The sequence below is a fragment of the Mercenaria mercenaria genome, chromosome 10, assembly GCF_021730395.1.
Source record: "Mercenaria mercenaria strain notata chromosome 10, MADL_Memer_1, whole genome shotgun sequence".
NCBI lineage: Eukaryota > Metazoa > Mollusca > Bivalvia > Venerida > Veneridae > Mercenaria > Mercenaria mercenaria.
Window position 1 is genome coordinate 13,979,632 of NC_069370.1, and position 116,800 is coordinate 14,096,431.

The 116,800-nt window shown below is 34.3% G+C and overlaps 2 protein-coding genes across 3 annotated transcripts; both read left to right on the plus strand.

Annotated features, from left to right (window-relative positions):
* The first annotated feature begins 1,013 nt into the window (after positions 1-1,013).
* On the plus strand, positions 1,014-84,234 carry LOC123561023 (uncharacterized). 2 transcript variants are annotated; one of them, XM_053552288.1, is made up of 8 exons: positions 1,014-1,089; positions 75,224-75,404; positions 76,766-76,940; positions 78,246-78,348; positions 78,729-78,883; positions 81,174-81,228; positions 82,329-82,477; positions 83,336-84,234. In XM_053552288.1, the coding sequence occupies exons 1-8, from the start codon at positions 1,029-1,031 to the stop codon at positions 83,666-83,668; spliced, it is 1,212 nt and encodes a 403-aa protein (XP_053408263.1). In that variant the 5' UTR covers positions 1,014-1,028; the 3' UTR covers positions 83,669-84,234. The 2 variants fall into 2 exon arrangements, with proteins under 2 accessions (XP_053408263.1, XP_053408264.1); XM_053552289.1 differs by lacking the exon at positions 1,014-1,089 and adding an exon at positions 69,963-70,150.
* Positions 84,235-87,437: 3,203 nt separating this feature from the next.
* On the plus strand, positions 87,438-110,991 carry LOC128559776 (uncharacterized). Its single transcript, XM_053552287.1, has 8 exons — positions 87,438-87,637; positions 93,152-93,341; positions 94,669-94,843; positions 96,395-96,494; positions 97,687-97,841; positions 98,978-99,032; positions 100,078-100,226; positions 110,092-110,991. The coding sequence occupies exons 1-8, from the start codon at positions 87,583-87,585 to the stop codon at positions 110,425-110,427; spliced, it is 1,215 nt and encodes a 404-aa protein (XP_053408262.1). The 5' UTR covers positions 87,438-87,582; the 3' UTR covers positions 110,428-110,991.
* Positions 110,992-116,800: the final 5,809 nt, after the last annotated feature.

Here is a 116,800-nt window from a genome sequence, read left to right on the forward strand (position 1 = left end):
GATAAAACTTTGTATGAGTGTTTGGTTTGTAGCTACAGAAATTTAACTAAAATTTTTATCAGAATAAATTAGCTATTAAAGAAGTGATGGCAAAATGAATATTTGCGGTTCCTAAGTCCGTGTTTCAGACTTTAAGATGGTGAATATGTGCCCAGGACAAAGGCTGCACAATACACTTTTATCATTTTTTAAATTCTAGAAGTTTTTAATTTGTTATTACAATCATAAATTTATTTCATTTTCCATAAGACGATCTCTCAGTATACATATTACGAATGTCAACGAGTGCGAATGAATGAGAACAACGGAGCACAGATCTGCCGAGTCATGCAGTATGTGTTTTGGTGCAATAACACGCACTGCACTGTATAGAACTGCACAGTGCAATACGGCATTTAATATTTCTCAATATGCATGCATCATGCTCAGCTGTGTTGTACTGTACTGTACTGTATACTTGGCATTTTCTTAACTTCTGTTGTATTCTTGGAGTCGAAATTATATTAAGAAAGGTACGTATGAAGCTTCTAGACCGTAAAACAAGAAGAAAACCTTTAAAACAATAATCATAGCGTTGCACCTTCTTGAAGTTCTTAGGGTCTGGGTCACATTGGCGGAATTACTTAAAGGTGAGTGGTAAACACGAGCTTTAACGACAGGTGTTAAAAAGGGTACAGCGTTGAAATACTGTCTGTGTACTTTTCTGATGTATGTTTAAAAACTCTGCCACGATTTCCGGACGAAAATCCCGGTTGGATAAATTAAACCTTCCCCTGAATAGCGAGCTGTTTCGTTAACATTTCCTGACCTCCCTCTTTGATGGAGTATCATGTTTAAGTTCATTTGCACTCATTCAAAATCTGCTTATGTTTGCATTTTTTTTTTTACGTAATCGGCAAGTAAAATCGTTCCTTGGCTGCAGACAGTTCAGGGGTACAGGTACGCGTGCCAGTGCTAATAAAGCGTGAGAATTGATAGACGTTTTAACTTTAATTTTTTACTCGTCTGTTGGCAAAATTCATTTAACAATGAAAATGTTGCTCGATATCTCTGTTGCGGTAGTGCTTGGATATTTTAGTGTATTTACAGGTATTTTATATGTATTTTTATCTGTATATTATTTTCATTTTAATAATGATATTATTATTATTTAATTATTATTTTTATTTAATTATTTGTTATTTTGCGGTTCAATATTACCAGCTGATGTTAATTTTTTAATGATACATTAACTAATCCTTTAGATATTTCATTTCATACTAAGCGTGGAAACACGTATTGTCCAAAGTTTCTTTACATTATGGTAGTTTTTAGACAGGATATATGTGAAATACCTATAATATACTGCATGAAATATTTTTCTTTACTTAATTCACAGTAAAAAGGATATTCCATTTTTATCATTATTTAATGAAATGTGTTTCTGTTATAGATTAATTTTTTTGTAATGAAACGCCATGTCCATTTCATGAATTATTTTAGAAATTGAGACCCTTACAAGGCTTTTCTTAAAATAGATTGAAAGTTTAGATATGTGGTGCTTAAATCAAAAATATATTGCTTTTACACTATAAAATCTCCATGATAGTAAGGTTGGCTATTTTAAGTAAGGTGGGTAACAGGCATTCAAATATACATATTAATTAGCGAAGTACCAATATCAAGGGGCAGGACGTGACGTGTTTGCACACTTGGTTTAAGGTAGTTCTGCACGTTTGGATCGAAATGTTTTCTACAATGTAGAATTTGATTAAACTCTGTTTTTTCAAAACTTCAGAATATACCTAGAAAATTCAGCAAATAAAAAGGATAGGGTCGTGTGCTTGATTTTTTGCTAGACTGATTTGAAAATTTCGGACCTCGCGCAAGTTTTCATAATGGGAGTCTATGGGAAAATAGCAACTTTCATAACATTTTCGCGAATAGAAAATTTTCCACAATGTAGATTTTAATGAAACTTCTCACAGTCGTAAATAAACATATGGCCCATAATATAGTGAAATAAAATGTATAGGTCCGTGTGCTTATTTCTGAGATATTTGGCCATGATTAAAGTGAACCGCCTATTTGAAGCTAATTTTAAGACATTATTTTTAATTATTTAACGTGTCAGATGTTTTAATATCATAGTTTAACTTTAGAAAGATAGAGACTGTTACAATTTAATAAATTTATTCACAGGTTGCCTTTATTTCATACACTGATTTTCATTTCCGTACGCCGAATCCAGGCTTTATTCTATGTTTTCCGGATAAATGACGTTACGCCATCACTTCCGGTTTATCAAACGTGCAGAACTACCTTAAGCGAGCGAAATGGTTGCAAACTTACAAAATGGCGGATATTTTCTGAAATCATCGCGCGTTCGCTTGTTTTTTTTTATCAGGTAAGTGGGTTTGTATGGTATTTTGAACGCTATGAGTATGTGCATGCACCAGTTCTATGTCTACGTCACACACGGTTTTGCGTTGCAGCGTCGTAGATTTCGAATTATCGAAGTTATTGAAGTTATAAAATGGTAATGTCAATGTTTTGATATTTGAATGGCGTCGTTTCTTGCCGTTTTTGCTGCGGGCCGCTTGCGGCCTCTGCCGCTTAGTTAACACTCACAGTTTCAAAGTGTGTCATCGCGCGGAAGATCGAAAATTGGAGACAATCCGAATAACACATCAAATTGAAGCGTAATAATTCTTGTAAAACGGATAGTTTAATGAGAAGAAGGGTTCGTGTTAACTGTGTGATGATTTTTAAAGTATTTATATCTTGTATGGTAAACCTGTTTTATACAGTAATAAACCCGTCAAACTAGTTCAAATACAGAACTATTTGACTTCGCGGAATGTCATTGGACAAAACCAAACAACACACTGTGACAAAATAGTCCACATTTTCATTGTTATTACACCGTAAAAATGCATTTGATGAAGTTTGTATATTATCCTTCTACGTGCATTTTAATAAGAATAAAGAAGAAAATCTAGGCGAATGATATTTTTTGTTTTAATAGGTATTACCGGACTTCTTTAATTATTGTTGTTTATGACGCCATCTTGTTTTTGTGAATGAAACAACAACAACAATTTCTAAAGGACATATCTGTTTATGCGGTGATTTTTTTATAAAACGAGTTTTTTATAGGAACGTGAGACCGTGTCAACGTGTCACTAATGTATAGCGTATGCCTGCCGTATTTGCAATTACCACAAAATAGTTTTTATAACGGAAACTTTCGAAGAAGCGGAAAATGACTCATCGATAGGGTAGCATTATAGATTTCTGCACTTTAACTGTTTAAAAAAGTCTCAAATCAAGGAATATTGCATTTGGAATGGAATGTTATTGAGGAAAAGGTTATCTATTTTTCTATCAAGCAGCGTTATGGCTTGTGTATAGATTTAAATCGGGCCTTACGTTTGCTTGGTAAGAATGGGTATTCCAAATTGCAACTAGTACTACTAACTAGCAGAACTTCGGATACTTCACAAGTTTGGCATCAAATTAAAAGAAGATTTCTACGTCATTCATGTTCAGCAGGACACAGATTGACAGAAGGCGGGCACAAAACACAATGTTAGCCCTTGATTTTTCTGCTTTTATTTCATGATGTTTGGGATTTTTTGTCAGAGCTATTTTATGAAGGTTAATAATTTGTAGGGTGTATTGATTTTTAGCAAAGAAGAATAACCATAAATATACAGAATCGCAATTGGAGATAATCTCGCGCAGGCACGTATCCCCGCGATAACAGGTGTTATCTTCTTGAAGGGTTAATGCTGACTTGATCACTCATAATCAAATCGATAGACGCTTATTAATTTAAAACTTGTGATACATGTACGGCCGTTACATAATAAACCGAATCGGGTCCAATTTTCAAACGAGCACTGTTGATTTCTCAGACTTCCAATTATAAATTCATTTCTTCCCTGTTATCTTGTAGAAAGTACTAACAACATTAAAAAAAAACACCATTAACATTATAAACAAACGATCTTAAAATAGAAAGTTTTTCACGAAACAATTTTTTATCCTTCTGCTTTCTGTTTCATACACTGGTAACGGCTGACCTAATCTGGTCCAATTTTCAAAAGACCCATTCTGAATTTCCAGACTTCCAATCATAATTTATTCCTTCCTTCCCTGTGTAAAAATACTAACAACAATATAATATATATATATATAGTCAACATTAAAAAAACACCATTACCATTATAAACAAACAATCATGACAATCTAATAGAAAGTTTTTCATGACAAATTTTTATCCTTCTGTTGTCTGGTAAAAAATTTCATACTTCGGTAAAACGAGATCTCATTCAGTTCCCACGTGATGTTTGCGAAATTATCTCTATGTGCCTTTCAAGTTGCGGGTCTGTTTATTCTTATAGGTTTAGAGCTTTGTTTTTAGGCAATGTTTAGGGGTCAAGACTCCAGTACCAGACATCTAGACAAGTTCCATTTATCTCTGGACAGATGGATTAAAAATAAAATAATAAACAATGTTTTCTTTAGTATTTAAGACATGGATTGTGCTCATGAATTGTTGAATTGGTTTAAATAACGGTGACAGTCGTTAATTGCTGTAAAAATTTTCTATTCAATATTCCTCAGACCTTCGAGTGAGAGCAACATGCATGTAATTATGATTATAAGATAAAAAAATATTAAATGAAGGCAACTTTAGGCTAGGCTTAATATACTCATTTGGTTTATTGTGATGACTTATTTTATGATATGATATTTTTTTATCCCTCTAAGCCTTACCCGTATCAGCATTTTAATGTTCGGAAAACGAAGACATTAAAAAATTTAAAAAATGTCTTATATACTGGTCAGACTTACTGCTCCAATACATTAAACATCAATATATTCATGTTGAATTTAACTAATAATTTTAAATAACAGACATAAATCTATATAATATAATGTAAACAGGTGCGAGGAGATATTTACCCTGACACCTGTTTCAATACGCAGCGGACGCGAACGACACTAACTTGCAGAAAGAAAACACATATACATTAAAAAAATGTCAGTGATGCAATTTTATGCTTTAATGTCGACATAAATTCATTATCAGAGATGTAATCATTACAAATACATTGTACATGTACCAGAAAACACTCACAACGGATTTCATTGGGGATTTCTTAAGTTTGGACGTGACGGGACAGCGGCAGTCAGATTTATGTTATCACGCTGTCCCAAAACATTCTTCTTTATGACAAGAAATCATAACTTTTACCAGCAATTACCTTATACACAGTAATACAGTACATAATAAATTAGTAGTACATGTACATGTTGTATATTGATGCCCGGACTAGGGGTGTAACGATATGCTTAGTCTCACATACAATACATATCATGTGACAAAATTAAAAAAAAATTAATGTTCCTTCTCTTGGAAAGTACTTGAAATTTTGCTTTAAAGTTAAAGAAACTGTAATAAATGACACATTTGTTTAGTTGCTATCTTCAACAGTGATTGTATGGAAGTTTTCATTCAATGTCGATCTCTACTTTTCACTGTATCATAAAACAGACCTATGATACGATACTCGTATCGCCAGACTATATATATATATAATGTCTCGTGATACAGTAATTTTCGATATATCGTTACACCCTTAGCCCGGACCTCTAGACCTTAATGTATTTATTGTGTGAAGTTGTGCATTTCCGTTTTGCTAAATGAACATGTACTATGATTCATAAGACATAACGTGATGAAAAACAAAAAACTTAAAATATCGTAAAAAATGAAGTTTAAAGGTAATATTGAGCATGTTATACTAAGCTTACTTATAGGAGTAACACATACCTGGATACCAGCTGCTAGTTACTCTAGTTGGTGGGAAATTTTATTTTTAAAAAAATGATATTAAATCAGACGATAAATAGAACAGTAGGTTTTTATAGTCCCCTACAGGTGGAACACCGGAGTGGATTATAGGAATGACGTCCACCCCATCTGTCTGTCCGTCTGCAAATCTGGCTCCTGCAATAACTCAAAAAGTATTCTAGCTAGGTTCATAAAACTTGGTATGTAAATAGAGCCTATTAGAGTGCAATAAGTAGATATGCATGTACTTGACTTATGCTTATAGGTCAAAGGTCAGTGTTACTATTGAAGGTCAAGAAAAAATTGTTTCTGCTGATGGATTATCTATTGCTACACGAAAATGTTCCCCATGATGAGACAGTGTGTCAATGCTTGATCTATGCTTGTCGGTTAAAGGTCAAGGTCACTGTTCAAGGTCAAGTAAAAATTTGTTTCTGCTACATTAATTGCATTAAAGGATTTTTTTAGTACTACACAGAAATGTTCCCCATGATTATGCTATTTGTCGCGCACATGACCCATTGTTGTCGGCCATAGGTCAAAGCCACTATTGAAAGTCAAGTAAAAAAATTTCTCACCGGTATAGGACTTGTGTATTGCCACGGCTAGACTCGGTCACTTGTACACACAGACCTGGTGTCTCAAGTGTTTTATTTCAGGCATTTTTCATCAACTAAAAAGTTTTGTTTCTTTAAATCTCTTGTTTGTTATTATTGCTATATCAGATGCGCATATTATCTTCATATTCTGGTCGGATGATTTTTCAAAGTTATTGTCCTTTGATTACATAACATAGTATACAAAAGTTCCATTTCCTGGAATTCATCAATCTTTTATCGGAAGATTTACTCCGAAGAGGAAATGTGCATATTTCTTGATGTTCCAACTTCCAGTCAGATGATTTTTCACTGACTTATTGCCCTTTGGTAATTCAACTTAGTTTACTATAGTACCATTTCTTGTCCAGAGTATTCCTCAGCAACCACTGGCTGGAATTTATAGTAGCTTCATAGGAAGCTTCACTGCCAAGAGGAAATGCACGTTCCAGTCAGATGATTCACTGAGTTACTGCCCTTTGATAATTCAACTTTAGTACACTATAGTACCACTTTTTTGTCCTGAGTGGCTGAAATCCATAGAAACTTCATCGGAAGTTGCATATTATCTTCATGTTTTGGTCGAATGATTATCTCTGAGTTACTGCCCTTTGATTGTTCAACTTTAATGAACTATAGCGCCATTCTAGTCAGGATATTTCTTGGCAACAAAAGGTGGTGCGCATTTTTAGCTCATCTGAGCACGAAGTGCTCAAAGGTGGGCTTTTGTGATCGCCCTGTGTCTGTCATCGTCCGTCCGTCTGTCAGTCGTCCGTTGTCAACAATTTGACTGTTAACACTCTAGAGGTCACAATTTTGGCCCTCTTAATGAAATTTTGTCAGACTGTTACCCTCAATAAAATCTTGGACAACTAGGTCATCAGGTATCTAAGATAAAGCTTGTTAACACTCTAGAGGTCACAATTTTGGCCCAATCTTAGTGAAACTTGGTCAGAATGTTACCATCAATAAAGTCTTGGAGGAGTTCAATTTGGTTATGGGTCAACTGGTCCAGTCAAATCATAGGAAGCTTTAACACTAAGGTCACATTGCCAATCTATGAAACTTAGTCGAATACCTCAAAATAACTGGACGATTTGATTGGGTCTTGGTCAAAAAGTCAGTCAATCAAGGAAAAGCATTTTAACACTCTAGAGGTCACAATTTTGGCCCAATCTTAATGAAACTTAGTCAGAATGATACCCTCAATAAAATCTTGGACGAGTTCGAAATTGAGTCATCTGGGATCAAAAACCAGATCACCAGGTCAAATCAAAGGAAAAGCTTGTTAACACTGTAGAGGCCACATTTATGACCATATCTTAATGAAACTTTGTCAGAATGTTGATCTTGATGATCTATTGGTCAAGTTCAAATCTGGGTCAGGTGGGGTCAAAAACTAGGTCAAATCAAAGGAAAAGCATATTAATACTCTAGATGCCACATTTATGACTGCATGAAACTTGGTCAGAATGTTAATCTTGACAATCTTTAGGTCTAGTTCGAATCTGGGTCATGTGGGGTCAAAAACTAGGTCACCGGGTCAAATCAAAGGAAAAGCTAGTTAACACTTTAGAGACCACATTTATGACCATATCTTAATGAAAACTTGGTCAGAATGTTAATCTTGATGATCTTTAGGTCAATAGGTCAGGTGAGCGATACAGGTCCTTCATGGCCCTCATGTATCTTCATGTTATGGTGGGATAATATTCCAGTGAGGTTTTAATATTTTATTAATTCAACGTGAGTGTTTTTTAAAACTATATGTGCCCAGTCAGCGGATTCCACTTTTTAGCTCACCAGAGCGCGAAGTGCTCAAGATAATCTGTTGTGACCAGTCATTGTCCGGCTGCGTTTGTCATGCGACATGCGTCATCCGTCAACATTTGCCTTGTTAACACTCTAGAGGCCACATCTGTGACCAATCTTTATGAAACTTTGTCAGAAAGTTTGTCTTGAAGATCTCTTGGTCAGGTTCGAAACTGGGTCATGTATGGTCAAAAACTAGGTCAGTAGGCCAGATCAAAGGAAAATCTTGTAAACACTCAAGAGCCCACAGTTTAAGTTGGAAACTCATGAGAATTGCTTAAAATGTTTGTCTTGATGTCTTTTAGATCAAGTTCAAATCTGGGTCATGTGGGATCAAAAACTAGGTCATCCGGTCAGATCAAAGGAAAAGCTTGTTAACACTCTAGAGGCCACAGTTGTAACCCAACCTTTATGAATCTTGGTCAGAATGTTTGTATAGATGATCTCTAGGTCAAGTATGAAACTGGGTCAATTAGGATCAAAAAATAGGTCAGCAGGCCAGATCAAAGGACAATCTTATTAACCTCCATAGTTTAAGTTTGAAACTCATAAGAATTGGTCAGCATGTTTGTCTTGATGACCTCTAGGTCAAGTTCGAATCTTGGTCATGTAGATTTAAAAACTAGGTCACCCGGTTAAATCAAAGGAAAGCTTGTTAAAACTCTAGAGGCCACAGTTGTAACCCGATCTTTATGAAACTTGGTCAGAATGTCTGTCTTGTTAATACTGTAGAGGCCACAGTTGTAACCCAAACATCATGAAACTTGGTCAAAATGTTTGTCTTGATGATTTCTAGGTCAAGTTTGAATCTGGGTTATGTGAGATTAAAAACTAGGTCAGTAGGCCAGATCAACTCTGGTGAGTGATATAGGGCCACCATGGTCCTCTTATTTCTTTTAATATGCAATAATCTTATTTTGGTGAGAATCCATTGGGTTTACCATTATTTTCTTGTTATTCTATGCCTTTTATTCCCGGTAAAAAAGGAAAATGACAATCAAACAGACATGAACTCATCTTTTAGACGCATGTAACATTGCATTAAGTTGATATTCATGCGGACACTTTCATCGGTCAATGGCTTTTATCGTTTTGCTAACATGCAGATTAGAATAAAAATTTTGTCTAGTCAAATATGGATTCTAACATGGCTCGAATTGATTTCCAGTTAAACAAAGAAGAAAATCAAACGCTGTATATCCTGCGATAAACAACAGTTGACGCGCGGACCGGTAAGAGAGCATTATGACGTCAATTATGACGTCATGTAGCCGCCTGACGTCCGATGCATTACTCCTCGCGTAAATGAATTCCAGCATAATATTTATTGAAATATATCAACGTGCATGTCAGAATGAAAACAATCAAGGCCTTCTTGTGATTTATCGTCTAATTTACCACGGTTCATCGTTCAGATGCTTCAGTATTTAACCACTCGGGCTAACGCCCTCGTGGTTCAATTCCTACGCATCTGAACTCTGAACCGTGATAAAGTAGACGATAAACAACGCGAAAGCCTTGATTATTTGTTAAATATATAATGGATCCAATACAGTAATATATTGGCAGTCACGTGGTACAAATGTGATTCGCTTAGAAAAATATGTATTGAATGATATGTGTATATTCTAGATGCAAATTTATAATTAAAATTCAAAATCTCACTCTTTTGAGAAAGAGAAATTTTTAAATATAATCTTCTATTATGTTTCATGTCTTCTATTTAAGCCCGCCGCATTCAGCACTTTTAGTGCTTTGATTTTACATTCTAATGATCAAACTAGCCTGTTTTGGGACCATTAAACGAGACAAAACAACTAATTGTGAAGAATTCCTTAAACGTTTGGTTCTGCATGTTTTAGGGATAATGCTTTATCCTAACAAATCTTGTTCAAGCTCTTTTTTGTTGCAAATGTGTACTTCAAGCAATTTGTGACGTAAACTTTTTCTGGAAAAAAATAATGTTCAACTCTCGGTGAATGTTTATTGCGCAACTGGTTGAAGAGGCAAATCATGGAATTTTCTCAAAAAGGTTGCAGCAGAGCGCGGAATTTTATTATTCTATTTCTAATCACGTATAACGACGTTTGGGCACAAAACAGAGACTTATTTTTAGCTTTTTGTGATTTTGGAAGATCAGTGAAATAATATAGAAGATGTTTTGCTATGGTGTGCATTAGCCTTGTGTGTATCTTGTCCATGCAAACCGTGCAATCTGACGAGTTCTCGACTCGATTCTTAGTCCCAATTCTAAGTTCCCATTTCCGTTGACCCTGTATTTATAATTGACAGAACATTTGTTAAAAATATTCTACATGAAAGAAATATTATAATCGAACTAATATATATAGCAAACTTGTGTTTTAATTTCAATAGGTCTGAAATCTACAGTATTGTATTTTCCTTGTTCACTTTTCAAGCAAAAATGCAAGACTGAAACAGCGATGTGAATTCTCCTCTGGAATGTGATATTTGCGAAAAGAAATTCCGTTCACGGTTTGGGCTTCAACGTCATTTGTCGTCACATGAAACAACAAACTTCGAAGATCATGATGTGTTCATAAAAGCTGTTGTTTTTTCTCCAAACAGTTGTATACTTATATCTAAAACAACTGGAATAAATTAATTTAATTCGTTTAAAATATAGTTTTTTAGTTTGTTTTTGTTAGCTCACCTGAGCCAAAGGCTCATGGTGAGCTATTGTGACCGCTCAATGTCCGGCGTCCGTCGTGCGTCGTCCGTCCGTCAACATTTCCTAAAAAAATCTTCTTCTTGAAAACCACTGGGCAGAATTACCCCAAGCTTCACAGGAATGATCCTTGGGTGCCCCCCTTTCAAAATTGTTCAAAGAATTGAATTCCATGCAGAACTCTGGTTGCCATGGCAACCGAAAGGAAAAACTTTAAAAATCTTCTTGTCCAAAACCACATGGCCTAGGGCTTTGATATCTGGTGTGTAGCATCATCTAGTGGTCCTCAACCAAAATTGTTCAAATTATCCCCCAAGGGTCAAATATGGCTACGCCCCGGGGGTCACATGGTTTATATAGAGTTATATAGGGAAAACTTTGAAAATCTTCTTGTACAAAACCACATGGCCTAGGGCTTTGATATTTGATATGTAGCATCATCTAGTGGTCCTCAACCAAGATTGTTCAAATTATCCCCCTAGGGTCAATTATGGCCCCCACCCCGGGGATCACATGGTTTATATAGAGTTATATAGGGAAAACTTTGAAAATCTTCTTGTACAAAACCACATGGCCTAGGGCTTTGATATTTGGTATGTAGCATCATCTAGTGGTCCTCTACCAAGACTGTTCAAATTATCCCCCTAGGGTCAAATATGGTCCCGCCCTGGGGGTCAAATGGTTTATATAGTGTTATATAGGGAAAACTTTGAAAATCTTCTTTTACAAAACCACAGGGCCTAGGGCTTTGATATTTGGTGTGTAGCATCATCTAGTGGTCTTCTACCAAGATTGTTCAAATTATCTCCTTAGGGTTAAATATCGCCCCGCCCCGGGGGTCACATGGTTTATATAGAGTTATATAGGGAAAACTTTGAAAATCTTCTTGTACAAAACCACATGGCCTAGGGCTTTGATATTTGGTATGTAGCATCATCTAGTGGTCCTCTACCAAGATTGTTCAAATTATCCCCCTAGGGTCAAATATGGCCCCACCCCGGGGGTCGCAAGTTTTACATAGACTTATATAGGAAAAAAAGTTTAAAAATCTTCTTATCTGAAACCACAACTCTTAGACCTTTGATATTTGGTTTGTAGCATTGTCTTATGGTCCTCAACCACAATTGTTCAAATTGTACCTCTGGGGTGAAAAGAGGCCCTGCCCTGGGGACCCAAGTTTTATATAGACTTATATAGGAAAAAGCTTTAAAAATCTTCTTGTCAGAAACCATACGACTTAGGCTTTTGATATTTGGTATGATGCATTGTCTAGTAGTCCTCTACCAAAATTGTTCAAATTTTGCCCCTGGGGTTAAAAGAGGCCCTGGAGTCACTTAGTTATTATGTGAGTTATATAGGAAAAATACTTAAAAATTATCTGATTCTATTTCCAAGACTATTTAATTATAATTACCTGATGACCCCAAGTGATTGTGACCTTGACCTACTGACCTACTTTCTTGTTTTTTAAGATACAGCCTTGAAATATTGATGACTTACACAGTTTTGAAAAGATCTGAAAGAAAACAACTGCATGTTAAAGTCTTTGTCTGTATATATAGTGTATGTAGCTGGACAAGATCCCAAAGACAAAATGTACCGAGACAGTGTCTCCGAAAGTTTAGTTTTATCTAAGCATGCAATCTAGACAGCTGAATGTATAAACAGGGAATATGTAAAATTATGTAGGGACACTAAACCTAATCCTACCAAGTTTCATAAAAAACATGATATGTTTTTTTTTATCAACAGTTATATTAAAATATCAAAGGGCCGTTTGATGCTGTAAAAATGTACAACTCTAAACAGGTAAAAAATGTACCACGAGGTCTTAGAGAGTTGGACATTATTTTTTTTTTCAGAAAAAAAAAAATGCGTCAGAAATTGCTTGAAGTACAAGTTTGCAACAAAAAAGAGCTTGAACAAGATTTATTCGGGTATAGCACTATCCCTAAAAATGCAGTATCAAACGTTTATAGAATTCTTCACAATTATTTGTTTTGTCTCGTTTAAGGACCCCAAAACTGGCTAGTTTGATCATTAGAATGTAAAAAACGGCATGAAACGACGCCATTGAAATATCAAAACTTGAACATGACCATTTTATAACTTTAATAACTTCGAGAATTTGAAATCTACGACGCTGCAACGCGAAACCGAGTGTGACGTAGACATAGAACTGGTGCATACACATACCCGTAGAGTTCAAAATACCATAGAAACCCACTTACCTGATAAAAAAAAAACAAGCGAGCACGCGATGATTTCAGAAAATATCCGCCAGTTTGTAAGTTTGCAACCATTTCGCGCGCTAAAAGCAAGTGTGCAACCACTTCACGTCCTGTCCATTGAATATGGACATACTTTACCTTTGAAGTATTAGAAAAAGTTTGTCGAAAATGTTTAGTACATTGCGTTCATTTGTTATATGTAGTAAACCATTAAAAGTTCCAGCATATTTTTTCTGTTCTTATATAGCTATTTTAACCAAAGACGGTCTATTTGAGACTCCAAATGGATTTAAATAATCATTAAAATGAACATTGTTATTGAGTAATAGAAACATTGCCTTTGGTTATATACCGTATCTGTACTGCTTATCACAGACATCATCAGCCAGTCCCCATTCCTCACTGAGTGTTTCGCCCCTTATCCCGGAACACTCTAAGAATGGCGGGGCAGCAGTGGTGATCAGTCAGTGCTTGTCTGTGATGGCTGCCATGCCTTTTCGTTTCGACGTAAGCAGAGCCAACTGGGTGCCTTTTCCGCTGTCTATCCAAGAGCCTAGACTGCTGACTTCGTTGCTCTGCCTTTAATGTCCAAGGATCCGAGCATCATCCAAACTGATTGGGCAGGAAACCCTCTACATCCTACCTCCACTGGAAAAATCCAAGTTTTCCATCCCAGTATAGTACATCCCTATCTGCCAGGTCATGGTACTTTGCCCTTTTCCTCTCATGTGCCTCTTCAGTCCTCTCTTTCCAGGGCACAGTTAATTCCTTCAGTATCAGCCGCTTAGGAGATTGTGACCACAGTACAGATTTGTGTGTACAATCTCTGGAAAAACTAGTCTTTTGCCAAGGTCTTCAAGCAACTCCAAGATGTTTGACTCATTTAAGAGGCTTGTTTCATTCGGCTGGGGTTTCTTGGACTCACCTTCTTTGACAAAAGGGAACCTATATTTAATCTGCTAGTATATAAAATAATTCGAATAAATTAATTTTTTTGTATATCTACTTGCAAAGTGCCATCCCAACCAAAATGGCAAGCTTAATTAATTAAAGCCGCAGAAAGATTGAAGCTGCAATCTTAATAAGTGTGCCGCAAACTTGTTTCAGCGTGCAGCAAGATTGCGACTGGAACCATCACAACCATTATTTAAGCTTGCGCAAACTAATTCAGCTAGTGGTCTCACGCGCTTCATGCAACCTATGTAAAATCTTGCAAGCTAGTAAGGTTACGCACACTTGCGGATCTTAATTGCGATCCTGGAAGTTTGCACAATCCCATCAAGATTGCAAGCTTGTTCAATCTTGCAAGCTTACGCACACTTGTATGAGTGTGGACAAAAAGACCATTGCGAGTCTCTTGCAACCTTGTTATGACAGCGCAAGCTTGCAACCTTGCATACCAATAACTGCATATCTTCGTCAACCTATTCAAGGTGGCATTATTTAGGTTTACTAGCAGTCTAAATATCTTAGAGTCTAAAACTTTTATATGTACTTCCTTTAATTTGAAAAACCGCATAGTTTATAACACTTTCGGACTTTCAATGCAACGTTATTTCTAGTGATCAGTAGACATTAACCCTTAGCATGCTGGACACGACTGGTTCTGCCTTTGTGACCAGTGTATATCATGATCAACCTGCATATCCGTGCAGTCTGATCATGATCTACACTTTTCGCCATTCTTTTGGTAAGTACCCCTTTCAACAGTTAATGGTACTGTCCAAATTGAAAGATGGGCATGTTCATTATAGAAATTAAACAGGGTACGGGTTAAACCAACAATAATTAATCCCAAAGCTGCCCCCTCTTGATAAAGCAATTCTCAATTCATGAATGATGTCACCTATAAGGGATTCTTTATTCTTCTGATACTTTTGTATTAAATATCCTGTTATAACATTTCAAGTGAAATTTACCCTCAGCAGCAATCTGTTCACATGATCAAGCTAGTCAGAGAGACAAGTAAGACTATTTTTTTTTTTGTAATTTGGTGTCAGGGGAGTACTGGTCAAGTATTAAGTCATGTATTTATACTAATCCTGAGAAATCCTGGACATTTTTATGTAGATCTAAAATGAATGCGTGAGACAATTTCTTTAGCTCCTTGGTGATAGGGCAAAATACAAACCAGAGTATCGTAAAGGGTCAAGTATGTCTCTGACAATATGTTAACTTTTTATGCTCTAATTCGTTTCGCTCAAGCATAGATTATTAATAACCTCCAAGCATACATCTTTATACCGATAATAAATATATATATGAAAGCCTTCTTGGAGCCCTCCATAACGCTGAAAGAATTTTTAAAATCGGACCACTATTGAAAAAGATATGGCAGTTGGAAAAAAGAAAATGGCTGATCATGGAGGCAGTCATATTAGTCTGCTTATAACGTCATTTAAACACTGCTGAGTTTTTAATTTAGCAAAAAAAACTTTTCATTCTAACATGGCTCGATTGGATTTCCAGTTAAACAAAGAAGAAATCAACGGTTGACGCGGTCAAATTGCCACATGACGTCTGATACATTACCCCTTTGGTAAATGAAGTCCAGCAAAATATTTAATAAAATATGTCAATGAGCATGTCAGAATGAAACCAATCAAGGCCTTCCTGTGATTTATCGTTTAAATTACCACGGTTCATCGTTCAGATACTTCGAACAGTATTTAACCACTCGGCCTAACGCCTTCGTGGTTCAATTTCTACGCATCTGTACTCAGAACCGTGGTAAATTAGACGATAAACCATTCAAAGGCCTTAATTATTTATTAAATAGATTAATTTTATATGTTTCTTGAGTGCAAGATATAAAACGTGATATTTTCTTTCATTATAGAAGCTAGCTGGGAAATGTAGTGAAATAATTTTACAGAAATAAGTAAGTACAGTTCAAATATTTATCTAAAAATTTAATCAATCCACCATATATTACTACCTACTTTTCGGATAGTCTTTCACAAACCCAAGTTCGAGGAAATGCTTAATTTCTCTTTTACATGGCACCGACTGTGGCGCCACCACCTTACACTATGAGTCTCATAATCATCTGCATTTAAGCCTACATCTGTCATTTGTTCTCTGATCTTTTATAGGACAGATCTTTAGCATTTCAAAACACGTAACTGTTCTTGCTTTTACAAAAAGATAACTCTTTTTATTGTTTACTTCGACATATTCATCTTCAGAAGAAATATCGGAAATCTTCAAATTTCTTAGCAAATTCTGACAATTCCGGCAAATATCAGTACAACAAGCACTAACGATCTTAAATGATACAAATCGGTATCCTTTGTGGATTCCGAAAGATCATGTATCCACTTCATAGCAAAAATGTTTGATCAGTGACGGAAGTGAATCAAAGAAACGATATACAATATAACACAAAAATCAACAGCTGGATATATCTTATCTATGTGCATCTGTCTAGTCCAAGAAATCCACTTATTATACTGTTGTAGCATTTTCTAGTGTATTCGCATTTACTTTCCAAGACGAGACGATATAAATCTATTGCCGAAGCAACGAGACTTTGATTGTCTTGTAGTACGTTATGGAACTCTTTCCAAACCCCGAACATTAAAAATATTTGCAAACGAATTGATTTACTTCGTAGAATGGTTATATAACTGCTGATATTTCGTGGGTTGTTCTTGTAGTACAAAATTCGCTTAGTACACATTCTGCAAAGTTATAAAATTACAATCTCCCAGGCTGAGCGCCTCTCTTGGGATAACATTTTCAAATTTTAACAAATATATTAATAATTCTGTTCCATGGGCTGAGCGCCACTCGTGGGAAAACAATTCTCCATTGATTTCTTACGATGAGCTTTACTTATAAGAAAAAAATCTATGCAACTCGACTGTATTTTTTTTTTAATTCACTTAACTATAAACCATTCTATGTTTTATTGCTAAAACAATATTAATGTTAAAGGAAACGCATCAACGGTTATACGAAAACGTACTATGAAAATTTGTTTCAGTAATAAAATAATTTCATGTAACTCCCACCACATTTCCAAATTATACATGTAGACATAAAATCCCGCAGAAATACTTAATTTCTATGACCAAAACAAAAATAATACATGACTAACTACTATAAATAAAAAAATCCCCAGCCGTAACCTAGAGGCTAGCAATTTGTAGTGGAGATCCGAAACTATATAAATACAAGTAGGCTTCTTTTAAAAAAAAACACCTAGGAGAGGTCCAGTGTTGCTCCTTTTAAAGTTATATCAGAGACAATTGTTATTGTTAACTATGTCTCTGGTTATATGATAGGTTGTGCTATAGACGAAAAGCAGTTTCCCTGTTGCAGGTCACTGTGACCTATCAGGGGTCATAGTCACTGTGACCATGACCTAATGACCTCAAAATCAATAAGTCATCTTCAGATTATGATCAACGTCCGCCAATCCGAGGACTGTAGGCCCAAGCATTTCCAAGGTACTGAATTTCATTTAAAAATGTTCAAAACTACCAATGCAATAATTGTACACTGAACTTGGCCCTGGTGAAAGCTGCCAAATTAGCATCTTACCATTTTTGCGAGAACCTCACCTAACAGGCTTGTTTGTCAACTGCCCGTTTCGTTTGGGCCAGAGAGAATAGCTTCCGAGAAGTTTTAGAAAAGCTTAGAAGAAAATCCCAATCGAACGGACGTCTGCCGGAAGTGAAAAAATATATCATTCTTTTTTAAATGTATTTTTACAGATATTTTTATTGTTAATGTGCTATTTGAAAAGGAAATTCTAAACATTTTATTTGTTCTAGTTTATTACTCAGTTTGTAAGGTTTATATGTCGAATTGCCGCCTTGTTTTGATCACGTGATTAACATCTCCGGCTATCGAAGCTCGGAAGAACTCTTCTTATTCCGGCAGAACTTCCGAATGGGGCAAACGAACCCGTCAGTTAAACATTGAACGAAATACATTTTAACGTGATTCAATTCATATGCATATCTTTGAATACTGCGAACAAAGAGCAGTAAATATATATATTCTACTAGTTTGAAAGCCAACACTATGGAGAGGTCTTGATATACTTCTCCAATAAATAACTAATGATGTGAAGGTGTGAATCACGGGATTTTTAGGCTAAAAGTGGAAAACCACATTTATAAGTAGCTATATAGCTTGTATGAGATGTCTGCGGCGAATTTGTAATCCTGTGAATTTTTTCCCTACATTTTGAAAAGTTATGTATTTATGAAAGCTTATGTGATACTTTTTAAGAATTCCATTGGTAATTTTTTTTTCGTCCATCGGTGTAGCAGACATCTTTAAAAATGGCCGCTACATTTTAGTTAGTATGCCCTTATATATTCAATCTAGCCTTCAAATAAACCTGTTTTTCCAAGATTTCTAAATAGGAAATAATTGTATTTACAAGGTTTCTTTAAGTTTTAATCAAGTATTGATTTTATGTACATGAAAAACATAATTTTCAAATGGAATTATAGGTAGTAAATCATCTTTTTTTACACATCTAATTCTTAAGTGGTAAAATGTGGCCATTCTTTAAAAGAAATAGTATATTTATCCAAATTCATGCTTAAGATATTCATTTTAAACATAGTATCAATTATTTAAAGACATTGTATTTATAAGTCTTGATTGACAGGATGTAGAAAAAAGTCCCTGCTGCAATGAATACCTATTATAGTGTAAGAAAACACAAATATGGATAATGGTGATGAAATTAGAGTTGTTATCTGGTTTTCTTTTCATTTAAACATCATCATTGTAACTAGAACACTCTTTACATGTAATGCTGCTACAAATAAAATATGATAGTGTCATAAACTGGGATACTGTTGTAGAAGGCAACATGAATTAGCATTAGCTGTTTTGAATTACTCTAAGTATCATGAGGGTCTTTATTGAGTTTCAAATTGTCTCCCTTATTGGATTATGTCCAACATAATAAAATTGTAAGTTGGTCCATCATTTGGAATCCTCTGACTTTATCGCTGTTTTGTCTATGATATCTCAGTTCTAAAGTGTAAGAGATCTTGCATATTTGTTAAATTAAATGTCTGGAATATCAAAATTAAGACACTTGTGTATTTATAGAATATGTGGCTGAAGGCATTATTAAATTAATAGTCATGATGATCAATATCTTAGCTTCATTTACATAATATTGTTGCAAATAACATAGCAATAACAACAGAGTAATCCAAATGAAAGGACCTACTTAGTTTAGGAGAGTTACTGACCAAAGTCTCCCTTAGTAAGATATATGACTGGAGCTTTACACAAACAAGCATTGTTAATAGCCAAATTTCAGCATACGAACTTGTTGGTGTAGCATGTGTGCATCTAAATTTGGATATAGATAACCATATCTGTATGAAATATGACGAATCTCATCCCACCCCTTTCCCTCACACACTCGCTGTATTTGATAACTCTTTTATTCTAACTGTAACTATTATAGTCCCAGAAATGTATATGAATTAGAAATCTAGTATTGTGCTCCTTGAATAAACACATGCAGTTTAACTACAAAATGATATATTTTTTTCACACACAGAAACATTTGATACGTGTTCTTTCGGGATCTGATGAGTTCAGTCTTACTTAATCCAATATCTTCAGACAACTGAGTATTAACAGTTGCAAAAAGGAAGGAACTTAAGTATTACAATCACCCAAATAAACGAGTCCTACACAAGGCCTTATTATAACATTTTTTGAAGAAAAATTGCATTTTTTGAGCGCTGCCACTTAATTAAATATAAGCTTAATGGCTTTACTTCCTTGACCGCTTGTGGTATCAAGATATGGTAAGCAACCACATCTAAAAGGGGTCTTTAGTATTGTATGCAATTCCTGAGATTAGGAAAAGTTTTACTACACATGCTGATATGTATAAATATTGTCATTTCTAGTTAAAAATGACTCTGGCTGAGCATCACCGAGTTTTACGTTGGTACTTCACTTTATTCTCCCAAATTCAACTTTGGTCCTCTTTTATAATCATATTTCATTCATCTTGGTCCAGTTAATGTTGAACTTTTTCTACATTTTGAAAGGATGTTATTGACATACAAATTGAATACCCAGTTATATGTAAATAATTTACTACACGCATTAAAAACTGGAAACCACTAATGCAGGAAAAGCAAGAGAAATATCCTTCTCCTTATGTAGTACCTTTTTTTCATAATTAACATTACATTGCACAGAAATGTAAATGTGTTATTCAGTAAATCTAACTGGTCATCTAGTACAGTTAGCAAGGTACCTTTGTAGCCAAGTGGTGAAGGATGTCGGTATCAAATCACCATAGTCTCTGAGGGTTCGAGCCCTGCTTTGGTGATTGCCTGCTTGCGGAAGGTCAGCGGTTCAACCAGGTATCCACATATGCCCGAAATAATGCTCAAAAGGGCACATGAGTCTTCCTCGACAATTACTGATAGAAAGTTGCCATTTATCATGCACTGTGTCAATGAGATGTAAAACTTTAAATATATATAATTATGTACAACATAAGAGTGTCTTCAAGAAGTGGGCGATGAAGGTTTGCTTAATTTTACCGTTTATGTCCCACCAAAACAATTTAGGAATATGGCAGTTTTCAGCTCTATATGGTAAAGGAAGGCCCAGCCGCCCGCCATTATAGGCATAAACAGATGCCCGGGCAGAACCAATAATCTTCGGTAAATAGCTGCATTGCTAACTTAACTGAAAGAATTTTATGTCACTTGAAGGATTTCAACCCCACATATGTGATGGCAAAGTGATTTGAAGGTCAATGTCCAATTTTGAATGGCAAAGAAAGGTCTTTTAACCACTCAGTTATGCATAGACTGGCATCAGTCGTTAGAGTCATTACATGTAAAGCACTTGGCCATAAAATCCTCTCTGATACCACTTTCTCATAAAATTTACAATATCTCTAGCCTCTGTCTCTAACGACTGGACAAATGCGATCCTGAGCCGGACAAATTTCATACCCGCTGATAATCACTATCTCATTAGAAATCATTGCAGACATGTTCATGATGTAATGTAACCTTTGGCCGACTGCCCCAAGGGTTCAATAAACAGGTGCTTTGCTTTTATGACTTGGTGAATAAGCCAGAGAGGGATCAATTTTCATTAATTGTAAAAGATCTCAGTAAGTGTATATAAAATACACTTTAAATTTGAAATATATAGAAAATGTATTTTTCAAAATAGTATCAATTTAATTATGTTTATGAGTTGTTTGAATAATTGATAAGAAAAAAAAATGAGGGAAAAGGTTTGAAATTGAAAGAAAAAACATTTTCAAATATTTTTTAATCGCAAACCTACTATATTGGTTTTCCTATGGCACGGCTCAAAATATTCACAAATATTTTATTTTATTATATCCAAATTTCTTTGACGGAAATCGTTCATCATCTTGCAAAACATATTTCATGTTTAATGGCTAGTGGGTTTTTCCCAATAAACATAAATTTCTAAAAATAAAACTGACTTGTAGCTCTTGTTACAATAAAACTGTATACACAATGATTCATGTCTTCATTTAAATTTTCGTAAGTTTTCATACAGTTAGACCTATTGTTACTTTCAAACATTAAAGCAGCAATGCATCCAGATTTGACTAAAAATATTCTTTCTTTCAAATTGAAGCTTGGTCATATTATGAATACTATAATATGATTTTTTGTTTCTAAAATATTTTAAAAGTTCCAAATCAAGAAAAAAAAACGACCGCGTCGGAAATCGAACCCCGACCGCCGCGGCAATAATAAATTTTCCTGTATCGTAACCAATAACCTATACCACACATGAACACAGTGTTTTTTACTTGTAGGTTCAACCCGAATTTGATGACCAGTGATTGGTCATGTCCATTTTGATATGGCAAAAGTTTTTAACCATCAGTTATGCATAGACTGGCATCAGTCGTAGAATTCCATACATGTAAAGCACTTGGCATTAAAATCACTCTGATACACTATTCCATAACATTTACAATTTAGCTCTGTACTAACGATGGACAAATGGATCCTAGCGGACAATTTATCCCTGTAATTCACATTCATTAAGAATCATTGCAAAATTTCATGATGTAATTAACTTGGCACTGCCCAAGGTCATAAACAGGGCTTGTTTATGATTTGGGTAATAGCCAGAGAGGGATAATTTTCATTATGTAAAAATCTCAGTAAGTGTATATAAAATACACTTTAAATTTGAAATATATAGAAAATGTATTTTTCAAAATAGTATCAATTTAATTATGTTTATGAGTTGTTTGAATAATTGATAAGAAAAAAAATGAGGGAAAAGGTTTGAAATTGAAAGAAAAAACATTTTCAAATATTTTTTAATCGCAAACCTACTATATTGGTTTTCCTATGGCACGGCTCAAAATATTCACAAATATTTTATTTTATTATATCCAAATTTCTTTGACGGAAATCGTTCATCATCTTGCAAAACATATTTCATGTTTAATGGCTAGTGGGTTTTTCCCAATAAACATAAATTTCTAAAAATAAAACTGACTTGTAGCTCTTGTTACAATAAAACTGTATACACAATGATTCATGTCTTCATTTAAATTTTCGTAAGTTTTCATACAGTTAGACCTATTGTTACTTTCAAACATTAAAGCAGCAATGCATCCAGATTTGACTAAAAAATATTCTTTCTTTCAAATTGAAGCTTGGTCATATTATGAATACTATAATATGATTTTTTGTTTCTAAAATATTTTAAAAGTTCCAAATCAAGAAAAAAAAACGACCGCGTCGGAAATCGAACCCCGGACCGCCGCGGCAATAAATAAATTTTCCTGTCATCGTAACCAATAACGCTATACCACACATGATACACAGTGTTTTCTTACTTGTAGGTGTCAACTGGATTCTTGATACCGGTATTGTCGGTGTTTTATATTCCATTTTAGTTACCTTACTATCTTAGGCAGTCAAATTCCATAATAAATGTTTTAGAAACAATGATAGGAAATATGTCAATACACTTTCATGTTGATCTTGTAAATAAAATATATGAATTACCTTTACATTTTATTCTCCATTTTTGCACATTTCTTAAAGGAATCACAATCTAGTTTAATACTCACATAAAACTTGTATCTTGTTAATGGAGCAGCAGAGTTTATTTTCTCTCAGCTCAACATCTGGCTGGAGTTTTAAAAAAGTGTATATAAAATACACTTTAAATTTGAAATATATAGAAAATGTATTTTTCAAAATAGTATCAATTTAATTATGTTTATGAGTTGTTTGAATAATTGATAAGAAAAAAAATGAGGGAAAAGGTTTGAAATTGAAAGAAAAAACATTTTCAAATATTTTTTAATCGCAAACCTACTATATTGGTTTTCCTATGGCACGGCTCAAAATATTCACAAATATTTTATTTTATTATATCCAAATTTCTTTGACGGAAATCGTTCATCATCTTGCAAAACATATTTCATGTTTAATGGCTAGTGGGTTTTTCCCAATAAACATAAATTTCTAAAAATAAAACTGACTTGTAGCTCTTGTTACAATAAAACTGTATACACAATGATTCATGTCTTCATTTAAATTTTCGTAAGTTTTCATACAGTTAGACCTATTGTTACTTTCAAACATTAAAGCAGCAATGCATCCAGATTTGACTAAAAAATATTCTTTCTTTCAAACTGAAGCTTGGTCATATTATGAATACTATAATATGATTTTTTGTTTCTAAAATATTTTAAAAGTTCCAAATCAAGAAAAAAAAAACGACCGCGTCGGAAATCGAACCCCGGACCGCCGCGGCAATAAATAAATTTTCCTGTCATCGTAACCAATAACGCTATACCACACATGATACACAGTGTTTTCTTACTTGTAGGTGTCAACTGGATTCTTGATACCGGTATTGTCGGTGTTTTATATTCCATTTTAGTTACCTTACTATCTTAGGCAGTCAAATTCCATAATAAATGTTTTAGAAACAATGATAGGAAATATGTCAATACACTTTCATGTTGATCTTGTTAATAAAATATATGAATTACCTTTACATTTTATTCTCCATTTTTGCACATTTCTTAAAGGAATCACAATCTAGTTTAATACTCACATAAAACTTGTATCTTGTTAATGGAGCAGCAGAGTTTATTTTCTCTCAGCTCAACATCTGGCTGGAGTTTTAAGCCTCATTTATCACCTTGTGGTCAGTGGCAATGGCATAACACTGACTTGTTCATTGGGCAATAAACCTTTGTACTGTTAGGACACTGATGAATCCTCATCGAGGTTATGTAAGCCGAAATCGCATTTTATAAGTCTGTTGAGATAAGCCACAGTAAAAGGGAGCTACAGAAAATTTGATATATATTTTTAAAAAAAATGAATAAATAAATGGGAAATGTTTAATCTCAACAGACTGTGTAAGTCTAAGTTATGCATTGCTCTGAGACAGCCGCCATTTAATAAAAGTACAACACCACAAAATGAACATTTGATAATAATAACAACAAATTATCTTAAAATTATTTCCCGGTATTTCCTATTTATTTTATTCATGTTAAAAGTTTTATTATAAAGCATTGTATATCATAAATGCAGTTCCAAAATGGAGCAAAACGGGTACAGTGTGAATGTTTATTCTAAAATATCTGGATACATTTCTCACATTTTGTAATTATCTGCCTTTTTATTAAACCAAAAAGATAGATACTGATAATAACACACAAAGTTTACCTTGACTTATCTAATGTAATAAATGCAATCGCTTTGCTGATAATTGAATAATTTCAATAATATAGGATGCCAAGAAGCAAATACACAGTTTTGCTTTTTACCTCCCTTTACTTTGTCTTTATCATGCTATCGCTATGCTTTAAATTGTAAAGATTAACTTAAAAGACATACAGTATGGTTGATTTAGACATAGTTTGTATAAAAATGTATTTCGTTTATGTCATATCTGTATTTTGAAGATATTGCAAATTATACTAAATTTATAATATTACAAGCGAATTATCTCCATTTAAGCACAAATTACTCCACTTTAAAAACACAAGATGGAATTAAATGTTCCATTTAAACTTGTTTAATATACTCTAGCATTTATTTATGGAAAAATAGCACAGTTTAAGGACGGCCATATTGGAATCAAGATGGCCGCCAAAATGATGATAAAAACTGTTACCAATGGATTCTGAGAGGTTGGATGTTTAAACTTTAAAAAAAAAAAAAAAAAAAAAAAAAAAAAAAACAACTTCATAAAATATAGCAAAAAAAAAAAAATCACAAACTCTTATTTTCGGACAATTCGTCACAGACTAAAAGATTATTTGAATAAAATGCAGCGGATTAAAATTCTTGCGTCTACTTTTATGGCAAGATCAGAGCCTTGAAAATGTGTTTTTCTTTCTAAATTTAGCAAAAATGTTTGAATCATAGACCTCTAGGACGTCTTTGACGTGCGGTTTCTTTGAACTCTAAGAATGACTGGATCAGGCGTATTTACAAAAGGAATCTTATATCCGTTTTTATATATCGATAATATAAGCACTTGAATTAATATCTTTCCAAAAATCTAAATGTTTCTTAAGTCTGCCCTTTACAGATTCAGATACATTAGATAAACATTGACTTTCTTGAAATTCAGACTATTCTTTCTGCTCATTATATCATATGAATGAAAATCAAACGAGTTCAAGGCATACTCAATTGATTGATTCTGATCACTGTTTCTTGAAAGCGTCTGAAATGGTGGATTTTGCGTCAGGCTGGACACCTCAGTTGTAGACGTCGTGTGGACATTGAGACCGGAAGTGGCCAAACTTCCCGCAAGCAGAAACCTAAGCACACAGGTTGTCAACCTCTTCGTCCTTATACTGAGCGGTGGAGGCACGCAACTTCTTGACGAGCGTTAGCAATTCACAGTTAAAGTCCAGCTGTTTTTTGATTACATTCACTTTGTACAGACGGTGCTTTCACTTCAGCAATAGAATTAGCGGAGGACTGACGACAAAATTCATAACGAAACGTTTCAAATTTTTCATTAAAGTATTGTTTTAACTCTGAAATAGTCTCCGAGTGGTCTAAAGACATAATTTTCCAACACTTAAAGCTCCACTGAAATTTAGCAACTCGACGGCTGTAATGCGCGACACTCGAATGATTGTCAAATCATAATCCCATGCAAAATACCCGCCAAAGCTGTTTACACAGTACACCGCCATTCAAAACGAAAATCACTGAGCTATGTAATACACCTTGCCGATAATAAATATATATATGAAAGCCAACCTGGAGCCCTCCATAACGCTGAAAGAATTTTTAAAATCAGACCACTATTGAAAAAGATTTGGCAGTTGAAAATTTAATAAAATGGCTGATCCTGGAGGCAGTCATTTTAGTCTGTTTATGACGTCATTTATACACTGCTGATTTCTTAATTTAGCAAAACAACTTTTCATTCTAACATGGCTCGATCTGATTTCAAGTTAAACAAAGAAGAAATGAAGCCCTGTATATTCTGCTATAAACAACGGTTGACGCACGGATCGGTAAGAGAGCATTATGACGTCAATTATGACGTCAAATTGCCACATGACGTCTGATACATTACTAAATGAAGTCCAGCAAAATATTTATTAAAATATTTCAGTGAGCATGTCAGATGTCAGAATGAAAACAATCAAGGCTTTCTAGTGATTTATTGTTTAATTTACCACGGTTCATCGGTCAGATGCTTTGAACAGTATTTAACCACTCTTGGTTCAATTTCAACGCGTCTGTACTCGGAACCATGGTAAATTAGTCGATATACCACTCAAAGGCCTTGATTATTTGTTAAATAGATAAATTTTATATGTTTCTTGAGTGTAAGATGTAAAACGTGATATTTTCTTTCATTATAGCTTGAAAAAAAGTAGTGGTCCATTTTACAGAAATAAGTAAGTACAGCCCAAATATTTATCTAAAAATTTAATCAATCCACCATTTTGTTTTCGTTGCCACGTAAACAAAATGACCTCATTTTGATCAAATATTTAAATGTTTATAACTATCTTATTTTTAAGTCGATTTTGAAAATTCTTTCACTTCTCCAAATTATTTAAGAAATCCCTCTATTTAGTTTCAGCCCAGCTTTTTGGAAAACATTAATGGTTAATGGTATTTTCACTATTAGTCTTTTTCTCTCCAGAGGCCTATTTTGCTTTGGTTAAAAGAACTGAGTACACAGTTGTTAGGCTTACTTTTGATACATTTTGTGTCATACATACTTTGCCATCACGCCTGTAGAGGAACGCTGTCTTGCAACTCTGAAACATTGTCTGATGAATGGAAGGTTTACTACACTTTTTTTGGTTTAATTCCCAAGTGGTGTTTTTGCAATGGTCTGTTCCAATTCGGTGCTCTACTGTGTACCTTTTGTGTATGTTTCTTTAGTGTACCTTTTGTGTATGTTTCTTTTTATTGTTTATACATATACACATTCATACATTCACAGATATAAAATAGTGTTTGATGAGGTGCTTCTTTTTTCGAACATTGATTTTCTTAATAGATATTCGTCCTTGAGATTTTTATGTGTAGCCTCATGCCTTAAAATACCCTCAAGAAAAGTATTCTTTATGATAGTCTATGCATGACCTTTGTTACATGCGGTGCCTGTGCTGTTATAGTGCTGTGACTACCACCTTGAAACTCGTATTCCGATGTTTACATTTCGATTTACTGAAGAAATACTGAATATCCTTTAAACTTAAATGATTTAGAAATTGACCAAGATGTTAAATTATAATAATTTGAGTGTTTTTACACTGCAAAACACTTTTGTGTGTAATGTTGACATGATAGCAAACGTTTCCGTGAGATGTCACTCGAAGTTTTCTATATGGTTGTCTGTCCGGTATATTTCCGGTTCGATTGATCTTGTGGTGTACCAATGCTTCAACCAGGGATATTTTTAAAAAAGCTCCTGTACTGGACATGGATATATATTGATATATTGCAGGTCAAAAGACATTGCGCTCGAATACACGACAACTTTTAAGTTAAACAAGGACCATGACTGGGCAAGACTTATGAAACTAATGTGACAATTTTATACAAATTAATTTTTATTGTGGTAATGACAGCAACTTGCATAACTTCAACAAAAGTTTCCTAGTCAGAAGATGGCCATATTTAGAATAAATTTCTCCCAAGAGTTCTTGTTGTATAAGCGGACATCTTGTGTGATTTTAGTCTTAACTGTAACACAGCTAGACTGGCATCAGATGTTAGAGTCCTTTAAAAGTAAATCCCCAGATAGCAGACAGGCGACGACCCCACGTTGGCCGAACGGCAGACTCTTTGTTGGCCCAACGAAGAATGTCTACGTTGGCAAAACGCCATTTTGCTGATTGGCGCAACGTTGGCCCAACATTTGGTACACAGTTGGCCAAAGGAAGGACTGGTATCCTACACTTATCATTGGTCCTCCATTGGGCCAACAACATTATTTCCGTCTACCATTGGTGATCAAACGTTGGGCCAACCCCATTTCTTTGTTGATTAAAAGAAGGATGTCAACGCTATCCCAACGATTACAAATTTGAATAAAGAAACTAAAACCAATATTATTCAGTACATACAGTGCATTCGCGATGCTACGAATCGCAATTTAACGAAATACCGGTATACTACGAAAAGGTGTTGTGGACCCGGCTGCTTTCCTTCTTATTTCTATGTAACAAAGTCGCGGTTTTACGAAAATGCGGTTTTACGAAAAATGCGCTCCTACGAATGTATTGTTATGCCCTTAAAGCGTGTTTTCAACTTGTTTTAGTTGCGATTTTACGAATGTATCGTCTAAGTTTTCACACCTTCCTTTACGGCGTGAAAATGCTTCAGAGTGGAAAGTGTCACTACCATTTAGCTGGGCGTATACAGTGATTAAAGTGTGAAAACTTAGTAATTAAATTCGAAACACATACGCTGTACACTATGAAACATGTTAGTTGTTATTTTTTTCTCCTATAACCATCCGATCGGATGGCATACAAGTCACACTTGCATCGATATCTATACGTCTCAAACAATCACTGCATAGAGAAAATAAAACAATATTTAAGTCCTGATCGTCTGTATATTGTCGTTTTATTATACCAAACAATTCAGTATAGGGTAGCTGAGGGTATCGGATTATACAACTGCGATTTTTTTTTCTCGTGCAACAATGTACCCTATATATGTTTTATGTACAGTGAATAAAAAGTAAAGAAAACAAAAACCCGTTCTACATTCTACATACCATCTGAGCTTTGATTCGAATAAGGTTTATAGTAAACCCAGATGTACATATAAGATTGGTATACATGTACTCCGATACGAAAATCACATGTTTAAATATCACGGGTTACGACGTGTAGATATTAATGTGCTGTATAGCGAAATTTCCCATGCTACGCTCGAACGAAAATGCGATATTACGAAAAAAACGACCGGTCCCTTGGCTTTTCGTAGGATCGCGATTGTACTGTATTTTATTTTCAAATAATTGTTATTTTGTTTGAACTTTGAACAATAAGAAATCTAACATTTATTTGAATTGTGTTAGCAAGTTTCCTGAAGAAGTATAAAAGAATATTTTATCGCTACAACATGTCAGTCATTGATTGCAGCCCTTTATAATTCTAAATGGAAAAAGTAATTGTCATTTTTCTTTGTTCAATCATTTGATTAAATCTGAAATGAATAACTGTCTGTATCTTTAACTCATTATATATCCAAGTTTTGTCTGATTGTTTTCTTTTCTTGCTGAAGATGCATCTTTTTTTTCCGGTGCGTTATTTACATTCCTGGATGCTCCATGATTGCTCTCTTGCACATCGCCCTTAAAAATATTGTTGAAAGTGATATTGTTGATTAAACTGTCAATATCAAATTGATAACAATAACTATTCAGATGCACATTAACCATTTAACATAATAAATACGAGTAACATGTATGAAACTTACTTTTGTCTGTATTTAACCGAGAAAAATATATGTTAACAATTATACAGCGTAAAAGTTATTTTGTTTACAGAATTTAGTACGCATTACTTGTGTCATCTGTCAGTTTTAGAAAAAAAATTCGACATATGATCAATGCGCAAGATACTTCATGCATACAGGAAATCTTAAAGTATCCATAAATCTTTCAAACCTATTTAAAAACCTAACGTTTAATGCAAACGGATACTTCATGCATACAAAAAATCTTAAAGAACCCATAAATCTTTCAAACGTACCGTTTAGAGTGCTCTTGAAAGCTTTCAGAAGAGACCGAGTTTTTGTACTAGATCTTTATTTCACCTGTCTAGGCAGCTAGATAACTCACCTTGAGTGTAAAATTAAGCACATTTTCTGGGAATTTTTACATAACTTAACGAGGGAGCATGTTCTGGAACATTCAACAGGTTTACTATCAACATTTTATGATCATACAAAATTAAGAATTTGTTACAGCTGTTTTTTTCTTCAATATTTTTTACTGATTAAGTTCTTTTGGTTGTTCAAAATATCATTGTCGGCAGATAAGTATTAGGTTTATATAATAGTCCGAACTACGATTTTTTGAATAGGTGCAGAAAAAATGTGTAATCAAATACTACATTTTACACCTACACAACGGGTTTATCTGTAAAGGCTTATGATAAAACAGTGACCTGTAAAATATATAATTATAGATCACCAGATAGAATATTTTATATTTCTAATGGTCTCAACGTTGGGCCAACGATGTCTTCTCTGTGTCAGTCTTTTCCTGAAAATCAATATTGGGTCAATGCAGATATATCTCTGAAATTTAAAGTTGGTTCAACGTTGACCCAACAGCTGTATTTACTATACTTGTTTATCATTGTTGGGCCAACAACGATTATCCTTTGATGATTTTCCGCCTTCCTGTACGAAAAACGGACCTGTTTTACAGCTGTAAAACGTCTGTAAAAGACCTGTATTTTGAAATTAGAACTGTAAAAGACCTGTAAGTGGAAAAATGATCAGAAATACAGTTGTAATTTTCAGGTGTAAAATATGAAGGTCTCAATTTACAGCTGTAACATTTTTGGAGGGAAACATGAGTATTGTCAGCCATCTTTAATGCATTTTGGCGGGATATAACTGAAATTCACACAGACATCACATCTTGTAAAATTTTGGAATTTAAAGCGGTATAGAGTAAGTACAGATGTTTAATTGTCTATTATTGTTGTAAAAGGACATGTATAAGTACATACATTAACAATTTACTCTATACTTAAAGCCGATAAGTTTAAAAGAAATAATTACAAGATTGTCATATATTTTCATGACTGACAAATAAAGTTTTATAAACAAGATCTGCATATGTCCTACTTTGTATCCTACTCTTGAATTTTGCAGTTGCTATACTGTAATCATACCACATATACTTTACGTACTATATCATTTATTTTGCCATTTTCATAGTAATTGCTACCTTATCTGGAGAATTTAAATTCATCCTAAAACTTTTTGCACCTCTACTTTCGTCCCTTAAAATAATGCTCTCTTTTTCAACACCTATAATATTTCTACAGCTGTAACTTTTGGGCATTTTTACAGCTGTAACTTTTTTTACAGGTGTAGTTCATTTGCATATTTCGAACTGTTTTACAGTCGTTTGACAGCTGTAAATTGAAATCTACAGCTGTAAAATCAATATTGTTATATAAAATCTACAGGTGTAAATTTGGAATAAGCATGACTGTTATTTTGAACAAAAATACAGGTCTTTTACAGTTGTAAAATTTCGTACAGGTTTGGTCCAATGACTTCATGTTTACAGATCTCTTTGTCGTTAAAATCCACTTTAACGTAAAAAAAATAAACTCAATTTTTCATCTTTGTTATTTCTGTTCGTTTGATGACTGAAAGCACTATGAGAAATTCTAAACCAATACATGTTGTCCTGAGATACAGCTTCTTAGTTAATTTCATGCAAAACTTAAACAAAAGTTTATAAATTAAAGCAGAACCATAATTCTATTGAAATCAGTCAAGAGCTTTCTTACTTGGTTATTTCAGTAGGTTTGATGACAAAAAAGGCCTTTTGTAAAGTTTTAATCCAGCATATGCAATGATTGCCGAGATATAACCTTAGGTACAAACGATCCAACACCAGAGTGAATAGAATAATAGCTGTTACTATTCTTTGAATAGGTTGAATGCAATGGAATTTTGAACACTTAGGCAAATTTATATATGTATCAATTTATATAAAATATTTACACATGTGTTGCAAGAATAAAATGTTGGACCAAAATACTTTCAAACATTTTGATGCATGATATCATATTGCACCAAAAAGTGCCAATGGATATTTTACTAGGGCGAACTAGGAAAAGAGATATGCTAAACAATGTCGTAGTGTAACTGTTCAGTACAATATGGTATCATTAAATTATGGCAAGACGTTTCTTTTTGTCTGGGTAGATACCGGGCTCGAAAATCCATTTTTGAATTTGTTTGATTAATTCTCATTCAGATTATGTAGCTTTCAAACGTTTATTTTGAACAGAATTACTTTCAAGGTAGTTTTTGTGCATGTATGTAAATGCTGTAAAAATAAATAAATTTGTGTAAAGATATGATTTGAGACTTTTTAAGAAATTTGCCTAATTTATCTTAGATGTCTACTTTTTAAATTCTTCCTAGTTAAATGTCCGTATGCATATTTGGATATATACCTTTTTATCGGAATATATTTTGTGAATTGTATAAAAAAAAATGGATGGAATGGAATATTATGTTATACCCAATATTTCCAGTAAATTCTAATTTGGATAACTTAATGGGACTATTCACAATATTGGATTTAAAGTTTGATTATCCTGAAAGCTTCCTGTCAGATACCATTTGGTAACTTTTAAGAAAAAAAAAAAATATTGAGCCAAATTAATGTAGGAATTTTGGAAATTGTGAATTGTCAAAGTTAAATGCTTATTTCATGTCAATTTAACCCTCGTCTAGCTAAATTTCCGTAATGAACTTGTTCATCTTTCAATTTGGGCAGTACCATTAACTGTTAAAAGGGGTGCTTGACTGAATGGCAAGGAGTGAAGATCTTGATCAGACCGCACGGATGTGCAAGCTGATCATAATCTACACGGGTCACAAAAGCAGAATCAGTCGTGTCAAGCACGATAAGGGTTAATAGAATAAAATGGCACCAGGACTAAGAATATTTGTGAAATCAACACACTTTAGAAAGCGATTGTGTTTTTGGAATATATAGGACTGAAAAGTGTACAGAATTTCCAGGACTGAGTTCTTCTTTTGGAATATATTCCATGGTGGATTATAGTTTTGCAATATTCTTTTCATAGTGTTTTTTTTTATGAAACATTGTAAACATGTGTATTGTTTTCATTAATAAAAGTAATGAACTGTTTAATGTAGTGTTATTGTATGCTGTGAATATATGTATTTACTCATATTCTTTCTGCACATTTTGCTTGATTTTGATCTGAAATCATGTTAAATGTAAATTTCACAATTTCATTATACCATTTTTTTGTGTGTGGAGAGTACTTGTTGACTTCATTTGTGGAATGACTTTTTTATTGTTTTTAAACAAAAGGGAAGGGAGTATTGTAATTTTATAAAATATTAAATGCTGTCTAATTTTCTTTCCCTTAGAGTATTTCATTGCAGAGAATTTCTGTTACTTTCTGCAGAATGCCGGGTCAGCTAGGGTCAGTATGTATTTCAACATATAGCTCCATAAATCTCTAGGGTCTAGGCTTCCTAGCTGGCAGTTCTTATGCTATAATCTACGAGATAGCATTCCATATTTGGGAGATAGATTTCATTATTTTCAAGCTGGTATAGAAGGGGTTATTTTCGTGTTTTCACGGCTGATTTGAGAGAGCTTTGAGGTTAAGAAGTTGAAAACACTTCAGAGAATGAGAACCTATCATCTTGAACCAACAGCTGTTACACTACTTATTCCTTAAAACATGACTTTAATGTAGATTAAAATGTAATTGGAGTCAATTATTTTATTTATGTTTATTTGTATATCTACAAAGTTGATCACAGTAGGCTAATTGGATGCTGAGAATCAAACTGGAGAAATGCTGCTAGGCGTATTGCACCGATAGCGCTAGATGAGCTGCATGCGCTACTATAATTACGTTTGAGAATATTTTGGGAAGTTGAGCGTGATTTTGTAATGAATGAAAGTTATCTGTATAAACGAACTTGATGTTGTAACCATATCGCAGAATGTAGATTATATATATCGTATATTTATCTTGTTTAATCGCGTGAGGAAGCTGCTTAATTTTTAATATAAGTATATTTTTTTCACATGTTCGCATCGGTACTTAATTTTTGAGGAATAAAGTGTTTTAACGAGGTATTTATACAAAAAGCACGTAATATAGAAAGACGTAGATAACGTTTTATTAGTGCGGTTAACGCTAGAAATTCGTTATATGTATGGCTTGGTTAGACAATTATTGATGCGTATTTAATCAAATATAGTTAACAATTTGAATCGGGTTCTTGGTTAAAAGGGATTCTTGCTGCATTTATGTCAAATAATCGTTAGATATCACTGAACTTTAATAATGTTGCCTAGTAAGAAACGTCTATTGCTATTTTGCAAATTATTACCTAAAATGCAAATATGTTTTATATGAAGGACCCATTACCGGCATTACTGGAGGTTAAAAACAATTTGGGGAGTCTGTCAGCGAATAAGAGAATGAGTATTCCAAAACAATTTACAGATCTAAATCAAATTCCTATGTCAACATTTATAATTGATATTAAAAAATTATAACTGATGAAACAAGTCTGATCTAAACTTGTTTAAAAGTGTGGATGTTGAGCTGCTATTTGTATTTTCTTATTCTGTTTCGGTATGTTTTTCTTAAAACGAAAAGCCATGTACACTAAAAATCACAGTGTTTGCTAAATGCTATAAAAACGATATAACAGGAAAACTCGAGAAGAAGAAAAGTAAAAGGAAGTTCACAATAGAGAAAGCTGGTGTATTTGCGCAGTCTAGAAGCGAAACGGCCTCTACATCGAAAAGCTGAAAAAAAACTAGAGGAAGATACCTAAGATTATATTGTTGAGAAGAAATAACAGTTTTAAAATTTTGTCATTTTGTATAGTATGTATAAATGCTGTGTGCGAAAATCGTAATGAATTGCTTTTACGCATAATATATTCATGTGCATGAATTTGCTATGTTTAGCTGGACATTGTAATCTGTGTTGACCTTTTAGCAAGAGAATGTTTCTACAGAATTCACTGTACTGTGAAATGTAAGCTAGGATAACGAATTATCTACCTTTTTTTTTTTTTTTTTTTTTTGAGGCCCCTTGTGGGTAACCCCGTTTATTATCTCCGTAACCGGTATAATAGGGGTCGGAGAACCATCCGCCTATTAAGCTTACAATATCCAATACATTCAAATATTTAGATATATAATAAAAGTTACTACATACATACACAGTACCATACATAATACCATATTTACAAACAGTTGATGTTATTCACTAATTGTATCTTTTCTGGCACATAAAAACAATTTTGTGATGAATGTATGATGCTTTTTATGTAAAAAAGGAAATAAATTATAAAAACAGTTGATGATATTTCTAATTAAGATAATAAACGGACCTCAAGAAAGACAATGGAAGAAAAAAAACTGACAGAAATACAAGCGAAAAAAAAAACTGGAAAAAAAAACCTGAAAAAAAGTGCTGCCCTTTTCCTACTATCACTGGATTTTAAATCTAACTTTTTGTCAATAATGGATATTATAATTTCTTTCTCTTAATCAGGGTAATGGTTAGTAATCATATATCAAGTTTTTGTAACAAAATTGACCAGTTTTCCTCAAAGTTATGAAGATCGTTGTTTATCTTGGCGATATTCTTCATTGTTATGAATTTTTGTTTTAAGTATAGAATAAACGATGCAGTATTTAGAAGTTGTATACAATTTTCTTTAAATTTTGATTTAAAAATGTAATACTTAAACAATAAAGAAATAAAGCTTCCTTTAGAGTTATCGTTGACAAATGAGAAAAGAAATTGTTTTTCTTGTATATTCAGATCTATTTCACACTCACTTCTCATCCACTGTTTGATGCTTACTATAAAATTATAAATAACTGGACATGAAAAAAAGATATGTTCTATTGTTTCCCGCTCGTTTTTGCAGTAAGAGCATAAATTATTATCTATTTTATGTATGAGATGTAAAAATGAGTTTGTAGTAAGAATATGATGATTTATCTTAAATTGAAAATCTTTTAACTTTATTTCTTTGATTGTCTTTAAGTTTTTGCAATAATCTTTAAATTCGTCATCGGAAATCCCCATTGTCTACCTTTTTATTAACTCATAATCGCTCACCGTCCGGCGTCCGTCCGTCGTCCTTCCACACTTTACTTTAAACAACATCTCCTCTGAAACCATTTGATGGAAGTTGATGAAACTTGTCCTGGATGTTTCTTGGTGGGTCCTCTTCCAAAATTGTTTAAATGGTTCCGCTTTGTTGCACAGAGGGACCGCACGGTCAAAAATAGAAATATTTGTAAACGACATCTCTTACTAAACGGCTGGTCCGATTTTAAAATAATTTTATACAATTGGTGCTTATGTAACCGTCTACCAAGTTTGTTCAAATTATCCTGATTCGTCAAAATATAGCCGCCAGTGGGCGTGATCACTTTTTCCTATACATGTATATATTGGACACTTCAAAAATCTTCCTGTATGGAACAGCTGGCTCGATTTTAAATAATTTCGCACAAAGAGCCCTTGTGTGACTCTCTACAAAGCTTGTTCAAATGATTTTGATTCGTCAAAATACATGGCTGCCAGACGTCTTGGTCACTTTTCCCTATATACCTATATGTATATAATATGGAAACCTAAAAAATCTTCTTGTATGAAATTTGAAATGATTTCACACTTGTAAATGGTCCATGTGTGACTCTCTACTACGATTATTCATTTTTCCGATTCGTCAAAAAAAAAAACATGGCCGCCAAGGTCAGCATCACTTTTCCCTATATGTATACATGTATATTGGAAACCATGTTTAAAAATCGTCCTGTATGAAACTGTTGACCCGATTTTAAAATAATCTCACAAATAAATAGTCCCTTTCTGACCCTCTACCAACATTATTCAAATTATTCCGATTAGCCAAAAAACATGCTTGCCAGGGGGTGTGCTCACATCTTCTCTATGTGTATATTGCAAACTTTATAAATGTTCTTGTCAGAAACAGCAGGCCCAATTTTAAAATCATTGTCAGCAACTGCTGTCCTTTTACAAAAATTGCCCAAAGGACGGGATATGATAAGGACCAAAAATGGCCCCCACTAAATATGCATGTAAAACAACACCATTCCATTGGTAATTAACTATATTTTTCAAAATCCACCAAGATATAATGACCTGACGTCGGTAATGACCCAAAAATAATTGATTATTACATCTATCTAAGACTTACGCTGAAAAGATATTTGATCATTTAGAATGGGGGTATAGAAAACTATTTTGCAATATATCTTAGTTTATATTGCTGAACCCCATAAATTGTATGTCGTCACAATACTCAGTGATCCAACTTCTTGAAACGAATTTTTATTTTGTATTCGAAGACAGAATGGTCGTGCAAAAACAAGGAAAACAAGGAAGATAACTCTTTCATGTAAGGACGACCGAAAACTCTTTTAAGAAATAAGATTTTTTTTTATTTTTCATACATCTACATAGGCTTATTCTCTAACTATTATGTCTGTTTCGTTTTATTTCGTATCAAGAAAATTTCTAAAACTAAAATCCAAATCTTTCATTTCATATGCGTTACCATAGCAACATAGAAACAGTTTTGTATTTTTTGGATTTGTAGTGATTTAGCGAGTTATTTCACATACTTGATGAAATATTAACTTTTAAAAAACATTTTTTGCTTCTGTATCTCCTTACATATTTAGTGTTGTTGTTTTCTTTCTATTTTTTTTTGTTTCGTATACGGAATGTTGTTCTTGTGTGACGTTCGTATAAAACAAAACCTCCGTCGAATAAATCAGGAGGCAGGACTTTGTCTTACAAGTTTCCATTTTTCATATTTTCGGTGACTTTTTATTTAAATACATGTATACATGTATGTAATGAAGTATTTTCATCAAGCAAGTTGAAAAAACGACAGTGTTCATTTTACTTGAATAAATAATATACGAATTGCATAATATTATTAAATCCTTACCACATAATTATTTAAAACACGTACCCGCAGAAAAGTCGCCGGAACCGAGTTATATCGGTATTACACATATGGAAGCATATGTATGTAGTTTATTCAGTTTAATTTCTTGGATTAAATCAAAAACGTTTCCTTTGACTAGAAACTATAATATCGACATGAGAAACACAAAATATACATTAGCGTATGTAAGATCATTACGGAAGGATTGACATGAAAGGCACGTGCAGTTTCCCGCCAAAATGCCCTTATATATGTAACGTAAAATGCTTCCGATTTCCTGCAAAAGATTTTGGATTATAGATCAAAGAAAACTATTTGATTTTACTCGATTATGTTATATTCCAATTACAATTGTTGCATTTATATTATATATTGCGTTTATATTAAAATCAGTTTACAAGACGACCTGGGATAACCCAAGTAGTAACATTTGTATGCACGCATGAAGACATTTGATATTATTCTAATGGTACTGAACACTGAATTCGTTAGAGCAGTAGGTTAAATTTGTTTTTAAACAAAATAACAATAGGTCATGGCTGCACAGTGAGAAGCAGATGGCCCTGTGTAATGAAGTATTTCGACCCCCATAGAATAACGACCCCCCGGTCATTATTCTATAGAAAATGTGACTCCATTCCTGTAAAATATTGACTCCCCTTATAAAAAACTGACTCCCTTTGAAAACTCTATAGAATAACGACCCCCGGTCATTATTCTATAGAAAAACTGACCCCTTCAAGTAAAATACTGACTCCCTAAAGATGACTCCTTTCGAATCTCATAGAATAACGACCCCGGTTATTATTCCATAGAAAAAGTGACTCCTTCCATGTAAAATACTCACTGCCGAAATTACTACATTCGAACTCTCATACAATATCGATTCCCGGACATTATTCTATTTAAAAAAGTTACCTTTTCCGTGTAAAACACCGGCTCCTAAAAAGACTTTCGACGATAATATCTATTAAAAAGTGATCCCCACCAAACCTTACGGACAATTTTACTAGATCTACAACTCTAATACCCTCAATTGCCAATAGTTAACATTTTGATTGTACTACTACTACTGGTGCCGCTACTTCTATTGCTATTACTACATGTACTTCTTCTTCTTCTACTACTACTACTACTACTACTACTACTACTACTTCTACTACTATAACTACAACTGCTACTACTGATACTACTATACCTGCTTCCACTAATACGTCTTGTACATCTACCTCTTCTTCTCCTGCTGCTGTTGTTGCTGTCACTTACTCCGCTGCTGCTGCTGCTGCTGCTACTGCCACTACCACTGCCACTACTACTACTACTACTACTACTACTTTCTATTGTTGCCGCTACCGTACTTTACTGCCACTGCTAAGTATTGCAACTTCTATTAATACTATGTTCTATGCTAGCAGTTTCTTGTGCAGTTTTCTTCTGAAGAATTACTTCATACCGAAGTTTGCAGGTATTATTGACACTGGTATGTTTTGTGAACGTATTGTGAATTGTTATCTTCCTGAAAGAAAAAGTATACACCAAGATACAGCGTCTAGAAATAGAATCCCTTTTCCCGTTGCGGAATGCTCTGATTTCTGTGTCAAGTGATGGTATCTGGGGCTAATGGTCAAACGGAAGGACGGACGGACAAGGGCAAATCTATATGCCCCCCTCCCCCGAGTGGGGGCATAAAATGCAGCAATTAGGCCTTAGATACATGAGTTATCACTAAATTTAACCAAATGACCGGGGATCGTTTTTTTATGGGAGTCAATATTCTTCGTGAGGTTCAATTTACTTCACGTGGGGGAGTCATAGTACTATGATCTGGAGGTCATAATACTATGACCGGGGGGTCACTTTTTCTATAGAATAATGACCGGGGAGTCATTATTCTATGGGGGTCGAAATACTTCATTACACCGGCTTTTCTCTGGGTTACCGCTTTTCATTTCCTCGAATAGAAAGACAGACAGATTCGAGACGAAACGGCTGCAGCGATAAAGAACCGGCATAGTTGCTCAGTACGCACGTCTTAGTCAAAGAAACATCTGCGCACGTGCCCATCTATAAGATAATAAGTGATCTCTATAGTAAGCTTCCCATCATGCCGAGTGATATGTGCGCAGAGGTATTTTTACACTAATACGTGTGCAGATGTTTGATAATATTACGTGCGCACGTAACACGTAACGTAATTCTTATTACGTGCGCAAGTAATAGATATTACGTGAGCACGAAGTAACTAATACGTGCGCACGTTTTAGTATGACAAAAACATCCATGTTCCCCTCTGTGATATCTTAACTACATGTATAGACATTCCTCGTTTTTTTTTATAATCATTACTGTTATTCTAGAAAAGAAAGAGAAAAAACATAACACCTGTATATGTGCCTTCATTTCAAATGCGTATTCAGTAACAGTGCAGAGAGCCTAGCTAGTCCGGGCCCGCTTCGCCTACGGGGGTGGGGGCTGGTATTGGGTTTGATCTCCGGCCCCGTCATACCAGAGAGGTGAGAAATATTACCAGTAGCTCCCTTGCTTAGATGCTTGTCATTAAAAGGGAAACTGTTTTCTCTGCTCCTACCCTGATGATGGATTCATCAGGAATGAAATGTCGAAATTGATTTATATAAGTTATATAACGCTATACATAAGTTGTAGAATTTGCTTCACAAGCTAAATAAGGACACCGCAGATTTGCGGATCGCAGGATCGCGAGTGCGATCCCAGGGCGAGGCTTTTCTTCTCCGTGACGATTTGATAGGGGGTATAGCGACTATAATCATTCGTCCTCCATCTCATAATTAAGTGGGGAAGTTGACAACTACATGCGGAGATCAGGTTTTTACTGGTACGAAATCCAGGAACTCTGGTTGAGTTAATTGTAAGTTACTGTTGAAAAAACAGCGTTAAAACGCAAAATAAAACAAATCACAATCAACCTATAATAAATTATTAAAAACAATAATAAGATGACGCGTCTTTCGACGTTTTAGATATTCTTTAAACACAAATATAGTTTAGCTATTGTGTTTAAAAATGGTTATATAGGGATTTTATCTTTTAATCATAAAATAAAATAATTCACACCGGAAATGACATGTCAGTGACATTAATTACTTAACATACATTTATTTATGAAACTTCGTATGGCGATGAAGCGGAATAGCTCTCTATTTTAAAATTGATGAAACAATTCTGAGTTGTTGACTTACTATTTTTCATACGTCATAAAAAAGAAGTATAAAAACACATGTTTATAACTTTATCACAGACATACAGTAAAAGAATTATTGACTAATTATAGAAATAACGCGGTTAAATGGTTTAAAATATTTAACTCGCGGCTAAAAATATAAAATCTAAACATGGTTTGCAACTCACCATCAAAGAATAGTACTTTTTGTCGGAAAAAAAAATCTTACAGGATTTGTTGGGAATCGATCTCGCATACCACTAACACCAGGCTTAAAATTCCCTTTCAGCAAAATTCCCTTTCAGCCGTCGTGCGTACCGATTGCGTCACAGAGACTTCTGTACAATATACGTCATCATTTTTACATAAAAGAACTATCTACATGTGTCTACTAGTTGCGGTGTGCATGAGTTATCTTTCTTGTCTCTATAACATTTATGTAAACAATAAAAAATTTCTTTTTAAACAACTTTAATTACACGTTATTATTTCTTTTAAAATGCCGCTTAAACAAAATCAACTTGCATATAATCCCGAAATACAGTTCATGTAGATCTAAAACATGTAACTGATCATTAAAATGTCTAGATCTACTTTCACTTTCACTTTTGCATTAAACTTGGCTTCTATAAACATTTAATTTTCTTATAAAACAACTCTTGACTATCAGTTTCATGATTAGAACAAAACTCCCGCGTATCTGTTTGATGCTCGGTTGCTTAGAGATGAGCACGTTATCCTGTTTCCTTCAAAGAAAAGTGGGGCTAAAAATTGCGAAAAAAGTGGAAATTCAATATTAGCCGGAGCGGGTCTCAAGCTGATTTTTTCTGAAAATGTATATTTTAGTAACCTTATTTCCTCAGCAAAACTTCAGCTTGACACCAGGTCCGGCTCACAATGAAAATCAAGCATGTAGTGTGTAAACTGCGTGTAAAAACGGTAAAAGTCACGGACCTCGACTATTTTAAAGGTCCGAGTCGTACAAATAACTTGGTTTTGAAGTTTTTAAAAGTCATAGTTTTAACGATTATGGTCTTCTTTTTTGTTTTAAACAGTTAAAATTTCAATTATGGAGTTTTCATATTCTAATTATTTAGGGGCCATTCCGCATATCTTACCATATCCCGTCCTTTACTGTTTCATAATAATTTCACAGACATTTTTCTTGCATAATTATCTTCCAAAACTGTTGAAGCAAGCAGTGAATCTCAGGTGAGCGGCCTAGAGCCATCATGGCATATCATGAAAGATATCACCTGTCTGTATATCACATGAGCTTGCAAGATGTTTTGATAGATTGCAAAAAAATAAAAATAAAAAAAAAACATAAAAAAATATAATAAACTCACAGTTTTACTTGGAGCGTCTAAACAACAACACTAGACAGCAAACTATGATCGAAAGATAAACTCGTTTAGAATAAAAGATTTCAAAGTTATAGAAGATATACATTTTAGAAATGAATTGATCTTAGAGACGGACTGTAGTTATATAACTTTTCTCGAATATAAGAGTGAGCGAGGTACGTTTTCATAATAAGAATATCAATAAGAAAATTAATGTCTAATGTATTGAAGTTCAAAGAAAACGTTTTATGCTTATAATTACTTCGTACTGAATAATTACAAGTGTTTTATTTATGTGAAAATATATTTATATTCGTACAGGCATTAAAGCTTAGAATTTTTAAGTTAAATTATCAGTTATGTAACCGTAATATGTATACATTTAATCATAACAACATGTTTAATTTTCGTAAATGATAAGTAAGCTTTACCTGCTTATTGCAAGTGTAATATATAGGGCGGGTGATCATGTGACTTGTGTTTATGATCACAATAATATTGTGCCAAACTCAATGGCTGCCACCACGGGCTAGAAATGTTTTCGTATTTTTCTACATTGTTTTATCATATTTAAATGTATTTTACCAAGTTGAACCATGTTTATGATATGATCTTAAATTCTGATTAACAGTATGTTACGATAACAAAAGCCAAATACATTACTGACTGATTGCTGCATGATTTCACAATCAGCAATCAAAATTTTTATTTTCCCTCACAGAACTGGAGAATTGCCCATTCGCATTTCACTAATATTAAATATTGTATCTTTACGTAAATGGAATGAAAAAGGAAGAATAATTTAGATGTTGAAACCAGACACGTGATGAACAGATACGTTACCGATATTTGTCTTCGCAATGTGTTCTGTGCTTTAGGAATGCATAAGTGAGGGAATCAATATCAAATATTTACTGAAGAGATGCAATAAATGTTTCAGAAACGGGGAGTGTACCAGAAAACGACATCTCTTACTTTTATATACAGTTCTAGAATTTGATTCAAATAAATGCATTCTTGGTCAAAATCTAACAACACCTATCGGATTTGTTATCTTTCACTTTGGTGAAAAATCAACATTTATCTAGTTTAACATAACTGTGTAATGTTTAAAGACTTTAGTACAAAACATCTAAGAGGTAAAAATCTACATGGGCGCACAATGCTAGTTGAAAATACAGTTTTAAAGTGTATTTATTTAATAGTAAGGAAAATTCAATAACCAGATACGTTACTATCAAGCTCTTTTTAATGAAGGGCATTTATTTTGAGTCTATTAATGAAATAAAACATTTCATTTGTCTTATTACAGATATTTTAAACTAAACTGTTTACGCATATCTTCCTTTTCCATTTTTAGTTAACTTTGTGTTTACATAGGAAGAAATCAAACTATTGAAGCCTACTGCAGGTCAAATAAGTTTGCCAGTCTGACATTTAATAAAGTAACATAAATTGAGCCGCGCCATGAGAAAACAAAAATAGTGGCTTTGCGGCCAGCATGGATCCAGACCAGCCTGCGCATCCGCGCAGTCCAGTCGGGATCCATACTGTTCGCTTTCAAAGCCTAAATAATAAGCCTAGATAATTAAAGATACCGTTAACGAACGGATGCGCAGGCTGGTCTGGATCCATGCTGGTCGCAAAGTATAACAATTTTATACAAATTAATTTTTTATTGTGGTAATGACAGCAACTTGCATAACTTCAACCAAATTTTCCTAGTCAGAAGATGGCCATAGTTAGAATAAATTTCATCCAAGAGTTTTTGTTGAATAAGTGGACATCTTGTGTGGTTTTAGTCTTAACTGTAACACAGCTAGACTGGCATCATATGTTTGAGCCCTTTAAAAGTAAATCCCCATATAGCAGACAGGCGACGGCCCAACGTTGGCCGAACGGCAGACTCTTCGTTGGCCCAACAAAGAATGTCTACGTTGGCCAAACGCCATTTTGCTGATTGGCGCGACGTTGGCCCAACGATTGGCACACAGTTTGTCCAAGGAAGGACTGGTATCCTACACTTATTATGAGTCCTCCTTTGGGCCAACAACATTACTTTCTTCTACAATTGGTGAACAAATGTTGGGCCAACCCCATTTCTTTGTTGGTTAAAAGAAGGATGCCAACGCTGTACCTACGAATTTGAATAAAGAAACTTAAACTAATAATATCAAATCAGGTGCTACCTATGACGCGGAAAGCCCGTTAAGTTAACCGTGTTAAGGATTTGGTGGATAAAACAATACAATTGAATGTGCCTGGATTTTGTGAAACAACAATGATAGCATACTCCTTTTGATTTGGTCGTTCATCAGTTGGTCATGGAAAAAAACGAGTATTTAAGTATTATTAGATTATGTATGGAATTTCTTAATTGACGATCCCGTTCACCCGTGCTAGTGAAATATTACAGGTGCTTTAAAGTGTATGTGATTAGATCTTATGTGACATCGTGCAAAATTTATAATAAATATATGTTTGTATGTGTATATGTATATATATATAGAGGTTTCTATTGACATGTATATATTATGATACTCATGTTGTATATATGTTCAGCTCTTAAACATTTGAGGAAATAATAAAAACAAAAGAATCTAACACTCAGGGAAGCCTCCTGCAAAAACAAACACTGAGAGTAATTCACTTCAAGCTTTCATTGAAATTCAATTAAAATTGAAAACCAAAAATGCATGGTCCTAATTTACAAACACTTAAGGCTCATAATGCCTTTGTTTAAAATGTGGCTGCCACATTTTCCTTTATGAACATAAAATACATTAATTTCTTCTTAAATCCCATTTCTGATAATTACTTTCTCAAACATATGTTTGAATATTGCTGGATACACTAGAATGCTTTATTGAATCTACGCATTGTTCTAATGTGTTAACGTGTGAAAAAAAATCCGACATTCCTGCGCATTTCATAGAAATGTATTGATATTGAAAGACAATGTATTCATATGTTACACATTTTATGCTAGAAAAGCATTAGTGCATGTTCATTTTGTGTTATTACAGCTTCAGAATCCCTCGGAAACCTTGGTACTGGGTTTGGGCATCAACCATCCCCTCGTGATTCTGCAAATATTATAGCATCAAAATAAACATGCGTTCTCCTTACATATATACTTGCAATTTTTATTCCTATAAACACTTCCGAGAAGTATGTAAGTTTTTATGCCGCCGAAGGGAGGCATAGTAGTTTCCAACTGTCCGTCCGTTCGTTAGTTCGTCACAACGCTAATTTTTTGCATGAAGGCACTTTACTCGCGAACCACTGCACCCAGGACCTTCAAACTTCACATGCTGATAGTACCTATTGAGTACACGACCCCTACTGACTTTGGGGTCACCAGATCAAAGGTCACCAGGTCAAAGGTCAAGGCGCTGCGGGGTCATTTGTCACCATTAGTGACAGCTCTTTTAGTTAATAAGATACAAATTTGTTTGATTCATTTCCATAGGAACTGTTTTCTTATTCACTAGATATGGATCGTTTAGCAATATCATGATAATTGCTATCAAGAAATACAGTTTTGTATGAAAAAAGGCAATTTCTTGATAGCAGATGATTTTTAATATCAAGAATTACAGTCTTACTTATATCAAAGATCAAGGAATTTTCTATTAAATCAGAAAATCAACTTTTTACATATATAAACATGAATTCGAAACCAAGAAATATGTAAATACAGATTGTTTAGATTGTACGTAATATATGCTTGTTGTATAGGAGTTGGGTAAGCTGAACATATTACAAGTTATTTTAAGTCATGACCAGTGAAGTCGGTGGATAGAAAACTGTTGAGACTAGCAGAAGAAAAAGATACATTGGTTCGACTCTTAGTATGACTGCCCAATTATTTCTCCCTCTGAAGTTTGGCACTAGACGCTGGACAATGAAACTATATCTTTGTTAGTTTTACATTCGAAATTAATTAACAGTACTACAGAAATTTGTGACCTTGACCTTTGATGGCCCTTTCCGTGCGCTGTGTACTTCGTCATTGTGCCACCTACATGTGTGCTAAGTTTAAAGACAATACTTCGAATTGTTATTGAATTATGCTCCAGACACAAAATACAACGGACAGATTTGACATTTAAGCTCAGTGTGTAACCTTGGCCCTTCACATCATCTTATCACCAACAAGTTGCATGTCAAGTTTGAAGTCAATGAGCGACTCCTAGTCCAACGAATTTTACGCGATCATAGGAAATATTGCTATGAGATGATTTTTTTTCATATGGGCAATATCCCCATTCGCCAGATTGCCAGTCACAAATATAAAACAATCTGAACGTCGAATTATTTTGACTAGAGCGACTGCCTACATAATAAGATATTTCTTGCTAATTGGAATATCAAAAGAATAAAGTAAGCCTGCTCTCTTGGTATCTCGAAGATATGTTGATATTGAATTCTTTATTTTTGATATTAAAGGTCTAAGATATTAAATAGCGCCCCATACAGCTGCCATTCTCTTGTAGATATCTAGAATAAAGCATAAAGGACATTTGTATGTCTTTGACCAGCATTTTTCTAACTGTTTTTCAGTGAAAAGCATGCAGTTAAGTAGACAAGACTGGTAAATAAAGGACTTTACGATTTGAATACGATAAAAATAATTGAGTGCCTTTTAGCTGTGTCCAATAAAAAGCGGACCGCATAAATGTTTGCATTGACGCGACTGACGCTGATGACGTCATATAGCAAGTTTGTTTCGTAGCGTTCGCGCAGTAGTTCGTTCAGTTTCCAGTAAAATTTCATCATGTAACGTAAGAACGGAGGCAGGTTGATAAAATTGTAAAAATAAAATAAAATAAATAAACGTACACACATTGAGTTTGTCGTTATTAGTGTCGTAAATCATATCAAAGTCACTATTTCCGGTCTTAGTAAATGAGCGCTTTATGATCGCGTATTACTTTGACCAATAAGCGTCTACTTTCAAAATGGCGGCCCGCATGTCATGTCAGCTGGAGACGAAATTCAATTTATATGGTATCTAAAAATATTTTTCCCATTTATTTTCCGTATTGTTTCATAAATTGCACATACCATTATACGTCATACATGTTATTTAAAGGCGTTCCAAGCCTTCGGCCCCGCTTGGGCCTTCCGCGTATTATTCAGTACACTTTTTATTTTCAAATAATTGTTGTTTTGTTTGAACTTTGACAATAAGAACTCTAAAATTTATTTGAATTATGTTAGCAAGTTTCCTGAAGAAGCATAAAAGAATATTTCATTGCCATAACATGTCAATCATTGATTTTAGCCATTTATAGGCCCCTAATTCTAACTGGAAAAAAATAATTGTCAGTTTTCTTTGTTCAATCACTGATTAAATCTGAAATAAATAACTGTCTTATTTTTAACTCATTATATATCCAAGTTTTGTCCGATTGTTTTCTTTTCTTGGTGAAGATACATCTTTCTAAGTCCATTATTTACATTTCTGGATGCTCAATGATTTCTCTCTTGCATATCAACCTTGAAAAACAATTGATAATGTTGATTAAACTGTTAATATTAAATTGATAACAATAGCTATACAGATGCACATTAACCCTTGGACATAATAGATACGAGTAAAATGTAGGGAATTTAATTTTATCTGTATTTAACAGAGAAAACTATGAGCCGCGCTTTGAGAAAACCAACATAGTGCGTTTGCGACCAGCATCTTGATCAGCATGCGCATCATCCGCGCAGTCTGGTCAGGATCCATGCTGTTCGCTAATGGTTTCTCTAATTGCAATGGGATTTGAAAGCGAGCAGCATGGATCCTTACCAGACTGCGCAGATGCGCAGGCTGGTCTTGTTTCATGCTGGTCGAAATGCACTATGTTTGTTATCTCATGTTAACAATTATGCAGCGTAAAAGTTATTTTGTTTACAAAATTTAGTACGCATCACTTGTATCATCAGCCAGTTTTAGATAAAAAATATTCGACAAATGATCAATGCGCACAGATGCTTCACGCATACAGGAAATCTCAAAAATTCCATAAATCTTTCAAAACTATTTAAAAACGTGACGTTTAATGCACATAAAATACTTCATGCATACAGGAAATCTTAAAGAATCCATAAATCTTTCAAATGTAACATTTAGAGTGCTCTTGAAAGCTTTCAGAAGACACAAAGATTTTATAATAGATCTTTATTCCACCTGTCTATGCAGCTAGATAACTCACCTTGAGTGTGAACTTAAACAAGTTTTCTAGGATTTCTGACATAACTTATCCAGGGTTCATGTTCTGGAACATTCAACAGGTTTACTGTAAATATTTAATGATCATATAAAATTAAGAATTTATTATAGCAGTTATTTTCCCCAATATTGTTTTACTTTAAATTAATTAAGTTCGTCTGGTTATAGATTTGAAATAGTTCAAAATAGATATGCAGACATGTATTAGGTTTATATAATAGTCCTAACTATGATTTTGAATGGGTGCAGAAAAAAATACTACATCTTACACCTACACAGCGGGTTTATCTGTGGAGGCTTATGATAAAACAATGACCTGTAAAATATATAATTATAGATCACCAGATAGAATATTTTATACTTCTAATGGCCCCAACGTAAGGCCAACGATGTCTTCTCTGCGTTAGTTTTTTTCCCCTGAAAATCAATATTAGGTCAATGCAGAGATATCTCTGACTGAAATTTAAAGTTGGCTCAACGTTAGCCCGACAGCTGTATTAACTATATCTGCTTATGATTCTTGGGTCAACAATAGCCCAACAACGATTATCCTTTGCTTGCTTTCCGTCTTTGGACCAACGACTTTATGTTTACTGGGGATCGCTCTGTCGTAAAATCTACTTTAACGCAAAAAATAACAACTTAATTTTTGTTATTTCTGTTCGTTTGATGACTGAAAGCACTATAAGAAATTCTAGTCCTGAGATACAACTTCTTAGTTAATTTCATGCAAAACTTAAACAAAAGTTTATAAATTAAAGCAGAACCATAATTCTATTGAAATCAGTCAAGAGCTTTCTTAGTTGGTAATGTCAGTAGGTTGAACGACAAAAAGGCCTTTTGTAAAGTTTTAATCCAGCATATGCAATGATTGCCGAGATATAACCTTAGGTACAACGATCCAACACCAGAGTGAATAGAATAGCTGTCACTATTCTTTGAATAGGTTGAATGCAATGGAATTTTGAACACTTAGGCAAATTTATATATGTATCAATTTATATCAAATATTTACACATGTGTTGCAAGAATAAAATTTTTGACAAAAATACTATAAAACATTTTGATGCATGATATCATATTGCACCAAAAAGTGCCAACGGATTTTTTACTAGGGCGAACTAGAAAAAGAGATCTGCGAAACAATGTCGTAGTGTAACTGTTCAGTATAATATGGTATCATTAAAATATGTCCAGACGTTTCTTTTTGTCTCTTCTATTCAACCAGGGTAGATACCGGGCTCGAAAATCCATTTTTGAATTTGTTTTAGACTGATTCTCATTCAGATTGTGTAACTTTCAAACGTTTAGTTTGAACAGACATACTTTCAAGGTAGTTTTTGTGCATGTATGTAAATGCTGTAAAAATAAATAAATTTGTGTAAAGATATGATTTGAGACTTTTTAAGAAATTTGCCTAATTTATCTTAGATGTCTACTTTTTAAATTCTTCCTAGTTAAATGTCCGTATGCATATTTGGATATATACCTTTTTATCGGAATATATTTTGTGAATTGTATAAAAATTGGATGGAATGGAATATTATGTATACCCAATATTTCCAGTAAATTCTAATTTGGATAACTTAATGTGACTATTCACAAAATTGGATTTAAAGTTTGATTATCCTGAAAGCTTCCTGTCAGATACCATTTGGTAACTTTTAAGAAAAAATTAAATATTGAGCCAAATTAATGTAGGAATTTTGGAAATTGTGAATTGTCAAAGTTAAATGCTTATTTCATGTCAATTTAACCCTCGTCTAGCTAAATTTCTGTAATGAACTTGTTCATCTTTCAATTTGGGCAGTACCATTAACTGTTAAAAGGGGTGCTTGACTGAATGGCAAGGAGTGAAGATCTTGATCAGACCGCACGGATGTGCAAGCTGATCATAATCTACGCTGGTCACAAAAGCAGAATCAATCGTGTCAAGCACGATAAGGGTTAATAGAATAAAATGGCACCAGGACTAAGAATGTTTGTGAAATCAACACACTTTAGAAAGCGATTGTGTTTTTGGAATATATAGGACTGAAAGGTGGTCAGAATTTCTAGGACTGAGTTCTTCTTTTGGAATATATTCCATGGTGGATTATAGTTTTGCAATATTCTTTTCATAGTGTTTTTTTTATGAAACATTGTAAACATGTGTATTGTTTTCATTGATAAAAGTATTAATGAACTGTTTAATGTAATGTTAATGTATGCTGTGAATATATGTATTTACTCATATTGATTCTGCACATTTTGCTTGATTTTAATCTGATATCATGTTAAATGTAAATTTCACAATTTCATTATACCATTTTTTTTGTGTGTGTGGAGAGTACTTGTTGACTTCATTTGTAGAATGAATTTTTTTATTGTTTTTAAACAAAAGGGAGGGGAGTATTGTAATTTTATGATATTAGATGCTGTCTAATGTTCTTTCCCTTAGAGTATTTCATTGAGGAGAATCTCTGTTACTTTCTGCAGAATGCTGGGTCAGCTAGGGTCAGTATGTATTTCAACATGTAGCTCAATAAATATCTAGGGTCTAGGCTTCCTAGCTGGCAGTTCTTATGCTATAATCTACGAGATAGCATTCCATATTTGGGAGATAGATTTCAATATTTTCAAGCTGGTATAAAAGGGATTATTTTCGTGTTTTCACGGCTGATTTGAGACAGCTTTGAGGTTAAGAAATTGAGAACACTTTAGAGAATGAGAACTTATCATCTTGAACCAACAGCTGTTACATTACTTATTCCTTAAAACATGACTTTAATGTAGATTAAAATGTAATTGGAGTCAGTCTACAAAATTGATCACAGTAGGCTAATTGGATGCTGAGAATCAAATTGGATAAATGCTGCTAGGCGTATTGCACCGATAGCGCTAGATGAAGTGCATGCGCTACTATAATTACGTTTGAGAATATTTTGGGAAGTATTCATGGGCGTGATTTTGTAATGAATGAAAGTTATCTGTACAAACGAACTTGATATTGTAACCATATCGCAGAATGTAGATTATATATATCGTATATTAGTATTTATCTTGTTTAATCGCGTGAAGAAGTTGCTTAATTTTTAATATAAGTATATTTATTCAAATGTTCGCATCGGTACTTAATTTTTGAGGAATAAAATGTTTTAATGTGGTATTTATACAACAAGCTCGTAATATAGAAAGACGTAGATAACGTTTTATTAATGCGGTTAACGCTAGATATTCGTAATATGTATGGCTTGGTTGGACAATTATTGATGCGTATTTAATCAAATATAGTCATCAATTTGAATCGGTTTCTTGGCTGAAAGGGATTTTTGCTGCATTTATGTCAAATAATCGTTAGATATCACTGAACTTTAAGAATGTTGCCAAGTAAGAAACGTCTATTGCTATTTTGCAAATCATTACCTAAAATGCAAATATGTTTTATATTGAGGACCCAATACCGGCATTACTGGAGGTTAAAAAAATTCTTATTCTGTTTCGGTATGTTTTTCTTAAAACGAAAAGCCATGTACACTAAAAATCACAGTATTTGCTAAATGCTATAAAAACGACATAACAGGAAATCTCGAGAAGAAGAAGAATAAAAGGAAGTTCACAATAGAGAAAGCTAATGTATTTGTGCAGTCTAGAAGCGAAACGGCCTCTACATCGAAAAGCTGAAAAAACTAGAGGAAGATACCTAAAATTATAGATATTATTGAGAAGAAATAACAGTTTTAAAATTTTGTCATTTTGTATAATATGTATAAATGCTGTGTGCGAAAATCGTAATGAATTGCTTTTTCGCATAATATATTCATGTGCATGAATTTGCTGTGTTTAGCTGGACATAGTAACCTGTGTTGACCTTTTGGCAAGAGAATGTTTCTACAGAATTCACTGTACTGTGAAATGTAAGCTAGAATAACGAATTATCTACCTTTTTATTAACTCATAATCGCTCACTGTCCGGCGTCCGTCCGTCGTCCTTCCACACTTTTCTTTAAACAACATCCTTCTGAAACCATTTGATGGAAGTTGATGAAACTTGTCCTGGATGTTTCTTGGGTGTTCCTCTTCCAAAATTGTTTAATTGGTTCCGCTTTGTTGCACATAGGGACCGCCAGGGCTAAAAATAGAAATATCTGTAAACGACATCTCTTACTAAACGGCTGGTTCGATTTTAAAATAATTTTATACAATTGATGCTTATGTAACCGTCTACCAAGTTTGTTCAAATTATCCTGATTCGTCAAAATATAGCCGCCAGGGGACGTGATCACTTTTTCCTATACATGTATATACTGGACACTTCAAAAATCTTCTTATATGGAACAGCTGGCTCGATTTTAGATAATTTCGCACAAAGAGCCCTTGTGTGACTCTCTTCAAATATTGTTCAAATGATTTTGATTCGTCAAAATACATGGCTGCCAGACGTCGTGGTCACTTTTCCCTATATACCTATATGTATATAATATGGAAACCTAAAAAATCTTCTTGTATGAAATTTGAAATGATTTCACACTTGTAAATGGTCCATGTGTGACCCTATACTACGATTATTCATTTTTCCGATTCGTCAAAAAAACCATGGCCGCCAAGGTCAGCATCACTTTTCCCTATATGTATACATGTATACTGGAAACCATGTTTAAAAATCGTCCTGTATGAAACTGTTGACCCGATTTTAAAATAATCTCACAAATAAATAGTCCCTTTCTGACCCTCTACCAACATTATTCAAATTATTCCGATTAGCCAAAAAACATGCTTGCCAGGGGGTGTGCTCACATCTTCTCTATGTGTATGTTGCAAACTTTAGAAATGTTCTTGCCAGAAACAGCAGGCCCAATTTTAAAATCATTGTCAGAAACTGCTGTCCTTTCACAAAGATTGCCCAAATTTACTGTTTCATAATAATTTCACAGACATTTTTCTTGCATAATTATCTTCCAAAACTGTTGAAGCAAGCAGTGAATCTCAGGTGAGCGGCCTAGAGCCATCATGGCATATCATGAAAGATATCACCTGTCTGGATATCACATGAGCTTGCAAAATGTTTTGATAGATTGCAAAAAAATAAAAATAAAAAAAAAAAATAAAAAAATATAATAAACTCACAGTTTTACTTGGAGCGTCTAAACAACAACACTAGACACCAAACTATGATCGAAAGATAAACTCGTTTAGAATAAAAGATTTCAAAGTTATAGAAGATATACATTTTAGAAATGAATTGATCTTAGAGACGGACTGTAGTTATATAACTTTTCTCGAATATAAGAGTGAGCGAGGTACGTTTTCATTATAAGAATATCAATAAGAAAATTAAGGTCTAATGTATTGAAGTTCAAAGAAAACGTTTTATGCTTATAATTACTTTGTACTGAATAATTACAAGTGTTTTATTTATGTGAAAATATATGTATATTCGTACAGGCATTAATGCTTAGAATTTTTAAGTTAAATTATCAGTTATGTAACCGTAATATGCATAAATTTAATCATAACAACATGTTTAATTTTCGTAAATGATAAGTAAGCTTTACCTGCTTATTGCAAGTATAATATACAGGGCGGGTGATCATGCGACTTGTGTTTATGATCACATTGTGCCAAACTCAATGGCTGCCACCACGGGCTAGAAAGGTTTTCGTATTTTTCTACATTTTTTTATCATATTTAAATGTATTTTACCAACCATGTTTATGATATGATTTTAAATTTTGATAAACAGTATGTTACGATAACAAAAGCCAAATACATTATTGACTAATTGCTGCATGATTTCACAATCAGCAATCAAATTTTTTATTTTCCCTCACAGAACTGGAGAATTGCCCATTCTCATTTCACTAATATTAAATATTGTATCTTTACGTAAATGGAATGAAAAAGGAAGAATAATTTAGATGTTGAAACCAGACACATGATGAACAGATACGTTACCGATATTTATCTTCGCAATGTGTTCTGTGCTTTAGGAATGCATAAGTGAGAGAATCAATATCAGATATTTACTGAAGAGATGCAATAAATGTTTCAGAAACGGGGAGTGTACTAGAAAACGACATCTCTTACTTTTATATGCAATTCTAGAATTTGATTCAAATAATTGCATTCTTGGTCAAAATCTAACAACACCTATCGGATTTGTTGTCTTTCATTTTGGTGAAAAATCAACATTTATCTAGTTAAACATAACTGTGTAATGTTTAAAGACTTTAGTACAAAACATCTAAGAGGTAAAAATCTACATGGGCGCACTATGCTAGTTGAAAATACAATTTTAAAGTGTATTTATTTAATAGTAAGGAAAATTCAATAACCAGATACGTTACTATCAAGCTCTTTTTAATGAAGGGCATTTATTTTGAGTCTATTAATGAAATAAAACATTTCATTTGTCTTATTACAGATATTTTCAACTAAACTGTTTACGCATATCTTCCTTTTCCATTTTTAGTTAACTTTGTGTTTACATACTTTTTAGGAAGAAATCAAACTATTGAAGCCTACTGCAGGTTAAATAAGTTTGCCAGTCTGACATTTAATATAGTAACATAAATTGAGCCGCGCCATGAGAAAACAAACATAGTGGCTTTGCGACCGGCATGGATCCAGACCAGACTGCGCATTCCATACTGTTCGCTTTCAAAGCCTATTATAATTAAAGATACCGTTAACGAACGGATGCGCAGGCTGGTCTGGATCCATGCTGGTCGCAAAGTATAACAATTTTATACAAATTAATTTTTTAATGTGGTAATGACAGCAACTTGCATAACTTCAACCAAATTTTCCTAGTCAGAAGATGGCCATAGTTAGAATAAATTTCATCCAAGAGTTTTTGTTGAAAAAGTGGACATCTTGTGTGGTTTTAGTCTTAACTGTAACACAGCTAGACTGGCATCATATGTTTGAGCCCTTTAAAAGTAAATCCCCAGATAGCAGACAGGCGACAGCCCAACGTTCGTCGAACGGCAGACTCTTCGTTGGCCCAACAAAGAATGCCTACGTTGGCCAAACGCCATTTTGCTGATTGGCGCAACGTTGGCCCAACGATTGGCACACAGTTTGTCCAAGGAAGGACTGGTATCCTACACTTATTATTAGTCCTCCTTTGGGCCAACAACATTATTTTCTTCACAATTGGTGAACAAACGTTGGGCCAACCCCATATCTTTGTTGGTTAAAAGAAGGATGCCAACGCTGTACCTACGAATTTGAATAAAGAAACCTAAACTAATAACATCAAATCAGGTGCTACCTATGACGCGGAAAGCCCGTTAAGTTAACCGTGTTAAGGATTTGGTGGATAAAACAATACAATTGAATGTGTCTGGATTTTGTGTAACAACAATGATAGCATACTCCTTTTGATTTGGTCGTTCATCAGTTGTTCATGGGAAAAAACGAGTATTTAAGTATTATTAGATTATGTATAGAATTTCTTAATTGACGATCCCGTTGACCCGTGCTAGTGAAATATTACAGGTGCTTTAAAGTGTATGGGATTAGATCTTATGTGACATCGTGTAAAATTTATAATAAATATATGTTTGTATGTGTATATGTATATATATAGGAGTTTCTATTGACATGTATATATTATGATACTCATGTTGTATATATGTTCAGCTCTTAAACATTTGAGTAAATAATAAAAACACAAGAATCTAACACTCAGGGAAGCCTCCTGCAAAAACAAAAACTGAGAGTAATTCACTTCAAGCTTTCATTGAAATTCAATTAAAATTGAAAACCAAAAATGCATGGTCCTAATTTACAAACACTTAAGGCTCATAATGCCTTTGTTTAAAATGTGGCTGCCACATTTTCCTTTATGAACATAAAATACATTAATTCCTTATTAAATCCCATTTCTGATAATTACTTTCTCCAACATATGTTTGAATATTGCTGGATACACTAGAATGTTTTATTGAATCTATGCATTGTTCTAATGTGTTAACGTGTGAAAAAAACCCCAATAAATCAGACGTTCCTGCGCATTTCATAGAAATTTATTGATGTTGAGAGACAATGTATTCAAATGTTACACATTTTATGCTAGAAAAGCATTAATGCATGTTCATTTTGTGTTATAACAGCTTCAGAATCCCTCGGATACGTTGGTACCGGGCTCGGGCATCAACCATTCCCTCGGTATTCTGCAAATATTATAGCATAAAAAAATGCGTTGTCCTTACATATATACTTGCAATTTTTATTCCTGTAATACACTTCCGAGAAGTATGTAAGTTTTTATGCCCCCGAAGGGAGGCATATTAGTTTTCAACTGTCCGTCCGTTCGTTCGTTCATCACAACGTTAACTTTTTGCATGAAGGCACTTTACTCGCGAACCACTGCACCCAGGACCTTCAAACTTCACATGCTGATAATACTTATTGAGTACACGACCCCTACTGATTTTGAGTGTCACCAGATCAAAGGTCAAGGTCACCAGATCATAGGTCAAGGCGCTGCGGGGGCATTTGTCACCATTAGTGACAGCTCTTGTTAGTTAATAAGATACAAATTTGTTTGATTCATTTCCATAGAACTGTTTTCTTATTCACTACATATGGATCTTTTAGCAATATAATGATAATTGCTGTCAAGAAATACAGTTTTGTATGAAAAAAAGGCAATTTCTTGATAGCAGATCATTTTTAATATCAAGAAGAATTACAGTCTTCCTTATATCAAAGATCAAGGAATTTTCTATTAAATCAGAAAATCAACGTTTTACATATATAAACATGAATTCGAAACAAAGAAATATGTAAATACAGATTGTTTAGATTGTACGTAATATATGCTTGTTGTATAAGAGTTGGGTAAGTTGAACATATTACAAGTTAGTTTAAGTCATGACCAGTGAAGTCGGGGGATAGAAAACTGTTGAGACTAGCAGAAGAAAAAGATACATTGGTTCGACTCTTAGTATGACAGCCCAATTATTTCTCCCTCTGAAGTTTTGCACTAGACGCTGGACAATGATACTATATCTTTGTTAGTTTTACACTCGAAATAATTTGATAGTAGTACAGAAATGTGTGACCTTGACCTTTGATGGCCCTTTCCGTGCGCTGTACACTTCGTCATGGTGCCACCTACATGTGTGCTAAGTTTAAAGACAGTACTTCGAGTTGTTATTGAATTATGCTCCAGACACAAAATACAACGGACAGATTTGACATTTAAGCCCAGTTTGTTACCTTGGCCCTTCACATCATCTTATCACCAACAAGTTGCATGTCAAGTTTGAAGTCAATGAGCGACTCCTAGTCCAACGAATTTTACGCGATCCTAGGAAATATTGAGATGATTTTTTTCATATGGGCAACATTTCCATTCGCCAGATTGCCAGTCACAAATATAAAACAATCTGAACGTTGGTCTTGTTTCATGCTGGTCGAAATGCACTATGTTGGTTTTCTCATGTTAACAATTATGCAGCGTAAGTTATTTTGTTTACAAAATTTAGTACGCATCACTTGTATCATCTGCCAGTTTTAGATAAAAAATATTCGACATATGATCAATGCGCACAGATACTTCACGCATACAGGAAATCTAAAAAATCTATAAATCTTTCAAAACTATTTAAAAACGTGACGTTTAATGCACACAGATACTTCATGCATACAGGAAATCTTAAAGACTCCATAAATCTTTCAAACGTAACATTTAGAGTGCTCTTGAAAGCTTTCAGAAGACACCAAGATTTCATAATAGATCTTTATTCCACCTGTCTATGCAGCTAGATAACTCATCTCGAGTGTGAAATTAAACACGTTTTCTGGGATTTCTGACATAACTTATCCAGGGTTCATGTTCTGGAACATTCAACAGGTTTACTATAAACATTTAATGATCATATAAAATTAAGAATTTATTATAGCAGTTATTTTCCTCAATATTGTTTTACTTTAAACTAATTAAGTTCGTCTGGTTATAGATTTGAAAAAGTTCAAAATAGATATGCAGATATGTATTAGGTTTATATAATAGTCCGAACTATGATTTTGAATGGGTGCAGATAAAAAACTACATTTTACACTTACACAACGGGTTTATCTGTGGAGGCTTATGATAAAACAATGACCTGTAAAATATATAATTATAGATCACCAGATAGAGATATTTTATACTTCTAACGGCCCCAACGTTGGGCCAACGGTGTCTTCTCTGCGTTAGTTTCTTAATTTTTCATTTTTGTTATTTCTGTTCGGTTGATGACTGAAAGCACTATGAGAAATTCTAGTCCTGAGATACAGCTTCTTAGTTAATTTCATGCAAAACTTAAACAAAAGTTTATAAATTAAAGCAGAACAATAATTCTATTGAAATCAGTCAAGAGCTTTCTTACTTGGTAATGTCAGTAGGTTGAATGACAAAAAGGCCTTTTGTAAAGTTTTAATCCAGCATATGCAATGATTGCCGAGATATAACCTTAGGTACAACGATCCAACACCAGAGTGAATAGAATAGCTGTCACTATTCTTTGAATAGGTTGAATGTAATGGAATTTTGAACACTTAGGCAAATTTATATATGTATCAATTTATATCAAATATTTACACATGTGTTGCAAGAATAAAATTTTTGACAAAAATACTATAAAATATTTTGATGCATGATATCATATTGCACCAAAAAGTGCCAACGGATTTTTTACTAGGGCGAACTAGAAAAAGAGATCTGCGAAACAATGTCGTAGTGTAACTGTTCAGTACAATATGGTATCATTAAAATATGTCAAGACGTTTCTTTTTGTCTCTTCTATTCAACCAGGGTAGATACCGGGCTCGAAAATCCATTTTTGAATTTGTTTTAGATTAATTCTCATTCAGATTATATAACTTTCAAACGTTTATTTTGAACAGACATACTTTCAAGGTAGTTTTTGTGCATGTATGTAAATGCTGTAAAAATAAATAAATTTGTGTAAAGATATGATTTGAGACTTTTTAAGAAATTTGCCTAATTTATCTTAGATGTCTACTTTTAAATTCTTCCTAGTTAAATGTCCGTATGCATATTTGGATATATACCTTTTTATCAGAATATATTTTGTGAATTGTATAAAAATTGGATGGAATGGAATATTATATTATACCCAATATTTCCAGTAAATTCTAATTTGGATGACTTAATGTGACTATTCACAAAATTGGATTTAAAGTTTGATTATCCTAAAAGCTTCCTGTCAGACACCATTTGGTAACTTTTAAGAAAAAATTAAATATTGAGCCAAATTAATGTAGGAATTTTGGAAATTGTGAATTGTCAAAGTTAAATGCTTATTTCATGTCAATTTAACCCTCGTCTAGCTAAATTTCTGTAATGAACTTGTTCATCTTTCAATCTGGGCAGTACCATTAACTGTTAAAAGGGGTGCTTGACTGAATGGCAAGGAGTGAAGATCTTGATCAGACCGCACGGATGTGCAAGCTGATCATAATCTACACTGGTCACAAAAGCAGAATCAATCGTGTCAAGCACGATAAGGGTTAATAGAATAAAATGGCACCAGGACTAAGAATGTTTGTGAAATCAACACACTTTAGAAAGCGATTGTGTTTTTGGAATATATAGGACTGAAAAGTGGTCAGAATTTCTAGGACTGAGTTCTTCTTTTGGAATATATTCCATGGTGGATTATAGTTTTGCAATATTCTTTTCATAGTGTTTTTCTATGAAACATTGTAAACATGTGTATTGTTTTCATTGATAAAAGTATTAATGAACTGTTTAATGTAATGTTAATGTATGCTGTTAATATATGTATTTCCTCATATTCATTCTGCACATTTTGCTTGATTTTGATCTTATATCATATTAAATGTAAATTTCACAATTTCATTATACCATTTTTTTTGTGTGGAGAGTACTTGTTGACTTCATTTGTAGAATGAATTTTTTTACTGTTTTTAAACAAAAGGGAGAGGAGTATTGTAATTTTATAAAATATTAGATGCTGTCTAATTTTCTTTCCCTTAGAGTATTTCATTGAGGAGAATCTCTGTTACTTTCTGCAGAATGCTGGGTCAGCTAGGGTCAGTATGTATTTCAACATGTAGCTCAATAAATCGCTAGGGTCTAGGCTTCCTAGCTGGCAGTTATTATGCTATAAACTACGAGATAGCATTCCATATTTGGGAGATAGATTTCAACATTTTCAAGCTGGTATATTATTTTCGTGTTTTCACGGCTGATTTAAGAAAGCTTTGAGGTTAAGAAGTTGAAAACACTTTAGAGAATGATAACTTATCATCTTGAACCAACAGCTGTTACACTACATGATTTTAATGTAGATTAAAATGTAATTGAAGTCAATTATTTATTTATGTTTTTTTTTTGTATATCTACAAAATTGATCACAGTAGGCTAATTGGATGCTGAGAATCAAACTGGAGAAATGCTGCTAGGCGTATTGCACCGATAGCGCTAGATGAACTGCATGCGCTACTATAATTACGTTTGAGAATATTTTGGGAAGTATTCATGAGCGTGATTTTGTAATGAATGAAAGTTATCTGTATAAACGAACTTGATGTTGTAACCATATCGTAGAATGTAGATTATATATATCGTATAGTTATCTTGTTTAATCGCGTGAGGAAGTTGCTTAATTTTTAATATAAGTATATTTTTTTTCAAATGTTCGCATCGGTACTTAATTTTTGAGGAATAAAGTGTTTTAACGAGGTATTTATACAAAAAGCTCGTAATATAGAAAGACGTAGATAACGTTTTATTAGTGCGGTTAATGTTAGAAATTCGTAATATGTATGGCTTGGTTGGACAATTATTGATGCGTATTTAATCAAATATAGTCAACAATTTGAATCGGGTTCTTGGCTGAAAGGAATTCTTGCTGCATTTATGTCAAATAATCGTTAGATATCACTGAACTTTAAGAATGTTGCCAAGTAAGAAACGTCTATTGCTATTTTGCAAATCATTACCTAAAATGCAAATATGTTTTATATGAAGGACCCATTACCGGTATTACTGGAGGTTAAAAAAAATTCTTATTCTGTTTCGGTATGTTTTTCTTAAAACGAAAAGCCATGTACACTAAAAATCACAGTATTTCCTAAATGCTATAAAAACGATATAACAGGAAAACTCGAGAAGGAGAAGAATAAAAGGAAGTTCACAATAGAGAAAGCTAATGTATTTGTGCAGTCTAGAAGCGAAACGGCCTCTACATCGAAAAGCTGAAAGAAACTAGTGGAAGATAACTAAGGTTATAGATATTGTTGAGAAGAAATAACAGTTTTAAAACTTTGTCATTTTGTATAGTATGTATTGCTGTGTGCGAAAATCATAATATATTTCTTGTGCATGAATTTGCTGTGTTTAGCTAGACATAGTAACATGTGTTGACCTTTTGGCAAGAGAATGTTTCTACAGAATCCACTCTACTGTAAGCTAGGATAACGAATTCTCTACCTTTTTATTAACTCATAATCGCTCACCGTCCGGCGTCCGTCCGTCGTCTTCAACACTTTTCTTTAAACAACATCTCCTCTGAAACCATTTGATGGAAGCTGATGAAACTTGTCGTGGATGTTTCTTTGGTGGTCCTCTTTCAAAGTTGTTTAAATGGTTCCGCTTTGTTGCACATAGGGACCGCCAGAGCTAAAAATAGAAAAATCTGCAAACGACATCTCATACTAAACGGCTGGTCCGATTTTAAAATAATTTTATAAAGTGGTGCTTTTGTAAACGTCTACCAAGTTTGTTCAAATTATCCTGAATCGTCAACATTTTAACCGCCAACGGACGTGATCACTTTTTCCTATATGTATATATTGGACACTTTAAAAACCTTCTTGTATGAAACAGCTGGCTCGATTTTGAAATAATTTCACACAAAGGGCCCTTGTGTGACTCTCTACCAAGATTGTTCAAATTATGTTGATTCGTCAAAATACATGGCTGCCAGACGTCGTGGTTACTTTTCCCTACATACCTATATGTATATAATATGGAAACTTAAAAATCTTCTTCAACGGTATGAAATTTGAAATGATTTCACACTTGTAAATGGTCCAGGTGTGACCCTCTACTACGATTATTCATTTTTTCCGATTCGTCAAAAAAAAAAAAAAAAAAAAAAAAAAAAAAGAAAAAAAAATACATGGCCGCCAAGGTCAGCATCACTTTTCCCTATATGTATACATGTATATTGGAAACCATGTTTATAAATCTTCTTGTATAAAACTGCTTACCCGATTTTAAAATAATTTCACAAATAAATATAGTCCCTTTGTGACCTTCTACCAACATTATTCAAATTATTCCGATTAGCCAAAAAACATGCTTGCCAGGGGGTATGCTCACATCTTCCCTATGTGTATATTGCAAACTTTAGAAATGTTCTTGTCAGAAACAGCAGGCCCAATTTTAAAATCATTGTCAGAAACTGCTGTCCTTTTACAGAGATTGCCCTAGTATACTGTTTCATAATAAGTTCACAGACATTTTGCTTGCATATTACTTATCTTCCAAAACTGTTGGAGCAAGCAGTGAATCTCAGGTGAACGGCCTAAAGCCATCACGGCATATCGTGAAAGATATCACCTGTCTGTATATCACATGAGCTTGCAAGATGTTTTGATAAATTAAAAAAAAACAAAAAAACAAAAAACAAAAAAAAAAAACATAAAAAAATATAATAAACTCACAGTTTTACTTGGAGCATCTAAACAACAACACTAGACAGCAAACTTTGATCGGAAGATAAACTGATTTAGAATAAAATGATTTCAAAGTTATAGAAGATATACATTTGAGGAGTGAGCGAGGTACGTTTTCATTATAAAAATATCAATAAGAAAATTAATATCTAATGTATTAAAGTTCAAAGAAAACGTTTTTTGCTTATAATTACTTTGTACTGAATAATTACCATTGTTTTATTTATGTGAAAATATATGTATTTTCGTACAGGCATTAAATCTTAGAATTTTAAGTTAAATTACCTGTTATGTAATCGTAATATGCATAAATTTAATCTTATTACATGAGTACCTATAAATAGTAACAATTTTCTGCTGAAAATGTTCCTGTTACCGTATTGCCTCACGCATTATCACATTATCATATTTGGCCCCGCGGCCCTTATCGATAATGGCCCTGACGTCATCGCGTTTCATGGAGGTAAAACAGCGTATATTTCAGTTTAAGTTTATCATCTTGAGCGTAACGTCGTGTATTCTTCGTGAAATAACTTACTTTCATTCCTAAATTATGCAATAAGCAAGAAAGTACAACTATCAAGGCATTTGATTTTATACGGATTATAGCCTCTGTTACAAATAATATAGAAAATGAAAAGCTGAATTTTTATGCTAGTGGATGCTAGAAATCTAGTACCTATAAAAATGACACACTTGACTTTTCTTACTATAAAGTTACGATGGATAACGATTAATAAAATAAATAGGTTTGAGGAATTCTCATAAAATGAATATAGGTCCGATAGGTGTTGTTAGATTTTGACCAAGAATGCATTTATTTGAATCAAATTCTAGAATTGCGTATAAAAGTAAGAGATGTCGTTTTCTGGTACACTCCCCGTTTCTGAAATATTTATTGCATCTCTTCAGTGATCTGATATTAATTGCCTCACTTATGCATTCCTAAAGCAAAAAATACATATCGAATTTAATCTGTTCATCACGTGTCTGGTTTCACCATCTAAAGTCTTCTTCCATTTCCATTCCGTTTGCTTAAAGATACAGTATTTAATGTTAGTGAAATGCGTATGGGCAATTCTTCAGTTCTGTGAGGGAAAATAAAAAATTCGATCGCTGATTGTGAAATCATGCAGCAATCAGTCAGTAAGAGATGTGCATTTCTGATTCATATCAAGATCGGAACTTGATCTATATTTAATGTATGACCCTTGTAATAGTGTACCTCCTTTCGAAGAGTATTCAATTACTACAATAAACCTACTTTGACTTAAATTTTTCAGGGACCCACTGGGATCAATGTTTTTCCTTATTTTTCTTTTTTTTTCTTGTAAGTTTTTATTTTTTTCAAGACTTATTATAGTTTATTGTATAAAAGCGAAAATTTTTCATTTTATAAGAGAGTTTTGCTGTTCAAAGTGAATTTACCTCTGAAACAGAAGGGGGCAGAGTTAGACATCTTTAAAAATGCTAAGTTACATGCGCTAAGGGTTCTCTATGTTGCCTTTACTCTTTAGGTTACATATTGTGGAAGAAACCTAGGTAGGTTTTACTTCTGCCCCAAGCTTATTTTTGAATGAACTGAGCAAATTCGTTCTTAATTTTTCAGTGTTGGAGTTTGAATTCTGTGTTATTAAATCCTTTTACTTTAGGCAATCTAGAAAAAAAGATATTCACAGTTTTATTTTGTGTTTTATATTTGTTTATCAACAGTTTGAAGTTTCCATTATCAAAATTGAAGGTATAATGAATTCTCTGTACACGTTTTGGACAGTGGCCATCACTTTGAAATTTATCTGTACTTGAGCTTGAGGAAATATCATGTATCATAAAATTTATATATAAAAAAAACGGCACCGTAAAAGTTGTTTAAATTTTGCATACAAGTCTCTCACTGGATACATTATATTGCTATAACATTGTTTTGGACATTTGAAATATTCACCATTAGGTGGGTCATACCGTAAGACACTAACTATAAAGCAATGTTTGTCGTAATTAGATCTCTTTCAAAGTTTGGGTGTCACAGGGTGATTTAGAACAAGGATAAGCACGTAAGCTACACCTATGAAGGGTTAACAAAACAGAAATTTGAGAGAAAGTAAACAGAACAATAAAATTTCTGTTTAAAAGCAGGGTCGAACATGTGTGAACTTAATGAATGGCAAGTTATGACACTGTAGTATTACGTTTTCATTGGGTACGTAAACATCTAAGCAAAAACCGATGAATACTTCAAAACAGTGACCATCCCTTAGAACATTATATGATGATATTGTGGTTGCATAGCTACAATTATCACACATTTCCTTTTCTATTTTGTTTGATTTCATTTTGATTTGCATGTTAACGTTAACATTGCACTGCACGCATTGTGACTTATTCAAGTGCATCAAATTGCGTGCATATCCGTATTCGTGCATATATTATAAGCATACAGTATACACCCAAAGAATGGATTGCTGCTCAATAGTCGAAACTATTGCTCGAAGTCACAAAGACTTAAAACAGACTGGATAACATTAAAAAAATCCTCGTACACCTTCTGTTATGAGACTGCACCGTGCAATTATTCTATAGTTATGGAGTCAAAAGCCCTTTAAAACTTTACAAACTCGACGGATATTTTTTGTCGTCACAATGATCGCCGACGTCGGGGTTGTTTTGAAATTTTTCACCATCGTACCATCGCACCATCGCTTTTTCATCATCGTGCCATCGCGTTTTCATCATCGTACCATCGTTGTTTCATCATCGTGCCATCGCGCCATCGCGTTTTCGTCATCGTACCATCGTGCATCGCGGTTTAGTATTAAATAAAAAGTCACGATTGTCCAAACGAAACATCGCATATAATACATTATCAAGCAATCTGATACGCCAATGTCATGGTTCATGTCATAAAGACGAGTTCGTATGTTTTCGCGCACGTTAGGAAATACCAAGAAAACGAGCAGATAAAGAATTTTTACAAAAATCATCAATTTTTAAACGTCTATGAAAGCAAGAAGACATTGAAATAGTTTCAAAACAAAAACATATATAAAAAATTTATCGTCTGTAGAATACTTCAGTAGGATAATAAATATTCTCAAAAGATAAATAAAGTGACTACAGAGGAAAGAATAAGATATGTATCACAGGTTTTTACTTATTTTATTCAGTAACTCTATGCCGTAAAAGGAGACTGATAGTGGTGTTTTTAATCGCCAATGGAAGCATTAATTCTTCATTTTAAATAGATAATTTTTATATCTTTGTAAAGAGAAAAGAATATCGAACACTTCAATAGGATAATAAATATTGTGCGTTCATTCTACTGAAAACAGTACTTGTTAAAAAAATCCTTCTTTGTTTCTATTGGAAAATTTCAACCAAATAAAAAATCGATATCGCCTAGTCAGGCGTTTTCAAAGGGGATAATTTTACCTAACTTAACTTAATTGTTGATCATGATACGGCTGCGCCGAGAAAGTCGAAAGGTGTACTGTCCTAGCTTTGTTATCAATTAGGGCTAAATTTTTCTTGATTTACTGTCTGTAGACAAGACTGATTCAATGTCTAATTAAACTAAATTCATATCTGCGGGCCTTTTGATAGTATTTATAAGGTATGCAAATCGTGTTTACAATCTGTTTAGAGGGCATTACCGTCTGTAAGAAAGGAATCACAAAGTCACATTGCGGCACCTTTGATCAATTACAACGTAATGTTATGTAATAAAGCACAATTTATCTTAATTTTATCGCTCTCAATCGGCTCAAACGTTACATCCCGGTGATATCTTATAAATTAAAGTTTATTTGCAACATTAGTAGCGTTTATATAGGTAAACTTGTTTATGCTCTCGGCAAAATGATGTTATCGTTAAATAAAGGAATTGATATTTTATTTTACAATCAGACGCCTGTGGTTCAATATTCAATAACCAATTACTGAGTTACAACTTACTTCGAATCTTGTTCAAATATTAGTGGAAATAGAAATATGTTCAATAATTGAACATTTATTAAGCGAAATTTGAATTATATTGAAACAAAAATTACTGCTCAATAAAAACAATAATTCAGAAAACATCAACGTTTTCAATTTCTTTTAGTCATATTTCCATCAAAAAGTATCAAGTCCTTTCTCTTTCAATGAATGAAAATGAAAATTTACATATATTTGTATATATTACCAACACATGTGAAACGTGTAATAAATACGTTTGACTCGTTAGTCAAAGTTGACCATGCACAACATTGTGCACAAGTTTGGACCATGTACAAAATTGTGTATAAGTTTGAAGATAAGGTAAAAAGGGGTAAAATGTTCATACATTATGCCTACATAATTAACCTAACAATGACCAGCAATTGTTTTGCTGAATACTCTTCAATAAAAAAAGTTCATATGTATATATAGATGTGTATCTACTCGTATTAATACGCATGTTTGTATTTCGTCTGACTTATATGGACCATCGAGGTATCAGTAACACGTTTTGGCACTATATATGGCAGATTTATTGTACGTATTCAATGCTAAAACTCTTATGTCATGTGATAAAGATTTATCATTTTATTCCGTACGACCTTGCTTTTTATTTACTGATCTTTAAATACTCATGTTTCAATCGCTTTTATTTATAATAACTAGTTGTCCTCGTTTTTAACTTTTTCTATTTGGCTGGTTTAGAGGCAATGATTTCGGCGCCATGGCATTATTCATTAACGTTTTGAGTTTAGATTTAAAATCTTTAAAAATCTTTTACCATGTCTTCTTTTGTAATAAATATTGTTGTTATGCATGCCATACTTACGCCAAGTTTCAATAAAATCCGTACAATATTTACAGTTATAGGGCAAACTATAGTGGTAATTTTACCATTTTAATTTAAGATTTAAACTCCAAAATGCAAAAAATTTCATTTTGGTCTTTTATTGCTGAACTAACACAGATTATGATGAAACTTTGCACGAGTGTTTGGTATGCAGCTACAGAAATGTAACTAATATTTCATCAGTACAAATTTGCTATAAAAGTAATGGCAAAATGAATATTTGCGGTTCTTTAGTCCGTGATTCAGACTTTCAGATGATGAATATGTATACAGGACAAAGGCTGCACAATACACTTTACCATTATTAAATTCTAGAAGTTTTGCATTTGTTATTACAGTCATTAATTTATTTCATTTTCCGTAACATGATATCTCAGTATATGTTACGAATGTCAATGAGTGCGAATGAACGAGAATCGCGGGTAACGGATCATTGTTTAGGAAACTGCTGAGTCATACAGTGCTGTGTGCTGTGCTGCATTACATGCACTGCACTGTATAGAACTGCACAGCGCATACGGCACTGATTTCTCGTGTACGTATCATACTCAGCTGTGTGGTGCTGTGTTGTATTGCGTTGAGCTGTACTATTCTGCGCTGCACTGCACTGCACTGCACTGCACTGTATTGTACTGTACTGTATTGAACTGTACTGTACTGTACTGCTCGCACGACACTGTACGATAACGCACGGCACTTGAAGGTGTAGAGTTTCTGAACTTCTTTTGTATTCTGATGGTCGTAATTATTTTGAGAAAGTTGCATATATGTAATTTACTTACAGGTAGCTTCTAAAATTTATTAAGACCGTAAAAAAGAAGAAAGCCTTGACGTGTTAACGACAGAAAAATGAACTTTGCTTTAGCGTTGCACCTTCTTGGAGTTCTTCGGGTCTTGGTCACATTGGCGGAATAACTTGGAGGTGGGTGATAAACATGAGCTTAAACGACAAGTATAAAAAGAAGGATAAAGCGTTGAAATGTGTCTGTGTTCCATTCTGATATATATCAAAAATGTTGTTGTTTTTTTTAAATTCTGACACTATTTCTGGACGATTATCCCGGTTGGATAATTTTAAAGCGATGAGTATGTTTAAGTTCATTTGAATGACAAAGGCAAAACAAAAAAAAAAAAAACACAAAAAAAACTCGACGTTTTGTTCCAATTTATAGTAACGCAATAATAATTGTATCTGGTTACAAGAAAACAACTGAAACACAATCAGCAAGTACAGGCGTGAGCATTCGAGTGTTAGTTATTGATGCGTGACAATTGATAGACGTTTTAAAACTTCAGTTAAATACATTACTTGGCTAGTGGCAAAAGTCATTTTTACAGTGAAAATGTTGATCGGTAGTTTAACAGCGGTAGTGCTTGGATATTTCTATTTATCTACAGGTATTATATATTATTTTCCCGTATCATTTTCTTATTAATAAGTTTTTTTAGTATGTCTACATGTATTTGCTATTCATATTTTTCTGTATATTATTTTCAATTTAATAAGGTCTGTTTGGTTGTTGTTAAACCATATCAAAACATCCGGATGTTGCCTTAAAGGTAACTTTCTCTTAATTAATAACGTGTAAGCAGTTGACGTTAATATTTTTAACGATGCAAGATATATAGTATGATTCTTTAGATATTTCATTTCATACTAGCGTGAAAAATGTATGACTCATTTTTTTCTAACCAAATTTTATTTACATTTTAAAAACAGGATACATGTGTAATACCTCGTAGTTAATTAACTGATAATGAAAATATACAAATTTACTAAACTGAACAAAACAGCTAACTCAACATTAGTTCTTTTGCAAGTAATTTAATAATTACTGAAATTTAGTCTACGCTTGGAATAATATGTTTCGCTATCATATAAATTCGTTCATTTTACAACGCCAACCCATCTTTGGAAAGTCACAAAAATTCACTATAACATCTAGAATTTACAAACTAGCGAAAAACGTTACGAGCGAAGAAAATGACAACAAAAACAAAATAATGGCGTTTTCATGCACTTTCGTAGAGGAGCATTTTAAAAAAATGTGTGTGAAAATCAAACATTTCCTTGTAAAAAAAAAATCAAAATTTACAATTCCTTTTTTCTATAATTTGTATACGTTTGTATATTCATTTTCTAAATACGCATCTTTAATGTGTACTTTTGTGACTTTTAAAAAACGGGTTTTGGTAGGAGAATGTATAAGATCATATTTCACGTAACTAAATACTATTGGAATTTTGATATGTGATCCTTAATTTATGAAATGTACTTTCTGTAATTTCCAATATATATGCAAATGGCTAGCTCTCTTGTTCAATGTAATAAATGCTCCTTTATGAATTGGGTGGTACTTCATTCATACTGGAGTGAAAAAGAAATCTAAGTATATTTACATTGTAGTAGTTTAAAAAAAGAAATGAGCCGCACCATGAGAAAACCAACATAGTGTGTTTGCGACCAGCATGGATCCAGATCTGTTCGCTTTCAAAGCCTATTGCAATTAGAGAATTCGTCAGCGAACAACATGGATCCTGACCAGACTGCGCGGATGTGCAGGCTGGTCTGGATCCATGCTGGTCGCAAAACCACTATGTTGGTTTTCTCATGGCGCGGCTGAAATATGTGTAATACCCCGTGGTTAATTAAGTGATATTGATAATATACTACTTTTAGATATACAAAATGTTTTCTTTAAATCAGGGTATTTTATATTGCTGATGAAAGATGACTAGTTGATATTGAATTATACTATTTTAGTGCGCAAAAATATCATTGATTTAATCACTAACCCTTACACTGCTACATTTCTATAATGGACTTGTCCATCTTTCAGTTTGGACAGTACCATTAATTGTTAAAAGGGATGCTTACCAAAAGGTACTGATTGAATGGCGAACAGTGCAGATCATGATCAGACTGCACAGATGTACAGGTTGATCATGATCTACACTGGTCGCAAAGGCAGAAACAGTTGTGGGCTAATGTATGAAGAGATGGTCAGTTTTGAATGTTGTTTACGAATCTCCATTATAATGAGTCACGTTTGAAATTATTTACACATTGCCAAAACAACTTCATTTGCATATGATACGTTGCCTGGTGAAGCCGTTAACCTGGCGCAAAAATGTGTTTTATTTAACATTGAATAGAGTATAAATAATTTTCATTCAGATGAAGTATTATCCTAACTTTCAGTTCGAGCAGGTAGTTTTTGTGTATGTATGTAAATGCTGTGCAAATAACCGATGTATGAAGCTAAGAACAAGAATTACGAAAATTACGGTGTTCCGTTAGGGCCATTGCCTGCTTCCTGTGAACGCGAAGCGCGAAGGAATGACGGAACGATGGCGAAGCGCAACAGTACGATGGTGACAAAACGAGAGTGCGATGGCTACGATGGCGAAGCGCGACAGTACGCGCTTCGCCTTCATACTGTCGCGCTTCGCCTTCATACTGTCGCGCTTCGCCATCGCACTGTGGCGCTTCACCATCGTAGTGTCACCATCGTACTGTCACACTTCGCCATCGTACTGTCGCGCTTCGCCATCGCACTGTTGCGCTTCACCATCGTAGTGTCACCATCGTACTGTCGCGCTTCGCCATCGCACTGTCGCGCTTCACCATCGTAGTGTCACCATCGAACTGTCGCGCTTCGCCATCGTACTGTCGCGCTTCGCCATCGAACTGTCGCGCTTCGCCATCGCACTGTCACCCTTCACCATCGTAGTGCCACCATCGTACTGTCACACTTCGCCATCGTACTGTAGCCCTTTACCATCGTAGTGTCACCATCGTACTGTCGCGCTTCGCCATTGTACCGTAGTACCTTCGCGCTTCCCGTTCAGAGGGAGCAGACGCTGGCCCTAACGGAACACCGTAGAAAATAATTTTAGTAGAAAGTCATTAAAACAGCGGGGTTCCGTCAAAATAATCGAGGGGTGAATGCGAAAGAAGTATTAGAGCCTCTTTATTTTAGGTAATTAGACCTTTTTTGCAGTATCCCCTTTGTCCGTAGAAATAGGCGGAATGCGGCCCATCTATTTCAGTCATATAACGATATATACCATATAAGGTTCGTAATGACAATCGGCAATTTCCGTTCGTTAACGTATCCTCCGTATTCAATTTCGGCATCCTTCGGCCATTACAGAAACTTAGTTTTCATAGCGACCGGGAAATGCCGTATTGCATACGCCGAATACGTAAACGTAAGGAAATTGCCGCTTGTCGTTACGGTTACCTTAAAACAAGGAGCCTCCATCCCTCGTGGCTAAGGCTACTTTTTTACTTTATTTTCGAGATACGTTTTAGTAATTTCGTATTCTATACATGTTTAAATGTTTTCTTTTCCATGATACTGGCAACTACGGCAAAATATAGGAAAATCACACATCTTAGTAAGCGAAAATCAGTAGAAAAAGCTTCTTTGATATATAAATTTTATAATAGTACACGCAAACGGGGAAAATAACAGAAAAAGAATCAGACATTAAATGATTGATGATAATTATCTCGTTGTCATCTTTCGTACGATATTTCAATTAAAATGTAAAATGAGTATGATAAAAGGGATACAAAAATGTGCTATAATCTATTCAAGCATACCAACAGTACAAGGTTACGGAATTTAGGTTAATTTAACAGTGTACAAATATGGGTGTTGATGTTAAAAATGAACTTGAAATATACGTTTTATATTTGTAAGCGAAGCAGTCGAAAATATTAATTTTATATTTAGGCCCTAAGTTTTATAACACTAAACGCAGACGGGGAAAATAGCGTAAAATCGAATTCTAGCATAAAACTGCTGTTATTGTCACTTTTCAGGGGTGTAATAACAGGAGAGAAAATGTGTGTTAACAGAGAGATTTTCGCGCTCACGTGCTGTTATAACACCTTTTTATATATATGCGCGTTCCGTGGCAAAGCGTAAACGTATTACGGCCCCAAAACGGATAATTTAAAAGGAAATTACACCAACGTGGAAAAAAAACAACGTACACTTTACACCGCATTTCATGGAAATAATGACGTTGAAGAACAAAATATTCATTTACCTGATTTTTACGTTATTATAGCGTTAGCGCATGTTCTTTTCGTGTTGTAACATCTGCAGAATCCCTCAGAAATCGTTGGTACCCTCGCTCTAACGGGGCTCGGGTACCAACCATACCATCGGAATTCTGCAGATGTCATAACACGAACAAAACATGCGTTATTGCTACTGTAATCATTATTCTAACGCGGATTTATTCCGTTTTAAACAAAGAAGTCTGTAACTGTGTGTTATTACGTAACGCTGTACTCTGTACGACTCGATCGTTACGTAATAGCGGCGTGTTGGGAAAGAAAACCAAACAAAACGGACAAACATTTGGCGAATATCATCAAAGATGTAGATAATAACGGGTTTGAATCGAAATAATGTATCTCAAAATGTGATTTGTTCTTGAATAAATCCATTGTGCGTATTATAATATCATTCGGACTGCGCCCTAGCGATATAATTTCTTCAAATCTGAACTGCAAACAATGGTTTTATTCAACTAAAAAGTGGTTTCTCAAATAATAATTATTTCGTGTTCTTCTGTTCCATTTATGCACGGAAAAAGTAAGATAAAGCTAGTCGTATTAAATGGGTCACGAATACGCGCTTTTCAAATTAAATCAAATAACAAAAAAGTAACACAAAAGATAATTAATGTGTACCCAAACTTAAAAGTTGTATAAGAAAATAATTCTTTAAGTTGCATAAATCTGAGCATCTTGATGTCAAAATAGACTTGAAAATAAGTATAAACAAATGCATTAATCTTTTGCATGCTCGCCATGACCGAAACTCTAGAATCTAGTAAGAATATTTGAATAGAACAAAAAGGTGAAACGTTTAGGAGAGATACCATCTTTTATGATTTCACTGCTTTAAGGATAAAGGACAAGACTAGAATATTGAAATATATGCGTGTTAACTATTGAAAAGCAAATGTGCAGAATTTTGTCTGCACCTTGCTCCTATTGTTTGTATCTGTAAGAATTACAATATTGACATCTAAGCTTTAGATTGATAAACTTCAAAAGCAAGAAAGACTAGAACATATTTAACTGAATTTTATCAGGCTTAGCAATTAATCGACAATTACATTTATGATACTACAGTTTAAGGTGGATTTTATTGTGTCCACCGATAGTTTTATATTTTGCCTCTTTGCGGTTGTTTTTGCGAAGGACACGTGCTGAAGAGCACCTGATGAGTAACAAAAAGTACATTTGATGCTGACTTTTTTAGATTAGATATTTCCTTCTTTACCAAGGCACTGGTATATTCAGTAGTTGTGTTTGTATGTTTATGTTATATTAGAAGGGCAGCCAGTTTTCTTCTCTTTTTCTGTATCAGTTTGGTGTAGCTTCTCCGTATTTTCAAACTGTTTACCTGGCAGTTGATTCTAATGTTTCTCTGATTCTAGAGGCGTGCAATACTGGAGATAAAGATGGCACGGGAGTTGAACTTCTTGGTACATATTATGACTGCAAATACCTGCGCGACTTCTACCCAGAGGATAAATACATTGGTATATACGAAAGCCGGAAGTACCACTGTAGAATGCCGCTCACAGATTGTTGTGAAACATGTAAAAGAATATTAAGGTACTCTATACTGTACTGTTTGTATTTAAAATGAAACGTTCACATAACGTGAAACAAAGGCGAATGGACACAAGCCATGTTATAATAATCTTCATTTATAAATAGAAAATCAAAGGGATTTGTTTTCAGCGTAGGTAAAATTGAAACAGTCGTTATTATTCAATGTGTATAATGTCTTCTGTCCATCCAAATTATTTGTCCTGCAGTTCGTGGCAAGTTTTAAGTTACTCAGGAGAATGATATGGAGCCACTATGATCCTCTTGTTTATGTTTATGTAACAACCTTCGTTGCAGCTTCGCGAATGACTGTATCATCAACGAATTCATACTTAAAGAACTATTTAACTTTTATCTTTTCATGTCTCGTTTTTTACGTACGTATGATTCAGCTTAACTCTTAGGCAACGGCTGTCAGCGGCGATATCTGCTAGGAACAAAATCGGAAAGTTCAGGATAAGAATGAAAACCATACTGGTCCGAGATCAGCTTCTTATGTAACGCTTGCTTGGACTTCAGCCTGAATAACTTTTCAAAAATTCAAATTGTATTATATTCAGTTTATGTTTCATCCGTGTCTAAGTATTAATATATTAGTGCTCATAAATCATGTCGTTAGACACAAGCAAACGAGCGCAAATACTATTACTTAAAAATATTTGTTTAGCTTTCGATCTTGTTTTTGTTTATGATTTTGTCGTTCCTCTCATGAAGCGTGCATTTTTGAAAATCAAAACTGACACACTTAAAAGACTGATCTGAATATAAGACCTGTTATTATTAGTATACAGTTAAACCAAAACCAAACTTCCTACTTGAATGCATTTTTGATTTAATCTATTGAATATTACCCTAGCCATAAGTGCAACATGGATATAATAACATCTGTCTGCATATTGATGAATGGTAAATTTGTATACTCAAATTACTGCACGTTATCTTCAGTGATGAAGGAGTGTAGTTTCTAGTACCCGAATAAATGTTATATTACGGAAGTACGACACATTGTTAATAAACAAACCAATAATAAACCAAATATTTGTGGGAATAATTGTAAACAATTTTTTTTTTTTTTTTTTTTTTTTTTTTTTTTTTTTGGAAATGCGCATTAGTTTAGATTTATCTCCACATGCACACTCCTTTCACATTTTATCAGGTAGTTATTACTATTATGCGGGCTTGTTTACTGTCCCCAGTTAAGATAATTTTACAATTTTAAACAATTAACTTTCCATCATCCTTATTACGTTCTATGCATAACTTCTAACAGCTGTATGATATATATTCATGAAATTTTGTTTAAATCATAAGAGCAAATTATAGAATTTGACAAATATTAACATTGTCTGAATACACTTTTGAAGCTGTGAAGATGCCCCTACCAATGGAATATACCTAGCAGAGAGGTATTTCAACTGCTCCTTCTTGCTAAAGTATCACCCGGAGGATGTACACGTTGGCATTTACAAAGACAGGAGATCAATCTGCAAACAAACCACGACTAATTGCTGTGCAAGCTGCGAGAAAGTTCGACAAGAGGTAATTATTTTGACAATTTTAACGAGATTTGCGTCCGCCCGCTTAGCTCAGCATGGAGGGCGCAGGTCTATGAATCGCTGGGTGATGAGTTTGAACCCCTGGTGAGGCGTATGTTCTCCGTGACGATTTCTAAAAGACATTGTGTATATGAACTCATTCGTCCTTCACCTCTGATTCACGGGGAGGTTGGCAGTTACTTGCTGATAGCGGGTTTGTACGAGTACAGAATCCAGAAACAGTGGTTAGATTAAATGCTCGTCGTTCCATAAATGAAATACTGCTGACGGACTCCCTCGCCATCCCCGCCCCAAACCCACACGTACACAAAATAACCAAACAACAACAACAACAACAAAAACTAAACAATTGTTGCAGGTTAACAAACTAATATCGTAACCGTTTCAGTAAATGGGATGATCAGACACATAAATGAAATTTATATCGATAAGTTATGAGATGATGGTATCTGATACAGCAAAAACCTTATATGCTACGTACCATATCATGTTAGAGAGAGGAAAAGAGTATATATATAAAGTGAACAAAATAGCTAATCCGCAATTTGCTGTTTTGTCAATATCTTAAAAATTATTGAAATTTGCTGCTCTACAATTCAGCATACGGTCTGACAAACATGTTGTGAATAACATATCAAAATTTTAAAAAATATCAAATTACGCAAAGATATGATCATATTCATTATACAACCGCATTACATTTTTAAAAGTCTGAAAATGACACAAAAAGATATGATTTGGAAAACAGATAAAAGTTACATCATTTGTCAGAAAAAAAGATGTGGAGATTTTGATTTTTCATCAGAAAATTGTTAAATATCTTGCAAGTATCAAATAGCATTTTTTCCACAGGGTAGTGCGATAAGTACGATGCTTAATGAACGCGAAGCGCGAAAGTACGATGTAACAATGGCGATGCGCGACAGTACAGTGTCGAAGCACGACAGTACTATGGTGACAGTCCATTGTATTGTCGCACTTCGCTTTTCGCCATCGTCCTGTCCAGCTGTTTTTGTTCAGTATATAGTGTCTAGCGATCGCTTAAATACTTCGTTTTGTTTTATGAACATCTGTTTACTTTCTGATTTTGGAAAATACTAACATAAACTGACATACCCCTTTAATATGCTTGTCTTTTGACGTTTACATCAATACTCATTATACTGTACGTGAGGGAGAATTTTAATCTTTAAAATTTATAAATGTTTATTGTATATACATAGGTACACAAGTATTCATATTTAAACGCTTGTTTTTCAATGCGAAATTGTATAAATTTTATTAACAGAGTGAGAAATCGTCGACGACTGTAGGGCTGTCGTCAATAACAACAACAACAACAACACCTGTTCAGCCGTCAACTGAAAAAACTACGCCAGCACAATATAAAGGTAACAGGTCGGGCCTAGAACTTACTATACCCATTTATTTAAAACAAAGTTTTATTAAAATGAATTCGACAATCTCTTCTTATATTGCAAATGACATACATGTATATAGAAGAACGTTCTAGTGAATTTAGACCCGGGAATAAAACTTATGCCTTGGAAATAAATTTAGCTTAAATTAGAACTATTAATACATCCTTTGATTTGATACCATGACTCGTTTGATAATACACTTGTGTAATAGCAGTTTGTCGTAGATCTTGTTTCAAGAATAGAAAACGCTTGTCGAATAATGCATAATAATCCCCACTCCTCTGTCAAGTACATATTACCAAAGTTAAAACAAAATTTTCCTCTAGTTTCATATTTCTCTCAATATTCAGACACATGTGAGAACAATTGCCTATGGATAGCTGACGGTACTACTGGAAAATGCAGCTGGCTGTTGGACAAGTCAAGGTCTACGTACAAAATGAGACATACGCTGTGTAATGGATTAGCTAACGGTTGTAAACGAACCTGCCACATCATTTCAGAGGTAATCATAATACACAATGTACATACTTTTGCGTTAACTTATACGTCCACTTAGTTACTCTAACGTGGTTTGGACAGACAACCTTGCGATGTGTAGGTGAAAGGTCATTAATTATACCACTGTGTTAAATTATGAAGTAGAAAAAGAAATGTCATTAATCAATCTGGTTACGTGCTTTACGACACTGTAGGTTTTAGCGAGATAAAAAAAAACATTACAATATTTAATCTCTAATTAACATCTTGCCACCCTGTCGCATATCTACGTGAAAAATGTCACATTACTTGGAGTAAAAACATTTTGATTGACATTCATTTTAAATTTATAGCTAATGAATAAATTAACTAATGACCAACCGCACTTTGAAAAACTCCGGCAAATATTTTTATTAAGAAGTATCGTAAAGAATCTTTCAAAAAAAATATAGAAGCCATATCCTTGCCTTCGCATTCACGGTCATTTTAACAAAAAAAAGTACCTGTCAGTACCTTCGGTGACGTAACATTTAGCTAGCCTCAGCTAAAAGACACGTTCAGTGACGTAGCAGTTTGCCACTCTCCGTCAAAGTTTACTTTCAGTGACGTAACATTTTGCCGGTCTCAGTCAAAGGGTCCTTTCCTAGGCACTACGGTTTGCCACTATTGGTCGAATGACACGTTCAGTGACGTAACATTTTGCCAGTCTCAGCCAAAGGGCATGTTCAGTGACGTTACATTTTGCCAGTCTCAGCCAAAGGGCACGTTCAGTGACGTAACATTTTGCCAGTCTCAGCCAAAGGGCATGTTCAGTGACGTAACATTTTGCCAGTCTCAGCCAAAGGGCATGTTCAGTGACGTACATTTTGCCAGTCTGACCCAAAGGGCACGTTCAGTGACGTAACATTTTGCCAGTCTCAGCCAAAGGGCACGTTCAGTGACGTAACATTTTGCCAGTCTCAGCCAAAGGGCACGTTCAGTGACGTTACATTTTGCCAGTCTCAGCCAAAGGGCACGTTCAGTGACGTTACATTTTGCCAGTCTCAGCCAAAGGGCACGTTCAGTGACGTAGCATTGTGCTGCTCTTGATCAAAGGGCAGGTTCAGTGACGTAACATTTTGCCAATCTCAGTCCAAGAGCACATTTGGTGGCGTAACATTTTGCCACTCTTCGTCAAAATAATTTCGTCTGAATAAAATCAAGGATGTATCTATTTAAAAAATTGACTTAATTAAAGGTAGCTAATGAGTATGCGGCATCTCGTGACAAGAATCATGTCAAAAATATTTTACAAAAAGTATCATACTGTAGTGTACCGCCGATAAAAGTCATTCAAGTGGAAGCAATCTTACTTCCTTACAATATTTACAAAAAGTGATAAAATGGTTTTTATCATAAACGTGCAATAATTGTTTTACTGGAACATAACATAATGGGATAAACCCAATAACTACGCTCTTGAACATTGTTTACTTCAGGATATGCATACTTTTCAGACAGAACCCCCACCAGTAACTCAAATTGCCGGTCATAACAGCAACCCACTACATACTGCACATTGCACTGCTTAATTTAACGGGACAAGTGCATTCTTATAAAGAAAAAAAGTTCAAGTGCAAATAATCAATTAAATAAAGTAAAAACAACTTATTAACTTTCGTATTTAATTGATATTTTCAATTTATTTAAATTAGGTGAATAGTTTCAGATTAGAATTTATTCGGCAAATAAGAAAATAATGGAGTTTAAGTGTCTTATACTTATAGAACCGAAAGTGTAAAGTTCAGTGAGTCTGTCTGGTATGTTAATTATTTACGTACATGAGATAGAATCGGTCTTAAAAATGACTTAAAACAGTTGTAGAAGAAAGTGATGAACACTTTTCTAGAAGAATATATAACTGCCTATAAATGCTCTAAAAACACACACACACATCCTTGAGGAAACTCCGTATTTTGGCGCCCGTCAGTATCCGACAGAAAGGTTCGACTTCTTTGTTGGTGAATATAGAAATGCGCATAAATTGGATTGCAATTTCATTTGCATTTCTACTCAGTCTGAGGTCAAGTATGGTTTACAAAAAAACACAAAAAACTAAAACATAACGTTTTAATAAGTCAGATCTATACACTCAATGTGAATGTCATGACATTACTGTTCCGCGTTTTTTTTTTATATTCCTTTAGGCAAAGAAGTATAATTTATTTTCATAGCTCTTTGCTTTAGGTATGGCCAGGCGAATACATGTTACTATACCGGGTAACTTATTAATTTCCAACGTGTATTTGTTAATTATATTATTATTCAATTTTCAGGAATCTAAAAGCACTACACAGGCTGGATCAACAGTAACAACTGCTGCAAGTGAAGGTACTGTGTCCTGTATTCCAACAAAGGCTCATTATATATGTATTTGTTTGAATGTGAGATCGAAATACCTTTAATCGAATGAATACTAAATGCAATATATTAAAGGGACTGGCCTCCAGATCTTTCGACAACAAAGGAAAAAAGAACTTTTCAAGATATCAGAAAATAAAAACAGAAGGCTTTAAAACTTAGTTACTATCAAATTATATGTTACGGAAACACAGGAGGATAGGGTTTTTTTACTAACTTTTCCGTTCAAAATTGAAAAAAAAAATGTTTGCCATATTGGGTACGAAGGGTAAACTACCTTAGTCATAAAGCTTTAATATACAAACGGTCATTAAGTACATATTCCTGCGTGGTGTATTGATCAAGATGGTTGGAAAGTTTTAATTGCTAAGGCAACCCGGGACCGTATGCAAACTCGTGTTTTTCCTTTCTTGATTTAACATTAAGCCTGCTGGTGGCAAGTGATTCTGCCTTTGCAACCAGTGCAGACCAGGATGCACTGTTCGCTATTCAGTCAGTAAAGTTTCAGTGAACACCCCTTCGAATGATAAATGATATTGCCCAAGTTGAATGATGGACCAATTCATTTTAGAAGTTTAGCAGGCTTAAGGGTTATGACCAGAATAAGAACAAACTTGTATTTTAATAGCAAAACTCTGGAGTCCAGTCTATTCAAATAGTAGCGTAGTCTTTAATGAAAATGTAAAATCTTGTGTTAATGGGTATAGCATGACATCTCGCGTTAATGAGTGTAACATATTTTGATCTCGCATGTGAAACAAATTGTTTTCCTTTATTTATATGTATTTGCCAGGGTTTTTACCAATTTTCTGCCCATCTGTCTGTGGCAGTACAATCACACGGTCTTTTCACTGTAAAATAACCATATAAATATTTCATACTTATTTTACAATTGTCACTGCAAAACATGAAATAAAAAGTAAATAAAATGATTGTGTAAAGACAGTCATTCCTGTTTATGACTGTTGATAAAGAGCTGACATAATAAACTTGGGTGTTTGCAATAATTTGAAAGGGGGCTGGTAATGCACGATATGTTACCTTTTAACAGTTAAGAATATTTATTATAGTTTGTGAAGACACGTTTATGATGGTGGAAAAGTATTCCTACGCATGCAGCGATCTTCTAAATTCCAATTCGAATATATACAACAACAGACAGGCGCTTTGCTCATCAGACAGAAGCTCATGTTGCGTCACGTGCGAGCAAGTGAACAACGTAAGTATTTACGGTTCGTTAACAGCGCATATTATATAAGTCATAATCTGTCTGGTTTTCTCGTAAAATCTTCATTTTTGGGTGTGAAACAGTAAAGGTACATGTTTTAAGACCGCCGTTTGAATTCTGCATAAATTGATACAATGTCAGTAACTGATTAGTCATTTGTGTCTTAAGCAAAGATGTACCTTGTAAAAATATCAGTCATTCATTTTATTTGTTTAACTGGATCCAAGATTTTGGTTTAGGGGCGCAAACTCCGAGGTTACTGTCCTCCAAAGGACAAGTTTTCGCAAGTATATCTTTAATGGTGCCACCAGACATATACTTGACATAGTTTCAGCAGGAATGTTTGACATAATGCCACCTTTCAAATTTGTAAATTTCAAATTAGCGATTCGACCAAAGAAAAGATAGCTTTTTGATTTGATGATCATCCAGTCCTTCTTCCTCAGCTATTACAAATACTTCTATTATAAATGTTTACTGGCCAAGAGAGCAAAATATAGATGTTGCTACTTCAGGCTTTGAAAAAAATGTATGCTTGTCAGGTTTTAGAGGAGGACATTTAAACTCAGTATTCAAATAAGCTGACTGGAAAAAAAACTCCATGCAAATCTGTATAAGCGAGAAAAGAGAGATTTCGAGTTTTTCACTATGTACTTACATTATAATTAGATCCGTTGAAAATCGTCTTTCACAAAAATGGCTATAATATGATATTCAGTTCCCGAAGTATTTACCCTTAAACGTTTTAAAACACGTGATATGTGCTAGAAATCCAACGTCAGTGTCTGTTTAAAAGTGAGGCTTAATATTCATAACCTTGTTGCTGTCTGATGATGCATTTTTTTTCAGGTAAAGCCTTCCGGTGTCATAAAGTACACCGACCAAAATATGATCGACAAAGGCGGGATCGTAATTGAAACTGTGCCATTATTCGCCAACGCAAACGGCTATCAAAGTGACGCTTCGGGAACTTCAGACGACATAAAACTTAACACCAACGCTCAAACAAAGCACACCACGCCACAGCCAGGACTTCAGAACAAGTTTCTCTCTTTCTACGAAATTATAAAAGCCAGTACCGACAGAATTAAGAAGGAAGAAGAAAGAAGAATTGACATGTTCAGTGCACTGATTGCTAATATATTTTCAACATTTCAGAAAGTGAAACAGGCAAAAAATTGAAATGTGAGACTTGTTACATAAGGGAACACAGTAGACAAACGTTTTCTGAAGTGACTTACCAGTCTATGAGTTTCGGCAGGCATGACCTTCGATATTCAAAAACAGTGAAATTAAAAATGTTGCCATTTTTTTATTAAATCATTGAATTATGATAATGAACTGTCAATGTAGATTTGAAGAATACAAAAAGAAAATAGCATACGTTTATTCAATGGCTTGTCGGTCGATAGTCACAAGTATTTGCCGTCGCTTACGTACGTGTTTGTGTTCGAGAGGGCAAGGTTTCGGAAATGACTTTTGCATGATGATTTCAAACCATAAATGTTGTTGAAATAGCGGTGCTTTTAGCTTATTCTGTGCAAATAAATGCAGATAGCCTCTGTTGTTTGTAAAAACATTTGTTCATGTTATATGCAATGTTTTATATTGCGCCAAAAATGAAAATTTTAGTTATTAAGTAATAACTTATGCAGTGTATAAATTTCTGCAGTTGTAATAGTTGACGTTAAAACAAGTCATGTTGTAACTTGTAATTGTAAAACTGCAAATAAATTTTATTAAGTATATTTATATTGCCATTGTTTTAGGTTAAATAGGTCATATTATCAGAACTGATAATGCGAAATACCGCCTCCCCCTCCCCCACATCCCCCATCACCCCATGGGTTCAAGTAATTTAGATTTGCTTATAGAAAACACTTTATGTGCTTAAAGATCATATTTGAAAAAAAACGCCAATGGATTTTGTGCCTTGATGGATGTGACTTTTAAAGACGTACCACAAAACAATTTTTCGCTTTTGTATTTTCATGATGGTAACTACAAGTGATTTTCTTGATAAAAGTGAGAAATACAAGTATCTACTGACAAAGATAAGTCAAAGACTATTGAATGATTGTAGCATTCTGCACAGTATTTGATATATTAAGCTGCGTTTAAATCGAACTTTGTTTCTCAGGGTATGATGATTATTTCTGTTTTTTTTTTTAACTTGAGAGGGACTGGCTGACAAGCTTTGCAGATAAAGTTGTGAAAATTTAACACACCAATTTATGGGGGGGGGTGGGGGGGAGGGGCCTAAATGGTCCATCTGTTATTATGCAATATAGCTGTATCATACCAACATTACCAGAATGATTTTCATGAAGGTCATTTTGGAGAGAGAGAAAAAAAGATCATTAGGTTGTGACGGTCGCCCCGACTTCCTCTCAGTGTTGTAATATTTTCTGGTCCTTCGGGATCACTGATTTAAACTCATTTAGTTTGAAGAATGAATACTGCTTAAGCCAGTGCTAGGGAACGTGGGCAGTGTTGTATTTTCCATTATTGCTCATGAACAGACTCAATCAAACCAAGTCTGCAATTTTCACTGTTTGCCTTGTTCTCGGTGCTTCCGAGGGATCTACTTTCCAGATATTATTTTTTCAAACTTTATTTCATGATACAAAATATGCTTTTTGTGCCCCCAATGAGTGGTAGATTTGGTCTTGTCCGTGCGTGCGTCCGTCCGTCCGTTCGTGCGTGCGCCCGCCCGTCCGTCCAAAGTTCGTGACGCGCCTAGCTCAAAAAGTATTTGATATAAATTGATGAAACCTTATATGAGTCTTTATCATGATATGAACTTGCGCACCTCCTATTTTTCGTCTGGCTCCGTTCCCTATTTTTAGAGTTATGGCCCCTGAAATAGTCAAATATGCACATTTTCACCTTGTGACACGCCTAGCTCAAGAAGTATTTGATATAGATTCATGAAACGTTGAATGAGTCTTAATCATGATATGAACTTGTACAACTCCCATTTTTTGTCTGGCTCCGCCCCCTATTTTCAGAATTATGGCCCCTAAAACAGTCATTTTGGTCTGCCCCCTATTATTAAAGTTATGGCCCCTGAAATAGGCGAAAATGCACATTTTCACCTTCTGACACGCCTAGCTCAAAAAGAATTTCATATAAATTGATTAAACCTTGTATGAGTCTTTGTCATGATATGAACCTGCGCACCTCCTATTTTTTGTCTGGCTCCGCCCCCTATTTTCAGAGTTATGGCCCCTAAAACAGTCAAAAATGCACATTTTCACCTTTTTGACGCACCTAGCTCAAAAAGTATTTAATATAAATGGTTGAAAACTTGCATAAGTCTTTATCATGATTTAAACTTGCACACCTCTTATTTTTGGCAGGCTCCGTCCCCTATTTTTAAAGTTATGGCCCCTGAAATAGTAAACAATGCACATTTTCACCTAATTATGTGCCTAGCTCAAAAAAGTATTTAATGTAACCTTGCTTGAGTCTTTATCATGATGTGACCTTTCACACTTGGCATTCTTCTCGAAAATCTTTGGGCTTATTACAGAGTTATGGCCCTTGAAATAGCCAAAATAGTGGATTTTTTGTTTGTGATGCTCGTAGCTCAAAAATATATGGCCTAGAATAATGAATCCTTTTCATAAAATGTTTGTTTAGGCTAAACCACATTAACACTGCAACATTTGAATTATTGCCCCTTATTTGAGACAAATGTACCGACGGGGTGCACACCCTGTGTTCTACAGACACATTCTAGTTTAGGCCTAACCTAGTTCACCAGCAAAACCTTATTTTTTCATGATTGGCCTCTTTATGTATATTATGTCTGGATAAATGTAATAAGTATGTCTATAAATATGATAACGGTCTTGGTGGTGGTTTCTGGTGACAGTCTTTTCTTTTTTGTTCAGAATCGAAAACAAAAAGCCCACTCCCGCACTCCTTCCCCAAATGCTTGCAGAAATATGAAACTAGAATTGTCTGACGACACGAGAAGAGATTTAAAAAGTAGAATAAATGTATTTATCACATGTTTCACGTCGCGGGAGTGTAATAAAGCCATTACATAAAAATGATAATGCACTAGTGTAATAAAGCTTTGACGTCGGTGCGTTTACAATAGGAGACGTTGGTCAAATTGACTTGTTTATAGTAATTAAAGAAAGTAGAAATGTTTTATGTTTCGACAGGAATAGCTAACATGTGATAAAAAGAATAATAATATGGGCTTTTTGTTTTCGTTTCTTACACGTTACCAAGGATTTTAAAGTACATCTTTAACGAGATATATTAGATATTTGCATGTTTTCTATACGGCACCGATTTTTCAATACGGCATTGTGCTTATCATACTCGGGTGTGTTGTGCCGTGCTATACTTCGTTGCGCTGCACTGAACTGCACTGTACTGCATTGCATTGCAGTGTTCTTTTCTGTACCGTACTGTATGCATGGCACTGTGCGATAAAGCACGACACCCGCAAGTGCAGAGGCATTGTCTGTTCTTCGGTTGTGTTCTGGTGATCGTAATTATTTTGAGAAAGTTGCATTTATAAGTTGAACAGTAACCTTTTTGCATGTAGCTTCTAGAATTCATTAAGACCGTAAATAATGAGAAAAGTTTTAAATTTGTTTCTCTGTTCCAAAACATTAATTTGCTTAGGCGTTGTACCTTCTTAAAATTCATAGGGTTTGGGTCAAATTGGTGAAATTACATGGAGATGAGTGATAAACACTAGCTTTAACGGCAAGTGTGAAAAGGTACAGCGTTCTAATGTAGATTAAAAACAATGTTATTTTAAAAATTCTGATGGTGGACGATAATCCCTGTTGGATAATTTTAATTTTTCCCCAAAATAGCGATGTTTCGCTTACATATCCAGTTGAGTATGTTAAATGACAAAAAAAAAAAAAAAAAAAACAAAAAACAAAAAACAAAAAAACTCTCGGCTTTTTTTTTTTCAATTAAAATCTTCTAATAAAATGTATCGTAATGTATTTTTTGTGGAGAAACATATAAGTTAGTGTGCCGTGACAATTGATAGACGTTTTAAAACTTCATTTGAATTTTATCTCTTTGCTAATGGCAAAAGTCATTTTACAGTGAAAATGTTGATCGGTAGTTTAGCTGCGATAGTGCTTGGATATTTCAGTCTGTCTACAGGTATTTTATTTAAATATATGTATGTTATTTTCCAATTAATCAGTTTTATTTTCACTATATTTTTAGGTGTTATATATATGAACCGCGCCATAGTGGCTTTGCGACCAGATTGGATCCAGACCAGCCTGCGCATCCGCGCAGTCTGGTGAGGATCCATGCTGTTCGCTTACACTTTCTCTAATTGCAATAGACTTTGAAAGCGAATAGCATGGATCCTGACCAGACTGCGCGGATGCGCAGGCTGGTCTGGATCCATGCTGGTCGCAAAGCCACTATGTTGGTTTTGTCATGGCGCGGCTCATATGTACTGGCGTGTAAAAATGTCATTTTTTATAACCGAACTTTATTTACATTAAAGTAGTTGTACACCAGGATAAACAGGATACATGTGTAATACCTCGTAGTTGATTGATAGATATTGAAAATATACTGTACTCATCAAAACAAAACATTTCCTTGTAAAAGAATCAAATTTTTTGCTTCCTTTATTCTATGCATTGTTAACATATTCCTTGTCTAAAAGGGCATCTTTAATGTGTGCTTTTGAGACTTTTTAAAAATGGGCTTTGGTATTAAAATGCATAAAATTATATTTGTACGAAATCACGAAATCAAATACTACAGAAATGTTGATGTATTAACATTTTATATATCGATCTAACTGTCCCCTTAATTTAAGAAATGTACTTTTAGCTTCTTTTTTTTTTAACTATTTGCAATATAGGGAACTGCGGGTTAGCTCTTTGGTTCTTTATAGTAAATGATCCTTTAGAGAACGTCGTTTCATAATGGCGTGAAAAAAAGTATGACATATTTTTTTCTAACCAAAGTATATTTATGTTGTAGTAACTTGAAAAAAAAAATATATGTGTAATACCTTGATGTTGATAATATACTACCTTTACATACACGAAGTGTTTTCTTAAAGCTAGAATCACACTGTCCCAGATGGGTTTGAGGGTGAGTTCCGGATTCCCATTCTTGGATTGCTAGGGATGTGTGAAAAAAATGGGTTTGGCGAACTTGTTTGTTACGTTATAAATCTCTAAATCAATCGTAATAGACCCTTAACTAACCTTATTAGAACCAGAATAAATCCTTAATAGCTCGCATATTTTCACCACAGTGATTGTCTTCCGGACTGTTACGATTATTTAAGATCTGTTACGATCTTTTCAGAACTATCACGGATTTATTACGGATTCCTTAGGGATATATTTTCCGTGGCAAAATTTTGGGCATGTTCAAAACTTTGTACCCTTGCCCCCGGATGCCCGCCCCTCCCCCGCCCCCCCCCCCACCCCCGATTTCTGAACAGATACAACGGATGACTTACGATTGAGTTAGGAGTTCTACGGATGGATTACGGGTGCTATCCGGAACTCATCCGCAAGCCCGCCCGGGGCAGTGTGATTGTAGCTTTACATGATTCGTTGTAAATCAGGATAATTTATATAACTGATGATTTTAGTGCACAAAAGTGTCCTTGATTTAATTATAGACGTATAAAGAGATGATCAGATTTGTATTTTATATACGAAACTCTATAATAAGTAAAAGTTTGAAATTATTTACACATTGCTGCCTTTTATAAGCAAAAACAACTTCATTTGCATATGATAAATTGCTAGGTATGCCGGTAACCTGGCGCAAAATGTGTTTTCTTTAACTTTAAATAAATTTTTAAAAAATTCTCATTCAGATGAAGTATTCTTCTAACTTTCAGTTCAAGCAGGTAGTTTTTTTTGTGAGTTTATGTAAGTAAATGCTGTGCAAATAACCGATGTATGTAGCTAAGAACGGACACAAATCTCAAGAAATACAATCTTTCTGATCTGGTGCCAGTGCGACCAGATAATCCCGAATTGCATACGATATTTCAATTCAAATGTAAAATGACTATGACAAATGGAATACAAAAATATGCTGTAATCTGTCCCATCATATCTTCACTACAAGATTACGGAATATAGGGTTAATTTAACAGTGTACAATTATGTGTCTTGTTATCAAAAAAATAAATAATAATTTGAAACGTGAATTTGATATTCGTTAAGCCCTCTACAGACGGTAGGTTTTTGTTGTACAACACTAATTATCTCAAAGATGTACAATTTTGAAATTGTACATTTTTCACATACAGACAGTATTCCATTGCCATATAAATCACAGAGATTTACCTAGTAAACATAGTGCATCAGGTACTGAAAAGAATGTAACCATTAATAATAAAAAATAATATTAACCTTTTTATGTCCCATGAATTTAATTACACATGACACAAATGAGCCATGCCATGAGAAAACCAACATAGTGGCTTTGCGACCAGCATGGATCCAGACCAGCCTGGGCATCCGCGCAGTCTGGTCAGGATCAATGATGTTTGCTTTCAAAGTAAATTGCAATTAGAGAAACCGTAAGCGAACAGCATGGACCAGACTGATCGGAAACGATGCTGGTCGGAAACGCACTATGTTGGTTTTCTCATGGCGCGGCTCAAATCATTTAACTTTTCAGTGTCATCCTTTTTCCATTATGCATTAGAAGCCATTTTATATTCAGATTTGTGTTTATTTTTTGGGCAATTGTTTCTAGAATTTCATCCACTTACCTCTTATCAACTAATTATTTACCAATTTGTTGCTTGTCAACGTGGGTGGTACGTAAGGCAAAACTTACAAAATAGAACATGTCCTAATCTGTAAGTCAAGACTTAAGATTTACGAAATGAAGGAATAGCACCATACACACGATAATATTTGGCGGACATCTTGAATTTAATTGGTGTTGTACAACAAAAACCTACCGTCTGTAGAGGACTTTAGGACATGTTCTATTTCGTAAGTTTTGCCTTACGTACCACCCACGTTGACAAGCAACAAATTGGTAAATAATTAGTTGATAAGAGGCAAGTGAATGAATTTCCAGAAAGAACTGCCCAAAAAATAAACACAAATCTGAATACAAAATGGCTTCTAATGCATAATGGTAAAAGGATGACACTGAAGAGTTAAATGATTTGAGCCGCGCCATGAGAAAACCAACATAGTGCGTTTCCGACCAGCCTCCGCGCAGTCTGGTCCATGCTGTTCGCTAACGGTTTCTCTAATTGCAATAGACTTTGAAAGCAAACATCATTGATCCTGACCAGACTGCGCGGATGCCCAGGCTGGTCTGGATCCATGCTGGTCGCAAAGCCACTATGTTGGTTTTCTCATGGCATGGCTCATTTGTGTCATGCGTAATCAAATTCGTTGGACATAAAAAGGTGAATATTTTTTTATTATTAATAGTTACATTCTTTTCAGTGCCTGATGCACTATGTTTACTAGGTAAATCTCTGTGATTTATATGGCAATGGAATACTGTCTGTATGTGAAAAATGTACAATTTCAAAATTGTACATCTTTGAGATAATTAGTGTTGTACAGCAAAAACCTACCGTCTGTAGAGGGCTTAAGCGAAAATAGTCGAAAATGTTATTTCATATTTAAGTTTTATAACATTAAAGCGTAAACGGGAAAAATAGCGTAAAATCGGATTAAAGTGGAATGTGCTTAAGTTGAAGTTGTTTGATTCCGTTTCGACATTTTGTTTTATGTATAATTCTGCATGTTTCTTATAAAATGCTTATTTTACATGTTTAATATTCCTGTAACATTTTTCTCTGCAAACACGACCATTGACGTCCATTTTTGATGAATCGTGATTTCACGTCCGTCAGACTGTTTTTGTTAATCGTTTTTTTTTTTCAGTTAAAAATGGACATCAAGGGTCGTGTTTGAAGGTTTTAAGAGACAAAAAGGTTACAGAAATATCAAAAATGTAAAATACGCATTATAGGAGGAATATGCTGAATTTAATATTTAAAAAAATGTCGAAACGGCACCCAGTTACTTCTAAACAGGTGCATTCTAACGCTGATACGGCAACTGTGTGCTACTAGTAGGTTAAAGGTCAGTAATTCAAATCCTTCTTTGTTTCATATAAAAAACGACAACTTCATGTCGTCTTTACGTATCTTTAGAGAACATCACTTTTTCCTACACCAATTTTTCATGAAAGTTCTATCACAAATTAACGAAAAAATGAAAAGAAAATAGGGGGTTGAATAATTCCGAGTGAAATGCCAGTCAGTTGTCTGCTGCCCTAAAAATGGCGCATATTTGCTCCCCTTCGCGCAATAAACACCTACTTCCGGTTTCGATCTGCAAAACTTGCCATGTGGGTTGTATGAACGTGAAAACCGTCTCATTTCATGCAGAATGTATTCTAGTAGCGAAAAAGTGTGATTAAAGCACTCGTTCTACACAAATTTGCGCAAAAAATCGGAAAATTAGGATCTATTTATTATGGGCTTCTTTCGACTCCACCACGGAAGCACATATTCGACCTAATTACTGACGGCTTATTACTAGTATCACGCAACGCACGTACCCTTTATAGTCTCGATTATTACGTAACAGCGGCGCTTTAGAAAAGAAGGATAAACATTTGGCGAGACATAATAACGGGTTTGAATCGAAATAACGTATCTCAAAATGTGATTTGCTCTTGAATAAAACCATTGTGCGTACTATCATATCGCGATATAATTTTTCGAATCTGAACTGCAAACAATGATTTTATTCAACTACAAATTAGTTTCTCAAATAATAATAATCACGTGTATATACACGGAAAAGTAATTAGATAAAGGGAGCCTTGTAAATGGGTCAAGAATACGCACTTTTAAATTAAATCAAATAAAAAAAGTAATACAAAAGATAATAATGTGTATCAAAACTTCAAGGTTTTAGAAGATAAGAATTCTATAAGATGCATAAATCTGAGCCTTTTGATGTTATGATAGAATTGAAAAATGTATAAATAAATACGTTAATCTTTTGCATGCACGCCGTGACCGAAATTCTGGAAGATGCAGTAAGAATATTTGAATAGAACGAAAAAGCGAAACATCTATAGGAGAGAAATCCTCTTTTTGTATTTTTACTGCCTTGAGGATATAGGACAAGACTGAAACATGTATGAAAATATATGCGTGTTAAGTTGTTAACCATGGAAAAACAAATGTGCAAAATTGTGTCTGTCTCTGCTTCTACTGTATGTATCTGTAAGAATTACAATATTGACATCTAAGCTTTAGATTGATAAGCTTCAAAAGCAAGAAAGACAATAACATATTTAACAGAATTTTATCAGGCTTAACAACTAATCGACAATCAAATTTACGATACTAAAGTTTTAGCTGGATTTTATTATATCCACCGATAGTTATATATTTGGTCTCTTTGCGGTTGTTCTTCTGAAGGACACGTGATGAAGAGCACATGATGAGTAACAAAATTAGACATTAAGCAAGGTACTGATATATTCAGTAGTATTGTTTGTGTGCATGTTTATGTTATACTTAAAGGCCACCGTTTCTTCTCTTATTCTGTATCAGTCGTGTTTATCTTCTAAGTATTTTCAAACTATTTACCTCGGTTGATTCTATTGTTTCTCTGATTCTAGAGGCGCTAGAGAGTTGTAATAGTGGAGATAAAGACGGCACGGGAGTTGAACTTCTTGGTACCCATTATGACTGCAAATACCTGCGCGACTTCTACCCAGAGGATAGACACATCGGTATATACGAGAGCCGGAAGTACCACTGTAGAATGCCACTCACAGATTGTTGTCAAACATGTAACAGAATATTAAGGTACTCTATACAGTATACCTAAAACGTTAACTATCTGGTAGGAATAATGTCGAACAAAAGCGAATGGACACAGCCCATGTCACCATAATCTTTATTTTTAAAAAGAAAATCAAATGGAATTGTTTTTAGTGGAGGTAGAATTGAAACAAACGTTATTATTCAATATTTATAATGTCTTTTCTTTCCATCCAAATTATTTGTCCTGCAGTACGTGTCAAGTTTCAAGCAACTCAGGAGAAAGATATAGGGCCAATATAATCCTCGTTTATGTAAAACCTTCGTCGCAGCTTCGCAAATGACTGTATCATCAACGAATTCATACACTTAGAGAACTATTTAAGAGAACTATTTAACTTCTATACTTTTCATGTCTCATTTTTTCCCGTATGTATGATTCATCTCTACTCTTACTGGCCCGACGTTCAGCAGTGGCTATGCGATATCTGCAAGAAACAAAACTGGCAAGTTCAGGCAAAGAATGAAAACCATACTGGTCCGAGTTCAGCTTCTTATGTAACGCTTGTTTGAATCACTTGTTTGAGTCTGAATCACTTTTCAAAAATTCAAATCGTATTCAGTTTATGTTTCTCCAGTGTCTAAGTAAGTATTAGTGCTCATAAAGCATGTCGTCAGTCACAAGCAATTGACCAGAAATACTGAAACTGAAAAATGTATGTTTAGTATTTATCTCGTTTTTGTTTATGATTTTGCTGCCCCCACCCCACCCCCCATGAAGCGTGCGTTTTTGAAAATAAACTGACACACTTTTAAGGCTGATTTGAATATTAGACATGTTATTATTAGAATACAGTTAAAACCAAAACCAGATTTCCTACTTAAATGCATTTTATACTGACGCTCTTTTGACGGTCATCCTAGCCGAACGTACAACATGGATATAAACATCTGTCGGCATATTGATGATTGATAAATTTGTATACTCAATTTAACATTATGGTGTAGTTTATAAAAGAAGAAGAAATATTATACCCGTAAAAGATATACATTTTGTATTAATAAAATACGACACATTGTAAGTAAACAAACCAATAAAGCAAATATTTGTGCGAATAATTGTAAACATTTCTTTGAAGTGGGCATCAGTATAGATTTATCTCCACGTGCACACTCCTTTCACAATATTTTATCAGGTACGTAGTACTTGTAGCTTTGAGTTACTGTGGTGGAATCCCGGCTAAAATGATTTCAAAATTTTTAATACTTAACTTTTCTTCACCCTAACAACTTCTTATGCATAACAACTGTATGAGCTATAATCATAAGAACAAATGTAAAATTTGACAAATATATGAATAATCTTTTGAAGCTGTGAAGATGCCCCTGTCGATGGAATATACCTAGCAGAGAGGTATTTCAACTGCTCATTATTGCTAAAATATCATCCAGAGGATGAACATGTTGGAATTTACAAAGACAGGGAACATATCTGCAAACAAACCACGACTAATTGCTGTGCAAGCTGCGAGAAAGTTCGACAAGAGGTAATTATTTCAACATTTTTAAAGAGATTTATGTCCGTTCTCTTAGCTCATTGGGGAAAGCGCAGGTCTATGAATTGCTGAGTTTGAACCCCAGGCGAGGTCCGGACGAGGCGTATGCTCTCCTTGACGATTGATAAAATACATTGTGTGTATAAACTCGTTCATCCTTCAGCTCTGATTCACGTGGGGAGGTTGGCAATTACTTATTGATAGCAGGTTGGTACTAGTACATAATTAAAAAATCACTGCATAGGTTAACTGCTCGTCGTTCCATAACTAAAATACTGCTGACTGACTCCCTCGCCCTCCATCTCCAGCCCCCCCCCCCCCCGTTCAACTCCGCCCCCCCCCCCCCCCCTCACACACACGAAAAAAAACAACAAGAAACGACAACAAGAAGAAGAAAAGAAGAAAAAGTGATATACAGATTTGTTGCAGGTTTACAGCCTATTATCGTGACTTTCAATAAATAAAGTGATTAGACCCATAAACGAAGTTTATGTCGATAAGTTATGAAATGATGGTATCAGATACAGCAAAAAACATTATGTGCTACGTACCATATCATGTTAGATATTTTACAGATTGTAGTTGTGTTTTATTAGGAAAAGAGTACACATGTATATACTAAGCAAAATAGCTAATCTGCAGTTTGCTGTTTTGTCAATATCTTAAAAATTACTTATTTTTACTTTTCTAAACTTAAGCGTACGATCTGACAATCATGTTGTGAAAAACAAGTCAAAATTACAAAAATATCACATTACGCAAAGATATGATCATATTCATTGTACTTCCACATTACATTTTCTAAAAGTCTGAAAATGACACCATAAGTTGTGATTTTGGAAAACAGATAAATGTTATATCATTTATCAAAATAAAGAGGTGTAGATTTTTATTTTTCATCAGAAAACTGTTAAATCTCTTACAAGTATCAATTAACCTTTTTCGACAGGGTACGTAGTGCGATATTCTATTTATGTTATTTATCGTTAATTTGTAAATTCTAGACATTTTTGTTGTTTTTTTTGTAAGTTTTCAAAAACATTAACACGTCATAGGTACGGTGCTTCATAAATACCATGTAATACCAGCGCTGCTCCCCAAAAATGCTAAGCGCGAAAGTACGTATGGTACGGTGGCGAAACGAGACAGCTAGTACAGTGTCGAAGCGCGATATTACTATGGTGACAGTCCATTGTACTGCCGCACTTCGCTTTTCGCCATCGTAATGTCCAGCTGTTTTGTTCAGTATATTTACTGACTAGTGCTCGCTAAAATGCATCGTGTTGTTTTATGAACATCTATTCACTTTCCGAAATTTGAAAAGAAAAATAACAGAAACATTGGACATACCCCTTTAATATGCTTGTCTTTTGACGTTTACATCAATACTCATTACTACACATTAATACTCTTACTGTACATAATGGAGAGTTTTTATCTTTAAAGTTTACAAATGCTTATTATATATACATAGATACAGAAGTATTATTCATATTCATACGCTTGTTTTTAAATGAGAAATTATATAAATTTTATTCACAGAGTGAGAAATCGTCGACGACTGTAGAGCTGTCGTCAACAACAACAACAGCCACACCTGTTCAGTCGTCAAACGAAGAAACTACGCCAGCACAATATAAAGGTAACAGATTGGACCTTCAACTTACCCATTTATTAAATCAAAGCATTGAGAGAACTGATGTGGGCAGCGGTTGACAGCTTCTGCTAATGGGCATGAACAATTAGCTTAAGTTTATTGATTCTCTGGCAAAAAAGTTCTATTGTCTATGTGATATTGACCTTTGACCTACTCAAAATCAATAGGGGTCATTTGCTGGTCATGACAAATCTCCCGATCTCATGATCTAGGGCCAAACGTTCTCCAGTTATCATCCGGAAACTGATTTGTCTGCAGACCGACCGACATCCATCATCAAACATTAATATTGACAATATACCCCTCCTGTATTCCTATTCCCCCAATGCATAGACGTAATAGGCAAGAAGTCAATAGAGGACAGGAGCGAAAGACAAAGAGACACTAATGATTGGCTGCAATAGAGATCTTCTACTTGGCATGTCCAATCACCATATGAAGTTGCAAAATTCTGGGTCAAGTGGTTCTCAAGTAAACCGTTTTCCATGTTCAGGCCCCTGTGACCTTGATCTTTGATCGAGTGAACCCAAAATCAACAGGGGTCATCTACTCTACATGTCCAATCATCCTATTAAGTTTCAATATTATGGGTCAAGTGATTCTCAAGTTATTGAGTTGTTTTTGTTATAAAGTATAGATTACGGCAAATATGTACTTAAGCAATGCATTTTTTGATAAAGTTGAATCTCAGAAGCTTTCTGAAAGTTAAACAGACTTGAATTACGTAAAAGTTATTGAGGACATGGAACTACTTGTTCCTCGGCTTCGGATAAGCTTTTTGACCGTAAATGTTTGGTATGGTAAATCTGTGGTCACGCTTCGCTGCCCACAAAAATAGTTTTATTAAAAATCTACTCGACAATTTCTTTTTGTATTGCAAATAATATATGCAGAATAACTCTCTGTTGAATTTAGGCCCCGGGAACAAAACTTAAGCCTTGGAAAAAACATTTAGCTTCAATTAGAACTATTGATATATCCTTTGATTTGCACGAGCATTGTTTGATAATACACTTGTGTAATAGCAGTGTGTCGTAGGTCTCGTTTCAAGAGTAGAAAACGTTTGTCGAGTATTGCATAATAATCACCACTCCTACGTCAAGTACATACATTTTTATTGTATTACCAAAGTTTAAACAAAATTTTCCTATAGTTCCAATTTTCTCTAAATATTCAGACACATGTGAGAACTACTGTCTGTGGATTGCTGACAGTGCTATTGGAAAATGCAGCTGGCTGTTGGACAAGTCAAGGTCTACGTACAAAATTAGACATACTCTGTGTAATGGATTAGCTAGCGGTTGTGAACGAACCTGCCACATCATTTCAGAGGTAATCATAATAACACAATGTACATACATTTAGTTACTCTAACATGGTTTGGACAGACAACATTTGCGATGTGTGGGCGAAAGGTCATTGATAAAACCACCGTGTTAAATTATGAAGTAGAAAATGAAATGTAATTAATTAATCAATCTGGTTACTTAATTTACGATCCCGTAGGTTTTAGTGTGATAAAAAACTTAAAAATTACAATATTTCATATCGTAAAAAATAGTCATCTTATTAACATCTTTCCACCCTGTCGCATTTTTACGTGAAAAAATGTCACATTATTTGGAGTAAAAACATTTGAGATTTCATTTAATAATTTTGACTGGCATTTATTTTAAATTTATTGGTAATGAATAAATCAACTTATGACTAACGCACTTTGAAGAACACCGGCAAATATTCTATTAAGACTATACTACACGTACAAGTATCGTAAAGTATCTTTCGAAAAAATGTAGAAGACATACCCTTGTATTCGCATTGTCAGTTTAACCAAACGTACCTGCCAGTACGTTCGGTTCCGTAACATTTAGTCTCAGATGAAAGGAATATCCAGTGACGTAACATTTTGTCACAGTCCGTCAAAAAGCACGTTCAGTGACGTAACATTTTGCCGGTCTCAGTCAAAAGGTCCGTTCGGTGGCCTTAGAGTTAGCCACTTCTGGTTTTGTGGCACATTTAAAGACTTAACATTATACCAGTCTCAGTTAAAGGGTACGTTCAATGACGTAGCATTGTGCTACTCTCGGTCAAAGGGCGTTTCAGTGACGTAACATTGTGCTATTCTGGTCAAAGGGCATGTTCAGTGACGTAACATTGTGCTACACTCGGTCAAAAGGCATGTTTAGTGACGTAACATTGTGCTACTCTCGGTCAAACGGCATGTTTTGTGTATTTGGTACCAATTTCTTTAATTGAGATCGATTCGGCAAATAAAAAAATAATGAAGGACTGATTTTGTGCTGTGGTGGTATAAATGTACTTATAGCACCGAAAAAGTGTTCACGTCAGAGTCCGTTTGGTATGTTAATGTTTTTGTTCCTATAGATATGACCAGACGGATATAATTTTTCTTTAATTAAAAAAATTCCTACGTGTAATGTCGAATTGTCTTATTATTCAATTTTCAGGAATCTAAAAGCTCTAGACAGCCTGGATCAATAGAAACAACTACTGCAAGAGCAGGTACCGTGTCTTGTATTCCAACAAAGGCTCATTATATATGTATTTGTTTCAACGTAAGATCGAAATATATTTAATCGAATGAGTACTAAATGCAATATATTAAAGGGACTAGCCTGCAAAGAAAAAAAAAGAACATTTCAAGATATCAGAAACTAATAACAGAAGGCTTTGAAACTTAGTTACTAACAGATTATTTGTTACGGAAACACAGGAGGATAGGTCGTTTCTTTTTTCCTTTCTTTACTAATTTTCCGTTCAAAATTGAAAAAAAATGTTTACCTTAGTCATAAAGCTTTAATATATAAACGGACATTAAGTACAAATTCCTACGTGTTGTATTGATCTGGATGGTTGGACAGTTTTAATTGATAAGGCAACTCGGAACCGATTACAAACTCGTTACCGTTTTTTTTCTTTCTTGACTTTACCTGTAGCCAGCTGGCGGCAAGTGATTCTGCCTTTGCGGCCAGTGCAGACCAAGAAGCACTTTCGCTATTCAGTCAGTAAATATTTAGTGAACACCCATTCGAATGATAAATAATAATGCCCAAACTGAATGATGGACCAGTCCATTTTATAAATGTAGCAGACTTAAAGGTTACGACCATAATATGAACAAACTTGTATTTTGATAGCAAAAATCTGGAGTCGACCCCAATCAAATAGTAGCATAATCTTTAATGAAAATGTAAGATCTTGAGTTAAGGGTTGTACCATGTTATGATCTTACATGTGAAACAAATTGTTTTCTGTTATTTATATGTAACTGCAAAGGTTTTTTTTGCCATATTTCTGCCCGTCTGTCTATGACAGAACAATCATACGGTCTTTTCGTTGTAAACTATATTTCATACTAGTTTTTCAATTTCCACTGTAATACATGAAATAAAAAAATAAATAAAACGATTGTGTAAAAAACTGTCATTCCTGTTTATGACTCCTGATAAAGAGCCGAAATAATAAACTAAGTTGTTTGTAATAATTTGAAAGAGGGCTGGTAATGTACGATATGTTATCTTTTAACCGTTTAGAATATTTATTATAGTTTGTGAAGACACGTTTATGATGATGGAAAAGTCTTCCTACGCATGCAGCGATCTTCTAAATCCCAATTCGAATATATACAACAACAGACAGGCGCTTTGTTCATCAGACAGAAGCGCATGTTGCGTCACGTGCGAGCAAGTGAACAACGTAAGTATTTACGGTTCGTTAACAGCGCATATTACAAAAGTCATAATTTGTCTGGTATCCTCGTGAAATCTTCAGTTTGGAGCATGAAACAGTAAAGGTATATGTTTCAAGCCCGCCGTTTGAATTCTGCAAAAAATGATAGTGTCAGTAACCGATGAGTCATTTGTGTCTTAGACAAAGATGTATCTTCTGAAAATATCAGTCATTCATTTTATTTGTTTGATTCCGTAGTCTGGGATGGATCCAAGATTTTGGTTACGGGAAACTCCGAGGGCATGTTCATCAAAGGACAAGTTTTCGCAAGTATATCTCATATGGTGCCATAGATCTGATATAGTTTGAGCAGGAATCACTGTTTAACATAATGTCACCTTTTAAATTTGTAAATTTGTAAATTTTCAAATTTGCGATTCGACCAAAAAGAAAATCGAGAGCTTTTTGATTTGGTGGTCTTTCCTGAGCTATTACAAAAAAAAGAAAAGAAAAACAAATAAGGAAGATTATACAACAGGGAAAGCCACATTCTAAAAACGCAGCCTCCAAGAACGCAAACCCAGCACGCGGACGCGCACACGATCAACACACACACACACACGCGCACGCACGCACGCACGCACGCACATACGCCAAAACACACACGCAGAACTAATACACAAGGACAAAACAAACAAATAAAGGAACACAGTTGGGCACTGCCATAGAACGGTCAGTGGCAAAACCACCACTGGTCAGGCCCGTAGCCAGAGGTAAAAAAATAGGGAGGCATTTGGTAGGGGGCCCGGGGGCATGCTCCCCTGGATTTTTTTTTTCGAGGGTGCCATTTCGTGCGTTTTTCTGCATTTCAAACATGTTTTTGTTACTTTTAAGATACCGATTTCGGAAAAAATAAATGACGTTAAAAAGATTCGCGTACATTTTAGTTAATATAGTTATAGAAAAATAAGCGTTTTGAAGTAGCCAACGTATTTGCGATTATTGTCACTCCAAAACGCTAATTTAAAGGCATATGGTCATGTTTGCTTGGTTCTTACATCTTCATTTGAGTAAATGTATATATGTTCATGTATAATCTTTTTAGCATGGCTGACGTGAAACGAAAATTTGAAAGAAGCAACACAGTTTATGCATACACAAATACAATACAGAAATGTATTACAAAATTAATGTACTTAGTACATAATATATTTTGTCAATCTTCTTAAAATAATATTACATTTTTGAAATTCAGCACTTGGATAAATGGTGCGTATCACATGTCAGATCTAAAAGATCAAATGTTGTCATAAAGTTGTACTTATAAGTTAATCAAAATCTAAAATGTCACATATTTATATATAAAAAGGTGTAAACGGGAAGATTCCATACTTACGAACAATTAATAAGTGTATCTGATATAAGTTCTTTACTTTTAAGTGGCCATATATTTTTGAGAGAAATCTTATAACGAAGTTTTGAGATGCTGTACATAGATCTATAATCGTGACTTTTTAGCAATGATATGTTCAAAGGCGTGTTAAGAACAAAACCTCATGATTGCAAGACTTCATTTTGTTGTAATGTCAAAATGAATCAATTTAGAAAATACATCAACATTCAGTCAGATAAGCGCCACGTTTTATTTAGGTATCCATAACATAAAACTTCTTTCGCAAGAACATGAACCAACTGACAGCGACAGTGTAAACTGGAATATAAACTAACGGGCGCATAGGTTGTGCGAAAACTGCTATATAGCATGGCCGTAGCGACTATTGAGGCAACCGATGCACTTGCATTGGTCATTTTTCCGCCTCATTTGCCTCGGTAGTTTTTTTTTTATTATCTTTAGTCTCCGTCTTTCAGTTTGCCTCAGCTGTATGAATTACCAGGCTTTCCAGTAGTGTCTAATCTAGGTTTAGTAATATGTGTCACATCAGATATAGTTCTCTTCGGATATAGTTCCTCGGGGAGCTATATTCGGGGCACCTTTTCGTATATAGCTCCTGCGGAGCTATATTCTCCGTATATAGCTCCATTGCTTAAACTGGAGCTGTAACTGGAACACCTGTAGCTTTGTTCCGTATAATTATAGCTCCTCGGGGTTTTTATTGCAACATGGACCACGTGGCTTATTTATTAGGACATTTCGTTATGTCGCATTTTTAAAGACCAGATAGTGTCAGATATTTCAAACATGATGCCTTAATTCTGATGTAAGGGTCATAACTAGTACTAAACCACTATTTGCCTGTCAACATTTCTGGACAGTCCTGGAACTTTGGGGCAACTACCTTATTTCGTCAAGTCCGACAAACAAAAACTAAAATCTTCAGGTACACCTAATCAACATTTGTTCCAAATTTGATAATTCTGTCACATAGTACAGAAGATTAGTGCCTGTCACAGTATGATCAAGTATGTATTTGGGCTCAATGTCATATTTGCTAGACCAGATACAAAATTTTAACCCATGTTTCTAACTTAAATTGCCAGTTATTATTTTCTTGTACATGTTGGCGATTCTTGGACTAACTATATCCGTTTTCGGGACTGTGTACTTACGTACTCTCACTCTCTAGCTCATACGTATGAATGCCACGAGAAATAAAATCCCCACCTGTCTCCCAAGTGGTGTGGAAAATCGTATATCAAATTGACACTCTGCCAAATATTCATGTTTTTTATTACCCGAACAGTACTGTTATAGTATTTTAATTTTTCCATGTATAAGGAGTCATATTCGGGTTTGTCGTATACAACTCCTCTGTCCCAAGGAGCTATATAGCTCCCCGGGAAGCTATATCCGAAGGGAGCTATATGGGGTGTGACAAATATGTCTTCAGTTTCCATTTTCGAGTAGGTATGTTACTAGTATATGACAACAGCGTAAAAACACGACACGACGTTATAAGTATATATAGCTCCCCGGGAAGCTATATCCGAAGGGAGCTATATGGGGTGTGACAAATATGTCTTCAGTTTTCATTTTCGAGTAGGTATGTTATATGACAACAGCGTAAAAACACGACACGACGTTATAATTATGTGCCGATATTTGTGAGATATTTCAGTATCATAGTCGGTGCGCGCATTTCAGATATCTTAATGCAAGTGGTCTCATATTATAGAGATAGTACCCAATTTTTAAATTATGAAAAGCAATTGAAAAATTCATGTTTGTTGCTCATATATAATATGCAAGACCAAAAAATCTTGAATTGATCATTTTGAGCATGTTGTTTTAATGTTTTTTAATTTCCATGTAGCCGCTCCTGCAGATAGTCCTACCTTTCAAGCTATTGATAATTATTGCGGGAATAACTTCTCTCAATGGCGGAATATTGTAAGATACATGCATATTGTATGATATCAGAAAATGTTGTAAGTCTAATAAAATAAATTCAGATCGATTATTTAATCTGAAATTTAGATATAATGTTATTCGAACCATATCATAATTATATCATATATAAAAAATAAGAAAAACTATTCAATATTTACCATGAAAATAAACATTATATTGAAATGACTTTTCACTAAGCTGTGACATACAAATGTATGGATGAATGCAAGGTAGGATTATTATCTGAGTCATTGAAGCATTGTGAAGGTTGTGGTCTCTCGAGCAAGTTTGACTGTAGTTAAAATTAAAAATCTAAGTATAGCACTGAAGGCTATGTCAGGCTGACATATTAATATGTCAGGCTGACATATTAATATGTCAGGCTGACATATTAAGATATCATTTCTTGATTCAGACACGCAAGTATAGAAAGGAAGTTTTAATAATCTTCAAACGATTTACCAAATATAATACTAAATAAAGTTTTGCAGTCAAAAAAGTTAGTCATGAAGTTACACTTGCATCGTAATCTAAACACGCTAAATGAAACAGTATATACAATACTGTGGGAAAAAATGATCTTAAAATGTATGAAGCTTAGTGAATGCCGCAAAGTAAGTTTTTATGCCTTTTTTTTAGTTTGGATGTCGATCATTATACGGGCACAAGAGTGTCATTGAATTTGTGAAATAAAATAGGAATAAAAAGCACCTGATAACTCCGTTCGAATAATAGAAACAGACAGCAGCTTCGTACTGTAAATGAAATGATTTAATGGAAGATGTGAAATTCAAAAGATTGCCTGAAGACAGCGTCTTGTAGAAATGGGAAACGCATTTAGCTACTTTTATACCACGAAGAGTAGCGAAACAATTTTCCGATTTAAAATTAAACCTCTTTCGGTCAGCGGTGTGGAGTCTAATTACACGCTTATACACTTACCATTGCTACATTACATACAATGTATTCTTCAAGATTGTACGATACTACACTTTATAGTTCAAACATCGTTTTTATCCAATGACAAACGAGGGATTTTCAAAAAAGTAACCAACTTATTTTCATATTGTTTCATAACTGAAGAATCTGATTCACTTAATCATGAAGTAGTTCAAAATTAATGAGTATTCATTGTTCCACCTACTATGGATTTCCCACATTCTAGGAGGCGGAGCAATTACAAAAGCAGGGACTGCATACAAGAAATAATGTCTCTATGTAATAAACGGACCAAATAGATAAATGAGCCGTGCCATGAGAAAACCAACATAGTGGGTTTGCGACCAGCATGGATCTAGACCAGCCTGTGCATCAGCTGGTCGCAAACCCACTATGTTGGTTTTCTCATGGCGCGGCTCAAATATCAAATTAGTTTCATTTTAATGCACGTTCAAGTTTTACCTTTCTGTACCTTTCACTACCTCTACTGGTCTGAAAATAAACCAGGGTGCACATAGATTCTACCTTGTCTTGTTTTATTTATACATGTAGTTGCTTAAATTGTACAGTTAGATCATTACGAGTTATAAACCTGCATATTATATTTCCATTGAATAAAAATATAAAATTGTGTTCCACAAACTACTTGATAAGACTTAGTCGTCTACTATGTATTTATGATAACTAAATAAAAAATTTCTAGCACTGGATCAACTGCTGTTTTGCTAATGGTTGGCACTAAAATGACCTTTTTGTTCCTTCTCTTGAGAAGGAATATCTTAATTCGGTAAGTCACACTTGACTGAGCTACTGATATCGAAAGCTGTTGTAATTACAAGCTGGCCAATTAAACTCCGTGACCTTAGAAATAACCTCTGACGTTAAACTATTCCTTCTCAATTGAGGCGGCTCTCTGACTGAACGTGTTCCATGGATTACATAATACTTAACCCGAGGATGATTGATTCTTTTATTTCCTCCATTCTTGAAGAACATAACATATGTACATTCAGTCGACAAGATAGACATATATCAGCAAATTTAAATGTAAACAACCAAATATTATCGTTACCTTCAAATGCATGGTTAAAATGTGAAAACAAACCCCATTGCGACCTTCTAATTATGCGCAACAAATTCACACATCGAATCATAATGGATTGACCGAGTCAATGTCTTATTGCCTTATTTACTCTACTGAAAATTGTAACAGATTTAATTTGTTGTTGGATTTAACAATTTATGTTAAATAACTAGCGTAAATACTTACCTGGCATATTTTGGCAGCATAAAACAGACATTGCAACCAAAATTTTACAAGATGATCATTTTATATTTATATAGATGTGCCCTAGAAGGAACTTTTGCTATGCTTTAACTTGTATAAAGTTGTAGTAAACATGTACTTCTCCATCATGAGAATAAGACTAGCCAATGAATTCCAAGAGACTGAAGAAGGCGTGGTTTAGTTTACTTCAGAGAGAGCTTTTTGTTTCTTTAACCGGTCAGTTAAATGAAATGGGGCGTTTCAACTATAAATAGGTTATAGATACACTTATTGAACTTCTAACGCATTAAGTTTGCCTTCACTATGCTACGCTCCGTTTCGGCAAACTTAATTGCATTAGCAGTTCAATAAATGATCTATAACCTATACATATAACTTACGACCTAAAATTACATTAAAGTTCAATCTCGACTTTTCTCAGCTAGAGCTGGGCTTAATTTTATCAAATATCGAAAGAAGCAATAAAACAGATCAGGCCAGGGTTTGAGGCTAGTGCCTATGTTTGCGCAAATATTAGTAAACTGTATTTTTGTAGATTTGTATTTCAGAAGAAAATACAGGACCGTAGCAAGGTTGATTTTTTTGGTCTCGAACACCACATACCTCCACCTCCTCCCCTTCGTAAAAACTGTTACAATCATTTGCGCAAATTATTTAGATTGCATCTTTTTCGGTCTCCTACTCACGAGAACATGTTTGAAGAATTATCAGACCTCGACGTTTCAGTCGTTCAGTTAAGACGTTCCACTTTTTAATGAAATTTATTAGCAAGTGCAGTGAGTGATAAAATACTTCTGTTGCATATGCATATCTGAAACTCTGGGATACGGTCAAAATAAGTGTTTTATATTTGCTTAATGCAGATTTTGGTACTCTTAATCCTACAGCTTAGTAAATATTTCACAACTGTAATTCATTTAATAATTTCTACTGTAGACCTTTATTTCACTGTAAATATATCTTGCTTAAATGTAGATGATACCATACTGGTTAATAATACCAACAAAAGTTTTACCACTATTACAAGTAATGGCTGCCAGGTTAACATAATTCGATATCCTTTCATGGTCGTTTCATTATTCAGACACGCCAGTAAAGAAATTTTAGTAATCTTCAAAAGGTTTATAAGATATAATACTGAATCAAGTTACCGGTCAAGAAATGTCTACTGTCTGTATCAAAATAACAGTATATCGATGTTATCAGATACATTTGCGTCATAATCTAAACGCCGCTAAATGCAAAAAAGTATCTAAAATACTATGAAAACAAAATGGTGAAACTGCTTTCAAATGTAAATAGCGAAATGCATACCCACAAGGTGTTTTTTCCCTTTTTAGTTGCTTGGATCTCATTACTTAGTAATATGGGCATAAGTTGCAGTGTCATTGCATTTGTAAAACAAAATGAGAGAAAAAGCTCATAATAACTGCATTCGAATAATACTGTAAATGTAGGTCAGAGACCACCAATTCAAAAAAGTACAGGGAACTTACTGGGAATGAGGTAAGTTTGTACCTGGGAATAAGGTAACGTCTGTGCGTTCTGATTGGTCAGTCATGTAAACAAACCCAGGAAGTGATTATTTTTTTCAAATTTGATAATTTTTCACTGCATTTACAGTATTTTATTATACATTTTGACAAAATTTGCTACATTTTATGTGTATTGAAAAAAAGTTTTATCAAACGAATTTCTCCCGCCATGTCAAAGATGTAAACAGGGGGTCATCTCATTCACACGAAAATTACTTAAATAAAGTATCACTATTCATATGTTTTTCGTCCGATATTTTGGTAGATCTAAGATAGTTCTTGAAAAACTTGTAATTAGATATACATGTTTCGATGTATGGAAGGCCGTAGACGCCATAATGTTACAATGTAAGTCTATGGTAAAACAATTGGTGGTCTCTAACCTGTAAGGTAATTCAAAAATAGGAAAAAACAGTGTCTTATACCAATGAGAGACGCATTTAGCTCCTTTTATTCCAAAGAGCGTGACAGAATAAGTTTCCAGTCAAATTCTAATAACTTCTTGTTACACGTTTACCCTTACCATTGCTTCAAAATTATATTTTATACGAATAAAAAAATTATATATCTATAATACTAGAAAAATTACACTTTAAGTCTTACAACTTTAAATATATCCATAGTGCCTGTCTAATACAAATTATGTCAAACATTGTAGATACTAGTTTAAACTTTGATCTTCCTTATTCAGTTTCAAATAAGCTCCAGTATTGTAGTATCAGCCGAAGTGTTACCCATAAGAATATCAAAACAATGTCTTAGTATTTTTTATTCGGCACAATAGAATAGTCAGTTTGCGAAGTTTCTTGATTGGCTACTTAATGATTAATACCTGTAAGTGACCGCTAAGGCAAAATGTACTGTATACGTCTATCACAGTTCAACATAAATGTTCTTTATATGTGATAAAATAGGCCTGTTAAACCAACCAAATAACTATTTCTAAACATTAACAAGGACTGCATTTTTCATTCGTGAAACATTCGGATCCCGAATTAATATTCGCATCCCTCCCATCGTCATTTCGTACTTGGACACTTAAAGCCGGAGCAATGATTTACGGAACCTGGGGATCGGGAGGTAGGGGCACTAGAAAAGTTTACATACCTACGTTTTCTAGCTACTTTATGTCTAATTTCCTACAAGATAAATCTTTTTCTTTGCTTTTTTCAAACCTAATTTATTTCAAAGTATGGTTAAGATTCAAAATAAATCGATGAATTTGTTGGTGCCAAAAGCAAAATGATTCGAAACTTAATGATTTATCATTATAGACTAGTTTATATGTATTTCATTTTTATCAAAATATCATTAATGGAGAATGGCGCAGTTTTTTCCATTTATTTTGAAGAATATTAAGCGCGAAATTCTTGTTGAAGCAGACGGTAGGTAGAACATGTGGTATCGTGAGCAATTGATGAAACTCCATTTATGCTGTAATCATTAATTAATATGGATTTGAATTTTTTTTTTCAACCTAATGAAGTTTATATTTAATTCCACGCCGCAAACAATTTGTTAAAACGCATTTTGCTCTTACCTCTGTGGCGAGTTATACTGATATCCAGTCTTTGTAGCAACATCTTTGTCATTGTATGAAAGAAGATTTTTATTTTATAGAAAACTAATGTCCTTTTCAGCATGAGCGCAACATTAGAAGGAACTTTGGTTTTAGGGAAAATTGTTTAAACATTTTTACATTTAATTTTACTCGTATGAGATAAATCAGCAGCGCCATCAAGAAGAATAGACATACACCTCCAAAACAGTAAGTCCTGTGTTGCATCCGAGACCTCCATCGCAAGAGAGACATTACAAACGAACCATAAATCGGTATTAGTACCCGGGGTAGATCGCGGAGTGAAAGAGTAATTTTTCTCTTTAATATAAAAACAGCGCAACAATGTGTGTTTTTCATATCATATATCCTATATTTTTGGGAGTCCCCACAAACCCTCCTATGGAAGAGGGTGGGACACAACATTCCAAATTAATGCCTGTCGGGGCTTTGCCTTTACCATTCAAATTTTCCTAACAACCACGAACAAACGCACATACTCTGTCTCGGTAAAATTTAGTCTCTCGCTACGGTCATGTATAGTGTAATTATTCGTGATATTAAGAAAATGGCGGGAAATAGTTTAACAAATTAAAATGAAATAATAGTGCCTCAGTTCGGTTATGCCTTTTAAGATGGTGACTCAAAACATATCCTTTTTTTTCTCATAATCTTGGTAGAAAAAACAGGGAGGCACCGGCCTCCCTGTGCCTCAGTGTAGCTACGGGCCTGCTGGTGAGCTTAAACCGTTTTATGGTTCACCTAATCTCATTCTTAACCCAACCGTGTTCCAAAGTCATAGGAAAGTGTAAATAAAAGTTATCCCCGCCACGTGAAACTCTTACATACGCAAATGCTTCTTTTATAAAGGTTTGCGAGGAAAGAGAGAGGAAAAAACAAATGACACTATTTCAGACTTGAAAAAAAATGTATGCATGTCAGATTTGGGAGGAGGACACTTAAACCCTGCATCTGAATAAGCTAACTGGAAAAAACTTCATGGAAATCTGTATAAGCGAGAAAAGAGACATGTTTCACTATGTACTTACATAACTAAAGAACTGGATCCGTTGAAAATGATCTTTCACAAAAATGGCTATAATATTATATTCCGTTTCCGTTTCATATGGGATGAAGTACGTAAACACGTGATATGTGCTAGAAAAGAGAGGCTTTAAGTTCATAACCTTGTTGCTGTCTGATGATGCCTTTTTATTTTTCAGGTAAAGCCTTCAGGTTTCATAAAGTACACTGACCAAAACATGATTGACAAAGGCGGGATCGTGAGTGAAAATATGCCATCAGCCGCCAACGCAAACGGCTACCAAAGTGACGCTTCGGGACCTACAGACGACGTAAAACTTGACACCAACGCAAAAAGAAAGCACTCCACGCCACAGCCGCCAAAACTTCAGCACAAGTTTCTCTCTTTCTTCGAAATTATTAAAGCCAGTGCCAACAGAATTCGAAAGGAAGAAGAAAGAAGAAGGAACATTTTCAGTGCACTGATTGCTAATATATTTTCAACATTTCAGAAAGTGCAACAGGCAAAAAATTGAAATGGGGGGCTTGTTACATAAGCGAACGCAGTAGACAACTGTTTTCTGTAATGACTTATCAGTCTTTGAGTTTCGGCAGGCATGATCTCCCATTTTCAAAATCAGTCAAATTAAAAGTTGCCATATTTTTTATTAAATCATTGAAGTATGATAATGAACTATCAATGTAGATGCGAATTATACAAGAAGACAATAGCATACGTTTATTTTATGGCTTGTCGGTCGATAGTCAGCAATATTTGCCGCCGCTTACGTGACTGTGTTCGAGAGGGCAAGGCTGCGGAAATGACTTTTGCATGGTGATTTCAAACCAAAAATGTTGTTGAAATAGCGGTGCTTTTAGCTTATTCTGTGCATATAAATGCAGATAGCCTCTGATGTTTGTACAAACATGTGTTCATGTAATGCAATGTTTTATATTGCGTCAAAAATGAAAATTTTAGTTATTAAGTAATAACGTATGCAGTATTATAAATTTCTGCAGTTGTAGTATTTGACGTTAAAACAAATCATGTTGTAACTTGCAATTGTATAACAGCTAATAAATCTTATTAAGTATATTTATATTGCCGTTCTTGCCTCAGTGTTTTAGGTTAAATAGGTCATATTATCAGAAATGATACTGCGACATACACGCCCCCCCCCCCCACCCCCCACTCTCCCAACCCCTCTCCATAGTTTCAAGTAATTTAGGTTTGTTTATAGAAAACATTTATTGTGCTTAAAGAGCACGTTTGAATAAAAAAAACGCCAATGCATTTTATGTCTTAAGGGGACGCATATTGCTACATTCACAGTTCATACAGAAATGCGGAAGGGGTGCATATTCAAGAAATCGATGGTGGGAAAATAAAAAACATATTCTTAAACTGATATAATACTGATGGACACCTGTAACATTCAGTACTTTGTGGATAAGGATGCAGTACTATGAATGTAACAGGAAAACAGAGGTCTTTTTGAAAGTACATTCAACACAAAATATTAAGCTTTTGTATAAGGAAAAAACAGGTTTTTTACAATAACAGTGTTCCAAATAATGTTGAAGGGATGAAATTTTCTTTCTAACACACCGGGTTTGCTTAAACATGTAAAATTTTAACGCCACGTCATTTCAGCTCGGGATGGACGCCATATTTCTCATTGATAAAAAATGTAAACAAAAAAAATCAGAGTGGGATTAGCATTGCAAGGGCATAACATGACATTCTACACAATGAATACCTTATAACAGATATCTAAGATGCTACACAGGTCAGGCGGGTTAAATGCATCATGTCGATCACTTGAAATTCATCTTGAAAAGGTGGCTAATTTTAGTTTATTTACATGGTTTTTAATTTTCCCACGACTTCTCGGCGATTCACTGCAAATGTATTACTGCGCCGGACGAAAGGTAACTCTAATAAACAACGGGAGACAACTAAGGTGTTAGCACGTGTACGATTTTTAAAAAAACATGTCGCTGATTATAATTTCTTATCAAATAATGAATCCTATTCAGATATTCATCTTTAATATTAGAACATTATTAATTTGTGTGGACATTTATCAAAAAATATTACTTACTGTGGACTACTTTGCGCATCAAACTGATTTCCGCTTCAGTTGTGAGGCACTTCCGTTATACTTTTTGACAACAATAACAAAACACAAAATGAATCAATAAAGTCACTTATAAACCGATTGCTACTTAAATCAGTGTAAGTATAGTTGTTGTTACAACATTATACATGTTCGTTACGTTATGAGATATAGTTTATCTTGAACTGCATAATCCATTAATTACGTTTACATGATATTGCATTTACAACTTATTTGACCCCGTTTTTTTTTACGTGAATTACAGCATTCTCGTGCAACTCGTGCAAACAGAGTTATGAAAAGTATAATGGAGAATTCAAGGACAAATTATAAATGACATTAAAGTGAGGATAACTGTATATTCGTCAAGTTTTGATCATTGACATTCCTGCTGTGTAATTAGTAAGTTTTGTGAACAAGATTAGAATGTTACTTTTGCACATATACACATTGATTGGACCTCTCAACCAAATTCCATACCTTATTTTAGGCATTTTTAAGACAATACATTTTCAAAAGTTTGTTGAATGTGTTTTGATATTTAAGTGCATTGTAGTTCATGAATACCAAGTTAAAAATTAATAATGGCAACATTTCTAGGCCTTTATTGTAAGCCACTAGACTTCTGTAACGATAAATGTTTAATGTATTAAGGGAATATACTCTTTAAGTTTTGGAATGTGGCATTCCTTGACCACCGTATCTTTTCTTATGCACTACTTTGTAAACAAACTAAATAATGTGTTTTAGCTTACATATGCGAAATGAAAAGCAAGACAGTGAACTTATTTCACATTCTTTCTTTAAATTAGAATCTGTAGGAGATTGATAAATGTTTGGACAAGGTGAAGCACTATAATTTTCGCACAAAAGATATTAACGGTTGACTTTGAATGTACACAATAAGTCTTATGTAATTCAACAATAACTTTCTTGTTTCAGTTTTTCTCATTTTTGTTTTAGTGAGCAATCCTTTGTGTACTTATAACAGTTGAAACTGTATCCGTTTCATGTACCAAAATCTTGTACTTTTTTGCAGGTAAATTTTATCATACCCTACCCACTTTTTTCTAATTTCAAAGTATGCGTCCCCTTAATGGAAGTGACTTCAAAGACGTACCACAAAATATCTTTTCTCTTTTGTATATTCATGATGGTAACTACAAGTGATTTCCTTGATAAAAGTGAGAAATACAAGTATGTACTGGCATATATTAGGCGAAGACTATGCGCTTAATGTCTAGATTATATACTGAATTCTGCACAGTATTTGATATATTAAGCTGAGTTTAAATCGAACTTTGTTTCTCAGGGTAGGATGATCATTTATTTATGTTTTTTTATAATGGGACTAACTGAAAAGGTTTGCAGGTAAAATTGTGAAAACACATCAATTCAGGGTGGGCCTAAATTGCTCACCTGTTATCATACAATATAGCTGTATCATACCAACATTACCAGAATGATTTTCATGAAGGTCATGTGGGAGAAAACAAGAGCTGTCGGATGACAGCGTGCTCGACTATTCGAAAAATTGATTGAAGAATGGAGTCAAAATATTACCATAGATTTTCAGAAAAAAGAAACAATTGATTAAACACAAAAATATTCCTGTACTTGTGAATTCTGATTTAATCAAATAGTCTTGCACTAAATGGCAATGTGTGACCATGATGGAAAATATGTTATGTTATATGTTAGGCAAAATATGGACTTCTATGAAAAATTTAACAAATTTCCAAGTCCAAAAAGGGCCATAATTCAGTCAAAATAGTTGACAGAGTTATGTACTCTCGCCTACTGATGGATATCATATTGATAAACCAGTGTTAAAAGTTTCAAAGCCACAGTTCAAATAGTTTTGACAGAACGCTGACTTGAAAGAAAACCTGAACAAATTTCAAAGTTCAAAAAGGGCCATAATTCAGCCAAAATAGTTGTCAGAGTTATGTACTCTTGCCTACAGATGGAAATCATGATGATAAACAAGTGTTTAAAGTTTAAAAGCCATATGTCAAATAATTTTGACAAAACATGGACATGTACGAAAACAGAACCAATTTCCAAATCCAAAAAGGGCCATAATTCAGCCAAAATAGATGACAGAGTTAAGTACTCTTGTCTACTGATAGAGACTATTATAATGAACAAGTTATAAAAGTTTCAAAGCCATATGTCAAACACTTTACACAAAATATGAACTGGTACGAAAAATGTAACCAAGATTTTTAAGTCAAACGGGGCCATAATTCAGCCAAAATCCTTGATGGAGTTATGTACTCTTGCCTATAACTGAACATGGTAATGTTAACAAGTGTTGGAAGTTACAAAGCTTTATTTCAAAAGACTTTGTCAAAATTTGGACTGGTACAAAAAATTTAACCAAGATTTCTAAGTCAAAAAGGGGCCATAATTCAGCCAAAATCCTAGATGGAGTTACATACTCTTGCCTATAACTGGACATGGTGATGGTAAACAAGTGTTGAAAGTTTCAAAGCTTTATCTCAAAAGACTTTGTCAAAATATGAACTGGTACGAAAAACTTAACCAAGATTTCTAAGTCAAAAGGGGCCATAATTCAGTCAAAATGCTTGACAGAGTTATGTACTCTTGCCTACAACTGGACATGGTGATGGTAAACAAGTCTTGAAAGTTTCAAAGCTTTATCTCAAAAGACTTTGTCAAAAAGTGGACTGGTACGAAAAACTTAACCAGGGTGTGACGCCGACGCCGACACCGACGCCGACGCCGTGGTGAGTAGGATAGCTCTACTTATTCTTCGAATAGTCGAGCTAAAAAGGTCATTAGGTGGTGACGGGTCGCCCCGACTTCTCTCAGTGTTGCAATATTTTCTGGTCCTTCGGGATCATTAATTTAAATTCATTTAAACTTGACGTGATGAAATAATGCACGGAGGAGCACTTGGGGTCTTCCTCCACCTTTAAAAGCTGGAAAGTCGCCATATGGCCTATCATGTGTTGGTGCGACGTTCAATCCAACAAAAAAAGGAAAAAGATTGAATACTGCTTAAGCCGGTGCTAGGGGGCATGGGCAGTGTTGTATTTTCCATAACTGCTTATGAACAGACTCAATCAAACCAAGTCTGCAATTTTCACTGTTTGTCTTGTTCTCGGTGCTTCCGATCTTGTTTTTCTTTAAACTTTATTTCATGATACAAAATACGCCCTTTTCACCTAGTTCATCAGCAAAATCTTATTCTTTATGATAGACCTCTTTATGTATATCATAAATGGCTTGGATAAATGTAATAAGTATGTCTAAAAATATGATAACGGTCTAATACGTAGTATATATTACTGCATGTTACTTGAACAGATTTGGTTTTCAGCCACGGGATTCTGGTGACAGTTTTTTCGCTTGTGTTTAGAATAGAAAACAAAAAGCCCACTCCCGCTCCCCACCCCAAAATATTGACAGAAATATGAAACTAGAATTGTCTGACGATAAGAGATTTGAAAAGTAGAATAAATGTATTTATCACATGTTTCACGTCGCGGGAGTGTAATAAAGCCATTACATAAACTAGAAAATGCTTTTGTAAAAAAGCGCATGTCTCCCCCAATGCAAAGCCCTATAGGCAAGAAGTCAATAGGGGTCAGGAGCAAAAGTCAAAGGGACACTGATGGTTGGCTGCAATAGGGATCATCTACTTGGCATGTCCAGTCATCCCGCTAAATTTCAACACTCTTGGCCTAGTGGTTCTCAAGTCACTGTTCAGGCTCCTGTGACCTTGATCTTTGATCAAGTGACCTCAAAATAAATAGGGGTCATCTACTCTGCATGTGCAATCATCCTATTAAGTTTCAACATTGTAGGTCAAGTGGTTCTCAAGTTATTTCCAAAAAATGATTTTACATGAACAGGCCACTGTGACCTTGACCTTTAACAGACTGACCCCAAAATCAATAGGGGTCATCTACTCTGCATGTTCAATCATCCTATGAAGTTTCAACATTCTGGGTCAAGTGGTTCTCAAGTTATTGATCGGAACTGGTTATCAATGTTCAGGCCCCTGTGACCTTGACCTTTAACGGAGTGACCCCAAAAACAATAGGGGTCATTTATTCTGCATGAACAATCATCCTATGAAGTTTCAACATTCTGGGTCGAGAGGTTCTCAAGTTATTGATTGGAAATGGTTTTCCATGTTCAGGCCCCTGTGGCCTTGACCTTTAACAGAGTGACCCTAAAATCGTTAGGAGTCATCTACTCTGCATGACCAATCATCCTATGAAGTTTCATCATTCTGGGTCAAGTGGTTCTCAAGTTTCTGACCGGAAATGGTTTTCAATGTTCGGGCCCCTGTGACCTTGACCTTTCACAGAGTGATCCTCAAATCGTTAGGGGTCATCTACTCTGCATGACCAATCATCCTATTAAGTTTCAACATTCTGGGTCAAGTGGTTCTCTAGTTATTGATCGGAAATGGTTTTCAATGTTCAGGCCCCTGTGACCTTGACCTTTGACGGAGTGACCCCAAAATCAATAGGAGTCATCTACTCTTCATGACCAATCACTTTATGAAGTTTCAATATTCTGGGTTAAGTGGTTCTCTAGTTATTGATCGGAAATGGTTTTCAATGTTCAGGCCCCTGTGACATTGACCTTTGACGGAGTGACCCCAAAAACAATAGGGGTCGTCTACTCCAGCAGCCCTACAACCCTGTGAAGTTTGAAGGTTCTAGGTCAAATGGTTCTCCAGTTATTGCTCGGAAATGAAGTGTGACGTACGGACGGACGGACAGGGCAAAAACAATATGTCTCCTGG

What these genes read in the sequence shown, in the direction of transcription:
- LOC128559776 (XM_053552287.1), top strand. Translation starts at nt 87,583, where the DNA reads ATGTTGATCGGTAGTTTAGCTGCGATAGTGCTTGGATATTTCAGTCTG. An exon ending in CCTGCCACATCATTTCAGAG is followed by an intron (nt 97,842 to 98,977) that starts GTAATCATAATA and finishes TTCAATTTTCAG; the next exon opens with GAATCTAAAAGCTCTAGACA. An exon ending in AACAACTACTGCAAGAGCAG is followed by an intron (nt 99,033 to 100,077) that starts GTACCGTGTCTT and finishes TATTTATTATAG; the next exon opens with TTTGTGAAGACACGTTTATG.
- LOC123561023 (XM_053552288.1), top strand. Translation starts at nt 1,029, where the DNA reads ATGAAAATGTTGCTCGATATCTCTGTTGCGGTAGTGCTTGGATATTTT. An exon ending in GCGAGAAAGTTCGACAAGAG is followed by an intron (nt 76,941 to 78,245) that starts GTAATTATTTTG and finishes TTTTATTAACAG; the next exon opens with AGTGAGAAATCGTCGACGAC. An exon ending in CCTGCCACATCATTTCAGAG is followed by an intron (nt 78,884 to 81,173) that starts GTAATCATAATA and finishes TTCAATTTTCAG; the next exon opens with GAATCTAAAAGCACTACACA.